We start from the raw sequence: 144,179 nt of genomic DNA, 5'->3' as shown, positions 1-144,179 counted from the left end.
ACAGACCTATGGCCACATAATCTTTGACAAGGGAGCCAAAAAATAGAATGGAAGAAAGACAGCCTCTTCAACAAGTTGTGCTGGCAGAACTGGTTAAGCACCTGCAGAAAACTAAAGCTGGATCCTTCTTTGTCACCTTGCACTAGAATTAACTCCAAATGGATCAAAGACCTGGAGGTAAAAGCTGACACACTGAAAACTCTACAGGAAGGAATAGGAGATACACTAGGCCTCCTTGGCACAGGTCGAAACTTTCTTAATAAGGACCAAGAATCACAACAAACCAGAGAAGGCTGGGTAAGTGGGACTGCATTAAACTGCAGAGCTTTTGTATGGCAAAGTACATAGCTAGTAAACTAATCAGGAAGCCTACAGAGTGGGAGAAGATCTTCACCAACCAAACAACGGACAAAGGCCTCATATCTAAAATATATCAACAACTCAAAAAATTGAATCACTCCAAAACTAACCTCCAAAGTAACAACCATCCCATTAAAAAATGGGCCAAAGACTTAAAGAGAGTCTTCTCTGAAGAAGAAACAAAAATGGCCTATAGACACATGAAGAAATGCTCAACATCTCTGGTCATAAAAGAAATGCAAATCAAAACAACTCTAAGATTCCACCTCACTCCAGCTAGAATGGCCAGGATCAGGAAAACGAATGACAACAGATGCTGGAGGGGATGTGGCCAGGAAGGATCACTACTACACTGTTGGTGGGAGTGCAAACTCGTTCAACCACTATGGAAAGCAGTGTGGCAGTGCCTCAAAAGGCTAAACATAGAACTCCCCTATGACCCAGCAATTCCACTACTTGGCATTTACCCAACCATCCAGAAACAAGGACATACTAAACCCACTAGCACAACAATGTTCATTGCAGCACTATTCATCATAGCAAAGATATGGAACCAACCTAGATGTCCCTCAGTTGATGAGTGGATCAACAAGTTGTGGTATTTGTACACAATGAAATTCTGTGCTGCTCTCAGAAAGAATGACATCGCCCCATTTGTTAGGAAATGGAAAGACTTAGAAAAAATCATATTAAGTGAAGTAAGCCAGACTCAAAGGAACTTAGGCTCAATGGTTTCCCTCATTTGTCATAATCAGTAGAAACCTTGGGCTCCACTAGCAGAGATTTGCAATAGAGCAAACTCTTGATACATAAGGACATATAATGTGAAGCTAATTAAAAGGACCTCCAGGATAGTGAAACAAAAGCCATATAATGAATGATTGTTGTCCTTAATGTACTATGTTGTCTCTCATCTCCTTTGCTGTCCCTTGTTATCTCATATTGGTATAGTATCTCACTTTGTTATCTAATATATTGAATTTATTTGTATTTGGATATTTGAAATTTGATAGGGAAGGGGGGAAAACCAAGACGGGTGGGGGTGTGGGGGGGAGGGAAATGGGTACCAATTCATGTGAAAGGGTATCAATGTATGTGAATTAACGCACCTTCTATCTGGCAAATATCATGTAACCCTTTTACTAATTACAATAAAAAATACAAAAAAAAGAAATCTTAAGGACACTCAGCAGTGATTGGATCAAGAAGATGTGGTACTTATACAGAATGGAATTCTATGGTGCCATCAGAAAGAATGACATCGCCCCATTCGTAAGGAAATGGAAAGACTTGGAAAAAATCATACTAAATGAAGTAATACAGACCCAAAGGAACATGGGCTCAATGGTTTCCCTCATTTGTAATAATTAGTACACATGTAGGACTCTCCTAGCACAAGATTTCCATAGCTCAAAACTTAGGTACTTAAGATCGTATAGGATCAGACTAAATTAAATGAAAGTAACTGTAGGATATGGAAACAAGAGCTTTATCTTGTGTGATTGTTGTTCTTAATGTACTATGTTATTTCTCTTCTCTTTTTTGCCCTTTGATAAGGCCTTTGATGGGATGTTAATCTCATATTGTTACTGTATCTGACTTTGTTACCTGGTACATTGTATATACATTTATTTGTTTATTTGAAATAGGAAAGGTAAGGGGGAAACACAAGATGATTGGGAGGGGCTGGGAGGAGTGAAACGGAGACAAAGGAATAAGAAGTGATATTAATGTGTGAGAAGTAATGTACCTACTACCCGGGGAATGTAACTGTAACCCCTCTATACATTACCCTGCCAATAAAATCTGCGTGTGTATGTGAAAAAAAAATTAAAAAAAATAAAAAAAAATAAAAAAAGAGATCATGAAGAACAGGAGATGAGGAGGGACAGGAGATGGGGAAGGACAGGAAATGGGAAGGGGACAGGTGACCAGGAAGGAAAGGAGATGGAGAGGAGAAAAGGGATGAGGAGTAACTGGTCATGTGGAGAAACAGGAGAAGAGAAGGGAAAGGATATGAGTCCGCACATGAGATGAGGAGGGACAGGAGAGGAGGAGGGAGAGGAGAGGAGGAGGGACAGGAAATGAGGAGGTACAGGAGAGGAGAAGGGACAGGAGAGGAGGAGTTTCAGGAGATGAGGATGGGACAGGAGATGAGGAGGCGATAGAAGATGAGGAGGGACAGGAGATGAGAAGGGACAGGAGATGAGGAGGGACAGGATATGTGGAAGGACAGGATAAGTGGTGGACCAGGAATGAGGAGTGGACAGGATAGGTGGATGTCCTAGTGATGGGGAGGGGTGTAGATATGAATAGTGGTAGTTAATGAGGAGGGACAAGTGATTAGCCCAGACAGTAGATAAGGAGGGCAACGAGATGGGGAGGAGACAGGAGATGAGGACTGACAGGAGATGGGCAGGAACAGGACCTGCGGAGGGGTCAGGAAATGACGAGGGACATTAGAAGAGGAGGGACAGGAGATGAAGAGGGAGAGGAGATGAGGAAGCGACAGGAGATGAGGAGGGAAGAGAAGGGTGGAGGGACAAGACATAAGGAGGGACCGGAGATGAGGAGGGGACAGGAGATGAGGAGGGGAGAAGAGATAACAGACGAAAGATGGGGAGGGGAGAGGAGATGAGGATGGATAGGAGATGGGGAAGGATAGTAGATGAGGAGGGGACAGGTGATGGGGAGGAGACAGGAGATGGGTGGTGAGAGGATATGACGAGGGACCGGAGATGGATAGGGGAAAGGAGATGACGAGGGACAGGAGATGGGCAGGGGAGAGGAGTTGAGGATCGCATGGTAATCAGGAGTACAGGAGATGAGGAGGTACAGCAGATAAGGAGGGACAGGAGATGGGGGGGAGACAGGAGATGCAGAGGGACAGGAGATGTTGAGGCTCAGGAGATGTGGAGGGACAGTGATCAGGATGGACAGAAGATGAGGAGGCAAAGGAGATGGGGGGACAGGAAAAGTGGAGGGACAGGGGATGTGGAGGGACAGGAGATGAGGAGGGGCAGGTTATGAGGAGAAGCAGGAGATGAGGAGGGTCAAGCGATGAGGAGGGACAGGAGTTGAGGAGGGGACAGGAGATTAGGAGGGACAGGAAAGGTGGAGGGAAAGGAGATGAGGAGGTGACAGAAGATGGGGAGGGACAGGGGTGAGGATGAACAGGAGATAATTAGGCATAGGAGATGAGGAGGGATAGGAGATGATGAGGGACAGGAGATGGGAAGGACAGGAGAAGAGGAGGGACAGGAGATGGGGAGAGACAGTATATGGGGAGGTTATAGAGGGTGAGGAATGGCAGGAGAAACGGAGGAGACAGGAGATGAGGAGAATGAAGTGATGATGAAGGACAGGAGAAGAGGAGGGACAACAGATGGGGAAGGACAGGAGATGGGGAGGGGACAGGAGATGGGGAGGGGCGAAGAGAGGAAGAGTAACTGGTCATGTGGAGAAACCAGAGATGAGGAGCGACAGATGAGGCAGCACTGGAGATGAGGAGGGACAGGAGATGCGTAGTTATCGTAGATGAGGAGGGCACAGGTGATGGGGAGGAGACAGGAGATGGGTGGCGAAAGGATAGGAGGAGGGACAGGAGATGGATAGGGGACAGGAGATGAGGAGGGACAGGAGAGGTGGAGGGACAGAGGATGAGGAGGGACAGGAGAGGAGAAGGGACAGGAGAGGAGGATGGACAGGAGATGAGGAGGGACAGGAGATGAGGATGGACAGGAGATGAGCAGGGACAGGAGATGAGGAGGGACAGAAGATGAGCAGGGACAGGAGATGAGGAGGGACAGAAGATGGGGAGGGACAGGGTATGAGGAGAAACAGGAGATGAGGAGGGACAAGAGATGAGGATGGACAGGAGTTAAGGAGGGGACAGGAGATGGGGATGGGTCAGGATATTAAGTTGGAAAGTAGTTGAGGATTGACAGGAGATGGGGGTGAGGACACTAGCAGAGATAGATGAGGAGGAGTCAGGAGACGGGGAGGGGACAGGACATGTGGAGGGACCTGGGATGAAGATGAACAAGAGATGATGAGGGACAGGACATGAGGAAGAAGAGGAAATGAAGAGGGACAGGAGATAGAGAGGGACAGGAGAAGAGGAGGGACAGGAGATGGGGAGATACAGTAGATGGTGAGTTTACAGAGGGTAAGGAGGGACAGGAGAAGCAGAGGAGACAGGAGATGAGGAGGAACAAGAGATGATTAAGGACAGCAGATGAGGAGAAGGAGAGGATATGGGGAGAGGACAGGAGATCGGGAGGGGAGTGCTGATGAGGAGTTACTGGTAATGAGGAGAGACAGGAGGTGCAGAGGGACAGGAAATGAGGAGGCACAGGAGATAAGAAGTGACATGACATGGGGAGGAACAGGAGAAGCGGAGAGACAGGAGGTGAGGAGGGATAGAAGAGGAGGAGGGACAGGAGAGTAGGAGGGCTGGAGAGGAGGAGGGACAGGAGATATGGAGGGACTGGAGATGAGGAGGGACAGGATTTGTGGGAGGACAGCAGAGGAGGAGGGACAGGAGATGAGGAGGGGACAGGAGATGAGTAGGGAAAGTCGATGTGGAGAGACAGCAGATGGGGAGGCAGAGGACATGAGGTGGGATAGGAGATGAGGAGGGGACAGGAGATGGGGATAGACAGGGGATTTGGACGAACAGGAGATGCAGAGGGACAGGAGATCAGGAGGGACAGGACATATGGAGGGCGAGGAGTTGGGAAGGGAGATGACATAGGGAGGGACAGGAGATGAGGAGGTGTCAGGAGATGCGGAGGGGAGAGGAGATGATGATGGACAATAGACGGGAGGGTAGAAGAAATGAGGATAGACAGGAGACGGGGAAGGATAGTAGATGAAGAGGGGACAGGTGATGGGGAGGAGACAGGAGATGGGTGGAGAGAGGATATGAGGAGGGACAGGAGATGGATAGGGGACAGGAGATGAGGAGGGACAGGTGATGGGCAGGGGAGAGGAGATGAGGAGTGCATGGTAATCAGGAGTAGAGGAGAGGAGGAAGGAGAGCAGATGAGGAGGGACAGGAGATGGGCAGCACACAGGAGATGCGGAGGGACCGGAGCAGGCGAGGGACAGGAGACGTGGAGAGACAAAGATGAAGATGGACAGAAGATGAGGAGGGAAAGGAGATGGGGGGACAGGAGATGAGGAGGGACAGGAGATGAGGAGGGACAGGATGTGAGGTGAAACAGATGAGGAGAAACAGGAGATGAGAAGGGACAGGAGATGAGGAAGGGACAAAAGTTGAGGAGGGAAGAGGAAATGAGCATGGACAGGAGCTCAGGAGGCACAGTAGATGAGGAGGGACAGGAGATGGGAAGGCACAAGAGAAAAGGAGGGAACTGGAAAAAGGAGGGGACAGGAGCTGAGGGGGAAATGAGATGAGGAGGGACAGGACTTGGGGAGGGACAGGAGATGAGGTGGGGACAGGAGATGAGGAGGGAGAGGAGATGAGGATGGAGAAAAGATGGGGAGTAGAGAGTAGATGAGGATAGACAGTACATGGTGAGGGACAATAAATCAGACGAGACAAGTGATGCAGAGACAGGAGATGGGTAGGGGAGAGGATATGATGATGGACAGGAGATGGATAGTGGGTAGGAGATGAGGAGGGACAGGAGATAGGGAGGGACAGGAGAAGAGGAGTGACAGATAATGAGGAGTACAGTAGATGAGGAGGGACAGGAGATGTGGAGGGACAAAGATGAGGAGGAGACAAGAGATGAGTAGGGACAGGAGATAGGGAGGGACAGGAGTTGGGGAAGAACAGGAAATGCGGAGTGACAGGAGATGAGGAGGGAAAGGAGATGGGGATGAATAGGAGATGAGGAGGGACAGGAGATGAAGATGGAGAGGCGATGAGGAGGGACAGGAAATGAGGAAGGACAGGAGAGGGAGGAGGATGGACAGAACATGGGAAGGGACAAGAGAAAGGGAGGGGCAGGCATGAAGAGGGGACAGGGGATCAGTGGGAAAGGAGATGAGGAGAGACAGGACATGGGGATGGTCAAGGGATGAGGAGGGGACAGGAAATGAGGAGGGGACAGCAGATGACGAGGGACAGGAAATTTGGAGGGACAGGAGATGAGGAGGGGCCAGGAAATTGGGAGCGACAGGATATGAGGTTGGGACAGAAGATGAGGAGGGGACAGGAAATGAGGATGGACAGAGGATGGGGAAAGGACAGGAGATGAGGATGGACAGAGGATGGGGAAAGGACAGATGAGGATGGACAGGAAATGGGGAGGGACAGTAGATGGGGAGAGAGAGCAGAAGGGGAGGTTGCAGAGGGTGAGGAGAGATAGGTGATTAGAAAGGTCAGGAGATGTAGAGGGACCAGAGATGAGGAGGGTCACAAGATGAGAAAGGGACAGGAGATGAGGAGGGAAGAGGAGAAGAGGCTGGAAAGGAGAGGAGGAGGGACAGGTGATGGGAAGGGAGAAGGGAAAGGGATGGAACAGGAATGAGGAGGGGACAGCAGATGACGGCGAAATGAGATGAGGAGGGACAGGACAAGGGGAGGGACAGGAGATGAGGAGGGGACTGTAGATGAGGGGGGAGAGGACATGAGGACGGAAAAAATGGGGAGGGGAGAGTAGATGAGGATAGGCAGGAGATGGGGAGGGACAGTAAATTGGAGGAAACAGGTGATGCGGAGGAGACAGGAGATGGAGATGGTCAGTATATGAGGATGGACAGGAGATGGATAGGGGATAGGAGATAAGGGGAAACAGGAGATAGGGAGGAAAGAGGAGATGACGAGGGACAGGTAATGAGGAGTACAGGGGATGAGGAGGAACAGGAGATGTGCAGGGACAGGAGATGAGGAGGGAAAGGAGATGGGGAAGGATAGGAGATGAGGAGGGATAGGAGATGTAGAGGGATAGGAGATGAGGATGGAGAGGATATGAGGAGGGAGAGGAGAAGACTAGGGAGAGGAGATGAGGAGGGACAGAAGAGGAGGGTGGACAGGAGTTGGGAAGGGACAACAGAAAGGGAGGGGCAGGAGTGAGCAGGCGACAGGAGATGAGGCAGAAAGGAGATGTGGAGGGAGAGGATATGGGGAGGGAGTGGAGGTGAGGAGGCACAGGACATGTGGATGGTCAAGGGACAAGGACGGGACAGGGTTTGAGGAGGGGAAAGCAGATGAAGAGGTACAGGAAATTGGGAGGGACAGGAGATGAGGAAGGGACAGGAAATTGGGAGGGACAGGAGATGAGGAAGGGACAGGAAATTAGGAGGGACAGGATATGAAGATGGGACAGAATATGAGGAGGGGAGAGGAAATGAGGACAGACAGAGATGAGGAAAGGACAGGAGATGAGGACAGACAGAGGATGGGGAAGGAACAGGAGATGAGGATGGACAGGAAATGGGGAGGGACAGTAGATGGGGAGAGAGATTAGTTGGGGAGGTTACAGAGGGTGAGGAGGGATAGGTGATTAGAAAGGTCAGGCGAGGATGAGGGACCGGAGATGAGGAGAGAAAGAGATGAGGAGGGACAGGAGATGTGTAGGGACAGGAGATGAAGGGGGACAGGGTATGAGGAGAAACAGGAGATGAGTAGGGACAAGAGATGAGCAGGGACAGGAGTTGAGGATGCAACAAGAGATGAGTAGTGAAGAGGAGATGGGGAGGGACAGGGGATTAAGAAGGACTGGAGAAGGGGAGGGACAGGAGATGGGGAGATACAGTAGATGGTGACTTTACATAGCGTGAGGAGGGACAGGAAAAGAGGAGGAGACAGGAGACGAGGAGGTACTAGAGATGATAAAGTACAAGTGATGAGGAGGGACAGGTGATGGAGAAGGACAGGAAATGGGGAGGGGACAGCAGATCGGGAGAGGAGTGGAGATGAGGAGTGACTGGTAACGAGGAGAGACAGGAGAATCAGAGGGACAGGAAATGAGGAAGCAGAGGAGATGAGGAGTGACAGGAAATGGGGAGGAACAGGAGGAGGGGAGGGGACTGGAGAGGAGGAGGAACAAAAGAGGAGTTGGGACCAGATAGGAGGAGGGACAGGAGATATGGAGGGACAGGAGATGAGGAGGGACAGGAAATGTTGGGGGACAGCAGATGAGGAGGACAGGGGATGAGGAGGGACAGGAGATGAGGAGGGGACAGGAGATGAGGAGGGAAAGTAGATGGGGAGAGACAGCAGATGGGCAGGGACAGGACATGAGGTGGGATAGGAAATGAGGAGGGGACAGAAGATGAGGACAGACAGAGGATGGGTAGGGACTGGAGATGAAGATGGACAAGAGATGGTAACGGACAGTAGATGAGGCGGAGACTGGAGATGAGCAGATACAGGATATGAGGAGAAACAAGAGATGAGGAGAGACATTAAATGAGGAGGGAAGACTAGATGATGGGGGACAGGAGATGAGGAGGGACAGGAGAGGATGAGGGACAGGAGATGGGACGGGAGAAGAGAAAGGTAGAGAATAGGAATGAGGAAGTGACAGGAGATGAGGGGGAAATGAGATGAGGAGCGACAGGACAAGGGCAGGGGCAGGAGATGAGGAGGGGGCAGGAGATGAGGGGGGGAGAAGAGATGAGGATTGACAAAAGATGGGGAGTGGAGAGTAGATGAGAATAGACACTAGATGGGGAGGGACAGTAAATTGGAAGAGACAGGTGATGCGGAGGAGACAGGAGATTGGGAGGGGACAGGATATGAGGATGGACAGGAGATGGATAGGGGATAGGAGATGAGGAGGGACAGGAGATAGGGAGGGGAGAGGAGATGAGGAGGGACAGGTAATGAGGAATGCAGAAGATGAGGAGGGATAGGAGATGAGGAGGGACAGGAGGTGCGGAGGGACAGGAGATGAGTAGAAAGAGGGGATGAGGAGGGAGAGGAGATGAGGAGGGATAGGAGAATAGGAAGGGACAGGACATGGGGAGGGAGAGTAGATGAGGAGAGACAGGACATGGGGAGAGTCTAGTGATGAGGAGGGGACAGGAGATGAGGAGGGGACAGCAGATGTGGAGGTACAGAAGATGTGGAGGGACAGGAGGTGAGGAGGGGACAAGAATTTGGGAGGGACAGGATATGAGGATGGGAGAGAAGATGAAGAGGGTACAGGACATGGGAAGGGACAGTACATGAGGAGGGGACAGGTGATGAGGAGGAGACTGGAGATGAGGAGGGGCAGGATATGTGGAGAAACAGGTGATGAGGAGGGACAGGAGATGGGGAAGGTCACGAAATGAGGAAGGGACAAGAGATGAGGAGGGAAGAGGGGATGAGGAGGCACAAGAAAGGAGGACGGACAGGAGAGGAGGAGGGACAGGAGACGTGAAGGGAGAAGAGAATGGGAAGGAACAGGAATGAGGAGGGGAAAGGAGATGAGGGGCAACTGAGATTAGGATGAACAGTACAAGGGGAGGAACAGGAGATGAGGAGGGGACAGTAGATGAGGGGGGAGAGGAGATGAGGAGGGAGAAAAGATGGGAGGGGTGTGTCGATGAGGATAGACAGGAGATTGGGAGGAACAGTAAATTGGAGGAGACACTTGATGGGGAGGAGACAGGAGATGGGGAGGGGACAGGATATGAGGATGGACAGGAGATGGATAGGGGATAGGAGATGAGGAGAGCAGGAGATAGGGAGGGAAGAGTAGATGAGTAGTGAGAGGTAATGAGGAGTGCAGGAGATGAGGAGGGATAGGAGATAAGGAGGGATAGGAAAAATGGTGGGACAGGAGATGAAGAGGGAGAGGACATGAGGAGAAACAAGAGATGAGGAGGGAGAAGAGATGAGGAAGGACAGGGGATTAGGAAGGACAGGAGATGGGAAGGGACAAGAGAAAGGGATGGGACAGTAATGAGGTGGAGACAGGAGATGAGGGGGAAAGGAATGAGGAGGGACAGGACATGGGGAGGGAGAGGACATGAAGAGGGACAGGATATGGGGAGGGTCGAGGGATGAGGAGGGGACAGGAGATGAGGAGGGGACACCCGATGAGCAGGGACAGGAAATTGGGAAGGACAGGAGATGAAGAGGGAACAGGAAATTGGGAGGTACAGGATATGAGGATGGGACAGAAGATGAGGGAGGGACAGGAAATGAGGATGGACGGAGGATGGGGAAAGGACAGGAGATGAGGTTGAACAGAGGATGGGGAAGGGACAGGAGGTGAGGATGCACAGGAAATGGGGAAGGACAGTAGATGGGGAGGGACAGGAGATGGATAGAGAGTAGATGGGGAGGTTACAGAGGGTGAGGTTGGATAGGTGATTAGAAAGTTCAGGAGATGAAGTGGGACAAGAGATGAGAGAAAGGAGATGGGGAGTGACAGGAGATGATGAGGGACAGAAGATGGGGAAGGACAGGAGAAGAGGTGGGACAAGAGAGGGGAGGGACAGTATATGGGGAGTTTACAGAGGGTGAGGAGGTACAGGAGAAGCAGAGTAGACAGGAGATGAGGAGCATGAAGAGATGATGAAGGACAGGAGATGAGGAGGGACAGGAGATTGCTAAGGAGAGGAGATGGGGATGGGACAGGAGATGAGGAGGGAAAGGAGATGGGGAGCGAAGAAGACATGAGGAGTAACTGGTAATGTGGAGAAAAAGGAGATGAGGAGGGGCAGGAGTTGAGGAGGGACAGGAGATGGGGGGACAGGAGATGAGGAGGGAAGAGGAGATGAGGAGGGCCAGGAGAGGTGGAGGGAAAGCAGATGTGGAGGTGACAGGAGATGGGGAGGGACAAGGAAGGGAGGGATAGGAGATGGGGATGGGTCAGGAGATGATATGGGAAAGTAGATAAGGATGGACAGGAGATGGGGGGACAGGAAATTAGCAGGAATAGGAGATGAGGAGGGCTCAGGGGACGGGGAGGGACAGGAGATGGGGAGGGACCAGGGATGAGGACAAACAGAAGATCATGAGGTACAGGAGATGAGGAGGAAGAGGAGATGATGAGGGACAGGAGATGTGGAGGGACAGGAGAAGAGGAGGGACAGGAGAGGGTTAGATACAGGAGATGGTGAGTTTACAGAGGGTGAGGAGGGATAGGAGAAAGGAGAGGAGGAGGAACAAGAGATGATGAAGGACAACAGATGAGGAGGGTCATGAGATGGAAAAGGACAGGAGATGGGCAGCGGACAGTAGATGAGGATGGACAGTAGAGGAGGAGGGGCAGGAGAGTAGGAGGGGCAGGAGAGGAGGAGGGACAGGAGATGAGGAGTGACAGGAGTTGTGGGGTGACAACAGATGAGGAGGACAGGAGATGAGGAGGGACAGGAGATGAGGAGGGGACAGGAGATGAGGACGGAAAGCAGATGTGAAGAGACAGCAGATGGGGAGGGACAGGACATGAGGTTGTATAGGAGATGAGGAGGGACAGGACATGTGGAGGGCGAGGAGATGAGGAGGAAGAAGACATAGGCAGGGACAGGAGATGAGGAGGGGAGAGGAGATGATGGCGGACAAAAGATGGGGAGAGGTGAGGAGATGAGAATGGACAGGAGAAGGGAAAGGATAGTAGATGAAGAGGGGCCAGGTGATGGGCAGGAGACAGGAGATGGGTGGCGACAGGATATGAGGAGGTCGAGGAGATGGATAGGGGAAAGGAGATGAGGAGGGACAGGAGATGGGCAGGGGAGAGGAGATGAAGAGAGCATAGTAATCAGGAGATGAGGTTGTACAATAGTTGAGGAGGTACAGGCGATGGGGAGGAGACAGGAGATGTGGAGGGAGAGGTGCTGTGGAGGAGACAGAAGATGAGGAGGGATGGAGATTGGGAGGGACTGGAGATGAGGAGGGAAAAGAGATGGAGAGGGACAGCAGATGAGGTGGGATAGGTGGGATAGGAGATGAAGAGGGACAGGAGACATGGAGGGACAGGAGATGAGGAGGGATAGGATATGAGGATGGACAGGAGATGATGGGGGATAGGAGATGAGGAGAGACAGGAGATAGGGAGTGGTGAGGAAATGAGGAGTGACAGGTAATGAGGAGGGACAGGAAATAAGGAAGGACAGGAGAGGAAGGTGGACAGGAGATGCGAAATGACAAGAGAATTGGAGTGGACAGGAATGTGGAGGAGACAGGATATGAGAGAGAAAGGAGATGAGGAGGGACAGGACATGAGGAGGGAGAGGAGATCAGGAGGGACAGGACATGGGGATGATCAGGGGATGAGGAGGGGAAAGGAGATGAGGAGGGAACAGCAGATGAGGAGGGACAGGAAAGTGGGAGGGACAGGAGTTGAGGAGGAGAAAGGAAATTGGGAGGGAGAGGATATGAGGATGGGACAGAAGATGAGGAGGGGATAGGAAATGAGGATGGACGTAGGATGGGGATAGGACAGGAGATGAGGATGGACAGAGGATGGAGAAGAGCCAGGATGATGATTGACAAGAAAATGGGCGGGACAGTAGATGGGGAGAGAGAGGAGATGGGGAGAGAGAGGAGATGGGGAGGTTACAGAGGGTGAGGAGGGATAGGTGATTAGAAAGGTCAGGAGATGAGGAGGGACCGGAGATGAGTAGAGAAAGGAGATCAGGAGGGACAGGAGATGAGGAGGGAACAGGAGATGAGAAGGACAGGAGATGTGGAGGGAAAGGAGATGAGGAGGGACAGTGTAAGAGGAGAAACAGGAGATTACGAGGGAGAAGAGATGAGGAAGGGCAGGAGTTGAGGAAGGGACAGGAGATGAGGAGGGACAGGAGAGGAGGAGGGACAGGAGAGGTGGAGGGAAAGGAGATGTGAAGGTGACAGGAGATTGGGAGGAACAGGGGATGAGGATGAACAAGAGATGATTAGGCATAGGAGATGATGAGGGACAGGAAATGATGAGGGACAGGAGATGGGGAAGGATAGGCGAAGAGGAGGGAGAGGAGATGGGGAGAGACAGTATATGGGGAGGTTAGAGGATGAGGAGGGACAGGAGAAGCGTAAGAGACAGGAACAAGAGATGATGAAGGGCAGGAGATGAGGAGGCACATGAGACGGAGAAGGAGAAGAGATGGGGAGGGGACAGCAGATCAGGAGGGGAGTGGTGATGAGAAGTGACTTATAATGAGGGGAGACAGGAGATGAGGAGTTACAGGAAATGGGGAGGAACTGGAGATGGGAAGGGCACTGGAGATGAGGCGGGACGGAAGAAGAGGAGGGACAGAAGATATGGAGGGACAGAAGATGAGAAGGGACAGGAGTTGTGGGTGTACAGCCAATAAGGAGGACAGGAGATGAGGGACAGGAGATGAGGAGGGGACAGGAGATGAAGAGGGAAAGTAGATGTGGAGAGACAGCAGATTGGGAGGGACAGGACATGAGGTTGGTTAGTAGATGAGGAGGAGACAGGAGATGAGGACAGACAGAGGATTGGGAAGGGACAGGAGATGAAGGTGGACAAGAGATGGTAAGGGACAGTAGATGAGGAGGGACAGGAGATGAGGAGGGAAGACTATATGAGGAGGAATAGGAGGGGAGTAGAGGACAGAAGATGAGGAGTGACAGGAGATGGAAGGGACAAAAGAAAGGGAGGGAACAGGAATGAGGAGGGGATAGGAGATGAGGGGGAAATGAGATGAGGAGGGACAGGACAAGGGGGGATAGGAGACCCTGAGGGGACAGGAGATGAGGGTGTAGAGGAGATGTGGTCAGAGAAATGATGGGGAGTGGAGAGTAGATGATTATAGACAGTAGATGAGGAGGGAGAGTAAATTGGAGGGGACAGGCAATGCGGAGGAGAGAGGAGATTGGGAGGGGAGAGGAGATGAGGGTGGACAGGAGATGAGGAGGGACAGGAGATGAGAAGGGAAAGGAGATGTGGAGAAAGAGGAGATGGGAGGAGACTGGAGATGAGAGAGACAGGAGATGGGGAGGGACAGGAGATGTGGAGGGACAGGAGATGAGGAGGGAAAGGAGATGGGGAGGGATAGGGGATGAGAAGGGACAGGAGACGTGGAAGGACAGGATATGAGTAGAAACAGGAGATGAGAAAGGACTGGAGTTGTGGAAGGACAGGATATGAGGAGAAACAGGAGATGAGGAGTGAGACGAGATTAGGAGGGTGAGGATATGAGGAGGGAGGGGGATGAGGAGGAAGAGGAGATGAGGACGGACAGGAAATGAGGAGGGACAGGAGAGAAGGATGGACAGGAGCGGGGAAGGGACAAGAGAAAGGGATGGGACAGGAAAGAGGAGGGGACAGGATATGAGGGGGAAAGGAGATGAGTAGGGACAGGACATGGTGAGGGACAGGAGATGAGGAGGGACAGGAAATGAGGAGGGACAGGAGAAGAGGATGGACAGGAGATGGGAAAGGACAAGAGAAAGGGATGGGACATGAATGAGGAGGGGACAGGAGATAAAGGAGGGGAGAGGAGATGAGGAGGGAAAGGACACGGGGAGGGTCAAGGGATGAGGAGAGGAACAGGAGATGAGGAGGGGACAGCAGTTGAGGAGGGACAAGAAATTGGGAGTGACAGGAGATGAGGAGGGGACAGGAAATTGGGAGAGACAGGATATGAGCATGGGACAGAAGTGAGGAGGGGACAGGAAAGAGGACGGACAGAGGATAGGGAAAGGACAGGAGATGAGGATGGACAGAGGATGGGGAAGGGACAGCAGATGAGGATGGACAAGAAATGGGGAAGGACAGTAGATGAGGAGGGGACAGGTGATGGGGAGGAGACTGGAGATGAGGAGGGACAGGAGAGGAGGAGAAACAGGAGATGAGGAGGGTCATGAGATGAGGAATGGACAGGAGATGAGGAAGGACAGGAGATGGGAAAGGAGAATAGAAAGGGAGGGAACAGGAATGAGGAGGGGAGAGGAGATGAGGGGGAAATGAGATGAGGAGGGAAAGGACAAGGGGAGGGACAGGAGATGAAGAGGGGAGAGTAGATGACGTGGGGGAGAACAGATGAGGACTGTGGGGAGCCGGAGCGGCCGCCACTAAACAACCTCTTAGTTCTCCTTATCTGGTATGTGTATGCAGAGCGTTTGCTCTTTCCTCTGAGTCTGCGCGTATGACGTCAGAGGCCTGACCAATCCCGAGCCTTAAAATGGCCCTGGCAATGGAGCGACCAATGGCAAAAAACCCCGGGTTCCTTGATTGTATGTAAGCAGCTGCATTTCCCTGCCCAAGCCCTTTTCGCTTCCTGCTCCCCCTTCAATCAAAAGCTCTCCGATAAAGTATGATTTGAGAAGAATCCTCGTGTGGTGGTCGTTCTTCCTCGCTGGTCGAGGAGCTCGCCGCAGAGGACGGACCAAAGATGGAGAGTGGAGAGTAAAAGACGATAGACAGTAGATGGGGAGGAACAGTAAATTGGAGGAATCAAGTGATGCGGAGGAGACAGGAGATGCGGAGGAGACAGGAGATGGGGAGGGGACAGGATATGAGGATGGACAGGAGATGGATAGGGGATAGGTGATGAGGAGGGACAGGAGATGAGGAGGGGAGAGGAGATGAGGAGTACAGGAGATGAGGAGGGATTGGAGATGAGGAAGGATAGGAGATGTGGAGGGACAGGAGAGGAGGATGGACAGGAGATGGGAAGGGATAAGAGAAAGGGAGGGGACAGGAATGAATAGGGGACAGGAGATAAGGGGGAAAGGAGATGAGGAGGAATAGGACATGGGGAGTTAGAGGAGATGAGGAGGGACATTACATGGGGAGCGTCGAAGTATGAGGAGGGGCAGGAGATGAGGAGGGACAGCCAATGAGGAGGGACATGAAATTGGGAGGGACAGGAGATGAGGAGGGGACAGGAAATTGGGAGGGACAGGATATGAGAATGGGACAGAAGATGAGGAGGGGACAGTAAATGAGGATGGACAGAGGATGGTGAAAGGAACAGAGATGAGGATGGAGAGATGATGGGGAAGGGAAAGGAGATGAGGATGGACAGGAAATGGGGAGGGAAAGTGGATGGGGAGGGACAGGAGATGGGGAGAGAGAGTAGAATGGGGGGTTACGGGGGTGAGGGGGGCTAGGTGATTAGAAAGGTCAGAAGATGAGGATGGACAGGAGAGGAGGAGAGAAAGGAGATGGGGAGGGAAAGTAGATGAGAAGGGACAGGAAATGAGGAAGGACAGGAGATTTGCAGGTACAGGAGATGAGGAGGACAGTATATGAGGAGTGACAGGAGATGAGGAGGGAGAGATGTGGAGGGACAGGAGATGAGGAGGGACTGGAGTTGAGGAGGGGACAGGAGATGAGGAGGGAAGAGGAGATGTGGAGGGACAGGAGATGGGGAGGGGACAGGTGATGAGGAGGGAAATGAGATGTGGAGGTGACAGGAGATGGGGAAGGACAGGGTATGAGGATGAACAGGAGATGAATAGACATAGGAGATGAGGAGGGACAGGAGATGATGAGGGACAGGAGATGATGAGGGACAGGAGACGGGGAAGGACAGGAGAAGAGGTGGGACAGGAGATGGGGAGAGACAGTCTATGGGGAGGGTAGAGATGGTAAGGAGGGATAGGAGAAGCAGAGGAGACAGCAGATGAGGAGCATGAAGAGATGAAGGACAGGAGATGAGGAGGGACAGGAGAGGGGAAGGACAGGAGATATGGAGGGGACTGGTGATGAGGAAGTAAAGGAGATGGGGAGGGGAGGAGAGATGAGGAGTAACTGGAAATGTGGAGAAAGAGGTGATGATGAGCGACAGGAGATGAGAAGGGACAGGAGTTGAGGAGGGGATGGGAGATGAGGAAGGCAGAGGAGATGAGGAGGGTCAGGAGATGAGAAGGGACAGAAGAGGTGGAGGAAAGTAGATGTGGAGGTGACAGGAGATGGGTAGGGACACGGCACGGGGAGGGACAGGAGAGAGGGATAGGTCAGGAGATGAGGAGGGAAAGTAGATGAGCATGGACAGGAGATGAGGGGACTGGACACTAGCAAGGATAGGAGATGAGGAGGGGTCAGGAGACGGGGAGAGGAAAGGAGATGGGGAGGGACCGGAGATGAGGACGAACAGGAAATGATGAGGGACAGGAGATGAGGAGGAAGAGGAGATGATGAGGGAGAGGAGATGGGGAGGGACAGGAGAAGAGGAGGAACAGGAGAGGGGGAGATACAGTAGATGGTGAGTTTACAGAGGGTGAGGAGGTCCAGGAGAAGCCGAGGAGACAGGAGATGACGTGCATGAACAGATGATGAAGGACAGGAGATGAGGAGGGACAGGAGATGGGGAAGGAGATTGGGAGTGACTGGTAATGAGGAGAGACAGGAGATGCGGAGGGATAGTAAATGTGGAGGCACAGGAGATGAGGAGTGACAGAAAATGGGGAGGAACAGAAGACAGGGAGGGGACTGGAGACGAGGAGAGACAGAAGAGGACGTGGGACAGGAGAGGAGGAGGTACAGGAGATGAGGAGGGAGAGGAGTTGTGGGGGGACAGCAGATGAGGAGGACAGGAGATGAGGAGGGACACGAGATGAGTAGGGGACAGGGGATGAGGAAGGAAAGTAGATGTGGAGAGACAGCAGATGGGGAGGGACAGGACATGAGGAGGGATAGGAGATGAGGATGGGACAAGAGATTAGGACAGACAGAGGATGCGGAAGGTACAGGAGTTGAAGATGGATAAGAGATGGTAAGGGACACTAGATGAGGAAGGGAGAGGTGATGTGGAGGAGACTGTAGATGAGGATGGCCAGGATATGAGGAGAAACAGGAGATGAGGAGGGACAGGAGATGAGGAGGGATAGGATATGGGGAGAAACAGGACATGAGGTCGGACATGAGATGGGAAGGGACAAGAGAAAAGGATGGGATAGGAATGAGGAGGGTACAGGAGATGAGGGGGAAAGGATGTGAGGAGAGGACAGCAGATAAGGACGGACAGGACATTGCAAGGGATAGGAGATGAGGAAGGGACAGGAGATTAGGACAGACAGAGGATGAGGAAGGCCCAGGAGATGAAGATGGACAAGAGATGGTAAGGGACAGTAGATGAGGAGGGGACAGGTGATGCGGAGGAGACTGGAAGAGAAGAGGGAAAAGATATGAGGAGAAACAATAGATGAGCAGGGACAGGAGATGAGGATGGGCAGGAGATTGGGCGGGACAGGAGATGAGGAGGGGACAGGAATTTGTGAGGAACAGGATATGAGGATGAGACAGAAGATGAGGAGAGGACAGGAAATGAGGATGGACAGAGGATCGGCAAACCACAGGAGATGAGGATGGACAGAGGATGGGGAAGGGACAGGAGATGAGGATGGACAGGAAATGGGGAGGGACAGAGATGAGGAGGGGACAGGTGATGCGAAGGAGACTGGAGTTGAGGAGGTAGTTAATATGAGGAGAAAAAAGAGATGAAGAGGGACAGGAGATGAGGAGGGTCATGAGATGAGGAAGGGACAGGAGATGAGGAGGGTCAGGAGAGGAGGAGGGACAGGAGATGGGAAGGGACAAGAGAAATGGAGGGAGGAGGAATGAGGAGGGACCAGGAGATGAGGGAAAAATGAGATGAGAAGGGACAGGACAACGGGAGGGACAGGAGGTAAGGAGGGGACAGGAGATGAGGGGGGCAGAGGAGATGAGGACGGACAAAAGTTGGGGAGTGGAGAGTAGAAGAAGATAGATAGTAGATGGGGATGGACAGTAAATTGGAGGAATCAGGTGATGCGGAGCAGATAGGAGATGCGGAGGAGACAGGAGATGGGGAGGGGACAGGATATGAGGATGGACAGGAGATGGATAGGGGATAGGAGATGAGGAGGGACAGAAGATAGGGAGGGGAGAGGAGATGAGGAGTGACAGGGATTGAGGAGTACAGGAGATGAAGAGGGATAGGAGATGAGGAGAGACTGGAGATGTGGAGGGACAGGAGATGGGGAGCGACCTGATATGAGGAGTAACAGGAGATGAGGAGGGAGGAGATGAGGTGGGACAGGATACTAGGAAGGGAAAGGAAATGAGGAGGGACAGGAAATGAGGAGGGATAGGACAGAAGGTTGGACAGAAGATTGGAAGGGACAAGAGAAAGCGTCGGGAAAGGAATGAGGAAGAGAAAGGAGATGAGGGGGAAAGGAGATGAGGAGGGACAGGACATGGGGAGGGACAGGATACGAGGTTGGGAAAGAAGATGAGGTGGGGACAGGAAATGAGGACGGACAAAGCATGGGGAAAGGACAGGAGATGAGGATGGGAAGATGATGGGGAATGGATAGGAGATGAGGATGGACAGGTAATGAGGAGGGACAGTATATGGGGCGGGACAGGAGATGGGGAGAGAGAGTAGATGGGGAGGTTACAGAGGGTGAGGAGGGATAGGCGATTAGAAAGGTCAGGAAATAAGGAGGGACAGGAAATGAGGAGAGAAACGAGAAGGGGAGGGACAGGAGATGAGTAGGGACAGAAGATGAGGAGGTACAGGAGATGTGGAGGGACAGAAGATGAGGAGAAACAGGAGATGAAGAGGAAGAGGAGATGAGGAGGGAGAGGAGATGAGGAGGGCACAGGAGATGAGGAGGGAAGAGGAGATGAGAGGGGACAGGAGATGAGGAGGGACAGGAGAGGGGGAGGGACAGGAGATGGGAAGGGACAAGAGAAAGGGAGGGAACAGGAATGAGGAGGGGACAGGAGACAAGGGGAATTGAGATGAGGAGGGACAGGACAAGGGGAGGGACAGGAGATGAGGATGGGAAAGTTGATGTGTGGGGGAGAGCAGATGAGGATGGACAAAAGATGGGGAGGGGAGAGGAGATGGGGATTGAGAGGAGATGAGGAGGGACAGTAAATTGGAGGAGACAGGTGATGCGGAGGAGACAGGAGATGGGGAGGAGATAAGGATATGAGGATGGACAGGCGATGGATAGGGGATAGGAGAGGAGGTGCGACAGGAGATGAGGAGGGTCACGAGATGAGGAAGGGACACGAGATGAGGAGAGAAGAGGAGATGTGGGGGACAGGAGATGAGGGTGGACAGGAGAGAAGGAGGGACAGGAGATGGGAAGGGACAACAGAAAGGGATGTAACAGGAATGAGGAAGGGACAGGAGATGAGGGGGAAAGGAGATGAGGATAGACAGGAGATGCGGAGGGACAGTAAATTGGAGGAGACAGGTGATGCGGAGGAGACAGGAGATGGGGAGGGGACAGGATACTAGGAGGGGCAGAAGATGGATAGGGGACAGGAGATGAGGTGGGACAGGAGATGGGCAGGGGAGAGGAGAGGAGGAGTGCATGGTAATCATGAGTACAGGAGATGAGGAGGGACAGCAGATGAGGAGGGACAGGAGATGGGGAGGAGACAGGAGATGTGAAGGGACAGGAAATGGCAAGGGATAGGAGATGTGGAGGGTCAGAGATGAGGATGGACAGAAGATGAAGAGCGAAGGGAGATGGGTGGACAGGAGATGAGGAGGGACAGGAGATATGGAGCGACAGGAGATGAGGAGAGACAGGAGATGAGGAGGGACAGGATGTGAGGGGAAACAGATGTGGAGGGACAGGAGATGAGGAGGGACAGGAGATGAGGAAGGGACAGGAGATGAGGAGGGAAGAGAAAATGAGCATGGATAGGAGCTCAGGAGGGACATGAGGATGGACAGGAGATGGATAGGGGATAGGAGATGAGCAGGGACAGGAGTCATGGAGGGGAGAAGAGATGAGGAGTGACAAGTAAAGAGGAGTACCGTAGATGAGGAGGGACAGGAGATTTGGAGGGAGAGGAGATGGGGAGGAGACAGGAGATGAGGAGGGTGAGGAGATGGGGAGAAACAGGAGATTTGGAATCACAGGAGATAGGAGGGACAGGAGATGAGGAGGGACCGAAGATGAGGTGGGACCAAAGATGAGGAGGGATAGGAGATGGGAAGGGACAATTGAAAGGGAGGGAACATGAATCAGGAAGGGAAAGGAGATGAGGGGGAATGAGATAAGGAGGGTCAGGACAAGGGGAGGGACTGGAGGTGAGGAGGGGACAGGACATGAGTTGGGGAGAGGAGTTGAGGATGGACAAAAGATGGGGAGTGGAGAGTAGATGAGGATTGAGAGGAGATGGGGAGGGACAGTAAATTGGAGGAGACAGGTGATGCGGAGGAGACAGGAGATGGGGAGGGGACAGGATATGAGGATATACAGGAGATGGTTAGAGGATAGGAGATGAAAACGGACAGGAGATAGGGAGGGGAGAGGAGATGAGGAGTGACAGCTAATGAAGATTACAGGAGATGAGGAGTTACAGGAGATGTGGAGGGACAGGAAATGGGGAGTAGACAGGAGATGAGGAGGGAGAAAAGATTGGGAGGCACAGGAGATATGGAGGGAAAGGGGATAAGACGGGACAGGAGATGAGGAAGGGACAAGAGATGAGGAGGGAAGAGGTGATGTGGAGGGACAAGACATAGGGTGGGACAGGAGATGGGGAGGGGACAGCAGATGTGGAGAGACAGGAAATTAGGAGGGACAGGACATGAGGATGGACAGGACATGGGGATGCAGAGGAGATGAGGAAGGACAAGACATAGGGAGGGACAGGAGATGAGGAGGGGACAGGAGATGAGGAGGGACAGGAGATGAGGATGGACAGAGGATGGGGAAAGGACAGGAGATGAGGACAGACAGAGGATGGGGCAGGGATAGGAGATGAGGATGGACAGGAAATGCGGAGGGACAGTAGATGGGGAGGGACAGGAGATGGGGAGAGAGAGTCGATGGGGAGGTTACAGAGGGTGAGGTGGGATAGGTGGTTAGAAAGGTCAGGAGATGAGGAGGGACAGGAGATGAGGAGAGAAAGGAGATGGGGAGGGACAGGAGATGGGGAGGGACAGGAGATGAGGAGAGAAAGGAGATGGGGGGGATAGGAGATGAGGAGGGAAAGGAGATGAGGAGGGACAGGAGCTGAGGAGGGACAGGAGATGAGGAGGGACAGGATCTGAGGAGAAACAGGAGATGAGGAGTGAGAGGAGATGAGGAGGAACAGGAGTGAGGAGGGGACATGAAATGAGGTCAGAGGAGATGATGAGGGATAGGAAATGGGGAGGGACAGTAGAAGAGAAGGGACAGGAGAGTGGGAGATACGGTAGATTGTGAGTTTACAGAGGGTGAGGAGGGACAGGAGAAGTGGAGGAGACAGGAGATGAGGAGGAACAAGAGATGTGAAGGTCAGGAGAGGACGAGGGTCAGGAGATGGAGAAGGACAGGAGATGGGGAGGGGACAGCAAATGGGGAGGGGAGTGGAGATGAGGAGTGACTGGTAATGAGGAGAGACAGGAGAATCCGAGGGACAGGAAATGCGGAGGCACAGGAGAAGAGGAGTGACAGGAAATGGGGAGGAACAGGAGAAGGGGAGGGGACAGCAGATGAGGAGCGACAGCCGAGGAGGAGAGGCAGGAAAGGAGGAGAGACAGGAGATTGGGAGGGACAGAAAAGGAGAAGGTACAGGAGAGGAGGAGTTTCAGGAGGTGAGGATGGGACAGGATATGAGGAGGAAATAAGGGATGAGGAGAGACAGGAGATGAGGAGGTAAAGTTGATGAGGAGGGACAAGAGATTGGGAGGGAAAGGACAAGTGTTGGGGACAGGAATGAGGAGGGGACAGGATACATGGAGGGACAGGTGATGGGGAGGGGAGTTGAGATGAGTAGTGATAGTTAAAGAGGAGGCAGAGATGATGAGGAGGAACAGTAGCTGAGGAGGGAAAGGAGATGGGGAGGAGACCAGATGAGGAGGGACAGGAGCTGTGGAGGATCAGGACCCAGAAACAAGGACATACTAAACCCACTAGCACAACAATGTTCATTGCAGCACTATTCACCATAGCAAAGATATGGAACCAACCTAGATGTCCCTCAGTTGATGAGTGGATCAACAAGTTGTGGTATTTTTACACTATGGAATTCTATGCTGCTGTCAGAAAGAATGACATCGCCCCATTTGTTAGGAAATGGAAAGACTTAGAAAAAATTATATTAAGTGAAGTAAGCCAGACTCAAAGGAACTTAGGCTCAATGGTTTCCCTCATTCGTCATAATCAGTAGAGACCTTCTGCTCTACTAGCAGAGATTTGTAATAGAGCAAACTCTTGATACATAAGGACATATAATGTGAAGCTAATTGAAAGGACCTCCAGGATAGTGAAACAAAAGCCATATAATGAATGATTGTTGTCCTTAATGTACTATGTTGTCTCTCATCTCCTTTGCTGTCCCTTGGTTATCTCATATTGGTATAGTATCTCACTTTGTTATCTGATATATTGAACTTATTTGTATTTGGATATTTGAAATTTGATAGGGAAGGGGGGAAAACCAAGATGAGTGGGGAGTGTGGGGGGGAGGGAAACGGGTACCAAGACATGTGAAAGGGTATCAATGTATGTGAATTAATGCACCTTCTATCTGGCAAATATCATGTAACCCTTTTACTAATTACAGTAAAAAAAGAAAAAAAAGAAGAAAAGAAAAGAAAAAAGAAAAAGAAATCAAAAGAAAAAAGAAAAAAAAAGAAAGGTCAGGAAATAAGGGGAGAAAAGAGATTGGGAGGTACAGGAGATGAGGAGGGACAGGAGATTTGGAAAGACAGGTGATGAGGGGGGAGAGGATATGGGGAGAAACAGGAGATGAGGAGGGAGAAGAGATGAGGATGGAACAGGAGATGAGGAGGGAAGCGGAGATGATGAGGGACAGGAGATGCAGAGGGACAGGAGAAGGGAAGGGGACAGGAGAGGGGGAGATACAGTAGATGGTGAGTTTACAGAGGGTGATGAGGGGACAGGAGAAGTGGAGGAGACAGGAGATGAGGAGGACAAGAGAGATGTAGGTCAGGAGAGGAGGAGGGACAGGAGATGGAGAAGGAGAGGAGATGGGGAGGTCATAGCAGATGGGGAGAGGAGTGGAGATGAGGAGTGACTGGTAATGATGAAAGACAGGACAATGGGAGGGACAGGAAATGCGGAGGCACAGGAGATGAGGAGTGACAGGAAATGGGGAGGAACAGGAGAAGGGGAGGGGAGTGGAGATGACGACAGACAGAAGAGGAGGAGGGAGAGGAGATATGGAGGGACAGGAGAAGAGAGGGACTGGAGATGGGGAGGGAAAGTAGATGGGGAAAGACAGCAAATGGGCAGGGAAAAGACATGCGGTGGGATAGGGGATGAGGAGGGGGACAGGAGATGAGGAGGGGGACAAGGGATGCAGAGGAGATTGGAGATGAGGAGGGACAGGATATGCGGAGAAATAGGAGATGAGGAGGTACAGGAAATGAGGAGGTAACACTGGATGAGGGGGGCAGGAGACAAGGAGGTACAGGAGAGGAGTAGGGACAGGAGATGAGGAGGGACAGGATATGAGGGGAAAGAGCAGATGAGGAGGGAGAGATGATGAGGAAGGACAGGAGAATAGGAAGGGACAGGAGATGAGGAGGGAGAGGAAATGAGGAGGGATAGGAGAGGAGTATGGATAGGAGATGGGGATGAACAGGAGATGGGGACAGGAGATGAGGATGAACAGATGATTAGGCATCGGAGATGAGGAGGGACAGGAGATGATGAGTCACAGGAGATGGGTAAGGACAGGAGAAGAGGTGGTACAGGAGATGAGGAGAGAAAGGAGATGGGGAGGGACAGGGGATGAGGAGGGAGACAAGATGAGGAAGGGCAGGAGATGTGGAGGGACAGGAGATGAGGAAGGGACAGCGTATGAGGGGAAACAGGAGATGATGAGGGAGCACAGATGAGGAGGGATAGGACTTGAGGAGGGGACAGGAGATGAGGAGCACAGGAGATGTGGAGGGAAAGGAGATGTGGAGGTGACATGAGATGGGGAGGAACAGGGGATGAGGATGAAGAGGAGATGATCAGGCATAGGTGATGAGGAGGAATTGGAGAAGATGAGGACAGGAGATGGGGAAGGACAGGAGAAGAGGTGGGACAGGAGATGGAGAAAGACAGTACATGGGGAGGTTAGAGAGGGTGAGGAGGGACAGGAGAAGCTGAGGAGACAGGAGATGGGGAGCATGAAGAAATGATGAAGGACAGGAGATCAGGAGGGACAGGAGATGGGGAAGGACAGGAGATGGGGAGGGGACAGGTGATTAGAAGGGAAAGGAGATGGAGAGGGGAGAAGAGATGAGGAGTAACTGGTCATGTGGAGAAACAGGAGAAGAGCAGGGACAGGAGATGAGGAGGGACAGGAGAAGGGGAGGAACAGGATATGTGGAGGGGACAGGAGATGAGGAGGGACAGGAGAGGATGAGGGAGAGGAGAGGGGGAGGGACAGGAAATGAGGAGGTACAGGAGAGGAGAAGGGACAGGAGAGGAGGAGTTTCAGGAGATGAGGATGGGACAGGAGATGAGGAGGCAATAGAAGATGAGGAGGGACAGGAGATGAGGAGGGACCAGAGATAGGGAAGGACAGGACAATGGTGGGGACAGGAATGAGGAGGGGACAGGATATGTGAAGGTACAAGTGATGGGGAGGGGTGTGGAGATGAAGAGTGGTAGTTAATGAGGAGGGACAAGTGATGATGCGGGACAGTAGATGAGGAGGGCAAGGAGATGGGGAGGAGACAGGAGAAGAGGAGGGACAGGAGATGGGCAGAAACAGGACCCACGGAGGGGTGAGGAAATGATGAGGGACATTAGATGAGGAGGGACAGGAGATGGAGAATGAGAGGAGATGAGGAAGCGACAGGAGATGAGGAGGGAAGAGAAGGGTGGAGATGTGGAGATACAGAGATGAAGATGGACAGAAGGTGAGGAGGGACAAGAGATGGGGGACAGGGGATGAAGGAAGACAGGAGATGAGGAGGGACAGGAGATGCGGAAAGGACAGGAGTTGAGGAGGGAAGAGGAAATGAGCAGGTACAGGAGCTCAGGAGGCACAGTAGAGGGGGAGGGACAGGAGACGGGAAGGGAGAAGAGAAAAGGAGGGAACAGGAAAAAGGACGGGACAGGAGATGAGGGGGAAATGAGATGAGGAGGGACAGGATATGGGGAGGGACAGGAGATGAGGAGGGGACAGGAGATGTGGAGGGAGAGGAGATGAGGATGGAGAAAAGATGGGGAGTGGAGAGTAGATGAGGATAGACAGTAGATGGTGAGGGACAATAAATCAGAGGAGACAGGTGATGCAGAGGAGACAGGGGATGGGGAGGGGACCGGATATGAGGATCGACAGGAGAGGGATAGGGGATAGGAGATGAGGAGGGACAGGAGATAGGGAGGGGACAGGAGAAGAGGAGTGACAGATAATGAGGAGTACAGGAGATGAGGAGGGACAGGAGATGTGGAGGGACAAACATGGGCAGGAGACAAGAGATGAGTAGGGACAGCAGATAGGGAGGGACAGGACTTGTGGAGGGGACAGGAGATGAGGAGGGAAAGGAGATGGGGAGGGATAGGAGATGAGGAGGGACAGGAGATGAAGACGGAGAGGCGATGAGGAGGGACAGGAAATGAGGAGGGATATGAGAGGAGGATGGATAGGAGAGGGGAAGGGACAAGAGAAAGGGAGGGTCACGAATGAAGAGGGGACAGGAGATGAGGGGGAAAGGAGATGAGGAAAGACAGGACATGGGGAAGAGGAGATGAAGAGGGACAGGACATGGGGAGGGTCAAGGGATGAAGAGGGGACAGGAAATGAGGAGGGGACAGCAGATGAGGGGGGACAGGAAATTTGGAGGGACAGGAGATGAGGAGGGGGCCAGGAAATTGGGAGGGACAGGATATGAGGATGGGACAGAAGATGAGGATGGGACAGGAAATGAGGACTTACAGAGGATTTGGAAAGGACGGGAGATGAGGACATACAGAGGATGGGAAAGGGGAGGATACTGGAGATGAGGAGGGACAGGATAGGAGTAGAAGTAGGACGTGAGGTGGGAGAGGAGATGAGGAGGGTCACGAGATGTGGAATGGACAGGAGACGAGGAGGGAAGTGGAGATGAGGGGGGACAGGAGATGAGGATGGACAGGAGATGAGGAGGGACAGGAGATGGAAGGGACAAGAGAAAGGGAGGGAACAGGAATGAGGAGTGGACAGGAAACGAGGGGTAATTGAGACGGGCAGGGACAGGACAAGCTGAGGGACAGGAGATAAGGAGGGGATAGTAGATGAGGGGCAGAGGGAAGATGAAGACGGACAAAAGATGGGGAGGGGAGAGTAGATGTGGATAGACAGGAGATGGGTAGGGACAGTAAATTGGCGGAGACAGGTGATACTGAGAATACAGGAGATGGGGAAGGGACAGGATATAAAGATGGAAAGAAGGATAGGGGATAGGAGATGAGGAAGGACAGTAGATATGAAGGGGAGAGGAGATGAGGAGTGACAAGAAATGAGGATTATAGGAGATGAGGAGGGATAGGAATTGAGGTACAGGAGATGTGGAAGTACAGGCAATGAGGAGGGACAGGATATGAGAGAAACAGGAGATGAGGAGGGAGAGGAGATGAGGAGGGACAAGAGTTTTGGAAGGACAGGAGATGAGGGGGGAGAGGAGATGAGGAGGGACAGGAAATGAGGAGGGACAGGAGAGGAGGATGGATAGGAGATGGGAAGGGACTAGAGAAAGGGAGGGGAAATGAAGGAGGAGGGGACATATGAGTGGGAAAGGAGATGAGGAAGGACTGGACATGGGGAGGGAGAGGAGATGAGGAGGGACAGGATATGGGGAGGGTCAAGAGATGAGGACGGGTCAGGAGATGAGGAGGGGGACAGACGTGAGGAGGGAAAAGTAATTGGGAGGGACAGTAGGTGACCAGGGGACAGGAAATTGGGAAGCACAGGATATGAGTATGGGAGAGAAGATGAGGAAGTGACAGGAAATGAGGACGGCCAGAGGACGGGGAAAGGATAGGAGATGAGGATGGACAGAGGATGGGGAAGGGACAGGAGATGAGGATGGACAGGTGATGGGGAGGGACAGTAGAAGGGGAGGGACAGGAGATGGGGAGAGAGAGTAGATGGGGAGGTTACAGAGGGTGATGATGGATAGGTGATTATAAAGGTCAGGAGATGAGGAGGGACCAGAGATTAGGAGGGAAAGGAGATTGGGACGGACAGGAGATGAGGAGGGACAGGAAATGTGGAGGTCCTGGAGATGGGGAGGCACAGTGTATGAGGAGAAACAGTTGGTCAGGAGGACTAGAGATGAGGAGGGAAAGGAGATGAAGAGGGGACAGTAGATGAGGGGGCAGAGGAGATGAGGAGGGAAAAAAGATGGGAGGGGTGTGTAGATGAGGATAGACAGGAGATGGGGAGGAACAGTAAATTGGAGGAGACACTTGATGGGGAGGAGACAGGAGATGGGGAGGGGACAGGATATGAGGACGGACAGGAGATGGATAGGGGATAGGAGATGAGGAGAGCAGGAGATAGGGAGGGAAGAGTAGATGAGTAGTGAGAGGTAATGAGGAGTGCAGGAGATGAGGAGGGATAGGAAAAATGGTGGGACAGAAGATGAAGAGGGAGAGGACATGAGGAGAAACAAGAGATGAGGAGGGAGAAGAGATGAGGAAGGACAGGGGATTAGGAAGGACAGGAGATGGGAAGGGACAAGAGAAAGAGATGGGACAGTAATGAGGAGGAGACAGGAGATGAGGGGGAAAGGAATGAGGAGGGACAGGACATGGGGAGGGAGAGGACATGAAGAGGGACAGGATATGGGGAGGGTCAAGGGATGAGGAGGGGACAGGAGATGAGGAGGGGACACCCGATGAGCTGGGACAGGAAATTGGGAAGGACAGGAGATGAGGAGGGAACAGGAAATTGGGAGGGACAATATATGAGGATGGGACAGAAGATGAGGGAGGGACAGGAAATGAGGATGGACGGAGGATGGGGAAAGGACAGGAGATGAGGTGGAACAGAGGATGGGGAAGGGACAGGAGGTGAGGATGGACAGGAAATGGGGAAGGACAGTAGATGGGGAGGGACAGGAGATGGATAGAGAGTAGATGGGGAGGTTACAGAGGGTGAGGTTGGATAGGTGATTAGAAAGTTCAGGAGATGAAGTGGGACAAGAGATGAGAGAAAGGAGATGGGGAGGGACAGGAGATGTTGAGGGACAGGAGATGGGGAAGGACAGGAGAAGAGGTGGGACAAGAGAGGGGAGGGACAGTATATGGGGCGTTTACAGAGGGTGAGGAGGTACAGGAGAAGCAGAGTAGACAGGAGATGAGGAGCATGAAGAGATGATGAAGGACAGGAGATGAGGAGGGACAGGAGATTGCTAAGGAGAGGAGATGGGGATGGGACAGGAGATGAGGAGGGAAAGGAGATGGGGAGCGAAGAAGACATGAGGAGTAACTGGAAATGTGGAGAAAAAGGAGATGAGGAGGGGCAGGAGTTGAGGAGGGACAGGAGATGGGGGGACAGGAGATGAGGAGGGAAGAGGAGATGAGGAGGGCCAGGAGAGGTGGAGGGAAAGCAGATGTGGAGGTGACAGGAAATGGGGAGGGACAAGGAAGGGAGGGATAGGAGATGGGGATGGGTCAGGAGATGATATGGGAAAGTAGATAAGGATGGACAGGAGATGGGGGGACAGGAAATTAGCAGGAATAGGAGATGAGGAGGGCTCAGGGGACGGAGAGGGGACAGGAGATGGGGAGGGACCAGGGATGAAGACGAACAGAAGATCATGAGGGACAGGAGATGAGGAGGAAGAGGAGATGATGAGGGACAGGAGATGCGGAGGGACAGAAGAAGAGGAGGGACAGGAGAGGGTTACATACAGGAGATGGTGAGTTTACAGAGGGTGAGGAGGGATAGGAGACAGGAGAGGAGGAGGAACAAGAGATGATGAAGGACAACAGATGAGGAGGGTCATGAGATGGAAAAGGACAGGAGATGGGCAGCGGACAGTAGATGAGGATGGACAGTAGATGAGGAGGGGCAGGAGAGGAGGAGGTACAGGAGATGAGGAGTGACAGGAGTTGGGGGTGACAACAGATGAGGAGGACAGGAGATGAGGAGGAACAGGAGATGAGGAGGGGTCAGGAGATGAGGAAGGAAAGCAGATGTGAAGAGACAGCAGATGGGGAAGGACAGGACATGAGGTTGTATAGGAGATGAGGAGGGACAGGACATGTGGAGGGAGAGGAGATGAGGAGGAAGAAGACATAGGCAGGGACAGGAGATGAGGAGGGGAGAGGAGATGATTACGGACAAAAGATGGGGAGAGGTGAGGAGATTAGAATGGACAGGAGAAGGGAAAGGATGGTAGATGAAGAGGGGCCAGGTGATGGGCAGGAGACAGGAGATGGGTGGCGACAGGATATGAGTAGCGACAGGAGATGGATAGGGGACAGGAGATGAGGAGGGACAGGAGAGGTGGAGGGACAGATGATGAGGAGGGACAGGAGAGGAGAAGGGACAGGAGAGGAGGATGGACAGGAGATGAGGAGGGACAGGAGATGAGGAGGGACAGAAGATGAGCAGAGACAGGAGATGAGGAGGGACAGAAGATGGGGAGGGAGAGGGTATGGGGAGAAACAGGAGATGAGGACGGACAGAGATGAGGATGGACAGGAGTTAAGGAGGGGACAGGAGATATGGAGGGAAGAGGAGATTCGGAGGGACAGGAGAGGTGGAGGGAAAGGAGATGTGGAGGTGACAGTAGATGGGGAGGGACAGGGGATGGAGAGCGAAAGTAGACGTGGAGTTTACAGAGGGTGAGGCGGGACAGGTGATTAGAAAGGACAGGAGATGAGGAGGGACAGGAGATGAGGAGAGAAAGGAGATCAGGAGGGACAGGAGATGAGGAGGTTTAGGAGTTGAGGAGGGACAGGAGATGGGAGAGGACAGAAGATGAGGAGGAACAGGAGATGAAAAGGGATGAAGATGCGAAATGATTAGAGATGGGGAGGGGACAGGTGATGGGGATGGGTCAGGATATTAGGTTGGAAAGTAGTTGAGGATTGACAGGAGATGGGGGTGAGGACACTAGCAGGGAAAGGAGATGAGGAGGAGTCAGGAGATGGGGAGGGGACATGACATGTGGAGGGACCGGGGATGAGGATGAACAAGAGATGATGAGGGACAGGATATGAGGAAGAAGAGGAAATGATGAGGGACAGGAGATGTAGAGGGACAGTAGAAGAGGAGGGACAGGAGATGGGGAGATACAGTAGATGGTGAGTTTACAGAGGGTAAGGAGGGACAGGAGAAGCGGAGGAGACAGGAGATGAGGAGGAACAAGAGATGATGAAGGACAGGAGATGAGGAGAGACATGAGATAGAGAAGGAGAGGAGATGGGGAGAGGACAGGAGATCGGGAGGGGAGTGCAGATGAGGAATGACTGGTACTGAGGAGAGACAGGAGATGCAGAGGGACAGGAAATGAGGAGGCACAGGAGATGAGGAGTGACAGGACATGGGGAGGAACAGGAGAAGAAGAGGGGACAGGAGGTGCAGAGGGACAGAAGAGGAGGAGGGACAGGAGAGTAGGAGGGACAGGAGAAGAGGATGGACAGGAGATATGGAGGGACTGGAGATGAGGAGGGACAGGATTTGTGGGGGGACAGCAGAGGAGGAGGACAGGAGATAAGGAGGGACAGGACATGAGGAGGGGACAGGAGATGAGGAGGGTAAGTGGATGTGGAGAGACAGCAGATGGGGAGGGAGAGGAAATGACCTGGGATAGGAGATGAGGAGGGGACAGGAGATGGGTATGGACAGGGTATGAGGGCGAACAGGAGATGCGGAGGGATAGGAGATGAGGAGGGACAGGACATGTGGAGGGCGAGGAGTTGGGAAGGGAGATGACATAGGGAGGGACAGGAGATGAGGAGGGGAAAGGAGATGATGATGGACAATAGATGGGGAGGGTAGAGGAGATTAGGATAGGCAGGAGATGGGGAGGGATAGTAGATGAAGAGGGGATAGGTGATGGGGAGGAGACAGGAGATGGGTGGAGACAGGATATGAGGAGGGACAGGAGATGGATAGGGGACAGGAGATGAGGAGGGACAGGTGATGGACAGGGGAGAGGAGATGAGGGGTGCATGGTAATCAAGAGTACAGGAGATGAGGACGGACATCAGATGAGGAGGGACAGGAGATGTGGAGAGACAGAGATGAAGATGGACAGAAGATGAGGAGGGACAAGAGATGGGGGGACAGGGGATGAAGGCAGACAGGAGATGAGGAGGGACAGGAGATGCGGAAAGGACAGGAGTTGAGGAGGGAAGAGGAAATGAGCAGGGACAGGAGCTTAGGAGGCACAGTAGAGGAGGAGGGAGAGGAGACGGGAAGGGAGAAGAGAAAAGGAGGGAACAGGAAAAAGGACGGGACAGGAGATGAGGGGGAAATGAGATGAGGAGGAACAGGACATGGGGAGGGACAGGAGATGAGGAGGGGACAGGAGATGAGGAGGGAGAGGAGATGAGGATGGAGAAAAGATGGGGAGTGGAGAGTAGATGAGAATAGACAGTAGATGGTGAGGGACAATAAATCGGAGTAGAAAGGTGATGCAGAGGAGACAAGGGATGGGGAGAGGATAGCATATGAGGATCGACAGGAGATGGATAGGGGATAGGGGATGAGGAGGTACAGGAGATAGGGAGGGGACAGGAGAAGAGGAGTGATAGATAATGAGGAGTACAGGAGATGAGGAGGGACAGGAGATGTGGAGGGACAAACATGGGCAGGAGACAAGAGATGAGTAGGGACAGGAGATAGGGAGGGACAGGACTTGTGGAGGGACAGGAGATGAGGAGGGAAAGGAGATGGGGAGGGATAGGAGATGAGGAGGGACAGGGGATGAAGACGGAGAGGCGATGAGGAGGGACAGGAAATAAGGAGGGACAGGAGAGGAGGATGGATAGGAGAGGGGAAGGGACAAGAGAAAGGGAGGGGCAGGAATGAAGAGGGGACAGGAGATGAGGGGGAAAGGAAATGAGGAAAGACAGGACATGGGGAAGAGGAGATGAAGAGGGACAGGACATGGGGAGGGTCAAGGGATGAAGAGGGGACACGAAATGAGTAGGGGACAGCAGATGAGGGGGGACAGGAAATTTGGAGGGACAGGAGATGAGGAGGGGCCAGGAAATTGGGAGGGACAGGATATGAGGATGGGACAGAAGATGAGGTTGGGACAGGAAATGAGGACTTACAAAGGATTTGGAAAGGACGGGAGATGAGGACATACAGAGGATGGGAAAGGGGAGGATACTGGACATGAGGAGGGACAGGATAGGAGTAGAAGTAGGAGTTGAGACGGGAGAGGAGATGAGGAGGGTCACGAGATGTGGAATGGACAGGAGACGAGGAGGGAAGTGGAGATGAGGGGGGACAGGAGATGAGGATGGACAGGAGATGAGGAGGGACAGGAGATGGAAGGGACAAGAGAAAGGGAGGGGACAGGAATGAGGAGTGGACAGGAAACGAGGGGTAATTGAGACGGGCAGGGACAGGACAAGCTGAGGGACAGGAGATGAGGAGGGGATAGTAGATGAGGGGCAGAGGGGAGATGAGGACGGACAAAAGATGGGGAGGGGAGAGTAGATGTGGATAGACAGGAGATGGGGAGGGACAGTAAATTGGCGGAGACAGGTGATACTGAGAAGACAGGAGATGGGGAGGGGACAGGATATAAGGATGGAGAGAAGGATAGGGGATAGTAGATGAGGAAGGACAGTAGATATGGAGGGGCGAGGAGAGGAGGAGTGACAAGAAATGAGGATTATAGGAGATGAGGAGGGATAGGAATTGAGGTACAGGAGATGTGGAAGTACAGGCAATGAGGTGGGACAGGATATGAGAGAAACAGGACATGAGGAGAGAGAGGAGATGAGGAAGGACAGGAGTTTTGGAAGGACAGGAGATGAGGGGGGAGAGGAGATGAGGAGGGACAGGAAATGAGGAGGGACAGGAAAAGAGGATGGATAGGAGATGGGAAGGGACTAGAGAAAGGGAGGGGAAAGGAAGGTGGAGGGGACAGGAGATGAGGGGGAAAGGAGATGAGGAAGGACTGGACATGGGGAGGGAGAAGTGATGAGGAGGGACAGGACATGGGGAGAGTCAAGAGATGAGGAGGGGTCAGGAGATGAGGAGGGGGACAGACGTGAGGAGGGACAAGTAATTGGGAGGGACAGTAGATGAGGAGGGGACAGGAAATGGGGAAGCACAGGATATGAGTATGGGAGAGAAGATGAGGAGGTGACAGGAAATGAGGACGGCCAGAGGATGGGGAAAGGATAGGAGATGAGGATGGACAGAGGATGGCGAAGGGACAGGAGATGAGGATGGACAGGTGATGGGGAGGGACAGTAGCAGGGGAGGGACAGGAGATGGGGAGAGAGAGTAGATTAGGAGGTTACAGAGGGTGAGGAGGGATAGGTGATTATAAAGGTCAGGAGATGAAGAGGGTCCAGAGATTAGGAGGGAAAGGAGATTGGGACGGACAGGAGATGAGGAGGGACAGGAAATGTGGAGGTACAGGAGATGGGGAGGGACAGTGTATGAGGCGAAACAGTTGGTGAGGAGGACTAGACATGAGGAGGGAAAGGAGATGAAGAGGGGACAGGAGATGAGGAGAGAAGGGGAGATGAGGAGGGACAGGAGAGGTGGAGGGAAAGGAAAAGTGGAGGTGACAGGAGATATGGAGGGACAGGGGATGAGGATGAACAGGAGATGATTAGGGACAGGGGATGAGGAGGGACAGGAGATGATGAGGGACAGGACATGATGAGGGACAGGAGAGGGGAAGGACAGGAGAAGAGGAGGGACAGAAGTTTGGGAGAGACAGTATATGGGGAGGTTACAGAGGGTGAGGAGGGAAAGGAGAAGCGGAGGAGACAGGAGATGAGGAGAATGAAGAGATGATGAAGGACAGGAGATGAGTAGGGACAACAGATGCTGAAGGACAGGAGATGGGGAGGGGACAGGTGATGAGGAGGGAAAGGAGATGGGGAGGGGAGAAGAAATGAGGGGTAACTGGTCATGTGGCGAAACCAGAGATGAGGAGGGACAGGAGATGAGGCCGCACAGGAGGTGAGAAGGGACATGAGATGGGGAGGTACAGGATATGGGGAGGGGACAGGAGATGGGGAGGGACAGGAGAGAAGGGGGGAGAGGTGATGAGGAGGGACTGGAGAGGAGTACGGACAAGAGATGAGGAGTTTCAGGAGATGAGGATGTGAAAGGAGATGAGGAGGGAATAGGAGATGAGGAGGGAGAGGAGAGTAGGAGGGACAGGAGAGGTGGAGGGATAGGAGATGTGGAGGTGACAGGAGATGGGGAGAGGAGAGGAGATGTGGAGGGACAGGTAATGAGGAGTACAGGAGATGAGGAGGGAAAGGAGATTTGGAGGGAGAAGAGATGGGGGGGAGACAGGAGATGAGGAAGGAGAGGAGATGGGGAGGGACAGGAGATGGGGAGAGACAGGAGATAGGAGGGACAGGAGATGAGGAGGGACAGAGATGTGGATGGACAGAAGATTAGGAGGGACAGGAGATGTGGAGAAGTTGAGGAGGGACAGGAGATGGGAAGGGACAATTGAAAGTGATGGAACAGGAATCAGGAGGGGACAGGAGTTGAGGGGGAAATGAGATGAGGAGGGACAGGACAAGAGGAGCGACAGGAGATGAGGAGGGAAAGGAGATGGGGAGGAGACTGGAGTTGAGCAGGGAGAGAAGATGGGGAGGGACAGGAGATGTGGAGGGACAGGGGATGAGGGGGGACAGGAGATCAGGACGGAAAGGAGATGGGGAGTTTCAGGAGATGAGGTTGGGACAGGATATGAGGAGGGAATAAGAGATGGGGAGAGACAGGAGATGAGGAAGGACAGTAGATTAGGAGGGACATGAGATTGGGAGGGACAGGACAAGTGGTGCGGATAGGAATGAGGAGGGGACAGAATATATGGAGGGGCAGGTGATGGAATGGGGAGTGGAGATGAGTAGTTAGTTAATGAGGAGGGACAAATGATGAGGAGGGACAGTAGATGAGGAGGGAAAGGAGATGGGGAGGAGACTGGAGCTGAGGAGGGGACAGGATATGAGGATGTACAGGAGTTGGATAGGGGATAGGAGTTGAGGAGGGACAGGAGATAGGGAGGGGAGAGGAGATGAGGGGTGACAGGGAATGAAGAGTACAGGAGATGAGGAGGTACAGGAAATGTGGAGGGAATAGGACATGAGAGGGGACAGGAGATGAGGAGGGACAGGAGAGGAGGAGGGACAGGAGATGGGAAGGGACAAGAGAAAGGATGGAATAGAAATGAGGGGGGACAGGAGATGAGGGGCAAATGAGATGAGGAGGGGCAGGACAAGGGGAGTGACAGGAGATGAGGAGGAAAAAATAGATGAGGGGGGGAGAGGAGATGAGGAAGGAGAAAAGATGGGGAGTGGAGAGTAGATGAGGATAGACAGTAGATAGGGAAGGACAGTAAATTGGAGAAGACAGGTGATATGGAGGAGACAGGAGATGGGGAGGGGACAGGATATGAGGATGGACAGGAGATGGATACGGGATAGGGAATGAGGAGGGAGAGGAGATAGGGAGGGGAAAAGAGATGAGGAGTGACAGGTAATGAGGAGTATAGGAGATGAGGAGGGACCAGAGATGAGGAGGGACAGGAGATGGGGAGGGACAGGAGATGTGGAGAGACAGGAGATGAGGAGGGACAGCTAATGAGGAGGGAAAGGAGAAGGGCAGGGATAGGATATGTGTAGGGACAGGAGATGTGAAGGGACAGTAGATGAGAAGGGACAGGATATGTGGAGCAACAAGCGATGAGCAGGGGATGAGATTAGGAAAGATAGGATATTAGGAAGGGACAGGAGATGAGGAGGAACAGGAGATGCGGAGAGTCAGGAGAGGAGGATGGAGAGGAGATGGGAAGGGACTAGAGAAAGGTTGGGGACAGGAATGAGGAAGGGACAGGAGATAAGTGTGGGGAGAGGAGATGAGCCGGCCAAAAGATGGGGAGGAGAGAGTAGATGAGGAGCGACAGGACATGGGCAGGTTCAAGGGATGAGGAGGGGAAGGAGATGAGGAGGGGACAGCAGATGAGGATGGACAAGAGATTGGGAGGGACAGGAGATGAGGAGGGGTCAGGAATTTGGGAGGAACAGGATATGAGGATGGGATAGAAGATGAGGAGAAGACAGGAAATGAGGAAAGACAGAGGATAGGGAAACCACAGGAGATGAGGATGGACAGAGGATGGGGAAGGGACAGGAGATGAGGATGGACAGGAAATGGGGAGGGACAGAGTTGAGGAGGGGACAGGTGATGCGAAGGAGACTGGAGATGAGGAGGGACTTGATATGAGGAGAAACAGGAGATGAAGAAGGACAGGAGATGAGGTGGTTCATGAGAATAGGAAGGGTGAGGAGACGAGGAGGGACAGGAGAGGAGGAGGGACCGAAGATGGGAAGGGACAAGAGAAAGGGAGGGAAGAGGAATGAGGAGGGGACAGGAGATGAGGGGGAATTTAGATGAGGAGGGACAGGACAAGGGGAGGGACAGGAGATGAGGAGGGCACAGTAGATGAGCAGGGGGAGAGGAGATGAGGACGGACAAAAGATGGGAAGGTGAGTGTAGATGAGGATAGACAGGAGATGGGGAGGGACAGTGAATTGGAGTGGACAGGTGATGCTAAGGAGACAGGATAAGGGGAAGGGACAGGATATGAGGATGGAAAGAAGATGGATAGGGGATAGGAGAAGAGGATGGGACCGCAGATGAGGAGGGACAGGAAATGAGGACGGACAGATTAAAGGGAAAGGAGAAGAGATGAGGATAGACAGAGGATGGACAGGAGATGGATAGGGGATAGGAGAGTTGGAGGGACAGGAGCTAGGGAGGGGAGAGGACATGAGGAGTGACAGGAGATGGGAAGGGAGAAGAGAAGGGAGGTTACAGGAATGAGGAGGGGACAGGAGATGAGGGGTACAGGAGATGAGGAGGGCAGGAGATGAGAAGGGATAGGACATAGGGAGGGAGAGGAGATGAGGAGGGAAAGGACATGGGGAGGAACAGGAGACGCAGAGGGGACAGGTGATGAAGACGTACAGAAGAGGAGGAGGGACAGGAGAGGAGTTGGGACAGGAGATATGGAGGGAAGGATATGGTGAGGAGACAAGTGATGTGGAGGGACAGGAGATGGGGAGGGACAGGATATGTGTAGGGACAGGCGATGAGGAGAGAGAGTAGTTGGGAAGTGAAAGGAGATGGTGAGGGATAGGAGATGAGGCGGGACAGGAAATGTGGAGGGACAGGATATGAGGTGAAACAGGAGATGAGGAGTGAGAGGAGATGAGGAGGGACAGGAGAGGAGGAGGGACAGGAGATGAGGAGGGACAGGAAATGAGGAGGGACAGGAGAGCAGGATGGATAGGAGATGGGAAGGGACTAGAGCAAGGGTGGGGAAAGGAATGAGGAGTGGACAGGAGATGAGGGGAAAAGGAGATGAGGAGGGACAGGACATGGTGAGGGAGAGGAGATGAGGAGGGACAGGACATGGGGAGGGTCCAGGGATGAGGAGGGGACAGGAGAAGAGGACGGGAAATCAGATGAGGAGGGACAGGGAATGAGGACGGACAAAGTATATGGAAAGGAGAGGAGATGAGGATGGACAGAGGAGGGGAAGGGACAGGAGATGAGGATGGACAGGAAATGGGGAGGGACAGTAGATGAGGAGGGGACAGGTGATGATGAGGAGAATGGAGATGAGGAGGGACAGGATATTAGGAGAAACAGTTGATGAGGATGGTCAAGAGATGAGAAAGGGACAAGAGATGAGGAGGGACAGGTGATGGGAAGGGATAAGAGAAAGGGAGGGAACAGGAATGAGGAGGGGACAGGAGATGAGGGGAACTGAGATGAGGAGGGACAGGAGAGGATTAGGGACAGGAGATCAGGAGGGAGAGGCCATGAGGAGAAAGAGGAGATGAGGAGGGAGAGGTGATGAGGAAGGACAGGAGAATAGGATGGGAGAGGAGATGAGGAGGGAGAGGAAACGAGGAGGGACAGAAGAGCACGATGAACAGGAGATGGGAAGGGACTAGAGAAAGAGTGTGGACAGGAATGAGGAGGGGACAGGAGATGAGGGGGAAATTGGGAGGGACAGGAGATGAGGAGGGGATAGGAAATTGGGAGGGTCAGGACATGAGGATAGGACAGAAGATGAGGAGGTGACAGGGAATGAGGATGGACACACGATGGGGAAAGCACAAGAGATAAGGACGAACAGCGGATGGGCAAGAGACAGGAGATGAGGATGGATAGGAAATGCGGAGGGACAGTTGATGGGGAGGGACAGGAGATGGGGAGAGAGAGTAGATGATGAGGTTACAGAGGGTGAGGAGGGGTATTGGATTAGAAAGGTCAGGAGATGAGGATGGGCCGGAGATCAGGAGAGAAAAGAGATGGGGAGTGGAAAGGAGATGAGGAGGTACAGGAGATGAGGAGGGACAGGGGATTTGGAGGGACAGGAGATGAGGAGGGACAGGATATGAGGAGAAACAGGAGATGAGGAGGGAGAGGAGATGAGAAGGGACAGGAGATGAGGAGGGACAGGATTTGAGGAGGTACAAGAGATGAGGAGGGAAGAGGAGATGCGGAGGGACAGGAGATGAACAGGGACAGGAGAGGTGGAGGGAAAGGAGATGTGGAGGTGAAAAGAGATGGGGAAGGACAGGGGATGAGGATGAACAGGAGATGTTTAGGCATAGGAGATGAGGAGGGACAGGAGATGATGAGTGCCAGGAGATGGGGAAGGACAGGAGAAAAGGTGGGACAGGAGATGGGGACAGACAGTATATGGGGAGGTTACAGACGGTGAGGAGGGACAGGAGCAACGGAGGTGACAGCATATTAGGAGCATGAAGAGATGATGATGGACTGGAGATGAGGGGGGACAGGAGAGGGGAAGAGGGGAAGGACAGGAGATGGGGAGGGTACAGGTGATGAGGAGGTAAAGGAAATGGGGAGGGGAGAAAAGATGAGGAGTAACTGGTAATATGGAGAAACAGGAGATGGGGAGGGACAGGAGTTGAGAAGGGACAGGAGATGAGGAGGGACAGGAGAGGTGGAGGGAAAGCAGATAGGGAGGTGACAGGAGATGGGTAGGGACAGGGGATGGGGAAGGACAGGAGATAGGGATGGGTCAGTACATGAGGAGGGAAAGTATTTGAGGATGGACAGGAGATGGTGGGACTGGACACTAGCAGGGATAGGAGATGAGGAGGGGTCAGGAGACGGGGAGGGGTCAGGAGATGGGGAGGGATGGGAGATAAAAACGAACAGGAGTTCATGAGGGATAGGAGATGAGGAGGGATCAGGACACGGGGAGAGGAGAGGAGATTGGGAGGGACCAGAAATGAACCAACAGGAGATGAGGAGGGACAGGAGATGAGGAGGAAGAGGAGATGATGAGGGACAGGAGATGGGGAGGGACAGGAGAAGAGGAGGGACAGGAGAGGGGGAGATACAGTACATGGTGAGTTTACAGAGGGTGAGGCGGGACAGGAGAAGCGTAAGAGACAGGAGGTGTGGAGGAACAAGAGATGATGAAGGACAGGAGATGAGGAGGGACATGAGATGGAGAAGGAGAGGAGATGGAGAGGGTACACTGATCAGGAGGGTAGTGGAGATGAGGAGTGACTGGTAATGAGGAGAGACAGGAGATGAGGAGTTAGAGGAAATCGGGAGGAACTGGAGATAGGAAGGGGATTGGAAATGAGGAGGGAAAGAAGAGGAGGAGGGACAGGAGAGGAGGAGGAACAGGATATGTAGGGACAGGAGATGAGGAGGGACAGGAGAGGAGGAGGGAAGAGGAGATGAGGGAGGACAGGAGATGAGAATGGACAGGAGAGGAGGAGGGACAGGTGATAGGAAGGGATAAGAGAAAGGAGGGAACAGCAATGTGGAGAGGACAGGAGATGAGGGGAGGGAGAGGGGATGAGGTTGGACAAAAATGTGGAGAGTAGATGAGGATAGACAGTAGATGGAGAGAGGCAGTAAATTGGAGGAGACAGGTGATGGGGAGGAGACAGGAGATGGGGAGGGGACAGGACATGAGGATGGACAGGGATGGATAGGAGATAGGAGAGGTGGAGGGACAGAACATAGGAAGGGGAGAGGACATGAGGAGTAACAGGTAATGAGGAGTACAGGAGATGAGGAGGAACAGGAGATGTGGAGGGAAGGAGATGGGGACGAGACAAGTGATGTGGAGGGACAGAAGATGGGGAGGGACAGGAGATATGGAGGGACAGGAGATGAGGAGGGACTAGAGATGAGGAGGGACAAGGAATGAAGAGTGCAGGAGATGCGGAGGAATAGGGCATGAGGGGGGACAGGATATGAGGAGGGAAAAGAGATGGGGAGTTTCAGGAGATGAGGATGGGAATAAGAGCTGTGGAGAGACAACAGATGAAGAGGGAGAGGAGATAAGAAGGGACAGGCGATTGAGAGGGACTGGAAAAGTGGTGGGGATAGGAATGAGGAGGGGACAGGATATATGCAGGGACAAGTGATGGGGAGGGTAGTGGAGATGTGTAGTGATAGTTAATGAGGAGAGACAAATGATGAGGAGCGACAGTAGATGAGGAGGGAAAAGAGATGGGGAGGAGACTGGAGATCAGGAGGGGACAGGATATGAGGATGTACAGAAGATGGATAGGGGATAGGAGATGAGGAGGGATAGGAGATAGGGAGGGGACAGGAGATGAGGGGTGACAGGAGGTGAGGAGGGACAGGAGAGGAGGAGGTACAGGAGATGGCAAGGGACAAGACAAAGGAAGGGAACAGAAATGAGGAGGGGACAGGAGATGAGGTGGAAATGAGATGAGGAGGGACAGGACAAGGGGAGTGACAGGAGATGAGGAGGGGACAATAGATGAGGCAGGAGAGGAGATGAGGAAGGAGAAAAGATGGGGAGTGGAGAGTAGATGACGATAGACAGTAGATGGGGAGGGACAGTAAATTGTAGTTGACAGGTGATGCGGAGGAGACAGCAGATGGGGAGGGGACAGGATATAAGGATGGACAGGAGATGGATGCAGAATAGGAGATGAGGAGGGACAGGATATAGGGAGAGGAGAGGAGATGAGGAGTGAGAGGCAATGAAGAGTACAGGAGATGAGGAGGGACAGGAGATGTGGAGGGACAAGAGATGGGGAGGGACAGGAGATGTGGAGGGACAGGAGATGAGGAGGGACAGGTAATGAGGAGGGACAGGAGATGTGGAGGAGACAGGAAATTAGGAGGGACAGGAGATGAGGATGGACAGGACATGGGGAGGCAGAGGAGATGAGGAGGGACAAGACATAGGGAGGGACAGGATATGAGGAGGGGACAGGATATGAGGAGGGGACAGCAGATGAGCATTAGCAGAGGATGTGGAAGGGATAGGAGATGAGGATGGACAAGAAATGCGGAGGGACAGTAGATGGGGAGGGACAGGATATGGGGAGAGAGAGTCGATGGGGAGGTTACAGAGGGTGAGGAGGGATAGGTGATTAGAAGGGTCAGGAGATGAAGAGGGACAGGAGATGAGGAGAGACAGGAGATGGGGTGGGACAGGAGATGAGGAGGGACAGGAGATGAGGAGAGAAAGGAGATGGGGTGGGATAGGAGATGAGGAGGGACAGGAGATGTGGAGGGACAGGATATGTGGAGAAACAGGAGATGAGCAGGGAAGAGAAGATAATATGGGACAGGAGATGGGGAGGGACAGGAGAAGAGGAGGGACAGGAGAGGGGGAGATACAGTAGATGGTGAGTTTACAGAGGGTGAGGAGGGACAGGAGAAGGGCAGGAGACATTAGATGAGGAGGAACAATAGGTGATGAAGGTCAGGAGAGGAGGAGGGACAGGAGATGGAGAAGGACAGGAGATGGGGAGGGGACAGCAGATGGGGAGGGGAGTTGAGATGAGGAGTGACTGGTAATGAGGAGAGACAGGAGAATCGGAGGGACAGGAAATGTGGAGGCACAGGAGATGAGGAGTGACAGGAAATGGGGAGGAACAGGGTAATTGGAGGTGACAGGAGATGAGGAGCGACAGCCGAGGAGGAGAGACAGGAGAGGAGGAGAGACAGGAGATGGAGAGGGACAGAAAAGGAGAAGTGATAGGGGAGGAGGAGTTTCAGGAGATGAGGATGGGACCGGAGATGTGTAGGGACAGGAGATGAGGAGGGACAGGGTATGAGGAGACACAGGAGATGAGGATGGACAAGAGATGAGGAGGGACAGCAGTTGAGGAGGGCACAGGAGATGAAGAGGGAAGAGGAGATGAGGAGGGACAGGAGAGAAGGAGGGACAGGAGAGGAGGAGGACAGGAGAGGAGGAGGGACAGGAGAGGTGGAGGGAATGGAGATGTGGAGGTGACAGGAGATGGGGAAGGACAGGAGATGAGAATGAACAGGAGATAATTAGGCATCGGAGATGAGGAGGAGACAAGAGATGAGGAGGGAAAAGTAGATGAGGCAAGATAGGAGATGGGGAGGGGAGAAGAGATCAGGAGTAAGTGGTCATGTGGAGAAACCAGAGATGAGGGGGGACATGAGATGTGTGGCACAGGATATGAGGAGGGACAGGAGCTGGGGAGGAACAGGATACGGGGAGGGGGCAGGAGATGAGGAGGGATGGCAGAGGAGGAGAGACAGGAGAGGAGGAGGGACAGGATATGGGGAGTGAAAGAAAAGGAGAAGGGGCAGGAGAGGAGGAGTTTCAGGAGATGTGTATGGGACAGGAGACGAGGAGGGAATAGGAGATGAGGAGGGAAAGGAGATGAGGAGGGACAGGAGATGGGGAGGGGCAGGACAAGGGGTGGGGACAGGAATGAGGAAGGGTCAGGATATGTGGAGGGACAGATGATGGGGAAGGGGGTTGAGATGAATAGTGGTAGTTAATGAGGAGGGACAAGTGATGAGGAGGGACAGTAGATGAGGAGGGAAAGGAGATGGAGAGGAGACTGGAGATGAGGAGGGACAGGAAATGGGGAGGGACACGACCCGCGGAGGGGTCAGGAAATGAGGTGGGACATTAGATGAGGAGGGACAGGATGAGGAGGGACAGGAGATGAGGAGGGGACAGGAGATGTGGAGGAGACAGGAGATTAGGAGGGACAGGAGATGAAGAGGGAGAGGACATCAGGAGGGAGATGAGATGAGGAGGGACAAGACATAGGGAGGGACAGGAGATGAGGAGGGGAAAGGAGATGAGGATGGACAGAAAATGGGGAGGGGATAGGAGATGAGGATGGACAGGAGATGGGGAGGTACAGGAGATGGGGCGGAGACTGGTGATGGAGAGGAGACCGGAAATGGGGAGGGGACAGGAGACGTGAGGGGCAGGATTAATGGAGCGACAGGAGATGAGGAGGGAGTAGAGATGAGAAAGAACAGGACATGGGGAGAGACAAGAGATGAGGATGGGACAGGATATGAGGAGGGAATAGGAGATGGGGAGGGGACAGAAGATGAGGAGGGACAGGAGATGGAGCAGTACAGGAGATGGGGTGGGACAGGAGCTGGTGAGGGGACATGAGTTGGGGAGGGATAGGAGATTGGGAGGGAAGAGGAGTTGGGGATGGAATAGGAGATGGGGTGGGACAGGAGATGAGCAGGGACAGGAGATGGGAAGGGATAGTTAATGAGAAGGCACAGGTGATTAGAAGGGTCATGAGATGAGGAAGGGACAGGAAATGAGGAGGGAAGATGAGATGAGTGTGGACAGGAGAGGAGGGCAGACAGGAGAGGAGGACGGACAGGAGATGGGACGGGAGAAGAGAAATGGAGGGAACCGAAATGAGGAGGGGCCACGAGATGAGGGGGAAATGAGATGAGTGGGGACAGGTTAAGGGGAGGGAGAGGAGTTGAGGAGGGAAAGGACATGGGGAGGTCAGGAGTTGAGGAGCGAACAGCAGATAAGGACGGACAGAAGATTGCAAGGGATAGGAGGGTACAAGAGATGAGGACCGGCAGAGGATGGGGAAAGGACAGGATGAGGATGGACAAGAAATGGGGAGGGACAGTAGATGGGGCGGGACAGGAGTTGGGGAGAGAGTGTAGATGGGGAGGTTACACACTGTGAGGAGGGATAGGTGATTAGAAAGGACAGGAGATGAGGATGGACAGAGATGGGGAGATAAAGGAGATGGGGAGGGACAGGGGATGAGGAAGGACAGAAGATGAGGAGGGGAAGGAGACGTGGAGGGACAGGAGATGAGGAAGGACAGGGTATGAGGGGAAAGAGGAGATGAGGAGGGAGAAGAGATGAGGAGGGACAGGAGTTGAGGAGGGGACAGGAGAGGAGGAGGGACAGGATATGAGGAGGGACAGGAGAGGTGGAGGGAAAGCAGATGTGGAGGAGATGTGAGATGGGGAGGAACAGGGGATGAGGATGAATAGGAGATTATTAGACATAGGTGATGAGGAGGGACTGGAGATGATGAGGCACAGGAGATCGGGAAGGACAGGAGAAGAGGTGGGACAGGAGATGGGGAAAGACAGTACATGGGGAGGTTAGAGTGGGTGAGGAGGAACAAGAGAAACGGAGGAGACAGGAGATGAGGTGCATGAAGAGATGATGAAGGAGAGGAGATGAGGAGGTACAGGAGATGGGGAAGGACAGGAGATGGGGTGGGGACAGGTGATGAGGAGGGAAAGGACATGAAGAGGGGAGAAGAGATGAGGAGTAACTGTTCATGTGGAGAAACCGGAGAAGAGCAGGGACAGGAGATGAGGCCGCACAGGAGAAGAGGAGGGACTGGAGAAGGGGACGAATAGGATACGGGGAGGGGACAGGAGATGAGGAGGGACAGGAGAGGTTGGAGGAGGGAGAGGAGAGGAGGAGGGACAGGAAATGAGGAGGTACAGGAGAGGAGAAGGGACAGGAGAGGAGGAGTTTCAGGCGATGAGGATGGGACAGGAGATGAAGAGGCAATAGAAGATGAGCAGGGACAGGGGATGAGGAGGGACAGGATATGAGGAGTGAAAGGAGATGGGGAAGGACAAGACATAGGGAGGGACAGGAGATGAAGAGGGGACAGGGGATGAGGATTGGAGAGGAGATGATGACAGACAAAAGATGTGGAGGGGAGAGGAGATGAGGATGGACAGGAGATGTGGAGGGATAGTAGATGAGGAGGGGACAGGTGATGGGGAGGAAACAGGAGAAGGGTGGTGACAGGATATGAGGAGGGACAGGACATGTATAGGGGAAAGGTGATGAGGAGGGACAGGAGATGGGCAGGGGAGAGGAGATGAGGAGTGCATGGTAATCAGGAATACAGGTGATGAGGAGGGACAACAGTTGAGGAGGTACAGAAGATGTGGAGGAGACAGGAAATGAGGAGGGACAGGAGATGGCGAGGGACAGGAGATGTGGAGGGACAGAGATGAGGATGGATAGAAGAGGAGGAAGGAAAGGAGATGGGGGACAGGAGATGAGAAGGGAGAGTTGATGAGGAGGGACAGGAGATGTGGAGGGACGGGAGATGAGGGACAGGATGTGAGGTGAAAGAGATGAGGAGGAACAGGAGAAGAGGAGGGACAGGAGATGAAGAAGGGACAGGAGATGAGGAGGGAAGAGGAAATGAGAATGGACAGGAGCTCAGGAGGGACTGTAGAGGAGGAGGGACAGGAGATGGGGAGCGATAATAGAAAGGGAGGGCACAGGAATGAGGAGGGGACAAGAGATGAGGAGGCAAGGAGATGAGAAGGGACAGGACATGCGGAGGGAGAGGACAGAAGGAGGGAAAGGACATGGGGAAGGTCAGGAGATGAGGAGCGGAGAGCAGATAAGGACGGACAGGAGATTGCAAGGGATAGGAGATGAGGAAGTGACAGGAGATGAGGACTCACAGAGGATGGGGAAGGGACAGGAGATGAAGTTGAACAAGAGATGGTAAGGGACAGTAGATGAGGAGAGTACAGATGATGTGGAGGAGATTAGAGATGAAGAGGGACAGGATATGTGAAGAAACAGGAGATAAGGAGGGACAGGAGATTAGGAGGGTCATGAGATGAGGAAGGGACAGGAGATGAGGAGGGAGCGGAGATGAGGAGGGGGAGGAGATGAGGAGGGACAGTATATGAGGAGGGAAAGGAAAAGACTAGGGAGAGGAGATGAGGAGGGACAGGAGAGGAGGTTGGACAGGAGTTGGGAAGGGACAAGAGAAAGGGAGGGGCAGGAGTGAGGAGGTGACAGGAGATGAGGCGGAAAGTAGATGGGGATGGTCAAAGGACGAGGAGGGACAGGATTTGAGGAGGGGACAGCAGATGAGGAGGGGCAGGAAATTGGGAGGGACAGGAGTTGAGGAAGGGAGAGAAGATGAGGAGGGGACAGGAAATGATGACGGACAGAGGATCGGGAAGGGACAGGAGATGAAGATGGACAGGATATGGGGAGGGACAGTAGATGAGGAGGGGACAGGTGATGCAGAGGAGACTGGAGATGAGGAGGGGCAGGATATGTGGAGAAAAAGGTGATGAGGAGGGACAGGAGATGAGGAGGGTCAAGAGATGAGGAATGGACAGGAGATGAGGAAGGAAGAGGGGATGAGGAGGCACAGGAGAGGAGGAGGGACAGGAGAGCAGGAGGGACAGGAGATGGGAAGGGAGAAGAGAAAGGGAAGGAACAGGAATGAGGAGGGGACAGGAGATGAGGGGCAATTGAGATGAAGAGGTACAGTACAAGGGGAGGGACAGGAGATGAGGAGGGGACAGTAGATGGGGGAGAGGAGATGAGGAGGGAAAAACATGGGGAGGGGAGTGTAGATGAGGATTGACAGGACATGGGGAGGAACAGCAAATTGGAGGAGACAGTTGATGGGGATGAGACAGGGGATGGGGAGGGGACAGGATATGAGGATTGACAGGAGATGGATAGGGGATAGGAGATGAGGAGGGCAGGAGATAGGGAGGGGAGAGGATATGAGTAGTGACAGGTAATGAGGAGTACAGGAGGTGAGGAGGGATAGGAGATGAGGAGGGATAGGAGATGTGGAGGGACAGGAGATGAGGAGGTACAGGACATGAGGAGGGAGAGGAGATGAAGGACAGGAGATTCGGAAGGACGGGAGATGGGAAAGGACAAGCAAAAGGGAGGGTACAGTAATGAGGAGGAGACAGGAGATGAGGGGGAAAAGAGATGAGGAGGGACAGGACATGGGGAGGGAGAGATCATGAAGAGGGATAGGACATGGGGAGGGTCGAGGGATGAGGAGGTTAGAGGAGATGAGGAAGGGACAGGAAATTGGGAGGGAGAGGATATGAGGATGGGACAGAGGATGAGGAGGGGACAGGAAATGAGGACGGACAGACGATGGGGAAAGGACAGGAGATGAGGACAGACAGAGGATGGGGAAGGGACAGGAGATGAGGATGGACTGGAAATGCAGAGGAACAATAGATGGGGAGGGACAGTAGATGGGAAGAGAGTGTAGATGGGGAGGATACAGAGGGTGAGGAGGATTAGGTGATTAGAAATGTCAGGAGATGAGGAGGGATAAGAGATGAGAGAAAGGATATGTGGAGGGTCAGGAGCTGAGGAGGGACAGGAGATGAGGAGGGGCAGGAGATGTGTAGGGACAGGAGATGAGAAGGGACATGGTATACGGAGAAACAGGAGATGAGGAGGGACAAGAGATGAGGAGGGACAGGAGTTGAGAGGGGACAGGAGATGAGGAGGGAAGAGGAGATGAGGAGGGACAGGGGATGAGGAGGGACAGGAGAAGTGGAAGGATACGAAATGTGGAGGTGACAGGAGATGGGAAGAGACAGGGGATGAGGATGAACAGGAGATGATTAGGCATAGGAGATGAGGAGGGACAGGATATGATAAGGGACCGGAGATGGCGAAGGACAGGAGAAGACGAGGGACAGGACAGGGTTGAGACAGTATATGGGGAGATTACAGAGGGTGAGCAGGAGCGGAGGAGACAGCAGAAGAGGAGCATGAAGAAATGATGAAGGACAGGAGATGAGGAGGGACAGGAGAGAAGAAGGACAGGTGATGAGGAGGGAAAGGTGATAGGGAGGGGAGAAGAGATGAAGAGTGGTAATGTGGAGAAACAGGAGATGAGGAGGGACAGGAGATGAGGAGGGACAGGAGTTGAGGAGGGAAGAGGAAATGAGCATGGATAGGAGCTCAGGAGGGACAGTAGAGGAGGAGGGACAGGAGATGTGGAGGGAAGAGGAGATGAGGGGGTACAGGAGATGTGGAGGGACAGGAGAGGTGGAGGGAAAGCAGATGTGGAGTTGAGAGGAGATGGGTTGGCACAGCGGATGGGGAGGGACAGGAGATGGTGATGGGTTAGGTGATGAGGAAGGAAAGTAGGTGAGGGTAGACAGGAGATGGGGGGATAGGAAACTAGTAGGGATAGGAGATGAGGAGGGGTTAGGAGACGGGGAGGGGACAGGTGTTGGGCAGGGACCGGAGAAGAGGACAAACAGGAGATGATGAGGGACAGAAGATAAGGAGGAAGAGGAGATGATGAGGGACAGGAGATCGGGAGAGGAGTGCAGATGAGGAGTGACTGGTAATGAGGAGAGACAGGAGATGCGGAGGGACAAGAAATGAGGAAGCACAGGACATGAGGAGTGACAGGACATTGGGGAGGAACAGGAGAAGGGGAGGGACAGGAGATGAGGAGGGACAGGAGAGGAGATGTGTGGCGACAGGATATGAGGAGGCACAGGGGATGAATAGAGGACAGGAGATGAGGAGGGACAGCAGACGAGGAGGGACAGGAGATGGGGAGCACACAGTAGATTCGGAGGGACCAGAGATGGCAAGGGACAGGAGATGTTGAGAGACAGAGATGAAGATGGACAGAAAATGAGGAGGGAAAGGAGCTGGGTGACAGGAGATGAAGAGGGAGAGTAGATGTGGAGGGACAGGAGATGAGGAGGGACAGGTTGTGAGGTGAAACAGATGAGGAGAAACAGGAGATGAGGAGGGACAGGAGATGAGGAAGGGACAGGAGATGAGGAGGGAAGAGGAAATGAGCATGGATAGGAGCTCAGGAGGGACAGTAGAGGAGGAGGGACAGGAGATGGGAAGCGATAAAAGAAAGGGAGGGCACAGGAATGATATGGGGAGAGGAAATGAGGGGGACAGGAGATAAGGATGGACAGGTAATGAGGAGGGACAGTATATGGGGCGGGACAGGAGATGGGGAGAGAGAGTAGATGGGGAGGTTACAGAGGGTGAGGAGGGATAGGCGATTAGAAAGGTCAGGAAATGAGGAGGGACAGGAGATGAGGAGAGAAACGAGAACGGGAGGGAGAGGAGATGAGTAGGGACAGAAGATGAGGAGGTACAGGAGATGTGGAGGGACAGAAGATGAGGAGAAACAGGAGATGAAGAGGAAGAGGAGATGAGGAGGGAGAGGAGATGAGGAGGGCACAGGAGATGAGGAGGGAAGAGGAGATGAGAGGGGACAGGAGATGAGGAGGGACAGGAGAGGGGGAGGGACAGGAGATGGGAAGGGACAAGAGAAAGGGAGGGAACAGGAATGAGGATGGGACAGGAGACAAGGGGAATTGAGATGAGGAGGGACAGGACAAGGGGAGGGACAGGAGATGAGGATGGGAATGTTGATGAATGGGGGAGAGCAGATGAGGATGGGCAAAGGATGGGGAGGGGAGAGTAGATGAGGATTGAGAGAAGATGAGGAGGGACAGTAAATTGGAGGAGACAGGTGATGCGGAGGAGAGAGGAGATGGGGAGGAGATAAGGATATGAGGATGGACATGCGATGGATAGGGGATAGGAGAGGAGGTGCGACAAAATGAGGAGGGTCACGAGATGAGGAAGGGACACGAGATGAGGAGAGAAGAGGAGATGAGGGTGGACAGGAGAGAAGGAGGGACAGGAGATGGGAAAGTACAACAGAAAGGGAGGGAACAGGAATGAGGATGGGACAGGAGATGAGGGGGAAAGTAGATGAGAATAGACAGGAGATGCGGAGGGACAGTAAACTGGAGGAGACAGATGATGCGGAGGAGACAGGAGATGGGGAGGGGACAGGATATGAGGAGGGACAAGAGATGGATAGGGGACAGGAGATGAGGAGGGACTGGAGATGGGCAGGGGAGAGGAGATGAAGAGTGCATGGTAATCATGAGTACAGGAGATGAGAAGGGACAGCAGATGAGGAGGGACAGGAGATGGGGAGGAGACAGGAGATGTGAAGGGACAGGAAATGGCGAGGGACAGGAGATGTGGAGGGTCAGAGATGAGGATGGACAGAAGATGAGGAGCGAAGGGGGATGGCTGGGATAGGAGATGAGGAGGGACAGGAGATATGGAGGGACAGGAGATTAGGAGTGACAGGTTGTGAGGTGAAACAGATGTGGAGGGACAGGAGATGAGGAAGGGACAGGAGATGAGGAGGGAAGAGGATATGAGCATGGATAGGATCTCAAGAGGACATTAGAGGAGGACGGACTGGAGATGGGGAGGGACAAGAGAAAGGGAGGGCACAGGAATGAGGAGAGGACAGGAGATGAGGGCGACAGGAGTAGAGGAGGGAAGGAGATGAGAACGGACAGGACATGGGGAGGGCAAGGAGATGCGGAGGAAAAAGACATAGGGAGGGTCAGGAGATGAGGATCGGACAGCAGATAAGGACGGAAAGGAGATTGCAAGGGATAAGAGATGAGGAGGAAACAGGAGATGAGGACAGACAGAGGATGGGGAAGGAGAAGAAGATGGACAAGAGATTGTAAGGGACAGTAGATAAGGAGGGGACAGGTGATGCCGAAGAGATTGTAGATGAGGAGGGCCAGGGATATGAGGAGAAGCAGGAGATGAGGAGGGACAGGAGAGTAGAAGGGAAGAGGAGATGAGGGGGGGCCAGGAGATGAGGAGGGATAAGAGAAAGGAAGGAACAGGAATGAGGAGGGGACAGGAGATGAGGGTGAAATGAGATGAGGAGGGACAGGACAAGGGGAGGGACAGGAGATGAGGAGGGGACAGGATATTAAGGGGGGAGAGGAGATGAGGATGGACAAAAATGGGGAGTGGAGAGTAGATGAGGATAGACAGTAGATGGAGAGGGATAGTAAATTGGAGGAGAGAGATGATGGGGAGGAGACAGGAGATGGGGAGGTGACAGGATATGAGGATGGACAGGGCTGAATAGGTGATAGGAGAGGAGGCGGGACAGGAGATAGAGAGGGAAGAGAAGATGAGGAGTGACAGGTAATGAGGAGTACAAGAGATGAGGAGGGACAGGAGATGTGGAGGGACAGGAGATGTGGAGGGAAAGGAGGTGAGGAGGGACAGGAGCTGGGCAGGGGAGAGGAGATGAGGAGTGCATGGTAATCATGAGGACAGGAGATGAGGAGGGACAGCAGATGAGGAGGGACAGGAGATGGGGAGGAGACAGGAGAAGTAAAGGTACAGGAAATTGCCAGGGACCAGGAGATGTGGAGGGACTGGAGATGTGGAGGGTCAGAGATGAGGATGCACAGAAGATGATGAGCGAAGGGAGATGGGTGGGACAGGAGATGAGGAGGGACAGGAGATATGGAGGGAAAGGTGATGAAGAGGGACAGGAGATTAGGAGGGACAGGTTGTGAGGTGAAACAGATGTGGAGGGACAGGAGATGAGGAGGGACAGGAGATGAGGAAGGGATAGGAGATGAGGAGGGAAGAGGATATGAGTATGGATAGGATCTCAAGAGGACATTAGAGGAGGACGGACTGGAGATGGGGAGGGACAAGAGAAACGAGGGCACAGGAATGAGGAGGGGAGAGGAGATGAGGGGGACAGGAGTAGAGGAGGGCAGGAGATGAGAACGGACAGGACATGGGGAGGGTGAGGAGATGCGGAGAAAAAAGACAGGGAGGGTCATGAGATGAGGATCGGACAGCAGATAAGGGCTAAAAGGTGACTGCAAGGGATAGAAGATGAGGAACAGACAGGAGATGAGTACAGACAGAGGATGGGGAAGGAACAGGAGATGAAGATGGACAAGGGTTTGTAAGGGACAGTAGATAAGGAGGGGACAGGTGATGCCGAAGAGATTGGAGATGAGGAGGGCCAGGGATATGAGGAGAAGTAGGAGATGAGTAGGGACAGGAGAGTAGAAGGGAAGAGGAGATGGGGGGGGACAGGAGATGTGGAGGGACAGGAGAGGAGGAGGGACAGGAGATGGGAAGGGATAAGAGAAAGGAGGGAACAGGAATGAGGAGGGGACAGGAGATGAGGGTGAAATGAGATGAGGAGGGACAGGACAAGGGGAGGGACAGGAGATGAGGAGGGGACAGGAGATGAAGGGGGGGAGAGGAGATGAGGACGGACAAAAATAGGGAGTGGAGAGTAGATGAGGATAGGCAGTAGATGGAGGGGGATAGTAAAATGGAGAAGAGAGGTGATGGGGAGGAGGCAGGAGATGGGGAGGGGACAGGATATGAGGATGGACAGGGCTGGATAGGTGATAGGAGAGGAGGCGGGACAGGAGATAGGGAGGGGAGAGGAGATGAGGAATGACAGGTAATGAGGAGTACAGGACATGAGGAAGGACAGGAGATGTGGAGCCACAGGGGATGGGGAAGAGACAGGAGATGAGGGGGGACAGGATATGTGGAGGGACAGGAGATATGGAGGGAAAGGAGGTGAGGAGTGACAGGAGCTGGGCAGGGGAGAGGAGATGAGGAGTGCATGGTAATCATGAGTACAGGAGATGAGGAGGGACAGCAGATGAGGAGGGACAGGAGATGGGGAGGAGACAGGAAATGTGAAGGGACAGGAAATGGCCAGGGACAGGAGATGTGGAGGGACTGGAGATGTGGTGGGTCAGAGATGAGGATGAAAAGAAGATGAGGAGCGAAGGGAGATGGGTGGGACAGGAGATGACGAGGGACAGGAGATATGGAGGGACAGGTGATGAAGAGGGACAGAAGATTAGGAGGGACAGGTTGTGAGGTGAAACAGATGTGGAGGGACAGGAGATGAGGAGGGACAGGGGGGGAGAATGGACAGGAGATGGGAAGGGACAAGAGAAAGGGAGGGTACAGGAATGTGGAAGGGACAGGAGATGAGGGGAAAAGATGAGGAGGGACAGGACATGGTGAGGGAGAGGAGATGAGGAGGGACAGGACATGGGGAGGGTCAAGGGATGAGGAAGGGAGAGGAGATGAGGACGGGACAGCAGATGAGGAAGGACAGGAAATTGGGAGGGACAGCAGATGAGGAGAGGAAAGGAAATTGGGCAGGACAGGACATGAGGATGGGACAGAAGATGAGGAGGAAATGAGGACGGACAGAGGATGGGGAAAGGACAGGAGATGAGGACGGACAGAGGAGGGGAAGGGAGAGGAGATGAGGATGGATAGGAAATGGGGAGGGACAGCAGATGAGGAGGGGACAGGTGATGCCGAAGAGACTGGAGAAGAGGAGGGACAGGATATGAGGAGAAACAGGAGATGAGGAGGGACAGGAGATGGGAACGGATTAGAAAAGGGAGGGAACAGGGATGAGAAGGGGACAGGGGATGAGGGGAATTGAGATGAGGAGGGACAGGACAATGGAAGGAATAGGAGATGAGGAGGGGACAGTAGATGAGGGGCGGAGAGAAGATGAGAACGGACAAAAGATGGGAAGGGGAGTGTCGATGAGGATAGACAGGAGATGGGGAGGGACAGTAAATTGGAGAAGACAGGTGATGCGGAGGAGACAGGAGATGGGGAGGGGACACAATATGAGGATGGACAGGAGATGGACATGGGATAGGAAATGAGGAGGGACAGGAGCAAGGAGGGGAGTGGAGAGGAGGAGGGACAGGAGCAAGGAGGGGAGTGGAGATGAGGAGTGACAGGTAATGAGGACTAGAGGAGATAAGGAGGGACAGGAGATGTGGTGGGACAGAAGAGGAGGAGGGGCAGGATATGAGGAAGGGACTAGAGAAAGGTGGGGACAGGAAAGAGGAGGGGACAGGAGAAGAGGAGGAAAGGAGATGAGCAAGGAGAGTATAAGGGGAGGGACAGGAGATGTGGAGGGACAGTAGATGAGGAGGGATAGGATATGAGGAGTAACAGATGAGGAGGGAGAGGAGATGAGGACGGATAGGATATTAGGAAGGGACAGGACATGAGGAGGGACAGGAGATGAGGTGGGACAGGAGAGGAGGATGGACAGGAGATGGGAAGGGAATAGAGAAAAGCTGGGGACAGTAATGAGGAGGGGAGAGGAGATAAGGCGGGGAGAGGAGATGAGCCAGAAGAAGATGGGGAGGAGAGAGTAGATGAGGATAGACAGGAGATGGGAAAGGAGAGTAAATTGGAGGAGACAGGTGATGCGGAGCAAACAGGAGATGGGGAGGGGACAGGATATGAGGATGGACAGGAGATGGATACGGGATAGTAGATGAGGAGGGAGAGGAGATAGGGACGGGAGAGGAGATGAGGAGTGACAGGTAATGAGGAGTACAGGAGATGAGGAGGGACAGGAGATTTGGAGGGAGAAGAGATGGGGAGGAGACAGGAGATGAGGTGGGAGAAGAGATCGGGAGGAACAGGAGATGTGGAGAGACAGGAGATAGGAGGGACAGGGGATGAGTTGGGACAGAGATGTAGATGGACAGACGATGAGGAGGGACAGGAGATGTGGAGGGACTGGAGATGAGGTGGGACCGAAGATGAGGAGGGACAGGAGATGGGAAGGGACAATTGAAAGGGATGGAACAGAAATCAGAAGGGGCAGGAGATAAGGGGGAAATTAGATGAGGAGGGACAGGACAAGAGGAGGGACAGGAGATGAGGAGGGGACAGGAGACGAGGGGGGAGAGGAGTTGAGGACCGACAAAAGATGGGGAGTGGAGAGTAGATGAGGATAGAGAGGAGATGGGGAGGGACAGTAAATTGAAGGACACAGGTGATGCGGAGGAGATAGGAGATGGGGAGGGGACAGGATATGAGGATGTAGAGGAGATGGATAGGGGAAAGGAGATGAGGAGGGATAGGAGATAGGGAGGGGAGAGGAGATGAGGAGTGACAGGGAATGAAGAATACAGGAGATGAGGAGGTACAGGAGATGTGAGGGACAGGAGAAGGGGAGTAGACAGGAGATACGGAGGGAGAGAAGATGGGGAGGGACAGGAGATGTGGAGGGACAGGGAATGAGGGGGGACAGGAGATAAGGAGGGAAAGGAGATGGGGAGTTTCAGGAGATGAGTATGGGACAGGATATGAGGAGGGATTAAGAGACTTGGAAAGACAGCAGAAGAGGAGGGACAGTAGATGAGGAGGGACAGTAGATGAGGAGGGACAGGACAAGTGGTGGGGACAGGAATGAGGAGGGGACAAGATATATGGAGGGACAGGTGATGGGGAGGGGAGTGGAGATGAGTAGTGAAAGTTAATGAGGAGGGACAAATGATAAGGAGGTACAGTAGATGAGGAGGGAAAGGAGATGGGGAGGAGACTGGAGCTGAGGAGGGGACAGGATATGAGGATGTACCGGAGTTGGATAGAGGATAGGAGATGAGGAGGGACAGGAGAATGGGAGGGGAGAAGAGATGAGGGGTGACAGGGAATTAAGAGTACAGAAGATGAGGAGGTACAGGAGATGTGGAGGGACAGGGGATGAGTAGACAGGAGATGAGGAGGTAGAGAAGATGGGGAGGAACAGGAGATGTGGAGGGACAGGAGATTGGGAGGGACAGGACAAGTGGTGGGGACAGGAATGAGGAGGGGCCAGGATATAGGGAGGGACAGGTTATGGGGAGGGGAGTGGAGATGAGTAGTGATAGTTAATGAGGAGGGACAGGAGATGAGGAGGGACAGTAGATGAGGAGGGAAACTAGATGTGGAGGGACAGCAGATCAGGAGGGACCGGACATGAGGAGGGATAGGAGATGAGGAAGGGACAGGAGATTAGGACAGACAGAGGATGGGGAAGGGACAGGAGTTGAAGATGGACAAGAGATGGTAAGGGACAGTAGATGAGGAGGGACAGGATATGAGGAGCAACAGCAGATGAGGAAGGAGAGGAGATGAGGAAGGATAGGATATTAGAAAGGGTCAGGAGATGAGGAGGGACAGGAGATTCGCGGGGTCAGGAGAGGAGGTTGGACAGGAGATGGGAAGGGAATAGACAAAGGTTGGGGACAGGAATGAGGAGGGGACAGGAGATAAGTGTGGGGAGAGGAGATGAGCCGGACAAAAGATGGGAGGAGAGCGTTGATGAGGAGGGACAGGTCATGGGAGGGTCAAGGAATGAGGAGGGGACAGGAGATGAGGGGGACAGGAGATGAGGAGGGCAGGAGATGAGAAGGGATAGGACATGGGGAGGGAGAGGAGATGAGGAGGGAAAGGATATGGGGAGGAACAGGAGACACGGAGGGGACAGGAGATGAGGAGGCAAAGAAGAGGAGGAGGGACAGGAGAGGAGTTGGGACAGGAGATATGGAGGGCAGGAGATGGGGAGGAGACAGGTGATGTGGAGGGACAGGATATGGGGAGGGACAGGAGATGTGGAGGGACAGGAGATAAGGAGGGACAGGGGATGGGAAGGGAAAGGAGATGGTGAGGGAGAGCAGATGAAGAGGGACAGGACATGGGGAGGGTCAAGGGATGAGGAGGGAACAGGAGATGAGGAGGGGACAGTAGATGAGGAGCGACGGGAAATTGGGAGGAACAGCAGCTGAGGAGGGGACAGGAAATTGTGCGGGACAGGATATGACGATGGGACAGAAGATGAGGAGGGAACAGGAAATGAGGACAGACAGAATATAGGGAAAGGAGAGGAGATGAGGACGGACAGAGGAGGGGAAGGGACAGGAGATGAGGATGGATAGGAAATGGGGAAGGACAGTAGATGAGGAGGGGACAGGTGATGCGGAGGAGACTGGAGATGAGGAGGGACAGGATATGAGGGGAAATAGGAGATGAGGAGGGACAGGAGATAAGGAAGGTCAAGAGATGAGGAAGGGACAGGAGATGAGGAGGGACAGGAGATGGGAAGGGATAAGAGAAAGGGAGGGAACAGGAAGGAGGAGGGGACAGGAGATGAGGGGGAACTGAGATGACGAGGGAAAGGACAAGGGAAGGGACAGCAGATGAGGAGGGGACAGTAGATGAGGGGCGGAGAGAAGATAAGAACGGACAAAAGATGGGGAGGGTTGCCAGTGACTGTTCCATTGGCTCTTTACATTGGGTGGGGGAGGTGGGAGGTGTTGTTTCTTGATTTGACATTTTTCTTGAGTTTCTTGTTCTGCCCATTTGAAAATGGGAGCAAGATTAATACTAAACACGATTATAGCTTTTCAGATATAACCAACCTAGACCTCTGTAGCTGGCAGACTCTAGATGTTCACAAGTTTTGATTGGTGTTATCACTTTTTCTTTTCGTGCAGTTACAGACTAGTCTAATTTTTCACTGATAAGCAATTTATATTCAAAAAAAGGCTCTCAATCCAATCTCTATTGTCTTTAAGTCCCTCTGAGAATAGAGGATAATTAAACACCTAGATATACAATGTTGCTCAACAGCCATCAAGTGTAGATCCATGAAGTATAAGGGTTGAAAGAGGAGCAGAGGTCCAGAGATAGAAAAATAGAATGAGAGAGGTCAGGGGATAAGTAGGTAGAGTATTTGGAAAGTATTAGAATAAAACTTATGTGTTGCTGCGCGACTAGCTCTTAGCCCAACCAGTGGCCTCACTGTGGACGATGGGATGGATCTGCGAGCTTCTGCCTGAGCGCGGTTGGCAGACGTTTTCCTGTGCTGCTTCCAGGGGCGGCCCCAAGCCAAGGGTCTGGGGATTGAGAGTTTCATGAGGGAATACTTCTCAAACCTTTATGCCAACAAATTTGAGAATCTAGATGAAATGGATGAATTCCTAGCCAATATTAACATACCCACACTGAACCAAGAAGAACTAAGCCAACTCAACAGGCCTATTTCAAGCTCTGAAATAGAAATGGCAATTAGAGAACTTCCACCTAAGAAAAGCCCAGGGCCAGATGGATTCACAGCTGAATTCTATAAGGTCTTCAAAGCAGAGCTCACACCAATACTCCTCAAGCTCTTCAACGAAATTGAAAATGAAGGTTCCTTACCAAACTCATTCTATGAAGCCAGTATAACCCTCATTCCCAAACCAGATAGAGATTCATCAAAGAAAGAGAACTATAGACCTATATCTTTGATGAACATCGATGCAAAACTTCTCAACAAAATACTGGCCAACCGTCTACAACAACTCATCAAAAAAATTATACACTATGATCAAACTGGATTCATCACAGGGAGGCAAAGCTGGTTCAACATACGCAAATCAATTAATATAATTCAACACATCAACAGGAGCAAGGACAAAAATCACATGATTGTCTCAATAGACGCGGAAAAGGCATTTGACAAGATCCAACACCCCTTTATGTTAAAAGCTCTGGAGAAACTAGGTATCCATGGAACATTCCTCAATGTAATAATGGCTATGTATGAGAAACCTACTGCTAATATTACACTTAATGGTGAAAATCTAAAGCCATTCCCTCTAAAATCAGGAACGAGACAAGGATGCCCACTCTCTCCACTCCTCTTTAACATAGTACTAGAATTCCTAGCCAGTGCAATAAGGCAAGAAGCAAGCATAAAGGGGATCCAAGTAGGGAAAGAGGAAATAAAACTATCCCTCTTTGCAGATGACATGATTCTGTATTTAAAGAATCCTATAGACTCTACTCCCAAGCTCCTTGAGCTGATCCAAAACTTTGGAAGAGTAGCAGGCTATAAAATCAACCCTCAAAAATCAACTGCCTTCCTTTATGCCAACAGTGAGAGGAACGAGGCAATAATCAGGAAAGAAACTCCTTTCACAATAGCCTCAAAGAAAATAAAGTACCTAGGAATTAGCTTAAATAAGAATGTAAAGGACCTTTTTGACGAAAACTTCAAAACCCTAAAAAAGGAAATTAGAGCAGAACTAAGGAAATGGAAAAACCTCCCATGCTCCTGGATTGGAAGAATCAACATTGTGAAAATGACAATCTTGCCAAGAGCTATCTACAAATTCAATGCAAAACCCATCAACATACCAATGTCATTCTTTAAAGAAATAGAAGAGGCAATCCAAAATTTCATATGGAATAATAAAAGACCCCGTATAGCAAAAACACTTCTTAGCAGAAAGAACAGCGCTGGAGGAATTTCAATTCCAAACTTTAGACTCTATTACAGAGCTATAATCCACAAAACAGGTTGATACTGGCACAGGAACAGGCCTGAAGATCAATGGAATAGAACTGAGGACCCAGATATTAAACCACAGACCTATGGCCACATAATCTTTGACAAGGGAGCCAAAATATAGAATGGAAGAAACACAGCCTCTTCAACAAGTTGTGCTGGCAGAACTGGTTAAGCACCTGCAGAAAACTAAAGCTGGATCCTTCTTTGTCACCTTGCACTAGAATTAACTCCAAATGGATCAAAGACCTGGAGGTAAAAGCTGACACACAGAAAACTCTACAGGAAGGAATAGGAGATACACTAGGCCTCCTTGGCACAGGTCAAAACTTTCTTAATAAGGACCAAGAATCACAACAAATCAGAGAAAGGCTGGGTAAGTGGGACTGCATTAAACTGCAGAGCACAACAATGTTCATTGCAGCACTATTCACCATAGCAAAGATATGGAACCAACCTAGATGTCCCTCAGTTGATGAGTGGATCAACAAGTTGTGGTATTTGTACACAATGGAATTCTATGCTGCTGTCAGAAAGAATGGCATCGCCCCATTTGTTAGGAAATGGAAAGACTTAGAAAAAATCATATTAAGTGAAGTAAGCCAGACTCAAAGGAACTTAGGCTCAATGGTTTCCCTCATTTGTCATAATCAGTAGAAACCTTGGGCTCTACTAGCAGAGATTTGCAATAAAGCAAAATCTTGATACATAAGGACATATAATGTGAAGCTAATTAAAAGGACCTCCAGGATAGTGAAACAAAAGCCATATAATGAATGATTGTTGTCCTTAATGTACTATGTTGTCTTTCATCTTCTTTGCTGTCCCTTGTTATCTCATATTGGTATAGTATCTCACTTTGTTATCTAATATATTGAATTTATTTGTATTTGGATATTTGAAATTTGATAGGGAAGGGGGGAAAACCAAGATGGGTACGGGGTGTGGGGGGGGAGGGAAACGGGTACCAAGACATGTGAAAGGGTATCAATGTATGTGAATTAACGCACCTTCTATCTGGCAAATATCATGTAACCCTTTTACTAATTACAATAAAAAAGAAAAAAAAGATGGGGAGAGGAGTTTAGATGAGGATAGACAGGAGATGGGGATGGACAGTAAATTGGAGAAGACAGGTGATGTGGAGGAGACAGGAGATGGGGAGGGGACAGAATATGAGGATGGACAGGAGATGGACAGGGGATAGGAGATGAGGAGGTACAGGTGCAAGGAGGGGAGTGGAGAGGATTAGTGACATGTAATGAGGAGTAGAGGAGATGCGGAGTGGATAGGAGATGTGGAGGGACAGGAGATGAGGAGGGGTAGGATATGAGGAGCAACAGGTGATGAGGATGGAGAAGATATTGGGAGGGACAGGATATTAGGAAGGGTCAGGAGATGTGGAGGGACAGGTGATGAGGAGGGACAGGAGAGGAGGATGGACAGGAGATGGGAAGGGACTAGAGAAAGGGTGGGGACAGGAATGAGGAGGGGACAGGAGATGAGGGGGACAGGAGATGAGGAAAGAGGAGATAAGGGGAGGGCCAGGAGATGTGGCGGGACAGTAGATGAGGAGGGACAGGATATGAAGTGCAACAGGAGATGAGTAGGGTGAGGACATGAGGAAGAGTAGGATATTAGGAAGGGACCGGAGATGAGGAGGGACAGGAGATGAGGAGGGACCGGAGAGGAGGATGGACAGGAGATGGGAAGGGACTAGAGAAAGGTTGGGGACAGGAATGAGGAGGGGACAGGAGATAAGGGGAGGGGAGAGGAGATGAGCCAGAAAAGATGGGAGGAGAGAGTAGATGAGGATAGACAGGAGAGGGGGAGGGACAGTAAATTGGAGGAGACAGGTGATGCGGAGCAAACAGGAGATGGGTAGGGGACAGGATATGAGGATGGACAGGAGATTGATACGTGATAAGAGATGAGGAGGGACAGGAGATAGGGAGGGGAGAGGAGATGAGGAGTGACAGGAAATGAAGAGTACAGGAGATGAGGAGGTACAGGAGATGTGGAGGGACAGGAGATGGGAAGTAGACAGGAGATGCAGAGGGAGAGAAGATATGGAGGGACAGGAGATGTGGAGGGACAGGAGAGGAGGTGGGAAAGGAGATGGGGAGTTTCAGGAGATGAGTATGGGACAGGATATGAGGAGCGAATAAGAGATGTGGAGAGACAGGAGATGAGGAGGGACAGTAGATGAGGAGGGACAGTAGGTGAGGAGGGACAGAACAAGTGGTGGGGACAGGAATGAGGAGGGAACAGGATGTATGGATGGACAGGTGATGGGGAGGGGAGTGGAGATGAGTAGTGATAGTTAATGAGGAGGAACAATGATGAGGAGAGACTGTAGATGAGGAGGGAAAGGAGATGGGGAGGAGACTGGAGATGAGGAGGGGGCAGGATATGAGGATGTACAGGAGTTGGATAGGGGATAGGAGATGAGGAGAGACAGGAGATAGGGAGGGGAGAGGAGATGAGGGGTGACAGGGAATGAAGAGTACAGGAGAGGAGGAGGTACAGAAGATGTGTAGGGACAGAAGATGAGGAGAAGGCAAGAGATGATGAGGGAGAGAAGATGGGGAGGGTCAGGAGATGTGGAGGGACAGGAGATTGGGAGGGAAAGGAAAAGTAGTGGTGGCAGGAATGAGGAGGGGACAGGATATATGGAGGGACAGGTTAAGGGGGTGGGGAGTGGAGATGAGTAGTGATAGTTAATGAGGAGGGACAAATGAGGAGGGACAGTAGATGAGGAGGGAAAGGAGATGTGGAGAGACAGCAGATCAGGAGGGACAGGACATGAGCAGGGATAGGAGATGAGGAGGGGACAGGAGATTAGGATGGACAGAGGATGGGGAAGGGACAGGAGTTGAAGATGGACAAGAGATGGTAAGGGACAGTAGATGAGGAGGGGACTCGTGATGCGGAGGAGACTGGAGATGAGGAGGGAAAAAATATGAGGAGAAACAGGAAATGAGGAGGGACAGGAGATGAGGAGGCAATAGGAGATGAGAGGGGACAGGAGATGAGGAGGGACAAGAGAGGAGGAGGGACAGGAGATGGGAAGGGACAAGACAAAAGGAGACTGGAGATGAGGAGGGACAGGAGAGGAGGAGAAACAGCAGATGAGGAGGGTCAGGAGATGAGGTGGGTCACGAGATGAGGAATGGGGAGGAGTTGAGGAGGGACAGGAGATGGGAAGGGAGAATAGACAGGGAGGGAACAGGAATGAGGAGGGAACAGGAAATGAGGGGGGAATGAGATGAGGAGGGACAGGACAAGGGGAGGGACAGGAGATGAGGAGGGGACAATAGATTAGAGGGAAGAGGAGATGAGGAAGGAGAAAAGATGGGGAGTGGACAGTAGATGAGGATAGACAGTAGATGGGGAGGGAGAGTAAATTGGGGTAGACAGGTGATGGGTAGGAGACAGGAGATGGGGAGGAGACAGGATATAAGGATGGACAGGAGTTCGATATGGGATAGGAGATGAGGAGAAACAGGAGTTAGGGAGGGGGGAGATGAGAACTGACAGGTAATGAGGAGTACAGGAGATAATGAGGGATAGGAGATGAGGAGGGACAGGACATGGGGAGGGACAGGAGATGTGGAGGGACAGGAGATGAGGAGGGACAGCTAATGAGGAGGGAAAGGAGAAGGGCAGGGATAGGAGAAGAGTAGGGTCAGGAGATGTGAAGGGAGAGTAGATGAGGAGGGATAGGATATGAGGAGCAACAGGAGATGAGGAGGGAGAGGAGATGAGGAAGGATAGGATATTAGGAAGGGACAGGAGAGGAGGGCGGACAGGAGACGCCGAGGGTCAGGAGAGGAAGATGGACAGGAGATGGGAAGGGACTAGAGAAAGGGTGGGGACAGAAATGATGAGGGGACAGTAGATAAGGGGGGAGAGGAGATGAGCAGGACAAAAGATGGGGAGGAGAGAGCAGATGAGCATAGACAGGAGATGGGGATGGACAGTAAATTGGAGGAGACAGGAGATTTGGAGGGAGAAGCGATGGGGAGGAGACAGGAGATGGGGGGGACAGGAGATGGGGAGAGACAGGAGATAGGAGGGACAGGAGATGAGGAGGGACAGAGATGTGGATGGACAGAAGGTGAGGAGGGAGAGGAGATGTGGAGGGACCGGAGATGAGGAGGGACCAAAGATGAGGAGGGACGGAAGTTGGGAAGGGACAATTGAAAGAGAGGGAACAGCAATCAGGAGGGGACAGGAGATGAGGGGGAAATGAGATGAGGAGGGACAGGACAAGGGGAGGGACAGGAAATGAGGAGGGGACAGGAGATGAGGGGGGGAGAAGAGTTGAGGACAGACAAATGATGGGGATTGGAGAGTAGATGAGGATAGAGAGATGGGGAGGGAGAGTAAATTGGAGTAGACAAATGATGCGGAGGACACAGGATATGGGGACGGGATACGATATGAGGATGGACAGGAGACGGATAGGGGATAGGAGATGAGGAGGGACAGTAGATAGGGAGGGGAGAGGAGATGACAAGTGACAGGGAATGAAGAGTATAGGAGATAAGGAGGTACAGGAGATGAGGAGGTACAGGAGATGTGGAGGGACAGGAGATGGGGAGTAGACAGGAGATGAGGAGGGAGAGAAGATGGGGAGGGACAGGAGATGTGGAGGGACAGGGGATGAGGGGGACCGGAGAGGAAGAGGGAAAGGAGATGGGGAGTTTCAGGAGATGAGAATGGGACAGGATATGAGGAGGGAATAAGAGATGTGGAAAGACAGGAGATGAGGATGGACAATAGATGAGGAGGGACAGTAGATTATGAGGGACAGGACAAGTGGTTGGCACAGGAATGAGGAGGGGATAGGATATATGGAGGGACAGGTGATATGGAGGGGAGTGGAGATGAGTAGTGATAGTTAATGAGGATGGACAAATGATGATGAGGGACAGTAGAAGAGGAGGGAAAGGAGATGGGGAGGAGACTGGAGATGAGGAGGGACAGGAGTTGGGGAGGAACAGGCCCCGCGGAGGGGTCAGGAAATAAGGAGGGAAATTAGATGAGGAGGGACATGAGATGAGGAATGACAGGAGATGAGGTAGTGACAGGAGATGAGGAGGGAAGAGGAGATGTGAAGGGACAAGACACTGGGAGGGACAGGAGATGAGGAGGGGACAGGTGATGTGAAGGAGACAGGAAATTAGGAGGGACAGGACATGAGGATGTACAGGACATGGGGAGGCAGAGGAGATGCGGAGGGACAAGACATAGGGAGGGACAGGATATGAGGAGGGGACAGGAGATGAGGAGGGACAGGAGATGAGGATGGACAGAGGATGGGGAAAGGACAGGAGATGAGGACGGACAGACGATGGGGAGGGGATTGGAGATGAGGATGGACAGGAAATGCCGAGGGACAGTAGATGGGGAGGGACAGGAGATGGGGAGAGAGAGTCGATGGGGAGGTTACAGAGGGTGAGGAGGGGTAGGTGATTAGAAAGGTCAGGATATGAGGAGTGAGAGGAGATGAGGAGAGAAAGGAGATGGGGAGGGACAGATGAGGAGGGACAGGTGATGAGGAAGGACAGTATATGAGGAGAAACAGGAGATGACGAGTGAGAGGAGATGAGGAGAGACAGGAGTGGAGGAGGGGACAGGAGATGAAGAGGGAAGAGGAGATGATGAGGGACAGGAGATGGGGATGGACAGGAGAAGAGGAGGGACAGGAGAGGGGGAGATACAGTAGATGGTTAGTTTACAGAGCGTGAGGAGGGACAGGAGAAGCGGAGGAGACAGGAGATGGGGAGGAACAAGAGTTGATGAAGGTCAGGAGAGGAGGAGGGACAGGAGATGGAGAAGGACAGGAGATGGGGAAGGTACAGCAGATGGGGAGAGGAGTGGAGGTGAGGAGTGACTGGTAATGAGGAGAGATAGGAGAATCGGAGGGATAGGAAATGCGGAGGCACAGGAGATGAGGAGTGACAGGAAATGGAGAAGAACAGGAGAAGGGGAGGGGACTGGATTTGAGGAGAGTCGGAAGAGGAGGAGGGAGAGGAGATATGGAGGGACAGGAGATGAAGAGGGACTGGAACTGTGGGAGGACAGCAGATGAGGAGGTCAGGAGATGAGGAGGGACAGGAGAAGAGGAGGGGACAGGAGATGAGGAGGAAAGTAGGTGGGGAGAGACAGCAGATGGGCAGGGACAAGACATGCGGTGGGATAGGAGATGAGGAAGGGACAGGAGATGAGGACAGACAGAGGATGGGGAAGGGACAGGAGATGACGATGGACAATAGATGGTACGGGACAGGTGAAGCGGTGGAGATTGGAGATGAGGAGAGACAGGATATGAGGAGAAACAGGAGATGAGGAGGTACAGGAAATGAGGAGGTAACACTTGATGAGGGGTCCAGATGAGGAAGAACAGGAGAGGAGTACGGACAGGAGCTCAGGAGAAACAGGAGATGAGGAGGTACAGGAAATGAGGAGGGAGAGGTCATGAGGAAGGACAGGAGACTAGGAAGTGACAGGAGATGAGGAGGGAGAGGAAATGAGGAGGGACAGGAGAGGAGAATGGCCAGGAGATGGGAAGGGACAAGAGAAAGGGAGGGGAAAGGAATGAGGAAGGAACAGGAGATGAGGGGAAAAGGAGATGAGGAGGGACAGGACATGGAGAGGGAGAGGAGATGAGGAGGGCCTGGATATGGGGAGGGTCGAGGGATGAGGAGGGGAGATCAGAAGAGGAGGGAAAGGAAATTGGGAGGGACAGGAGATGAGGAGGGGACAGAAAATTGGGACGGTCAGGACATGAGGATATGACAGAAGATTAGGAGGGGACAGGGAATGAGGACGGATAGATGATGGGGAAAGCACAAGAGATGAGGATGAACAACGGATGGGGAAGAGACAGGAGATTAGGATGTACAGGAAATGCGGAGGGACAGTGGATGGGGAGGTACAGGAGATGGGGAGAGAGAGTAGATGATGAGGTTACAGAGGGTGAGGAAGGGTATTTGATTAGAAAGGTCAGGAGATGAGGAGAGACCGGAGATGAGGAGAGAAAGGAGATGGGGAGGGAAAGGAGATGAGGAGGTACAGGAGATGAGGGCGGACAGGAGATTTGGAGGGACAGGAGATGAGGAGGGAAGAGGAGATGAGGAGGGACAGGAGATGAGGAGGGACAGGAGCGGTGGGGGGGGAAGCAGATGTGGAGGTGACAGGAGATGGGTAGGGGCAGGGGATGGGGAAGGACAGGAGATAGGGATGGATCAGGACATGAGGAGGGAAAGTATTTGAGGATGGACAGGAGATGGTGGGACTGGACACTAGCAGGGATAGGAGATGAGGAGGGGTCAGGAGACGACGAGAGGACAGTAGATGGGGAGGGACCGGAGATAGGGACAAACAGGAGGTCATGACGGACAGGAGATGAAGAGGGATCAGGAGACGGGGAGGAGAGAGGAGATAGGGAGGGACCGGAAATGAACAAACAGGACATGATGAGGGACAGGAGATGAGGGGGAAGAGGAGATGGGTATGGACAGGAGATGGGGAGGGACAGGAGAAGAGGAGGGACAGGAGAGGGGGAGATAGAGTAGATGGTGAGTTTACAGAAGGTGAGGAGGGACAGGAGAAGCGTAAGAGACAGGAGACATGGAGGAACAATAGATGATGAAGAACAGGAGATGAGGAGGGACATGAGATGGAGAAGGAGAGGAGATGGGGAGGGGACAGCTGATCAGAAGGGGAGTAGAGATGAGGAGTGACTGGTAATGAGGAGAGACAGGAGATAAGGAGTTAGAGGAAATCGGGAGGAACTGGAGACAGGGAGGGGACTGGAGATGAGTAGGGACAGAAGAGGAGGAGGGACAGGAGAGGAGGAGGAACAGGAGATATGGAGGGACAGGAGATGAGGAGGGACAGGAGAGGAGGAGGGAAGAGGAGATGAGGGGGGACAGGAGATGAGGAGGAACAGGAGAGGAGGAGGGACAGGTGATGGGAAGGCATAAGAGAAAGGAGGGAACAGCAATGAGGAGGGGACAGGAGATGAGGGGGAAATGAGATGAGGAGGGACAGGACAAGGGGAGGGACAGGAGATGAGTAGGGGACAGGAGATAAGGGGAGGGAGAGGAGATAAGGATGGAGAAAAGATGGGGAGTGGAGATTAGATGAGGATAGACAGTAGATGGAGAGGGACAGTAAATTGGAGGAGACAGGTGATTGGGAGGAGACAGGAGATGGGGGAGGGGACAGGACATGAGGATGGACAGGCGTGGATCGAGATAGGAGAGCAGGAGAGACAGGAGATAGGGAGGGGAGAGGAGATGAGGGGTGACAGGTAATGAGGAGTACAGGAGATTAGGAGGAACAGGAGATGTGGAGGGAAGGAGATGGGGAAGAGACAGGTGATGTGGAGGGACAGGAGATGGGGAGGGACAGGAGATATGGAGGGACAGGAGATGAGGAGGGAAAGGAGATGGGGAGGGATAGGAGATGAGGAGAGACAGGAGATGTGGAGGGACAGGATATGAGGAGAAACAGGATATGAGGAGTGAGAGGGGTTGCGGAGGGAGAGGAGATGAGGAGGGACAGGAGATGAGGAGGGAGAGGAGATGAGGAGGGACAGGAGATGAGGAGGGAGAGGAGATGAGGAGGGACAGTACATGGGGAGGGTCAAGGGATGAGGAGGGCTCATGAGATGAGGAGGGACAGCAGATGAGGAGGGGACAGGAAATTGGGCGGGACAGGATATGAGGATGGGACAGAAGATGAGGAGGGAACAGGAAATGAGGATGGACAGAGTATAGGGAAAGGATAGGAGATGAGGATGGATAGAGGAGGGGAAGGGACAGGAGATGAGGATGGAAGGAAATGGGGAGGGACCGTAGATGAGGAGGAGACAGGTGATGCGGAGAAGACTGGAGGTGAGGAGGGACAGGATATGAGAGGGAACAGGAGATGAGGAGGGACAGGAGATGAGGAGGGTCAAGAGATGAGGAAGGGACAGGAGATGAGGAGAGACAGGAGATGGGAATGGATAAGATAAAGGGAGGGAACAGGAATGAGGAGGGGACAGAAGATGAGGGAGAACTGAGATGAGGAGGGACAGGACAAGGGAAGGGACAGGAGATGAGGAGGGGACAGTAGATAAGGGGCAGAGAGAAGATGAGAACGGACAAAAGATGGGGAGGGGAGTGTGGATGAGGATAGACATGAGATGGGGAGGGACAGAAAATTGGAGAAGACAGGTGATGCGGAGGAGACATGAGATGGGGAGGGCACAGAGTACGAGGATAGACAGGAGATGGACAGGGGATGGGAGATGAGGAGGAACAGGGGCAAGGAGGGGAGTGGAGATGATTAGTGACAGGTAGTGAGGAGTAGAGAAGATGAGCAGGGATAGGAGATATACAGGGACAGGAGATGAGGAGGGGCAGGATATGAGGAGCAACAGTAGATGAGGAGCGAGAAGTGATGAGGAGGGACAGGATACTAGGAAGGGACAGGAGATGAGGAGGTGCAGGAGATGAGGAGGGACAGGAGAGGATGATGGAAAGGAGACGGGAAGGGACTAGAGATAGGGTGGGGACAGGAATGAGGAGGGGACAGGAGATGAGGGGGAAGGGAGATGCGGAGGGAGAGGATAATGGGAGGGACAGGAGATGTGGCGGGACAGTAGTTGAGGAGGGACTGGAGATGAGGAGCAACAGGAGATGAAGAGGGAGAAGAGATGAAGTAGGATAGGATATTAGGAAGGGACAGGAGATGAAGAGGGACAGGAGATGAGGAGGGACAGGAGAGGAGGATGGATAGGAGATGGGAAGGGACTAGAGAATGGGTGGGGACAGGAATGAGGAGGACAGGAGATAAGGGGGGGGAGAGGAGATGAGCCGGACAAAAGATGGGGAGGAGAGAGCGGATGAGGATAAGCAGAAGATGGGGAGGGACTGTAAATTGGAGGAGACAGGTGATGCGGAGCATAGAGGAGATGGTGAGGGGACAGGATATTAAGATGGACAGGAGATGGATAGGGGATAGGAGAAGAGGAGGGACAGGAGATAGGGAGGGGGAGGAAATGAGGAGTGACAGGTAATGAGGAGTACAGGAGATGAGGAGGCACAGGAGATTTGGAGGGAGAAGAGATGGGGAGGAGACAGGAGATGAGGAGGTAGAGGAGTTGGGGAGGGACAGGAGATGGGAGGGACAGGAGATGAGGAGGGACAAAAATGTGGAGGGACTGGAGACGAGGAGGGACTTGAGATGAGGAGGGACAGAAGTTGGGAAGGGACAATTGAAATAGAGGGAACAGGAATCAGGAGGGGACAGGAGATGAGGGGGAAATGAGATGAGGAGGGACAGGACAAGGGGAGGGACAGGAGATGAGTAGGGGCCAGGAGATGCGGAGGGGGGAGAGGAGTTGAGGACAGACAAAAGATGAGGAGTGGAGAGTAGATGAGGATAGAGAGGAGATGGCGAGGGACAGTAAATTGCAGGAGACAAGTGATGCGGAAGAGACAGGAGATGGGGAGGGGCAGGATATGAGGATGTACAGGAAATGGATAGGGGATATGAGATGAGGAGGGACAGTAGATAGGGAGGGGAGAGGAGATGAGGAGGTACAGGAGATGAGGAGGTACAGGAGATGTGGAGTAGACAGGAGATGAGGAGGGAGAGAAGATGGGGAGGGACAGGAGATGTGGAGGGACAGGGAAGAGGGGGGACAGGAGATGAGGAGGTAAAGAAGATGGGGAGTTTCAGGAGATGAGAATGGGACAGGATATGAATAGGGAATAAGAGATGTGGAAAGACAGGAGATGAGGAGGGACAGTAGATGTGGAGGGAAAGGAGATGGGGAGGAGACATGAGATGAGGAAGGAGAGCAAATGGGGAAGGACAGGAAATGTGGAGGGACCGGAGATGGGGAGGGACAGCAGAAGAGGAGGGATAGGAGATGCGGAGGTTACAGGAGATGTGAAGAGACAGGAGATGAGGAGGGTCAGGAGAGGTGGAGGGAAAGGAGATGTGGAGGTGACAGGAGATGGGGAGGTACAGTAGATGAGGATGAACAGGAGATGAGTAGGCATAGGTGATGAGGAGGGACAGGAGTTGATGAGGGACAGGAGATGGAGAAAGTCAGGGGAAGAGGAGGGACAGGAGATGGGGAGATACAGTATATGTGGAGGTTACAGACGGTGAGGAGGGACTGGAAAAGCGGTGAAAACAGGAGATGAGGAGCATGAAGAGATGATGAAGGACAGGAGATCAGGAGGGACAGGAGATGGGGAAGGACAGATGGGGAGGAGACAGGTGATGAGGGAAAGGAGATGGCGAGGGGAGAAGAGATGAGGAGTAACTGGTCATGTGGAGAAACAGGAGATGAGGAGGGACAGGAGATGAGAAGGGACAGGACATGGGGAGGGAGAGGAGATGAGGAGGGAAAGGACATGGGGAGGGTCAGGAGATTAGGAGAGGACAGCAGATAAGGACGGACAGGAGATTGCAAGGGATAGGAGATGAGGAGGGTTCAAGAGATGAGGACAGGCAGAGGATGGGGAAAGGACAGGATGAGGTTGGACATGAAATGGGGAGGGACAGTAGATGGGGAGGGACAGGAGATGGGGAGAGAGTGTAGATGGGGAGTTTACAGATTGTGAGGAGGGATAGGTGATTAGAAAGTTCAGGAGACGGGGAGGGCAGGAGATTAGGAGGGAAAGGAGATGAGAAGGAACAGGAGATGTGGAGGGACAGGAGGTGAGGAGGGACAGGAGATGAGGAAGGTAAGGAGATGGGGCGGGATAGGCGGTGAGGAGGGATAGGAGATGGGGAGGGACAGGAGTAGAAGAGGGATAGGATGTTAGCAGAAACAGGAGATGAGGAGGGAGATTAGATGAGGAGGGATAGGAGATTAGGAAGGGAAAGGAGATTAGGAGCTAGAGATGAGGAGGGACAGGAGAGCAAGGTGGACAGGAGATGGGAAGGGACAAGAGAAAGGGAGGGGACAGGAATGAGGAGGGGACAGGAGATGACAGGGAAAGGAGATGAGGAGGGACAGGACTTGGGGAGGGAGAGGAGATGAAGAGGGACAGGACATGGGGAAGATCAAGGGTTGAGGAGGGCACAGGAGATGAGGAGGGGATAGCCGATGAGGAAGAACAGGATATTGGGAGATACAGGAGATGAGGAAGGGACAGGAAATTGGGAGTTACAGGATATGACGATAGGACAGAAGATGAGGTGGGGACAGGAAATGAGGATGGACAGAGGATGGGGAAAGGACAGGAGATGAGGATGGACAGATAATGCTGAGGGACAGTAGATGGGGAGGGACAGGAGATGGGTAGAGAGAGTATATGGGGAGGTTACAGATTGCGAGGAGAGATGCGTGATTAGAAAGGACAGGAGATGAAGATGGACAGGAGATGAGGAGAGAAAGGAGATGGGGAGGGACAAGAGATAAGGAGTGATAGGAGAGGTGGAGGGAAAGGAGATGTGGAGGTGACGTGAAATGGGGAGGAACAAGGAATGAGGATGGACAGGAGATGATTAGGCATAGGTGATGAGGAGGGACAGGAGATGATGGGGGACAGGGGATTGGGAGGGATTGGAGATGAGGAGGGAGAGGAGAGGTGGAGGGAAAGGAGATGTGGAGGTGACATGAGTTGGGAAGGACCAGGGGATGAGGATGAACAGGAGATGATTAGGCATAGGTGATGAGGAGGGCCTGGAGATGATGAGGAACAGGAGATGCGGAAAGACAGTACATCGGGTGGTTAGAGAGGGTGAGGATGGGCAGGAGAAGCGGAGGAGACAGGAGATGAGGAGCATGAAGAGATGATGAGGCTGGGGAAGGAAGATGGCGCCGAGACAATAGGGACGCTGCTTAGCTTTCTCTGACACAAAGAGATAACCAGGGAGTCCCACGAGCCAACTTTCTAAAGAAATCCACGACAACAAACTCAAAAAGCAACGGAGAAGGACTCAAACCGGAAAAGAAATCCAGATAAAGCTCACATCCAACTTTCTCAAAGAATTCGGAATGCGAGGACCCCTCCCCCACCTCTCGCCCAAAGCCAGGGAAAGCTGCACCAGACCAAGCTGCAAAAAGCAGCTTGAGCTGGCACCGGCTCCACACGGGGAAAGCGGGGGCGGGCACTGGCTCTAATCCATGAAAAGTGGCGGCAGTGGAGGGCACCAGGCTGGGAACCCAATGGCTGCAGAAACCAGCACAGAACCGGGCCAACGAATGGCGGAAGCAGCAGAACCCAGACGCGGATCCAGACAGCAAGTAGCGGGACCCAGACACAGAACACAGGCAGCAGCGGAGACCCAAGGGGAGTGAAAGACTCCCCAACACCATGGAACACCTGCAGATGCACGCAGAGGCGTGAGTAATACAGCGCGTCCCCAAACACATCGGGAAAGCGGAGCGGGTGCCAAGCAATAGAACTTAACTCAGACCCCAACACCCCGCCCCGAGAAAGACTGGCAGGAGCAGGGGGCAAGGAATTTAGAATCCTGTCCCTCCCCTCAACAGCCCCCTCCCTCAGGCCAATGACTGGAGATTGACAGGCGGGCTACCCATAAGACCCAGCACCCCATCAAGGGAGGCGGGGCTGTCCCAACTCCCACCCGCCCAACAGGCTCAACCCTCAGCCCTCTGACTGGAGAGTGACAAGCAGGCGGACCCTAAGACTCAGCACCCCACCAGGGGAGGCGGAGCTGTCCCAGCTCCCACCCGCCCACCAGGCTCCTCACCCAGGCCACTGGATCTGGAGAGTGGAGGGCTTTGAGACCCTGCCTTACAAAAGTGGGTAGGGGGTGCGGGTAAATAGGATCCAGCATCTGCCCCCCCTCAATTCTCGAGCGGGGCATCCTCCAGCTGGAAACCCTGAGCAAGACACCACCGAGGGCCGCCCCCACAGTCACAGACTCTGACAAAGCAGTGGAAGCACAGCAGGGATCTGAAGGGCCAACCAGCAGCCAAGCTCCCCTTCTGAGAACCAAAAAGGCCCAGCTCCGCCCTTGGAGCCCACGCCCCCAGCTGGGCCCCGCCCCTGGGAACAGAGGGGCCTCCTGCTGGTCCTGCTGAGAGGTCCTGAAACTCTCAATCCCTAGACCCTTAGCTTGGGGCCGCCCCTGGAAGCAGCACAGGAAAACTTTCGCCAACCGCGCTCAGACAGAAGCTCACAGATCCATCCCATGGTCCACAGTGAGGCCACTGGTTGGGCTAAGAGCTAGTCGCGCAGCAACACATAAGTTTTATTCTAATACTTTCCAAATACTCTACCTACTTACCCCCTGACCTCTCTCATTCTATTTTTCTATCTCTGAACCTCTGCTCCTCCTTCAACCCTTATACTGCATGGATCTACACTTGATGGCTGTTGAGCAACGTTGTATATCTAGGTGTTTAATTATCCTCTAGGCTCAGAGGGACTTAAAGACAATAGAGATTGGATTGAGAGGCTTATTGTTTTGAATATAAATCGCTTATCAGTGAAAAATTAGACTAGTCGGTAACTGCACGAAAAGAAAGAGTGATAACACCAATCAAAACTCGTGAACATCTAGAGTCTGCCAGCTACAGAGGTCTAGGTTGGTTATATCTGAAAAACTATAATCATGTTTAGTATTAATCTTGCTCCCATTTTCAAATGGGCAGAACAAGAAACTCAAGAAAAATGTCAAATCAAGAAACAACACCTCCCACCTCCCCCACCCAATGTAAACAGCCAATGGAACAGTCACTGGCAAGCCTAGAGGAGAGTCTTCCAAGTGCTGTACAAATGCAATTGATAAACATCATTTATGAAAAATGTGAAAATATAAAGAAAGAGATAAGGGAAGAAGCCATAGCTGAACAAGAGGAAACCATAAACAAGGTGATAAGTGAAAAAGAAGGAGCCATAAAGGAAGCCATAATAAAGGCTGTTCAAAGAAAGATGGATGAATTCATAGAATCCACAAATAAAAAGGTGACCGAACTCCAGCAAATGTTCAAAGAAAATAAAGCTACTGAGCTAACCACTCAAATGGAAATCAAGGAGCTAAAGAAATCCATACATGATCTAAAAGAAGAGATGCAAGGCATCAAAAATGAGCAATTAGTAGCAAGGGACATGAAAAATAAAGTAGATAGCTTTGATAGCAGGTTAGACAATGCAGAGGAGAGAATTTCCGGGGCTGAAGATAATTTAGTTATTATAGAGAAAGAACAGAAAATGAGTCAATCCAAATCTAGGAAAATGAGAGAGCGCTTCAGGAGGTCCAAGATACAATTAGGAAGCCTAATTTAAGGCTAATTGGTATTGAGGAGGGTCTGGAGAAAGAGGTCAATGGTATTGGAAATATACTCCAGGGAATCATCTCAGAGAATTTCCCAAATATCCAGAAGGGCAGACCCATCCAGATACAAGAAGCTTTTAGAACCCCAAACAGACCTGACCAGAAAAGAACATCTCACCGCCACATCGTAATCCAAACTGGATCAGTAGAAACCAAAAAAAGGATCCTAAAGGCAGCCAGGGCTAAGGATTCAGTAACCTATAAAGGAAAACCAATCAGAATAACCCCAGATTACTCAGCAGAGACCATGCAAGCAAGAAGTGACTGGAAGCATATATGTCATGCCCTTAAGTCAAACAACTACCAACCAAGAATACTGTACCCAGCTAAGCTCTCATTCATAACTGAGGGAACAATAAAAACATTCCATTCCAGGGAAAAGCTGCAACAATATGTCGCAACAAAACCAACACTACAGAGAATTCTGAAAGATGTTCTATACATAGAAAACCAAAATAAAGGCAATATAGGGAAAGAAATGGCACCTAAACAGCATACCACCTAAGGACCACAAGAACTGTCACGACACAGGCCCAAATAAAAGCTTTTAAAAATGGTAGGACCTAATAAATATCTCTCAATCCTAACTCTCAATATTAATGGACTCAACTCTCCAATTAAACGGCATAGGCTGTCTAGTTGGATCAAAAAGCAAGAGCCATCGTTCTGCTGTCTTCAAGAGACACATCTTACCCAAAAAAACAAGCAACTTTTGAAAGTGAGAGGTTGGAATAAACTCTATCAAGCTAACGGCCCCCATAAACAGGCTGGAGTTGCCATCCTCACATCAGATAAAATAGACTTCAAACCAAAATTAGTAAGAAAAGACAAAGAAGGTTACTACATACTACTAAAGGGATCTTTCCTCCAGGAAGACATAACGATCCTAAATATTTACACACCCAATCCCGGAGCTCCAAACTTCATCAAGCAAACTTTACTTACACTGAAACCATACATAGATCGAAATACAGTGATTATCGGTGACTTTAACACAACACTTTCACCTATGGACAGATCAACAAGGCAAAAACTCAACAGAGAAACCTTAGAACTGAACAACTATAGACCGACTAGATCTAACAGACATCTGCAGAATATTCCACCCAGCAACGACACAATATACGTTTTTCTCAGCAGCACATGGAACATTTTCCAAAATAGATCACATCTTAGGCAATAAAACAAACCTGGACAGATTCAGAAACACAGAAATTATTCCATGCACACTCTCAGAACACAAAGGCATCAAACTGGAACTGAACACACATCTCCACCAACGAAAACCCTGTAACTCATGGAGACTGAACAACACATTGTTGAATCACCAATGGGTCATCGAAGAGATCAGAACAGAAATCCAACAGTTTATGAAATTTAACAGTAAGGAGCACACAAACTACCAACTCCTTTGGGACACAGCAAAGGCAGTACTCAGAGGAAAATTTATAGCGCTGAGTGCCTACAACAACAAGTTGGAAAAATTGCAAACCAACAAGTTAATATCTCACCTTAAGTTCCTGGAAAAAGAGCAACAAACCAACCCTAATCCCAGTAGAAGAAAGCAAATAATTAAAATCAAAGCAGAATTAAATGATTTGGAATCCAAAAACACTATAGAAAGAATCAACAAAACAAGGAGTTGGTTCTTTGAAAGAATTAACAAAATTGACAAGCCCTTAGCAAATCTTACCAAAAAAAGAAGAGAGCATATCGAAATAAACAAAATCGCAGATGAAAATGGTAATATCACGACAGAATTACCAAATTCCAGAATATCATGAGGGAATACTTCTCAAACCTTTATGCCAACAAATTTGAGAATCTAGATGAAATGGATGAATTCCTAGCCAATATTAACATAGCCACACTGAACCAAGAAGAACTAAGCCAACTCAACAGGCCTATTTCAAGCTCTGAAATAGAAATGGCAATTAGAGAACTTCCACCTAAGAAAGCCCAGGGCCAGATGGATTCACCGCTGAATTCTATAAAGTCTTCAAAGCAGAGCTCACACCAATACTCCTCAAGCTCTTCAACGAAATTGAAAATGAAGGTTCCTTACCAAACCCATTCTATGAAGCCACTATAACCCTGATCCCCAAACCAGAGAGAGATTCATCAAGGAAAGAGTACTATAGACCTATATCTTTGATGAACATCGATGCAAAACTTCTCAACAAAATACTGGCCAACCGTCTACAACAACTCATCAAAAAAATTATACACTATGATCAAACTGGATTCATCACAGGGAGGCAAAGCTTGTTCAACATACGCAAATCAATTAATATAATTCAACACATCAACAGGAGCAAGGACAAAAATCACATGATTGTCTCAATAGACGCGGAAAAGGCATTTGACAAGATCCAACACCCCTTTATGTTAAAAGCTATGGAGAAACTAGGTATCCAAGGAACATTTCAATGTAATAAAAGCTGTGTATGAGAAACCTACTGCTAGTATTACACTTAATGGTGAAAATCTAAAGCCATTCCCTCTAAAATCAGGAACGAGGCAAGGATGCCCACTCTCTCCACTACTCTTTAACATAGTACTCGAATTCCTAGCCAGTGCAATAAGGCAAGAAGCAAGCATAAAGCGGATCCAAGGAGGGAAAGGGGAAATAAAACTATCCCTCTTTGCAGATGACATGATTCTGTATTTAAAGAATCCTATAGACTCTACTCCCAAGCTCCTTGAGCTGATTCAAAGATTTGGAAGAGTAGCAGGCTATAAAATCAACCCTCAAAAATCAACTGCCTTCCTTTATGCCAACAGTGAGAGGAACGAGGCAATAATCAGGAAAGAAACTCCTTTCATAATAACCTCAAAGAAAATAAAGTACCTAGGAATTAGCTTAACTAAGAATGTAAAGGACCTTTTTGACGAAAACTTTAAAACCATAAAAAAGGAAATTAAAGCAGAACTAAGGAAATGGAAAAACCTCCCATGCTCCTGGATTGGAAGAATCAAAACTGTGAAAATGACAATCTTGCCAAGAGCAATCTACAAATTCAATGTAATACCCATCAACATCCCAATGTCATTCTTTAAAGAAATAGAAGAGGCAATCCAAAATTTCATATGGAATAATAAAAGACCCTGTATAGCAAAAACACTTCTTAGCAGAAAGAACAGCGCTGGAGGAATTTCAATTCCAAACTTTAGACTCTATTACAGAGCTCTAATTCTCAAAACAGCTTGGTACTGGCACAGGAACAGGCCTGAAGACCAATGGAATAGAACTGAGGACCCAGATATTAAACCACAGACCTATGGCCACCTAATCTTTGACAAGGGAGCCAAAAAAATAGAATGGAAGAAAGACAGCCTCTTCAACAAGTTGTACTGGCAGAACTGGTTAAGCACCTGCAGAAAACTAAAGCTGGATCCTTCTTTGTCACCTTCCACTAGAATTAACTCCAAATGGATAAAAGACCTGGAGATAAAAGCTGACACACTGAAAACTCTACAGGAACGAATAGGAGATACACTAGGCCTCCTTGGCACAGGTCGAAACTTTATTAATAAGGACCAAGAATCACAACAAATCAGAGAAAGGCTGGATAAGTGGGACTGCATTAAACTGCAGAGCTTTTGCATGGCAAAGGACATAGCTACTAAACTAATCAGGAAGCCTACAGAGTGGGAGAAGATCTTCACCAACCAAACAACGGACAAAGGCCTCATATCTAAAATATATCAACAACTCAAAAAATTGAATCACTCCAAAACTAACCTCCAAAGTAACAACCATCCCTTTAAAAAATGGACCAAAGACTTAAAGAGAGTCTTCTCTGAAGAAGAAACAAAAATGGCCTATAGACACATGAAGAAATGCTCAACATCTCTGGTCATAAAAGAAATGCAAATCAAAACAACTCTAAGATTCCACCTCACTCCAGCTAGAATGGCCAAGATCAGGAAAACGAATGACAACAGATGCTGGAGGGGATGTGGCCAGGAGGGATCACTACTACCCTGTTGGTGGGAGTGCAAACTTGTTCAACCACTATGGAAAGCAGTGTGGCAGTGCCTCAAAAGGCTAAACATAGAACTCCCCTATGACCCAGCAACTCCACTACTTGGCATTTACCCAACCACCCAGAAACAAGGACATACTAAACCCACTAGCACAACAATGGTCACTGCAGCACTATTCACCATAGCAAAGATATGGAACCAACCTAGATGTCCCTCAGTTGATGAGTGGATCAACAAGTTGTGGTATTTGTACACAATGGAATTCTATGCTGCTGTCAGAAAGAATGACATCGCCCCATTTGTTAGGAAATGGAAAGACTTAGAAAAAATCATATTAAGTGAAGTAAGCCAGACTCAAAGAACTTAGGCTCAATGGTTTCCCTCATTCGTCATAATCAGTAGAAGCCTTGGGCAGAGATTTGCAATAGAGCAAAATCTTGATACATAAGGGCATATAATGTGAAGCTAATTGAAAGGTCCTCCACGATAGTGAAACAAAAGCTATATAATGAATGATTGTTGTCCTTAATGTACTATGTTGTCTCTCATCTCCTTTGCTGTCCCTTGGTTATCTCATACTGGTATAGTATCTCACTTTGTTATCTGATATATTGAACTTATTTGTATTTAGATATTTGAAATTTGATAGGGAAGGGGGGAAAACCAAGACGGGTGGGGGTTGTGGGGGAGAGGGAAACGGGTACCAAGACATGTGAAAAGGTATCAATGTATGTGAATTAATGCACCTTCTATCTGGCAAATATCATGTAACCCTTTTACTAATTACAATAAAAAAAAGAAAAAAAAGATGGGAAGGGGAGAGTAGATGAGGATTGAAAGGAGATGAGGAGGGACAGTAAATTGGAGGAGAAAGGTGATGCAGAGGAGACAGAAGATGAGGAGGAGTTAAGGATATGTGGATGGACAGGCGATGGATAGGGGATAGGAGAGGAGGTGCGACAGGAGATGAGGAGGGATATGAGATGAGGAAGGGACACGAGATGAGAAGAGAAGAGGAGATGTGGGGGACAGGAAATGAGGGTGGACAGGAGAGAAGTAGGGAAAGGAGATGGAAGGGACAACAGAAAGGGAGGGAACAGGAATGAGGAGTGGACAGGAGATGAGGGGAAAGGAGATGAGGATAGACAAGAGATGCAGAGGGACAGTAAATTGGAGGAGACAGGTGATGCGGAGGAGACAGGAGATGGGGAGGGGACAGGATATGAGGAGGGACAGAAGATGGATAGGGGACAGGAGATGAGGTGGGACAGGAGATGGGCAGGGGAGAGGAGATGTGGAGTGCATGGTAATTATGAGTAGAGTAGATGCAGGGGAGAGGAGATGAGGAGTGACATGTAAAGAGGAGTACAGTAGATGAGGAGGGACAGGAGATGAGGAGGGACAGGTGAGGAGCATGGACAGGAGATTGGAAAGGACAAGAGAAAGCGTGGGGAAAGGAATGAGGAAGAGAAAGGAGATGAGGGGGAAAGGAGATGAGGAGCGACAGGACATGGGGAGGGACAGGATATGAGGATGGGACAGAAGATGAGGTGAGGACAGGAAATGAGGACGGACAAAGCATGGAGAAAGGACAGGAGATGAGGATGGGAAGATGATGGGGAAGGGATAGGAGATGAGGATGGACAGGTAATGAGGAGGGACAGTATATGGGGCGGGACAGGAGATGGGGAGAGAGAGTAGATGGTCATCTTACAGAGGGTGAGAACGGATAGGCGATTATAAAGGTCAGGAAATGAGGAGGGACAGGAGATGAGGAGAGAAACGAGAAGGGGAGGGACAGGAGATGAGTAGGGACAGAAGATGAGGAGGTACAGGAGATGTGGAGGGACAGAAGATGAGGAGAAACAGGAGATGAAGAGGAAGAGGAGATGAGGAGGGAGAGGAGATGAGGAGGGCACAGGAGATGAGGAGGGAAGAGGAGATGAGAGGGGACAGGAGATGAGGAGGGACAGGAGAGGGGAAGAGACAGGAGATGGGAAGGGACAAGAGAAAGGGAGGGAACAGGAATGAAGAGGGGACAGGAGACAAGGGGAATTGAGATGAGGAGGGACAGGACAAGGGGAGGGACAGGAGATGAGGATGGGAAAGTTGATGTGTGGGGGAGAGCAGATGAGGATGGACAAAAGATGGGGAGGGGAGAGTAGATGAGGATTGAGAGGAGATGAGGAGGGACAGTAAATTGGAGGAGACAGGTGATGCGGAGGAGACAGGAGATGGGGAGGAGATAAGGATATGAGGATGGACAGGCGATGGATAGGGGATAGGAGAGGAGGTGCGACAGGAGATGATTAGGGTCACGAGATGAGGAAGGGACACGAGATGAGGAGAGAAGAGGAGATGTGGGGGACAGGAGATGAGGGTGGACAGGAGAGAAGGAGGGACAGGAGATGGGAAGGGACAACAGAAAGGGAGGGAAATGGAATGAGGAGGGGACAGGAGATGAGGGGGAAAGGAGATGAGGATAGACGGGAGATGCGGAGGGACAGTAAATTGGAGGAGACAGGTGATGCGGAGGAGACAGGAGATGTGGAGGGGACAGGATATGAGGAGGGACAGAAGATGGATAGGGGACAGGAGATGAGGTGGGAGAGGAGATGGGCAGGGGAGAGGAGAGGAGGTTTGCATGGTAATCATGAGTAGAGTAGATGAGGAGGGACAGAAGATGAGGAGGGACAGGAGATGGGGAGGAGACAGGAGATGTGAAGGGACAGGAAATGGCGAGGGACAGGAGATGTGGAGGTTCAGAGATGAGGATGGACAAAAGATGAGGAGCGAAGGGAGATGGGTGGACAGGAGATGAGGAGGGACAGGAGATATGGAGCGACAGGAGATGAGGAGAGGCAGGAGATGAGGAGGGACAGGATGTGAGGGGAAACAGATGTGGAGGGACAGGAGATGAGGAGGGACAGTAAATGAGGAAGGGACAGGAGATGAGGAGGGAAGAGGAAATGAGCATGGATAGGAGCTCAGGAGGGACATGAGGATGGACAGGAGATGGATATGGGATAGGAGATGAGGAGGGACAGGAGATATGGAGGGGAGAGGAGATGAGGAGTGACAAGTAAAGAGGAGTACAGTAGATGATGAGGGACAGGAGATTTGGAGGGAGAGGAGATGGGGAAGAGAAAGGAGATGAGGAGGGTGAGGAGATGGGGAGGAACAGGAGATGTGGAGTGACAGGAGATAGGAGGGACAGGAGATGAGGAGGGACAGAGATGTGGATGGACAGAAGATGAGGAGGGACAGTAGATGTGGAGGGACCGGAGATGAGGTGGGACCGAAGATGAGGAGGGATAGTAGATGGGAAGGGACAATTGAAAGGGAGGGAACATGAATCAGGAAGGGACAGGAGATGAGGGGGAATGAGATAAGGAGGGTCAGGACAAGCGGAGGGCCTGGAGATGAGGAGGGGACAGGACATGAGGCGGGGAGAGGAGTTGAGGATGTACAAAAGATGAGGAGTGGAGAGTAGATGAGGATTGATAGGAGATGGGGAGGGACAGTAAATTGGAGGAGACAGGTGATGCGGAGGAGACAGGGGATGGGGAGGGGACAGGATATGAGGATATACAGGAGATGGTTAGGGGATAGGAGATGAAAACGGACAGGAGATAGGGAGAGGAGAGGTGATGTGGAGGGACAAGACATAGGGTGGAACAGGAGATGGGGAGGGAACAGCAGATGTGGAGGAGACAGGAAATAAGGCGGGACAGGACATGAGGATGGATAGGACATGGGGAGGCAGAGGAGATGAGGAGGGACAAGACATAGGGAGGGACAGGAGATGAGGAGGGGACAGGAGATGAGGAGGGACAAGAGATGAGGATGGACAGAGGATGGGGAAAGGACAGGAGATCAGGACGGACAGAGGATGGGGCAGGGATAGGAGATGAGGATGGACAATAAATGCGGAGGGCCAGTAGATGAGGAGGGACAGGAGATGGGGAGAGAGAGTCGATGGGGAGGTTACAGAGGGTGAGGTAGGATAGGTGATTAGAAAGGTCAGGAGATGAGGAGGGACAGGAGATGAGGAGAGAAAGGAGATGGGGAGGGACAGGAGATGAGAAGGGACAGGAGATGAGGAGAGAAAGGAGATGGGGTGGGATAGGAGATGAGGAAGGACAGGAGATGACGAGGGAGAGGAGCTGAGGAGGGACAGGAGATGAGGAGGGACAGGATATGAGGAGAAACAGGAGGTGAGGAGTGAGAGAAGATGAGGAGGAACAGGAGTTGGGAGTGGATAGGAAATGAGGAGGTCAGAGGAGATGATTAGGGACAGGAGATGGGGAGGGACAATAGAAGAGGAGGGACAGGAGAGGGGAGATACAGTAGATGGTGAGTTTACAGAGGGTGAGGAAGGACAGGAGAAGTGGAGGAGACAGGAGATGATGAGGAACAAGAGACGTGAAGGTCAGGAGAGGACGAGGGTCAGGAGATGGAGAAGGACAGGAGATGGGGAGGGGACAGCAAATGGGGAGGGGAGTGGAGATGAGGAGTGACTGGTAATGAGGAGAGACAGGAGAATCCGAGGGACAGGAAATGCAGAGGCACAGGAGATGAGGAGTGACAGGAAATGGGGAGGAAGAGTAGAACGAGAGGGGACAGGAGATGAGGAGCGACAGCCAAGGAGGAGAGACAGGAAAGGAGGAGAGACAGAATATTGAGAGCGACAGAAAAGGAGAAGGTACAGGAGAGGAGGAGTTTCATTAGATGAGAATGGGACAGGATATGAGGAGGGAATAGGAGATGAGGAGAGACAGGAGATGAGGAGGTAAAGTTGATGAGGAGGGACAAGAGATTGGGAGTGTTGGGGACAGGAATGAGGAGGGGACAGGATACATGGAGGGACAGGTGATGGGGAAGGGAGTTGAGATGAGTAGTGATAGTTAAAGAGGAGGGAGAAATGAGGAGGAGGAACAGTAGCTGAGGAGGGAAAGGAGATGGGGAGGAGACCGGATGAGGAGGGACAGGAGCTGTGGAGGATCAGGACCCGCGGAGGGGTCAGGAAATGAGGAGGGACATTAGATGAGGAGGGAAAGGTGATTAGGACTGACAGGAGATGAGGAAGGGACAGGAGATGAGGAGGGAAGAGTAGATGTGAAGGGACAAGACATTGGGAGGGACAGGAGATGCGGAGGGGACAGGAGATATGGAAGAGACAGGAGATTAGGAGGGACAGGAGATGAGGATGGACAGGACATGGGGAGAGAGAGGAGATGAGGAGGAACAAGACATAGGGAGGGACAGGAGATGAGGAGGGGACAGGAGATGAGGATGGACAGGGGATGGGGAAAGGACAGGAGATGAGGACGGACAGATGATGGAGAAGGGATAGGAGATGAGGATGGACAGGAAATGTGGAGGGCAGTAGATGGGGAGGGACAGGACATGGGGAGAGAGTCGATGGGGAGGTTTCAGAGGGTGAGGAGGGGTAGGTGATTAAAAAGGTCAGGAAATAAGGGGAAAAAGAGATTGGGAGGGACAGTAGATGAGGAGGGACAGGAGATTTGGTGGGACAGGAGATGAGGAGGGATAGGATATGGGGAGAAACAGGAGATGAGGAGGGAGGAGAGATGAGGAGGGAGAGGAGATGAGGAGGGAACAGGAGATGGGGAGGGAAGCGGAGATGATGAGGGACAGGAGATGAGGAGGGACAAGGGAACAGAAGGGACAGGAGGGGGGAGATACAGTAGATGGTGAGTTTACAGAGAGTGAGGAGGGATAGGAGAAGAGGAGGAGACAGGAGATGAGGAGAAACAAGGGATGATGTAGGTCAGGAGAGGAGGAGGGACAGGAGATGGAGAAGGATAGGAGATGGGGAGGTCTCAGCAGACGGGGAGAGGAGTGGAGATGAGGAGTGACTGGTAATGAGGAGAGACAGGACAATCGGAGGGACAGGAAATGCAGAGGCACAGGAGATGAGGAGTGACAGGTAATGGGGGGAACAGGAGAAGGGGAGGGGACTGGAGATGAGGAGTCACGGAAGAGGAGAAGGGACAGGAGATATGGAGGGACAGGAGATGAGGAGGGACAGGAGAAGAGGAGGGACTGGAGATGAGGAGGGAAAGTAGATGGGGAAACACAGCAGATGGGCAGGGAGAAGACATGCGGTGGGATAGGAGATGAGGAGGGGACAGGAGATGAGGAGGGGACAAGTGATGCAGAGGAGAGTGGAGATGAGGAGGGACAGGATATGCGGAGAAACAGGAGATGAGGAGGTACAGGAAATGAGGAGATAACACTAGATGAGGGGGGCAGGAGGCAAGGAGGGACAGGAGAGGAGTAGGGACAGGAGATGAGGAGGAACAGGATATGAGGGGAAAGAGCAGATGAGGAGGGAGAGGTGATGAGGAAGGACAGGAGAATAGGAAGGGGCAGGAGATGAGGAGGGAGAGGAAATGAGGAGGGACAGGAGAGGAGTATGGATAGGAGATGGGGATGAACAGGAGATGGGGACAGGAGATGAGGATGAAGACATAATTAGGCATCGGAGATGAGGAGGGACAGGAGATGATGAGTCACAGGACATGGGTAAGGACAGGAGAAAAGGTGGTACAGGAGATGGGGAGAGCCAGTATATGGGGAGATTACAGACGGTGAGGAGGGACAGGAGCAGCGGAAGAGACAGCAGATTAGGAGCATGAAGAGATGATGAAGGACAGGAGATTAGGAAGGACAGAAGAAGGGGAGGGACAGGGTATGAGGAGAAACAGGAGATGAGGAGGGACAGGAGATGAGGAGGGACAGGAGTTGAGGAAGGGACAGGAGATGAGGAGGGAAGAGGAGATGAGGAGGGACAGGAGATGAGGAGTTACAGGAAATGGAGCGGAACTGGAGACGGGGAGGTGGTAGGAGATGAGGAGCGGACAGGAGATGAGGACTGACAGCAGATTGGGAAGGGGCAAGAGATGAAGGTGGAAGAGACATGGTAAGGGACATTACATGAGGACGGGACAGGTGATGCGGAGGAGACTGGAGAGGAGGAGGGACAGGATATGAGGAGAAACAGGAGATGAGGAGGGACAGAAGATGAGGAGGGAAGAGGAGATGAGGGGGGAGGGGAGATGATGAGGGACAGGAGAGGAGGAGGGACAGGAGATGGGAAGAGACAAGAGAAAGGGAGAGAATAGGAATGAGGAGGGGACAGGAGATGAGGGGAAAATGAGATGAGGAGGGACAGGACAAGGAGAGGGACAGGAGATACGGAGGGGACAGGAGATGAGGAGGGAGAGAATATGAGGATGGAGAAAAGATGGGGAGTTGAGAGTAGAAAATGATAGACAGTAGATGGGGAGGGACAGTAAATTGGAGGAGACATGTAATGTGGAAGAGACAGGAGATGCGGAGGAGACAGGAGATGGGGAGGGGACAGGATATGAGGATGGACAGGAGATGGATACGGGATAGGAGTTTAGGAGGGACAGGAGATTGGGAGCAGAGAGGAGATTAGGAGTGACAGGTAATAAGGAGTACAGGAGATGAGGAGGGATAGGAGATGAGGAGGGACAGGAGATGTGGAGGGACAGGAGATGAGGAGGGACAGGATATGAGGAGAAACAGGAGAGAAGGAGGGAGAGGAGATGAGGAGGGACAGGAGATTAGGAAGGGACAGGATATTGGGAGGGAGAGGAGATGAAGAGTGACAGGATATTGGGAGGTTCGAGGGATGAGGAGGCTACAGGAGATGGGGAGGGGATAGCAGATGAGGAGGGACAGGAGATGGGGAGGAACAGGATACGGGGAGGGTGCAGGAGATGAGGAGGGACAGCAGAGAAGGAGAGACAGGAGAGGAGGAGGGACAAGAGACAGGGAGCAAAAGAAAAGGAGAAGGGAAAGGAGAGGAGGAGATTCAGGAGATGAGGAGGGACAGGAGATGAGGAGGGACAGGAGATGAGGAGGGACAGGAGATGGGGAGGGACAGGACAAGTGGTGGGGACAGGAATGAGGAGAGGTTAGGATATATGGAGGGACAGGTGATGGGGGTGGAAATGAATAGTGGTAGTTAATGAGGAGGGACAAGTGATGAGGAGGGACAGTAGATGAGGAGGGAACGGACAGGGAGAGGAGATTGGAGATGAGGAGGGACAGGAAATGGGGAGGGACAAGACCCGCGGAGGGGTCTGGAAATGAGGAGGGACATTAGATGAGGAGGGACAGGATGAGGAGGGACAGGAGATGAGGAAGGGACAGGAGATGAGGTGTAAAAGGAGATGTGGAGGGAGAAGACTTAGGGAGGGACAGGAGATGAGGAGGGAACAGGAGATGTGGAGGCGACAGGGGATTAGGAGGGACAGGAGATGAGGAGGGAGAGTACATTGGGAGGGAGATGAGATGAGGAGGGACAAGACATAGGGAGGGACAGGAGATTAGGAGGGGAAAGCAGATGAGGAGGGGCCGGAGATGAGGATGGACAGAAGATGGGGAGGGGACAGGAGATGAGGATGGACAGGTGATGGGGAAGGACAGGAAATGGGGAGGAGACTGGTGATGGAGAGGAGACTGGTAACGGGGAGGGGACTGGAGATGAGGCGTGACAGTAGATGGGGAGGGGAGAGGAGATGAGGAGTGAAAGGTAATGAGGAGTACAGGAGATGAGGGTGGACAGGAGATGAGGAGGGACAGGAGATGGGGAGGAGACAGGAGATGAGGAGGAACAGGAGATGGGGAAGGACCCAAATGAGGACGGACAAGTGATTAGAAGTGTCAGGACTTGAGGAGGGACAGGAGATGAGGAGGGAAAGTAGATGTGGAGGGACAGCAGATGAGGAGGGACAGTAGAAGTGGAGGGAAAGGACATGGGGAGGAGACATGAGATGAGGAAGGACAGCAAATGGGGAAGGACAGGAAATGAGGAGCGTCAGGAGATGGGGAGGTTGAAGAGAAAGGGAGGGGACAGGAATGAGGAGGAGACAGGTGATAAGGGGGGACAGGAGATGAAGAGGGACAGGACATTGGGAGGGAGTGGAGATGAGGAGGCACTGGACACGGGGAGGGACAGGAGATGAGTAAGGACAGGAGAAGGAGAGGAACAGGAGATGAGGAGGGACAGCAGATGAGGAGGGACAGGAATTGCGGAGGGAACAGTAGATGGGGCGGGACAGGTGATGTGGAGGGTACAGGAGATGGGAGGGACAGGAGAAATGGAGGGACAGGACATGAGGAGGGAGAAGAGATGAGAAAGAACAGAACATGGGGAGGGACAAGAGATGAGAATGGGACAGGATATGAGGAGGGAATAGGAGATGTGGAGGGGACAGAAGATGTGGAGGGATAGGAGATGGAGCAGTACAGGAGATGGGGTGGGACAAGAGTTGGTGAGGGGACGTGAGTTGGGGAGGGATAGGAGATGGGGAGGGAACAGGAGTTGGGGATGGAATAAGAGATGGGGAGGGACAGGTGATGAGGAGGGACAGGAGATGAGGAGGGACAGGAGATGGGGTGGAGACAGGAGATGAGGAAGGACAGGAGATGAAAAGAGACAGGAAATGAGGAGGCACAGGTGATTAGAATGGTCACGAGATGAGGAAGGAACAGGAAATGAGGATGGAAGAGGAGATGCGTGTGGACAGGAGAGGAGGACAGACAGGAGATGGGACGGGAGAAGAGAAATGGAGGGAACCGAAATGAGGAGGGGCCACGAGATGAGGGGGAAATGAGATGAGTAGGAAGAGGACAAGGGGAGGGAGAGGAGATGAGGAGGGGACAAGAGATGAGAGGGGGAGGGGAGATGAGGAGGGACAAAAGATGGGAGGGGAGAGTAGATGTAGACAGACAGGAGATGGGGAGGGACCGTAAATTGGAGGAGAAAGGTGATGCGCAGAAAGGAGATGGGGAGGGGACAGGATATGAGTATTGACAGGAGATGGATAGGGGATAGAAGATGAGGAGGGACAGGAGACAGGGAGGGGAGAGGAGATGAGGAGTGACAGCTAATGAGGAGTACAGGAGATGAGGAGGGACAGGATATGTGGAGGGACAGGAGATGAGGAGGGGACAGGAGTTGAGGAGGTAAGGGGATAGGGAGTTACAGGAGAAGTGGAGGGACAGGAGATGCGGAGGGACAGGGGATGAGTAGGGAAAGGAGATGGAGAGGGACAGGTAATGAGTAGTACAGGAGGTGGGGAGGGATAGATAATGAGTAGTACAGGAGATGAGGAGGGATAGGATATGTGGAGGGACAGGAGATGGCGAGGAGACAGGAGATCAGGAGTGAAGGGGATGGGGAGGGAAAGGAGATGGGGATGGACAGGAGATGAGGAGGGATAGGAGATGAGGGGGGTACAGGAGATGAGAAGGGACAGAAAACGAGGAGGGACAGGAGAGGTGGAGGGAAAGGAGATATGGAGGTGACAGGAGATGGGGAATTACAGAAGATGAGGATGAACAGGAGATGAGTAGGCATAGGAGATGAAGAGAGACAGGAGATGGTGAGGGACAGGAGATGTGGAAGGTCAGGAGAAGAGGAGGGACAGTAGTTGGGGAGACACAGTAAATGGGGAGGTTACAGAAGGTGAGGAGGGACGGCAGAAGCGGAGGAGGCAGGAGATGAGGAGCATGAAGAGATAATGGACAGGAGATGAGGAGGGACAGGAGATGGGAAAGGACAGGAGATGGGGAGGGGACAGGTGATGAGGAGGGAAAGGAGATGGGGAGAGGAGAAGAGATGAGGAGTAACTGGTCATGTGGAGAAACAGGAGATGAGGAGGGACAGGAGATGAGGAGGGACAGGACATGGGGAGGGAGAGGAGATGAGGAGGGAAAGGACATGTGGAGGGTCAGGAAATGAGGAGAAGACAGCAGATAAGGACGGACATGAGATTGCAAGAGATAGGAGATGAGGAGGGTACAAGAGATGAGGACAGGCAGAGGATGGGAAAAGGACAGGATGAGGATGGACAAGAAATGGGGAGGAACAGTAGATGGAGAGGGACAGGAGATGGGGAGAGTGTGTAGATGTGGGGGTTACAGATTGTGAGGAGGGATAGGTGATTAGAAAGTTCAGGAGATGGGGAGGGACAGGAGATTAGGAGGGAAAGGAGATGAGGAGGAACAGGAGATGTGGAGGGACAGGAGAAAAGGAGGGAAAGGAGATGGGAAGGGACAAGAAAAAGGGAGGGGACAGGAAAGAGGAGGGGACAGGAAATGAGGGGAAAGAGCAGATGAGGAGGGACAGGACTTGGGGAGGGAGAGGAGATGAGGAGAGACAGGACATGATGAGGATCAAGGGCTGAGGAGGGGACAGGAGATGAGGAAGGGAGAGGAAATTGGGAGGGCCAGGATATGAGGATGGGACAGAAGATGAGGTGGTGACAGGAAATGAGGATGGACAGAGGATGGGGAAAGGACATGAGATGAGGATGGACAGGTAATGCAGAGGGACAGTAGATGGGGAGGGACTTGAGATGGGTAGAGAGAGTAGAATGGGAGGTTACAGATTGTGAGGAGAGATGCGTGATTAGAAAGGACAGGAGATGAGGATGGACAGGAGATGAGGAGAGAAAGGAGTTGGGGAGGGACAGGGGATGAGGAAGGACAGGGTATGAGGGGAAACAGGAGATGAGGAGGGAGAAGAGATGAGGAGGGACAGGACTTGAGGAGGGGACAGGAGATGAGGAGTACAGGAGATGTGGAGGGAAAGGAGATGTGGAGGTGACATGAGATGGGGAGGAACAGGGGATGAGGATGAAGAGGAGATGATTAGGCAAAGGTGATGAGGAGGAATTGGAGATGATGAGGGACGAGATAGGGAAGGACAGGAGAAGAGGTGGGACAGGAGATGGAGAAAGACAGTACATGGGGAGGTTAGAGAGGATGAGGAGGGAGAAGCTGAGGAGACAGGAGATGGGGAGCATGAAGAAATGATGAAGGACAGGAGATCAGGAGGGACAGGAGATGGCGAAGGACAGGAGATGGGGAGGGGATAGGTGATTAGAAGGGAAAGGAGATGGAGAGGGGAGAAGAGATGAGGAGTAACTGGTCATGTGGAGAAACAGGAGAAGAGCAGGGACAGGAGATGAGGAGGGACAGGAGAAGGGGAGGAACAGGATATGTGGAGGGGACAGGAGATGAGGAGGGACAGGAGAGGATGAGGGAGAGGAGAGGGGGAGGGACAGGAAATGAGGAGGTACAGGAGAGGAGAAGGGACAGGAGAGGAGGAGTTTCAGGAGATGAGGATGGGACAGGAGATGAGGAGGCAATAGAAGATGAGGAGGGACAGGAGATGAGGAGGGGCCGGAGATAGGGAAGGACAGGACAAGTGGTGGGTACAGGAATGAGGAGGGGACAGGATATGTGAAGGTACAAGTGATGGGGAGGTGTGTGGAGATGAAGAGTGGTAGTTAATGAGGAGGGACAAGTGATGATGCGGGACAGTATATGAGGAGGTCAAGGAGATGGGGAGGAGACAGGAGAAGAGGAGGGACAGGAGATGGGCAGGAACAGGACCCACGGAGGGATCAAGAAATGATGAGGGACATTAGATGAGGAGAGACAGGAAATGGAGAATGAGAGGAGATGAGGAAGCGACAGAAGATGAGGAGTGAAGAGAAGGGTGGAGGGACAAGACATAGGGAGGGACAGGAGATGAGGAGGGGACAGGAGGTGGGGAGGGGAGAGGAGATGAGGATGGATAGGAGATGGGGAAGGATAGTAGATGAGGAGGGGACAGGTGACAGGGAGGAAACAGGAGGTGGGTGGTGACAGGATATGACGAGGGACAGGAGATGGATAGGGGACAGGAGATGAGGAGGGACAGGAGATGGGCAGGGGAGAGGAGTTGAGGACTGCATGGTAATCAGGAGTACAGGAGATGAGGAGTTACAGCAGATGAAGAGGGACAGGAGATGGGGAGGAGACAGGAGATGCAGAGGGACGGGTGATGGCGAGGCTCAGGAGATGTGGAGGGACAGCAATGAGGATGGAGAGAAGATGAGGTGGAAAAGGAGATAGGGGGGACAGGAGAAGGGGACGGACAGGAGAAGAGGAAGAACAGGGGATGTGGAGGGACAGGAGATGAGGAGGGACAGGGTATGAGGAGAAGCAGGAGATGAGGAGTGCAGGAGATGAGGAGGGACAGGAGAGGTGGATTGAAAGGAGATGAGGAGGGAACAGGAGATGGGGAGGGACAGGGGTGAGGATGAACAGGAGATAATTAGGCATAGGAGATGAGGAGGGATAGGAGATGATGAGGGACAGGAGATGGGAAGGACAGGAGAAGAGGAGGGACAGGAGATGGGGAGAGACAGTATATGGGGAGGTTACAGAGGGTGAGGAATGGCAGGAGAAGCAGAGGAGACAGGAGATGAGGAGAATGAAGTATTGATGAAGGACAGGAGATGAGGAGGGACAACAGATGGGGAAGGACAGGAGATGGTGAGGGGACAGGAGATGGGGAGGGGGAAAGAGAGGAGGAGTAACTGGTCATGTGGAGAAACCAGAGATGAGGAGCGACAGGAGATGAGGCGGCACTAGAGATGAGGAGGGACAGGAGATGGGTAGTTATAGTAGATGAGGAGGGCACAGGTGATGGGGAGGACACAGGAGATGGGTGGTGAAAGGATATGAGGAGCGACAGGAGATGGATAGGGGACAGGAGATGAGGAGGGACAGGAGAGGTGGAGGGACAGATGATGAGGAGGGACAGGAGAGGAGAAGGGACAGGAGAGGAGGATGGACAGGAGATGAGGAGGGACAGGAGATGAGGATGGACAGATGAGCAGGGACAGGAGATGAGGAGGGATAGAAGATGAGCAGGGACAGGAGATGAGGAGGGACAGAAGATGGGGAGGGACAGGGTATGGGGAGAAACAGGAGATGAGGAGGGACAAGAGATGAGGATGACAGGAGTTAAGGAGGGGACAGGAGATGAGAAGGGAAGAGGAGATTCGGAGGGATAGGAGAGGAGGAGGGACAGGAAAGGTGGAGGGAAAGGAGATGTGGAGGTGACAGGAGATGGGGAGATACAGTAGATGGTGAGTTTACAGAGGGTAAGGAGGGACAGGAGAAGCGGAGGAGACAGGAGATGAGGAGGAACAAGAGATGATGAAGGACAGGAGATGAGGAGAGTCATGAGATAGAGAAGGAGAGGAGATGGGGAGAGGACAGGAGATAGGGAGGGGAGTGCAGATGAGGAATGACTGGTACTGAGGAGAGATGCAGAGGGACAGGAAATGAGGAGGCACAGGAGATGAGGAGTGACAGGACATGGGGAGGAACAGGAGAAGAAGAGGGGACAGGAGGTGAAGAGGGACAGAAGAGGAGGAGGGACAGGAGAGTAGGAGGGACAGGAGAGGAGGATGGACAGGAGATATGGAGGGACTGGAGATGAGGAGGGACAGGATTTGTGGGGGGACAGCAGAGGAGGAGGACAGGAGATGAGGAGGGACAGGAGATGAGGAGGGGACAGGAGATGAGGAGGGTAAATGGATGTGGAGAGACAGCAGATGGGGAGGGAGAGGAAATGACCTGGGATAGGAGATGAGGAGGGGACAAGAGATGGGGATGGACAGGGTATGAGGGCGAACAGGAGATGCGGAGGGATAGGAGATGAGGAGGGACAGGACATGTGGAGGGCGAGGAGTTGGGAAGGGAGATGACATAGGGAGGAACAGGAGATGAGGAGGGGTCAGGAGATGAGGAGGGGAGAGGAGATGATGATGCACAATAGATGGGGAGGGTACAGGAGATGAGGATAGGCAGGAGATGGGGAGGGATAGTAGATGAAGAGGGGATAGGTGATGGGGAGGAGACAGGAGATGGGTGGAGACAGGATACGAGGAGGGACAGGAGATGGATAGGGGACAGGAGATGAGGAGGGACAGGTGATGGACAGGGGAGAGGAGATGAGGAGTGCATGGTAATCAGGAGTACAGGAGATGAGGACGGACATCAGATGAGGAGGGACAGGAGATGTGCAGAGACAGAGATGAAGATGGACAGAAGGTGAGGAGGGACAAGAGATGGGGGACAGGGATGAAGGCAGACAGGAGATGAGGAGGGACAGGAGATGCGGAAGGGACAGGAGTTGAGGAGGGAAGAGGAAATGAGCAGGGACAGGAGCTCAGGAGGCACAGTAGAGGAGGAGGGACAGGAGACGGGAAGGGAGAAGAGAAAAGGAGTGAACAGGAAAAAGGACGGGACAGGAGATGAGGGGGAAATGAGATGAGGAGGGACAGGACATGGGGAGGGACAGGAGATGAGGAGGAGACAGGAGATGAGGAAGGAGAGGAGATGAGGATGGAGAAAGATGGGGAGTGGAGAGTACATGAGGATAGACAGGAGATGGGGAGGGTCAGTAAATTGGAGAAGACAGGTGATGCGGAGGAGACATGAGATGGGGAGGGCACAGAGTATGAGGATAGACAGGAGATGGACACGGGATAGGAGATGAGGAGGAACAGGGGCAAGGAAGGGAGTGGAGATGATTAGTGACAGGTAATGAGGAGTAGAGGAGATGAGGAGGGATAGGAGATGTGCAGGGACAGGAGATGAGGAGGGGCAGGATATGAGGAGCAACAGTAGATGAGGAGCGAGAAGAGATGAGGAGGGACTGGATACTAGGAAGGGACAGGAGATGAGGAGGTGCAGGAGATGAGGAGGGACAGGAGAGGAGGATGGAAAGGACATGGGAAGGGACTAGAGATAGGGTGGGGACAGGAATGAGGAGGGGACAGGAGATGAGGGGGAAAGGAGATGAGGAGGGAGAGGATAATGGGAGGGACAGTAGATATGGCAGGACAGTAGATGAGGAGGGACAGGATATGAGGAGCAAGAGGAGATGAAGTGGGAGAAGAGATGAAGTAGGATAGGATATTAACAAGGGACAGGAGATGAGGAGGGAGAGGAGAGGAGGATGGACAGGAGATGGGAAGGGACTAGAGAAAGGGTGGGGAGAGGAATGAGCAGGACAGGAGATAAGGGGGGGAGAGGAGATGAGCCGGACAAAAGATGAGGATAGACAGGAGATGGGGAGGGACTGTAAATTGGAGGAGACAGGTGATGCGGAGCATAGAGGAGATGGGGAGGGGACAGGATATGAGGATGGACAGGAGATGGATAGGGGATAGGAGAAGAGGAGGGACAGGAGATAGGGAGGGGGAGGAGATGAGGAGTGACAGGTAATGAGGAGTACAGGAGATGAGGAGGGACAGAAGATTTGGAGGGAGAAGTGATGGGGAGGAGACAGGAGATGAGGAGGTAGAGTAGGTGGGGAGGGACAGGAGATGGGGAGGGACAGGAGATGAGGAGGGACAAAAATGTGGAGGGACTGGAGAAGAGGAGGGACTTGAGATGAGGAGGGAGAGAAGTTGGGAAGGGAGAATTGAAATAGAGGGAACAGGAATCAGGAGGGGACAGGAGATGAGGGGGAAATGAGATGAGGAGGGACAAGACAAGGGGAGGGACTGGAGATGAGGACGGGCCAGGAGATGCGGGGGGGGAGAGGAGTTGAGGATAGACAAAAGATGAGGAGTGGAGAGTAGATGAGGATAGAGAGGAGATGGGGAGGGACAGTAAATTGCAGGAGACAAGTGATGCGGAAGAGACAGGAGATGGGGAGGGGACAGGATATGAGGATGTAGAGGAGATGGATAGGGGATAGGAGATGAGGAGGGACAGTAGATAGGGAGGGGAGAGGAGCTGAGGAGTGACAGCTAATGAAGAGTACAGGAGATGAGGAGGTACAGGAGATGAGGAGGTACAGGAGATGTGGAGTAGACAGGAGATGAGGAAGGAGAGAAGATGGGGAGGGACAGGAGATGTGGAGGGACAGGGAAGAGGGGGGACAGGAGATGAGGAGGTAAAGAACATGGGGAGTTTCAGGAGATGAGAATGGGACAGGATATGAATAGGGAATAAGAGATGTGGAAACACAGGAGATGAGGAGGGACAGTAGATGTGGAGGGAAAGGAGATGGGGAGGAGACATGAGAGGAGGAAGGAGAGCAAATGGGGAAGGACAGGAAATGTGGAGGGACAGGAGATGTGGAGGGACAGGAGACAAGGAGGGATAGGAGATGCGGAGGTTACAGGAGATGAGAAGAGACAGGAGATGAGGAGGGACAGGAGAGGTGGAGGGAAAGGAGATGTGGAGGTGACAGGAGATGGGGAGGTACAGTAGATGAGGATGAACAGGAGATGAGTAGGCATAGGTGATGAGGAGGGACAGGAGGTGTTGAGGGACAGGAGATGGAGAAAGTCAAGTCAGGGGAAGATGAGGTACAGGAGATGGGGAGATACAGTATATGTGGAGGTTACAGACGGTGAGGAGGGACTGGAAAAGCGGTGGAGACAGGAGATGAGGAGCATGAAGAGATGATAAAGGACAGGAGATGAGGAGGGACAGGAGATGGGGAAGGACAGATGGGGAGGGGACAGGTGATGAGGGAAAGGAGATGGCGAGGGGAGAAGAGATGAGTAACTGGTCATTTGGAGAAATAGGAGATGAGGAGGGACAGGAGATGAAAAGGGACAGGACATGGTGATGGAGAGGAGTTGAGGAGGGAAAGGACATGGGGAGGGTCAGGAGATTAGGAGAGGACAGCAGATAAGGACGGACAGGAGATTGCAAGGGATAGGAGATGAGGAGGGTACAAGAGATGAGGACAGGCAGAGGATGGGGAAAGGACAGGATGAGGATGGACAAGAAATGGGGAGGGACAGTAGATGGGGAGGGACAGGAGATGGGGAGAGAGTGTAGATGGGGAGTTTACAGATTGTGAGGAGGGATAGGTGATTAGAAAGTTCAGGAGACGGGGAGGGCAGGAGATTAGGAGGGAAAGGAGATGAGAAGGAACAGGAGATGTGGAGGGACAAGAGGTGAGGAGGGACAGGAGATGAGGAAGGTAAGGAGATGGGGAGGGATAGGCGGTGAGGAGGGATAGGAGATGGGAGATGGGGAGGCACAGGAGAAGAAGAGGGATAGGATGTTAGGAGAAACAGGAGATGAGGAGGGAGATTAGATGAGGAGGGACAGGAGATTAGGAAGGGAGAAGAGATTAGGAGCTAGAGGAGATGAGGAGGGCAGGAGAGCAAGATGGACAGGAGATGGGAAGGGACAAGAGAAAGGGAGGGGACAGGAATGAGGAGGGGACAGGAGATGAGGGAGAAAGGAGATGAGGAGAGACAGGACTTGGGGAGGGAGAGGAGATGAAGAGGGACAGGACATGGGGAGGATCAAGGGCTGAGGAGGGCACAGGAGATGAGGAGGGGATAGCCGATGAGGAAGGACAGGAAATGGGGAGATACAGGAGATGAGGAAGGGACAGGATATTGGGAGGGACAGCATATGAGGATGGGCAGAAGATGAGGTGGGGACAGGAAATGAGGATGGACAGATGATGGGGAAAGGACAGGAGATGAGGATGGATAGCTAATGCTGAGGGACAGTAGATGGGGAGGGACAGGAGATGGGTAGAGAGAGTATATGGGGAGGTTACAGATTGCGAGGAGAGATGCGTGATTAGAAAGGACAGGAGATGAAGATGGACAGGAGATGAGGAGAGAAAGGAGATGGGGAGGGACAAGAGATGAGGAGTGATAGGAGAGGTGGAGGGAAAGGAGATGTGGAGGTGACGTGAAATGGGGAGGAACAGGGAATGAGGATGAACAGGAGATGATTAGGCATAGGTGATGAGGAGGGACAGGAGATGATGGAGGACAGTAGATGGGGAGGGACAGGAGATGAGGAGGGACAGGAGAGGTGGAGGGAAAGGAGATGTGGAGGTGGCATGAGTTGGGAAGGAACAGGGGATGAGGATGAACAGGAGATGATTAGGCATAGGTGATGAGGAGGGACTGGAGATGATGAGGAACAGGAGATGTGGAAAGACAGTACATCGGGGGGTTAGAGAGGGTGAGGATTGGCAGGAGAAGCAGAGGAGACAGGAGATGAGGAGCATGAAGAGATGATGAAGAACAGGAGATGAGGAGGGACAGGATATGGGGAAGGACAGGAGATGGGGAGGGGACAGGTGACCAGGAAGGAAAGGAGATGGAGAGGGGAAAAGAGATGAGGAGTAACTGGTCATGTGGAGAAACAGGAGAAGAGAAGGGACAGGTTATGAGTCCGCACATGAGATGAGAAGGGACAGGACAGGAGTAGGGAGAGGAGAGGAGGAGGGACAGGAAATGAGGAGGTACGGGAGAGGAGAAGGGACAGGAGAGGAGGAGTTTCAGGAGATGAGGATGGGACAGGAGATGAGGAGGCGATAGAAGATGAGGAGGGACAGGAGATGAGAAGGGACAGGAGATGAGGAGGGACAGGATATGCGGAATGACAGGATAAGTAGTGGACCAGGAATGAGGAATGGACAGGATAGGTGGATGTCCTAGTGATGGGGAGGGGTGTAGATATGAATAGTGGTAATTAATGGGGAGGGACAAGTGATTGGCCCAGACAGTAGATGATGAGGGCAACGAGATGGGGAGGAGAGAGGAGATGAGGAGGGACAGGAGATGGGCAGGAACAGGACCCACGGAGGGGTCAGGAAATGACGAGGGACATTAGATGAGGAGGGACAGGAGATGAAGAGGGAGAGGAGATGAGGAAGCGACAGGAGATGAGGAGGGAAGAGAAGGGTGGAGGGACAAGACATAAGGAGGGACAGGAGATGAGGAAGGGACAGGAGATGAGGAGGCGAGAAGAGATAACAGAGGAAAGATGGGGAGGGGAGAGGAAATGAGGATGGCTAGGAGATGGGGAGGGATAATAGATGAGGAGGGGACAGGTGATGGGGAGGAGACAGGAGATGGGTGGTGAGAGGATATGACGAGGGACCGGAGATGGATAGGGGAAAGGAGATGAGGAGGGACAGGAGATGGGCAGGGGAGAGGAGTTGAGGATTGCATGGTAATCAGGAGTACAGGAGATGAGGAGGTACAGCAGATAAGGAGGGACAGGAGATGGGAGGGAGACAGGAGATGCAGAGAGACAGGAGATGTTGAGGCTCAGGAGATGTGGAGGGACAGCGATCAGGATGGACAAAAGATGAGGAGGCAAAGGAGATGGGGGGACAGGAAAAGTGGAGGGACCGGGGATGTGGAGGGACAGGAGATGAGGAAGGGCAGGTTATGAGGAGAAGCAGGAGATGAGGAGGGTCAAGGGATGAGGAGGGACAGGAGTTGAGGAGGGGACAGGAGATTAGGAGGGACAGGAAAGGTGGAGGGAAAGGAGATGAGGAGGTGACAGGAGATGGGGAGGGACAGGGGTGAGGATGAACAGGAGATAATTAGGCATAGGAGATGAGGAGGGATAGGAGATGATGAGGGACAGGAGATGGGAAGGACAGGAGAAGAGGAGGGACAAGAGATGGGGAGAGACAGTATATGGGGAGGTTACAGAGGGTGAGGAATGGCAGGAGAAGCGGAGGAGACAGGAGATGAGGAGAATGAAGTGATGATGAAGGACAGGAGATGAGGAGGGACAACAGATGGGGAAGGACAGGAGATGTGGAGGGGACAGGAGATGGGGAGGGGCGAAGAGAGGAAGAGTATCTGGTCATGTGGAGAAACCAGAGATGAGGAGTGACAGGAGATGAGGCGGCACTGCAGATGAGGAGGGACAGGAGATGCGTAGTTATCATAGATGAGGAGGGCACAAGTGATGGGGAGGAGACAGGAGATGGGTGGCGAAAGGATATGAGGAGCGAGCGACAGGAGATGGATAGGGGACAGGAGATGAGGAGGGACAGGGGAGGTGGAGGGACAGAGGATGAGGAGGGACAGGAGAGGAGAAGGGACAGGAGAGGAGAATGGACAGGAGATGAGCAGGGACGGGAGATGAGGAGGGAAAGAAGATGAGCAGGGACAGGAAATATGGAGGGACAGAAGATGGGGAGGGAGAGGGTATGAGGAGAAACAGGAGATGAGGAGGGACAAGAGATGAGGATGGACAGGAGTTAAGGAGGGGACAGGAGATGGGGATGGGTCAGGATATTAGGTTGGAAAGTAGTTGCGGATTGACAGGAGATGGGGGTGAGGACACTAGCAGGGATAGATGAGAGGAGTCAGGAGACGGGGAGGGGACAGGACATGTGGAGGGACCGGGGATGAGGATGAATAAGAGATGATGAGGGACAGGACATGAGGAAGAAGAGGAAATGATGAGGGACAGGAGATGGAGAGGGACAGGAGAAGATGGAAGGGACAGGAGATGGGGAGATACAGTAGATGGTGAGTTTACAGAGGGTAAGGAGGGACAGGAGAAGCGGAGGACACAGGAGATGAGGAGGAACAAGAGATGATGAAGGACAGCAGATGAGGAGAGACATGAGATAGAGAAGGAGAGGATATGGGGAGAGGACAGGAGATCGGGAGGGGAGTGCTGATGAGGAGTTACTGGTAATGAGGAGAGACAGGAGGTGCAGAGGGACAGGAAATGAGGAGGCACAGGAGATAAGAAGTGACATGACATGGGGAGGAACAGGAGAAGGGGAGAGACAGGAGGTGAGGAGGGATAGAAGAGGAAGAGGGACAGGAGAGTAGGAGGGCTGGAGAGGAGGAGGGACAGGAGATATGGAGGGACTGGAGATGAGGAGGGACAGGATTTGTGGGAGGACAGCAGAGGAGGAGGGGACAGGAGATGAGGAGGGAAAGTCGATGTGGAGAGACAGCAGATGGGGAGGCAGAGGACATGAGGTGGGATAGGAGATGAGGAGGGGAAAGGAGATGGGGATAGACAGGGGATTTGGACGAACAGGAGATGCAGAGGGACAGGAGATGAGGAGGGACAGGACATCTGGAGGGCGAGGAGTTGGGAAGGGAGATGACATAGGGAGGGACAGGAGATGAGGAGGGGTCAGGAGATGAGGATGGGAGAGGAGATGATGATGGACAATAGATGGGGAGGGTAGAAGAGATGAGGATAGACAGGAGACGGGGAAGGATAGTAGATGAAGAGGGGACAGGTGATGGGGAGGAGACAGGAGATGGGTGGAGACAGGATATGAGGAGGGACAGGAGATGGATAAGGGACAGGAGATGAGGAGGGACAGGTGATGGGCAGGGGAGAGGAGATGAGGAGTGCATGGTAATCAGGAGTAGAGGAGAGGAGGAAGGAGAGCAGATGAGGAGGGACAGGAGATGGGCAGCACACAGGAGAAGCAGACGGAGTGGAGCAGGCGAGGGACAGGAGACGTGGAGAGACAAAGATGAAGATGGACAGAAGATGAGGAGGGAAAGGAGATGGGGGGAGAGGAGATGAGGAGGGACAAGAGATGAGGAGGGAATGGAGATGGGGATGGATAGGAGATGAGGAGGGACAGGAGATGAAGATGGAGAGGTGATGAGGAGGGACAGGAAATGAGGAGGGACAGGAGAGGGAGGAGGTTGGACAGAAGATGGGAAGGTACAAGATAAAGGGAGGGGCAGGCATGAAGAGGGGACAGGGGATCAGTGGGAAAGGAGATGAGGAGAGACAGGACATGGGGATGGTCAAGGGATGAGGAAGGGACAGGAAATGAGGAGGGGACAGCAGATGAGGTGGGACAGGAAATTTGGAGGGACAGGACATCAGGAGGGGCCAGGAAATTGGGAGCGACAGGATATGAGGTTGGGACAGAAGATGAGGAGGGGACAGGAAATGAAATGGACAGAGGATAGGGAAAGGACAGGAGATGAGGATGGACAGAGGATGGGGAAAGGACAGATGAGGATGGACAGGAAATGGGGAGGGACAGGAAATGGGGAGGGACAGGAAATGGGGAGGGACAGTAGATGGGGAGAGAGAGTAGATGGGGAAGTTACAGAGGGTGAGGAGAGATAGGTGATTAGAAAAGTCAGGAGATGTAGAGGGACCAGAGATGAGGAGGGTCACGAGATGAGGAAGGGACAGGAGATGAGGACGGAAGAGGAGAAGAGGCTGGAAAGGAGTGGAGGAGGGACAGGTGATGGGAAGGGAGAAGGAAAAGGGATGGAACAGGAATGAGGAGGGGACAGGAGATGACGGGGAAATGAGATGGGGGGGACAGGACAAGGGGAGGGACAGGAGATGAGGAGGGGACTGTAGATGAGGGGGGAGAGGACATGAGGACGGAAAAAATGGGGAGGGGAGAGTAGATGAGGATAGCCAGGAGATGGGGAGGGACAGTAAATTGGAGGAGACAGGTGATGCGGAGGAGACAGGAGATGGAGATGGTCAGTATATGAGGATGGACAGGAGATGGGTAGGGGATAGGAGATAAGGGGAAACAGGAGATAGGGAGGAAAGAGGAGATGATGAGGGACAGGTAATGAGGAGTACAGGGGATGAGGAGGAACAGGAGACGTGCAGGGACAGGAGATGAGGAGGGAAAGGAGATGAGGAGAAACAGGAGAGATGTAGGGGAGGAGATGTGGAGGGACAGTAGGTTAGGAGCAACAGGAAGTGAGGAGGGAAAGGAGATGGGGAAGGTTAGGAGATGAGGTGGGATAGGAGATGTAGAGGGACAGGAGATGAGGAGGGAGAGGATATGAGGAGGGAGAGGAGAAGACTAGGGAGACTAGATGAGGAGGGAAAGAAGAGGAGGGTGGACAGGAGTTGGGAAGGGACAACAGAAAGGGAGGGGCAGGAGTGAGGAGGCAACAGGAGATGAGGCGGAAAGGAGATGTGGAGGGAGAGGACATGGGGAGGGAGAGGAGGTGAGGAGAAACAGGACATATGGATAGTCAAGGGACGAGGAGGGGACAGGGTTTGAGGAGGGGAAAGCAGATGAAGAGGTACAGGAAATTGGGAGGGACAGGAGATGAGGAAGGAACAGGAAACTGGGAGGGACAGGAGATGAGGAAGGGACAGGAAATTGGGAGGGACAGGATATGAAGATGGGACAGAAGATGAGGAGGGGACAGGAAATGAGGACAGACAGAGATGGGGAAAGGACAGGAGATGAGGACAGACAGAGGATGGGGAAGGAACAGGAGATGAGGATGGACAGGAAATGGGGAGGGACAGTAGATGGGGAGAGAGAGTAGATGGGGAGGTTACAGAGGGTGAGGAGGGATAGGTGATTAGAAAGGTCAGGCGATGATGAGGGACCGGAGATGAGGAGAGAAAGAGATGAGGAGGGACAGGAGATGTGTAGGGACAGGAGATGAAGAGGGACAGGGTATGAGGAGAAACAGGAGATGAGTAGGGACAAGAGATGAGCAGGGACAGGAGTTGAGGAGGCAACAAGAGATGAGTAGTGAAGAGGAGATGGGGAGGGACAGGGGATTAAGAAGGACTGGAGAAGGGGAGGGACAGGAGATGGGGAGATACAGTAGATGGTGACTTTACATAGCGTGAGGAGGGACAGGAAAAGAGGAGGAGACAGGAGACGAGGAGGTACTAGAGATGATAAAGTACAAATGATGAGGAGGGACAGGTGTTGGAGAAGGACAGGAAATGGGGAGGGGACAGCAGATCGGGAGAGGAGTGGAGATGAGGAGTGACTGGTAATGAGGAGAGACAGGAGAATCGGAGGCACAGGATATGAGGAAGCAGAGGAGATGAGGAGTGACAGGAAATGGGGAGGAGCAGGAGGAGGGGAGGGGACTGGAGATCAGGAGAGACAAAAGAGGAGTTGGGACCAGATAGGAGGAGGGACAGGAGATATGGAGGGACAGGAGATGAGGAGGGACAGGAAATGTTGGGGGACAGCAGATGAGGAGGACAGGAGATGAGGAGGGACAGGAGATGAGGAGGGGACAGGAGATGAGGAGGGAAAGTAGATGGGGAGAGACAGCAGATGGGCAGGGACAGGACATGAGGTGGGATAGGAAATGAGGAGGGGACAGAAGATGAGGACAGACAGAGGATGGTTAGGGACTGGAGATGAAGATGGACAAGAGATGGTAAGGGACAGTAGATGAGGCGGAGATTGGAGATGAGGAGATACAGGATATGAGGAGAAACAGGAGATGAGGAGAAACATTAAATGAGGAGGGAAGACTAGATGATGGGAGACAGGAGATGAGGAGGGACAGGAGAGGATGAGGGACAGGAGATGGGAAGGGAGAAGAGAAAGGTAGGGAATAGGAATGAGGAGGGGACAGGAGATGAGGGGGAAATGAGATGAGGAGCGACAGGACAAGGGCAGGAGCAGGAGATGAGGAGGGGGCAGGAGATGAGGGGGGGAGAAGAGATGAGGATTGACAAAAGATGGGGAGTGGAGAGTAGATGAGAATAGACAGTAGATGGGGAGGGACAGTAAATTGGAAGAGACAGGTGATGCGGAGGAGACAGGAGATTGGGAGGGGAAAGGATATGAGGATGGACAGGAGATGGACAGGGGATAGGAGATGAGGAGGGACAGAAGACAGGGAGGGGAGAGGAAATGAGGAGGGACAGGTAATGAGGAATACAGAAGATGAGGAGGGATAGGAGATGAGGAGGGACAGGAGATGCGGAGGGACAGGAGATGAGTAGAAAGAGGGGATGAGGAGGGAGAGGAGATGAGGAGGGATAGGAGAATAGGAAGGGACAAGACATGGGGAGGGAGAGTAGATGAGGAGAGACAGGACATGGCGAGAGTCCAGTGATAAGGAGGGGACAGGAGATGAGGAGGGGATAGCAGATGTGGAGGTACAGAAGATGTGGAGGGACAGGAGGTGAGGAGGGGACAAGAATTTGGGAGGGTCACGAAATGAGGAAGGGACAGGAGATGAGGGAAAAGGAGATAAGAAGGCACAAGAAAGGAGGACGGACAGGAGAGGAGGAGGGACAGGAGACGTGAAGGGAGAAGAGAATGGGAAGGAACAGGAATGAGGAGGGGAAAGGAGATGAGGGGCAACTGAGATTAGGATGAACAGTACAATGGGAGGAACAGGAGATGAGGAGGGGACAGTAGATGAGGGGGGAGAGGAGATGAGGAGGGAAAAAAGATGGGAGGGGTGTGTAGATGAGGATAGACAGGAGATGGGGAGGAACAGTAAATTGGAGGAGAAACTTGATGGGGAGGAGATAGGAGATGGGGAGGGGACAGGACATGAGGATGGACAGGAGATGGATAGGGGATAGGAGATGAGGAGAGGAGGAGATAGGGAGGGAAGAGTAGATGAGTAGTGAGAGGTAATGAGGAGTACAGGAGATGAGGAGGTATAGGAGATGAGGAGGGATAGGAAAAATGGTGGGACAGAAGATGAAGAGGGAGAGGATATGAGGAGAAACAAGAGATGAGGAGGGAGAAGAGATGAGGAGGGCCAGGGGATTAGGAAGGACAGGAGATGGGAAGGGACAAGAGAAAGAGATGGGACAGTAATGAGGAGGAGACAGGAGATGAGGGGGAAAGGAATGAGGAGGGACAGGACATGGGGAGGGAGAGGACATGAAGAGGGACAGGATATGGGGAGGGTGGAGGGATGAGGAGGGGACAGGCGATGAGGAGGGGACACCCGATGAGCAGGGACAGGAAATTGGGAAGGACAGGAGATGAGGAGGGACCAGGAAATTGGGAGGTACAGGATATGAGGATGGGACAGAAGATGAGGGAGGGACAGGAAATGAGGATGGACGGAGGATGGGGAAAGGACAGGAGATGAGGTCGAACAGAGGATGGGGAAGGGACAGGAGGTGAGGATGGACAGGAAATGGGGAAGGACAGTAGATGGGGAGGGACAGGTGATGGAGAGAGAGTAGATGGGGAGGTTACAGAGGGTGAGGTTGGATAGGTGATTAGAAAGTTCAGGAGATGAACTGGGACAAGAGATGAGAGAAAGGAGATGGGGAGTGACAGGAGATGATGACGGACAGAAGATGGGGAAGGACAGGAGAAGAGGTGGGATAAGACAGGGGAGGGACAGTATATGGGGAGTTTACAGAGGGTGAGGAGGTACAGGAGAAGTAGAGTAGACAGGAGATGAGGAGCATGAAGAGATGATGAAGGACAGGAGATGAGGAGGGACAGGAGATTGCTAAGGACAGGAGATGGGGATGGGACAGGAGATGAGGAGGGAAAGGAGATGGGGAGGGAAGAAGACATGAGGAGTAACTGGTAATGTGGAGAATAAGGAGATGAAGAGGGACAGGAGTTGAGGAGGGACAGGAGATGGGGGGACAGGAGATGAGGAGGGAAGAGGAGATGAGGAGGGCCAGGAGAGGTGGAGGGAAAGCAGATGTGGAGGTGACAGGAGATGGGGAGGGACAAGGAAGGGAGGGATAGGAGATGGGGATGTGTCAGGAGATGATGTGGGAAAGTAGATAAGGATGGACAGGAGATGGGGGGACAGGAAATTAGCAGGGATAGGAGATGAGGAGGGCTCAGGGGACGGGGAGGGGACAGGAGATGGGGAGGGACCAGGGATGAGGACGAACAGGAGATCATGAGGGACAGTAGATGAGGAGGAAGAGGAGATGATGAGGGACAGGAGATGCGGAGGGACAGGAGAAGAGGAGGGACAGGAGAGGGTTACATACAGGAGATGGTGAGTTTACAAATGGTGAGGAGGGATAGGAGACAGGAGAGGAGGAGGAACAAGAGATGATGAAGGACAACAGATGACGAGGGTCATGAGATGGAAAAGGACAGGAGATGGGCAGCGGACAGTAGATGAGGATGGACAGTAGAGGAGGAGGGGCAGGAGAGGAGGAGGGACAGGAGATGAGGAGTGACAGGAGTTATGGGGTGACAACAGATGAGGAGGACAGGAGATGAGGAGGGACAGGAGATGAGGAGGAGACAGGAGATGAGGAGGGAAAGCAGATGTGAAGAGACAGCAGATGGGGTGGGACAGGACATGAGGTTGTATAGGAGATGAGGAGGGACAGGACATGTGGAAGGCGAGGAGATGAGGAGGAAGAAGACATAGGCAGGGACAGGACATGAGGAGGGGAGAGGAGATGATGGCGGACAAAAGATGGGGAGAGGTGAGGAGATGAGAATGGACAGGAGAAGGGAAACGATAGTAGATGAAGAGGGGCCAGGTGATGGGCAGGAGACAGGAGATGGGTGGCGACAGGATATGAAGAGGGAGAGGAGATGGATAGTGGAAAGGACATGAGGAGGGACAGGAGATGGGCAGGGGAGAGGAGATGAAGAGTGCATGGAAATCAGGAGATGAGGTTGTACAATAGTTGAGGAGGTACAGGAGATGGGGAGGAGACAGGAGATGTGGAGGGACAGGTGCTGTGGAGGAGACAGGAGATGAGGAGGGATGGAGATGGGGAGGGACTGGAGATGAGGAGGGAAAGGAGATGGAGAGGGACAGCAGATGAGGTGGGATAGGTGGGATAGGAGATGAAGAGGGACAGGAGACATGGAGGGACAGGAGATGAGAAGGGATAGGATATGAGGATGGACAGGAGATGATGGGGGATAGGAGATGAGGAGAGACAGGAGATAGGGAGTGGAGAGGAAATGAGGAGTGACAGGTAATGAGGAGGGACAGGAAATAAGGAAGGACAGGAGAGGAAGGTGGACAGGAGATGGGAAGGGACAAGAGAAATGGAGGGGACAGGAATGAGGAGGAGACAGGATATGAGAGAGAAAGGAGATGAGGAGGGACAGGACATGGGGAGGGAGAGGAGATGAGGAGGGACAGGACATGGGGACGATCACGGGATGAGGAGGGGAAAGGAGATGAGGAGGGGACAGCAGATGAGGAGGGACAGGAAAGTGTGTGGGACAGGAGTTGAGGAGGAGAAAGGAAATTGGGAGGGAGAGGATATGAGGATGGGACAGAAGATGAGGAGGGGACAGGAAATGAGGATGGACGTAGGATGGGGATAGGACAGGAGATAAGGATGGACAGAGGATGGAGAAGGGCCAGGATGATGATTGATAAGAAAATGGGCGGGACAGTAGATGGGGAGAGAGAGGAGATGGGGAGAGAGAGGAGATGGGGAGGTTACAGAGGGTGAGGAGGGAGAGGTGATTAGAAAGGTCAGGAGATGAGGAGGGACCGGAGATGAGTAGAGAAAGGAGATCAGGAGGGACAGGAGATGAGGAGGGACAGTGTAAGAGGAGAAACAGCAGATTACGAGGGAGAAGAGATGAGGAAGGGTAGGAGTTGAGGAGGGGACAGGAGATGAGGAGGGACAGGAGAGGAGGAGGGAGAGGAGAGGTGGAGGGAAAGGAGATGTGAAGGTGACAGGAGATTGGGAGGAACAGGGGATGAGCATGAACAAGAGATGATTAGGCATAGGAGATGATGAGGGACAGGAAATGATGAGGGACAGGAGATGGGGCAGGACAGGCGAAGAGGAGGGATAGGACATGAGATGGGAAGGGACAAGAGAAAAGGATGGGATAGGAATGAGGAGGGTACAGGAGATGAGGGGGAAAGGATATGAGGAGAGGACAGCAGATAAGGACGGACAGGAGATTGCAAGGGATAGGAGATGAGGAAGGGACAGGGGATTAGGACAGACAGAGGATGAGGAAGTCCCAGGAGATGAAGATGGACAAGAGATGGTAAGGGACAGTAGATGAGGAGGGGACAGGTGATGCGGAGGAGACTGGAGATGAAGAGGGACAGGATATGAGGAGAAACAATAGATGAGGAGGGACAGGAGATGAGGAGGGAAGACTATATGAGGAGGAATAGGAGGGGGGTAGAGGACAGAAGATGAGGAGTGACAGGAGATGGGAAGGGACAAACAAAGGGAGGGAACAGGAATGAGGAGGGGATAGGAGATGAGGGGGAAATGAGATGAGGAGGGACAGGACAAGGGGAGGGATAGGAGACGATGAGGGGACAGGAGATGAGGGTGTAGAGGAGATGAGGTCAGAGAAATGATGGGGAGTGTAGAGTAGATGATTATAGACAGTAGATGAGGAGGGAGAGTAAATTGGAGAGGACAGGCAATGCGGAGGAGAGAGGAGATTGGGAGGGGAGAGGAGATGAGGGTGGACAGGAGATGAGGAGGGACAGGAGATGGGAAGGGAAAGGAGATGTGGAGAAAGAGGAGATGGGAGGAGACTGGAGATGAGAGAGACAGGAGATGGGGAGGGACAGGAGATGTGGAGGGACAGGAGATGAGGAGGGACAGGAGATGAGGAGGGAAAGGAGATGGGGAGGGATAGGGGATGAGAAGGGACAGGAGACGTGGAAGGACAGGATATGAGTAGAAACAGGAGATGAGAAAGGACTGGAGTTGTGGAAGGACAGGATATGAGGAGAAACAGGAGATGAGGAGTGAGACGAGATTAGGAGGGTGAGGATATGAGGAGGGAGGGGGATGAGGAGGAAGAGGAGATGAGGACGGACAGGAAATGAGGAGGGACAGGAGAGAAGGATGGACAGGAGAGGGGAAGGGACAAGAGAAAGGGATGGGACAGGAAAGAGGAGGGGACAGGATATGAGGGGGAAAGGAGATGAGTAGGGACAGGACATGGTGAGGGACAGGACATGAGGAGGGACAGGAAATGAGGAGGGACAGGAGAAGAGGATGGACAGGAGATGGGAAGGGACAAGAGAAAGGGATGGGACATGAATGAGGAGGGGACAGGAAATAAAGGAGGTGAGAGGAGATGAGGAGGGAAAGGACACGGGGAGGGTCAAGGGATGAGGAGGGTAACAGGAGATGAGGATGGGACAGCAGTTGAGAAGGGACAAGAAATTGGGAGGGACAGGAGATGAGGAGGGGACAGGAAATTGGGAGAGACAGAATATGAGCATGGGACAGAAGTGAGGAGGGGAGAGGAAAACTGGACGGACAGAGGATAGGGAAAGGACAGGAGATGAGGATGGACAGAGGATGGGGAAGGGACAGCCGATGAGGATGGACAAGAAATGGGGAGGGACAGTAGATAAGGAGGGGACAGGTGATGTGGAGGAGACTGGAGATGAGGAGGGACAGGAGAGGAGGAGAAACAGGAGATGAGGAGGGTCATGAGATGAGGAATGGACAGGAGATGAGGAAGGACAGGAGATGGGAAAGGAGAATAGAAAGGGAGGGAACAGGAATGAGGAGGGGAGAGGAGATGAGGGGGAAATTAGATGGGGAGGGACAGGAGAAGAGGAGGAACAGGAGAGGGGAGATACAGTAGATGGTGAGTTTACAGAGGGTGAGGAGGACCAGGAGAAGCCGAGGAGACAGGAGATGAGGTGCATGAAGAGATGATGAAGGACAGGAGATGAGGAGGGACAGGAGATCGGGAAGGACAGGAGAAGGGTAGTGGATAGGTGATGAGGAGGGCAAGGAGATTGGGAGTGACTGGTAATGAGGAGAGACAGGAGATGCGGAGGCATAGTAAATGTGGAGGCACAGGAGATGAGGAGTTACAGAAAATGGGGAGGAACAGAAGACAGGGAGGAGACTGGAGACTTGGAGAGACAGAAGAGTACGTGGGACAGGAGAGGAGGAGGGACAGGAGATATGGAGGGATAGGAGATGAGGAGGGAGAGGTGTTGTGGGGGGACAGCAGATGAAGAGGACAGGAGAAGAGGAGGGACACGAGATGACTAGGGGACAGGGGATAAGGGAGGAAAGTAGATGTGAAAAGACAGCAGATGGGGAGGGACAGGACATGAGGAGGGATAGGAGATGAGGACGGGACAGGAGATTAGGACAGACAGAGGATGGGGAAGGTACAGGAGTTGAAGATGGACAAGAGATGGTAAGGGACAGTAGATGAGGAGGGGACACCTGATGCAGAAGGGACTGGATATGAGGAGGGACAACATATGAGGAGAATCAGGAGATGAGAAGGGACAGGAGATGAGGAGGGAATAGGAGATGAGCGGGGACAGGAGATGAGGAGGGACATGAGAGGAGGAGAGACAGGAGATGGGAAGGGACAAGATAAAGGGAGGGAACAGAAACGAGGAGGGGACAGGAGATGAGGGAAAAATGAGATCAGGAGAGAGAGGACAAGGGGAGGGACAGGAGATGAGGAGGGGACAATAGATGAGGGAGGGAGAGGAGATGAGGAAGGAGAAAAGATGGCGAGTGGAGAGTAGATGAGGGGTAGACAGTAGATCTGGAGGGACAGTAAATTGGAGGAGACAGGTGATGCGGAGCAGACAGGGGATGGGGAGGGGACAGGGTATGAGGATGGACAGGAGATGGATAAGGGATAGTGGATGAGGAGGGACAGGAGATAGGGAGGGGAGAGGAGATGAGGTGTGACAGGTAATGAGGAGTACAGGAGATGTGGAGGGACAGGAGATGTGGAGGGACAGGAGATGAGGAGGGACAGGAGATGAGGAGGGACAGCTAATGAGGAGGGAAAGGAGAAGGGCAGGGATAGGATACGAGTAGGGACAGGAGATGTGGAGGGACAAGTGATGAGGAGGGAGAGGTGATGTGGAGAAACAGGAGATGAGGAGGGAGAGGAGATGAGGAGGGAGAGGAGATGAGGAGGGAGCGGAGATGAGCAGGGACAGGAGATGAGAAAGGAGTGGAGATGAGGAGGGACAGGAAATGAGGAGGGACAGTAGAGGAGGTTGGACAGGAGATGGGAACGGACAAGAGAAAGGCATGGGACAGGAATGAGGAGGGGACCGATATGAGGGGGAAAGGAGATGGGGAGGGACAGGACATGGTGAGGGAGAGGAGATGAGGAGAGACAGGAAATGGGGAGGGTCAAGGGAAGAGGAGGGGACAGGAGATGAAGAGGGGACAGCAGATGAGGATGGGCAGGAGATTGGGAGGGACAAGAGATGCGGAGGGGACAGGAATTTGTGAGGAACAGGATATGAGGATGGGACAGAAGATGAGGAGAGGACAGGAAATGAGGACGGACAGAGGATCGGGAAACCGCAGGAGATGAGGATGGACAGAGGATGGGGAAGGGACAGGAGATGAGAATGGACAGGAAATGGGGAGGGACAGAGATGAGGAGGAGACAGGTGATGTGAAGGAGACTGGAGTTGAGGAGGGACTTGATATGAGGAGAAAAAAGAGAGGAAGAGGGACAGGAGATGAGGAGGGTCATGAGATGAGGAAGGGACAGGAGATGGGGAGGGACAGGAGAGGAGGAGGGACAGGAGATGGGAAGGGACAAGAGCGAGGGAGAGAAGAGGAATGAGGAGGGACCAGGAGATGAGGGAAAAATGAGATGAGAAGGGACAGGACAAGGGGAGGGACAGGAGATAAGGAGGGGACAGGAGATGAGGGGGGCAGAGATGAGGACGGACAAAAGTTGGGGAGTGGAGAGTAGAAGAGGATAGATAGTAGATGGGGATGGACAGTAAATTGGAGGAATCAGGTGATGCGGAGGAGATAGGAGATGCGGAGGAGACAGGAGATGGGGAGGGGACAGGATATGAGGATGGACAGGAGATGGATAGGGGATAGGAGTTGAGGAGGGACAGAAGATAGGGAGGGGAGAGGAGATGAGGAGTGACAGGGATTGAGGAGTACAGGAGATGAGGAGGGATAGGAGATGAGGAGAGACAGGAGATGTGGAGGGACAGAAGATGGGGAGGGACCTGATATGAGGAGTAACAGGAGATGAGGAGAGAGGAGATGAGGTGGGACAGGATACTAGGAAGGGACAGGAAATGAGGAGGGACAGGAGATGAGGAGGGATAGGAGAGGAGGATGGACAGGAGATTGGAAGGGACAAGAGAAAGCGTGGGGAAAGGAATGAGGAAGAGAAAGGAGATGAGGGGGGAAGGAGATGAGGAGGGACAGGACATAGGGAGGGACAGGATATGAGGATGGGACAGAAGATGAGGTGGGGACAGGAAATGAGGACGGACAAAGCATGGGGAAAGGACAGGAGATGAGGATGGGAAGATGATGGGGAAGGGATAGGAAATGAGGATGGACAAGTAATGAGGAGGGACAGTATATGGGGCAGGACAGGAGATGGGGAGAGAGAGTAGATGGGGAGGTTACAGAGGGTGAGGAGGGATAGGCGATTAGAAAGGTCAGGATATGAGGAGGGACAGGAGATGAGGAGAGAAACGAGAAGGGGAGGGACAGGAGATGAGTAAGGACAGAAGATGAGGAGATACAGGAGATGTGGGGGGACAGAAGATGAGGAGAAATAGGAGATGAAGAGGGAGAGGAGATGAGGAGGGAGAGGAGATGAGGAGGGCACAGGAGATGAGGAGGGAAGAGGAGATGAGAGGGGACAGGAGATGAGGAGGGACAGGAGAGGGGGAGGGACAGGAGATGGGAAGGGACAAGAGAAAGCGAAGGAACAGGAATGAGGAGGGGACAGGAGACAAGTGGAATTGAGATGAGGAGGGACAGGACAATGGGAGGGACAGGAGATGAGGATGGGAAAGTTGATGAGGGGGGGAGAGCAGATGAGGATGGACAAAAGATGGGGAGGGATGAGTAGATGAGGATTGAGAGGAGATGAGGAGGGGACAGGAGACAAGTGGAATTTAGATGAGGAGGGACAGGACAAGGAGAGGGACAGGAGATGAAGATGGGAAAGTTGATGAGGGGGGGAGAGCGGATAAGGATGGACAAAAGATGGGGAGGGGAGAGTAGATGAGGATTGAGAGGAGATGAGGAGGGACAGTAAATTGGAGGAGACAGGTGATGCGAAGGAGACAGGACATGGGGAGGAGATAAGGATATGAGGATGGACAGGCGATGGAAAGGGGATAGGAGAGGAGATGCGACAGGAGATGAGGAGGGTCACGAGATGAGGAAGGGACACGAGATGAGGAGAGAAGAGGAGATGTGGGGGACAGGAGATGAGGGTGGACAGGAGAGAAGGAGGAACAGGAGATGGGAAGGGACAACAGAAAGGGAGGGAAGAGGAATGAGGAGGGGACAGGAGATGAGGGGGAAAGGAGATGAGGATAGACAGGAGATGCGGAGGGACAGTAAATTGGAGGAGACAGGTGATGCGGAGGAGACAGGAGATTGGGAGGGGACAGGATACGAGGAGGGACAGAAGATGGATAGGGGACAGGAGATGTGGTGGGACAGGAGATGGGCAGGGGAGAGGAGATGAAGAGTGCATGGTAATCATGAGTACAGGAGATGAGGTGGGACAGCAGATGAGGAGGGACAGGAGATGGGGAGGAGACAGGAGATGTGAAGGGACAGGAAATGGCGAGGGACAGGAGATGTGGAGGGTCAGAGATGAGGATGGACAGAAGATGAAGAGCGAAGGGAGATGGGTGGACAGGAGATGAGGAGGGACAGGAGATATGGAGCGACAGGAGATGAGGAGAGGCAGGAGATGAGGAGGGACAGGATGTGAGGGGAAACAGATGTGGAAGGACAGGAGATGAGGAGGGACAGTAGATGAGGAAGGGACAGCAGATGAGGAGGGAAGAGAAAATGAGCATGGATAGGAGCTCAGGAGGGACATGAGGATGGACAGGAGATGGATATGGGATAGGAGATGAGGAGGGACAGGAGATATGGAGGGGAGAGGAGATGAGGAGTGACAAGTAAAGAGGAGTACAGTAGATGAGGAGGGACAGGACATTTGGAGGGAGAGGAGATGGTGAGGAGACAGGAGATGAGGAGGGTGAGGAGATGGGGAGGAACAGGAGATGTGGAGTGACAGGAGATAGGAGGGACAGGAGATGAGGAGGGACAGAGATGTGGATGGACAGATGAGGAGGGACAGTAGATGTGGAGGGACCGGAGATGAGGTGGGACCAAAGATGAGGAGGGATAGGAGATGGGAAGGGACAATTGAAAGGGAGGGAACATGAATCAGGAAGGGACAGGAGATGAGGGGGAATGAGATAAGGAGGGTCAGGACAAGAGGAGGGACTGGAGATGAGGAGGGGACAGGACATGAGTTGGGGAGAGGAGTTTAGGGTGAACAAAACATGGGGAGTGGAGAGTAGATGAGGATTGAGAGGAGTTGGGGAGGGACAGTAAATTGGAGGAGACAGGTGATGCGGAGGAGACAAGAGATGGGGAGGGGACAGGATATGAGGATATACAGGAGATGGTTAGGGGATAGGAGATGAAAACGGACAGGAGATAGGGAGGGGGAGGAGATGAGGAGTGACAGCTAATGAAGATTACAGGAGATGAGGAGGTACAGGAGATGAGGAGTTACAGGAGATGTGGAGGGACAGGAGATGGGGAGTAGACAGGAGATGAGGAGGGAGAGAAGATTGGGAGGGACAGGAGATGTGGAGGGAAAGGGGATGAGACGGACAGGAGATGAGGAAGGGACAGGAGATGAGAAGGAAGAGGTGATGTGGAGGGACAAGACATTGGGTGGGACAGGAGATGGGGAGGGGACAGCAGATGTGGAGAGACAGGAAATTAGGAGGGACAGGACATGAGGATGGACAGGACATGGGGATGCAGAGGAGATGAGGAAGGACAAGACATATGGAGGGACAGGAGATGAGGAGGGGACAGGAGATGAGGAGGGACAGGAGATGAGGATGGACAGAGGATGGGGAAAGGACAGGAGATGAGGATGGACAGAGGATGGGGCAGGGATAGGAGATGAGGATGGACAGGAAATGTGGAGGGACAGTAGATGGGGAGGGACAGGAGATGGGGAGAGAGAGTCGATGGGGAGGTTACAGAGGGTGAGGTGGGATAGGTGATTAGAAAGGTCAGGAGATGAGGAGGGACAGGAGATGAGGAGAGAAAGGAGATGGGGCGGGACAGGAGATGGGGAGGGACAGGAGATGGGGAGGGACAGGACATGAGGAGAGAAAGGAGATGGGGTGGGATAGGAGATGAGGAGGGACAGGAGATGAGGAGGGACAGGAGCTGAGGAGGGACAGGAGATGAGGAGGGACAGGATATGAGGAGAAACAGGAGATGAGGAGTGAGAGGAGATGAGGAGGAACAGGAGTGGGGAGGGGATATGAAATGAGGTCAGAGGAGATGATGAGGGACAGGAGATGGGGAGGGACAGTAGAAGAGAAGGGACAGTAGAGTGGGAGATAATGTAGATTGTGAGTTTACAGAGGGTGAGGAGGGACAGGAGAAGCGGAGGAGACAGGAGATGAGGAGGAACAAGAGATGTGAAGGTCAGGAGAGGAGGAGAGACAGGAGATGGAGAAGGACAGGAGATGGGGAGGGGACAGCAAATGGGGAGGGGAGTGGAGATGAGGAGTGACTGGTAATGAGGAGAGACAAAGAGAATCCGAGGGACAGGAAATGCGGAGGCACAGGAGATGAGGAGTGACAGGAAATGGGGAGGAACAGGAGAAGGGGAGGGGACAGGAGATGAGGAGCGACAGCCGAGGAGGAGACGCAGAGAAGGAGGAGAGACAGGAGATTGGGAGGGACAGAAAAGGAGAAGGTACAAGAGAGGAGGAGTTTCAGGAGATGAGGATGGGACAGGATATGAGGAGGGAATAGGAGATGAGGAGAGCCAGGAGATGAGGAGGTAAAGTTGATGAGGAGGGACAAGAGATTGGGAGGGACAGGACAAGTGTTGGGGACAGGAATGAGGAGGGGACAGGATACATGGAGGGACAGGTGATGGGGAGGGGAGTTGAGATGAGTAGTGATAGTTAAAGAGGAGGGAGAAATGATGAGGAGGGACAGTAGCTGAGGAGGGAAAGGAGATGGGGAGGAGACCGGATGAGGAGGGACAGGAGCTGTGGAGGATCAGGACCCGCGGAGGGGTCAGGAAATGAGGAGGGACATTAGATGAGGAGGGAAAGGTGATTAGGACTGACAGGAGATGAGGAAGGGACAGGAGATGAGGAGGGAAGAGGAGATTTGAAGGGACAAGACACTGGGAGGGACAGGAGATGCGGAGGGGACAGGAGATGTGGAAGAGACAGGAGATTAGGAGGGACAGGAGATGAGGATGGACAGGACATGGGGAGGGAGAGGAGATGAGGAGGGACAAGACATAGGGAGGGACAGGAGATGAGTAGGGGACAGGAGATGAGGATGGACAGGGGATGGGGAATGGACAAGAGATGAGGATGGACAGATGATGGAGAAGGGATAGGAGATGAGGATGGACAGGAAATGCAGAGGGCAGTAGATGGGGAGGGACAGGAGATGGGGAGAGAGTCGATGGGGAGGTTTCAGAGGGTGAGGAGGGGTAGGTGATTAGAAAGGTCAGGAAACTTTCTATAGTTTTTTTGGATTCCAATCATTTAATTCTGCTTTGATTTTAATTATTTGCTTTTTTCTACTGGGATTAGGGTTGGTTTGTTGCTCTTTTTCCAGGAGCTTAAGGTGAGACATTAACTTGTTGGTTTGCAATTTTTCCAACTTGTTGTTGTAGGCACTCAGCGCTATAAATTTTCCTCTGAGTACTGCCTTTGCTGTGTCCCAAAGGAGTTGGTAGTTTGTGTGCTCCTTACTGTTAAATTTCATAAATTGTTGGATTTCTGTTCTGATTTCTTCGATGACTCATTGGTGATTCAACAATGTGTTGTTCAGTCTCTATGAGTTACAGGGTTTTCGTTGGTGGAGATGTGTGTTCAGTTCCAGTTTGATGCCTTTGTGGTCTGAGAGTGTGCATGGAATAATTTCTGTGTTTCTGAATCTGTCCAGGTTTGTTTTATGGCCTAAGATGTGATCTATTTTGGAAAATGTTCCATGTGCTGCTGAGAAAAACGTATATTGTGTTGTTGCTGGGTGGAATATTCTGCAGATGTCTGTTAGATCTAGTTGTTCTATATAGTTGTTAAGTTCTAAGGTTTCTCTGTTGAGTGTTTGCTTGTTGATCTGTCCATAGGTGAAAGTGGTGTGTTAAAGTCACCGACAATCACTGTATTTCTATCTATGTATGGTTTCAGTGTAAGTAAAGTTTGCTTGATGAAGTTTGGAGCTCCGGGATTGGGTGTGTAAATATTTAGGATCGTTAGATCTTCCTGGAGGAAAGATCCCTTTAGTAGTATGTAGTAACCTTCTTTGTCTTTTCTTACTAATTTTGGTTTGAAGTCTATTTTATCTGATATGAGGATGGCAACTCCAGCCTGTTTATGGGGGCCGTTAGCTTGATAGAGTTTATTCCAACCTCCCACTTTCAAAAGATGCTTGTTTTTTTGGTTAAGATGTGTCTCTTGAAGACAGCAGAACAATGGAATTCTATGCTGCTGTCAGAAAGAATGACATCGCCCCATTTGTTAGGAAATGGAAAGACTTAGAAAAAATCATATTAAGTGAAGTAAGCCAGACTCAAAGGAACTTAGACTCAATGGTTTCCCTCATTCATCATAATCAGTAGAAACCTTGGGCTCTACTAGCAGAGATTTGCAATAGAGCAAAATCTTGATACATAAGGACATATAATGTGATGCTAATTGAAAGGACCTCCCGGATAGTGAAACAAAAGCCATACAATGAATGATTGTTGTCCTTAATGTACTATGTTGTCTCTCATCTCCTGTGCTGTCCCTTGGTTATCTCATATTGTTATAGTATCTCACTTAGTTATCTGATATATTGAATTTATTTGTATTTGAATATTTGAAATTTGATAGGGAAGGGGGGAAAAACAAGACGGGTGGGGGGAGTGGGGGGGAGGGAAACGGGTACCAAGACATGTGAAAGGGTATCAATGTATGTGCATTAATGCACCTTCCATCTGGGAAATATCATGTAACCCTTTTACTAATTACAATAAAAAGAAAGGTCAGGAAATAAGGGGAGAAAAGAGATTGGGAGGGACAGCAGATGAGGAGGGACAGGAGATTTGGAGGGACAGGTGATGAGGAGGGGTAGGATATGGGGAGAAACAGGAAATGAGGAGGGAGAAGACATGAGGAGGGAGAGGAGATGAGGAGGGAACAGGAGATGAGGAGGGAAGCGGAGATGATGAGGGACAGGAGATGAAGAGGGACAGGAGAAGAGAAGGGACAGGAGAGGGGGAGATACAGTAGATGGTGAGTTTACAGAGGGTGAGGAGGGACAGGAGAAGTGGAGGAGACAGGAGATGAGGAGGAACAAGAGAGATGTAGGTCAGGAGAGGAGGAGGGACAAGAGATGGAGAAGGAGAGGAGATTTGGAGGTCACAGCAGATGGGGAGAGAAGTGGAGATGAGGAGTGACTGGTAATGAGGAAAGACAGGACAATCAGAGGGACAGGAAATGCGGAGGCACAGGAGATAAGGAGTGACAGGAAATGGGGAGGAACAGGAGAAGGGGAGGGGACTTGAGATGAGGAGACACGGAAGAGGAGGAGGGAGAGGAGATATGGAGGGACAGGAGAAGAGGAGGGAGTGGAGATGAGGAAAGACAGCAGATGGGGAGGGAGAAGACATGCGGTGCGATAGGAGATGAGGAGGGGACAGGAGATGAGGAGGAGACAAGTGATGCAGAGGAGATTAGAGATGAGGAGGGACAGGATATGCGGAGAAAGAGGAGATGAGGAGGTACAGGAAATGAGGAGGTAACACTAGATGAGGGGGGCACGAGACAAGGAGGGACAGGAGAGGAGTAGGGACAGGAGATGAGGAGGAACAGGATATGAGGGGAAAGAGCAGATGAGGAGGGAGAGGTGATGAGGAAGGACAGGAGAATAGGAAGGGCAGGAGATGAGGAGGGAGAGGAAATGAGGAGGGACAGGAGAGGAGTATGGATAGGAGATGGGGATGAAGAGGAGATGGACACTTGAAATGACGATGAACAGATGATTAGGCATCAGAGATGAGGACGGACAGGAGATGATGAGTCACAGGAGATGGGTAAGGACAGGAGAAGAGGTGGTAGAGGAGATGGGGAGAGCCAGTATATGGGGAGATTACAGACGGTGAGGAGGGACAGGAGCAGCGGAGGAGACAGCAGATTAGGAGCATGAAGAGATGATGAAGGACAGGAGATGAGGAGGGACAGAAGATGGGGAGGGACAGGGTATGAGGAGAAACAGGAGATGAGGAGGGACAGGAGATGAGGAGGGACGAGAGACAGAGAGCAAAAGAAAAGGAGAAGGGACAGCAGAGGAGGAGATTCAGGAGATGAGGTTGGGACAGGAGATGAGGAGGGAATAGGAGATGAGGAGGGAGAGGAGATGAGGAGGGACAGGAGATGAGGGAATAGGAGATGAGGAGGGACAGGAGATGAGGAGTTACAGGAAATGGAGGGGAACTGGAGAAGGGGAGGGGGTAGGAGATGAGGAGCGGACAGGAGATGAGGACTGACAGCGGATTGGGAAGGGTCAAGAGATGAAGGTGGAAGAGACATGATAAGGGACATTACATGAGGATGGGACAGGTGATGCAGAGGAGACTGGAGTTGAGGAGGGACAGGATATGAGGAGAAACAGGAGATGAGGAGGGACAGAAGATGAGGAGGGAAGAGGAGATGAGGGGGGAGAGGAGATGATGAGGGACAGGAGAGGAGGAGGGACAGGAGATGGGAAGAGACAAGAGAAAGGGAGAGAATAGGAATGAGGAGGGGACAGGAGATGAGGGGAAAATGAGATGAGGAGAGACAGGTCACGGGGAGGGACAGGAGACACGGAGGGGACAGGAGATGAGGAGGGACAGAATATGAGGATGTTGAAAAGATGGGGAGTGGAGAGTAGAAAATGATAGACAGTAGATGGGGAGGGCCAGTAAATTGGAGGAGACACGTAATGTGGAGGAGACAGGAGATGCGGAGGAGACAGGAGATGGGGAGGGGACAGGATATGAGGATGGACAGGACATGGACAGGGGATAGGAGTTTAGGAGGTACAGGAGATTGGGAGCAGAGAGGAGATTAGGAGTGACAGGTAATAAGGAGTACAGGAGATGAGGAGGGATAGGGATGAGGAGGGACAGGAGAAGTAGAGGGACAGGAGATGAGGAGGGACAGGATATGAGGAGAAACAGGAGAGAAGGAGGGAGAGGAGATGAGGAGGGAGAGGAGATGAGGAGGGACAGGAGATTAGGAAGGGACAGGACTTTGGGAGGGAGAGGAGATGAGGAGTGACAGGATATTGGGAGGGTCGAGGGATGAGGAGGCTAGAGGAGATGAGGAGGGGACAGCAGATGAGGAGGGACAGGAGATGGGGAGGAACAGGATATGGGGAGGGGGCAGGAGATGAGGAGGGACAGCAGAGAAGGAGAGACAGGAGAGGAGGAGGGACAAGAGACAGGGAGCAAATAAAAGGAGAAGGGACAGGAGAGGAGGAGATTCAAGAGATGAGGTTGGGACAGGAGATGAGGAGGGAATAGGAGATGAGGAGGGAGAGGAGATGGGGAGGGACAGGAGATGGGGAGGGACAGGAGATTGGGAGGGACAGGACAAGTGGTGGGGAAAGGAATGAGGAGGGGTCAGGATATGTGGAGGGACAGGTGATGGGGATGGGGGTGGAGATGAATAGTGGTAGTTAATGAGGAGGGACAAGTGATGAGGAGGGACAGTAGATGAGGAGGGAACGGAGAGGGAGAGGAGATTGGAGATGAGGAGGGACAGGAAATGGGGAGGGACAGGACCCGCGGAGGGGTCAGGAAAAGAGGAGGGACATTAGATGAGGAGGGACAGGATGAGGAGGTTCAGGAGAAGAGGAAGGGACAGGAGATGAGGAGTAAAAGGAGATGTGGAGGGACAAGACTTAAGGAGGGACAGGAGATGAGGAGGGGACAGGAGATGTGGAGGAGACAGGGGATTAGGAGGGAAAGGAGATGAGGAGGGAGAGTACATTGGGAGGGAAATGAGATGAGGAGGGACAAGATATAGGGAGGGAGAGGAGATGAGGAGGGAAAAGGAGATGAGGAGGGGACAGGAGATGAGGATGGACAGAAGATGGGGAGGGGACAGGAGATGAGGATGGACAGGTGATGGGGAGGGACAGGAGATGGGGAGGACACTGGTGATGGAGAGGAGACTGGTAATGAGGAGTGGACTGGAGATGAGGCGGGACAGTAGATGGGGAGGCGACAGGAGATGAGGAGTGACAGGTAATGAGGAGTACAGGAGATGAGGGTGGACAGAGGATGAGGAGGGACAGGAGATGGGGAGGAGACAGGAGATGAGGAGAAACAGGAATGGGGAAGGACCCGAAATGAGGACGGACAAGTGATTAGAAATGTCAGGACTTGAGGAGGGACAGGAGATGAGGAGGCAAAGTAGATGTGGGGGGACAGCAGTTGAGGAGGGACAGTAGAAGTGGAGGGAAAGGAGATGGAGAGGAGACATGAGATGAGGTAGGACAGCAAATGGGGAAGGACAGGAAATGAGGAGCGTCAGGAGATGGGGAGGTTTAAGAGAAAGGGAGGGGCAGGAATGAGGAGGAGACAGGTGATAAGGGGGGAAAGGAGATAAGAGGGACAGGACATTGGGAGGGAGTGGAGATGAGGAGGCACTGGACACGGGGAGGGACAGGAGATGAGTAAGGACAGGAGAAGGAGAGGAACAGGAGAAGAGGAGGGACAGCAGATGAGGAGGGACAGGAATTGCGGAGGGAAGAGTAGATGGGGAGGGACAGGTGATGTGGAGGGTACAGGAGATGGGAGGGGCAGGAGAAATGGAGGGACAGGACATGAGGAGGGAGAAGAGATGAGAAAGAACAGGACATGGGGAGGGACAAGAGATGAGGATGGGACAGGAGATGAGGAGGGAATAGGAGAATATGAGGAGGGAATAGGAGATGTGGAGGGGACAGAAGATGTGGAGGGATAGGAGATGGGGTGGAGACAGGAGATGAGGAAGGACAGGAGATGGAAAGAGACAGGAAATGAGGAGGCACAGGTGATTAGAAGGGTCACAAGATGAGGAAGGGACAGGAAATGAGGATGGAAGAGGAGATGAGTGTGGACAGGAGAGGAGGACGGACAGGAGAGGAGGACGGACAGGAGATGGGACGGGAGAAGACAAATGGAGGGAACCGAAATGAGGAGGGGCCACGAGATGAGGGGGAAATGAGATGAGTAGGAAGAGGACAAGGGGAGGGAGAGGAGATGAGGAGGGGACAAGAGATGAGAGGGGGAGAGGAGATGAGGAGGGACAAAAGATGGGAGGGGAGAGTAGATGTAGATAGACAGGAGATTGGGAGGGACTGTAAATTGGAGGAGAAAAGTGATGCACAGAAAGGAGATGGGGAGGGGACAGGATATGAGTATTGACAGGAGATGGATAGGGGATAGAAGATGAGGAGGGACAGGACACAGGGAGGGGAGAGGAGATGAGGAGTGACAGGTAATGAGGAGTAAAGGAGATGAGGAGGGACAGGATATGTGGAGGGAGAGGAGATGGGAAGGAGACAGGAGTTGAGGAGGTAAGGGGATGGGGAGGGACAGGAGATGTGGAGGGACAGGAGATGTGGAGGGACAGGAGATGAGGAGGGACAGGAGATGAGTAGGGAAAGGAGATGGGGAGGGACAGGTAATGAGTAGTACAGGAAGTGGGGAGGGACAGGTAATGAGTAGTACAGGAGATGAGGAATGACAGGATATGTGGAGGGACAGGAGATGGGGAGGAGACAGGAGATGAGGAGTGAAGGGGATGGGGAGGGAAAAGAGATGGGGATGGACAGGAGATGAGGAAGGATAGGAGATGAGGGGGGTATAGGAGATGAGAAGGGACAGGAAACGAGGAGGGACAGGAGAGGTGGAGGGAAAGGAGATGTGGAGGTGACAGGAGATGGGGAATTACAGAAGATGAGGATGAACAGGAGATGAGTAGGCATAGGAGATGAAGAGAGACAGGAGATGGTGAGGGACAGGAGATGGAGAAGGTCAGGAGAATAGGAGGGACAGTAGTTGGGGAGAGACAGTAAATGGGGAGGTTACAGAAGGTAAGGAGGGACGGCAGAAGCGGAGGAGGCAGGAGATGAGGACAATGAAGAGATGATGGACAGGAGTTGAGGGACAGGAGATGGGGAAGGACAGGAGATGGGGAGGGGACAGGTGATGAGGAGGCAAAGGAGATGGGGAGAGGAGAAGAGATGAGGTGCAACTGGTCATGTGGAGAAACAGGAGATGAGGAGGGACAGGAGATGAGGAGGGACAGGACATGGGGAGGGAGAGGGGATGAGGAGGCAAAGGACATGCGGAGGGTCAGGAGATGAGGAGAAGACAGCAGATAAGGACGGACATGAGAGTGCAAGAGATAGGAGATGAGGAGGGTACAAGAGATGAGGACAGGCAGAAGATGGGAAAAGGACAGGATGAGGATGGACAAGAAATGTGGAGGAACAGTAGATGGAGAGGGACAGGAGATGGGGAGAGTATGTAGATGTGGGGGTTACAGATTGTGAGGAGGGATAGGTGATTAGAAAGTTCAGGAGAAGGGGAGGGACAGGAGACTAGGAGGGAAAGGAGATGAGGAGGAACAGGAGATGTGGAGGGACAGGAGAAAATGAGGGACAGGAGATGGGAAGGGACAAGTAAAACGGAGGGGACGGGAAATTGGGAGGGCCAGGATATGAGGATGGGAGAGAAGATGAGGTGGGGACAGGAAATGAGGATGGACAGAGGATGGGGAAAGGACATGAGATGAGGTTGGACAGGTAATGCGGAGGGACAGTAGATGGGGAGGGACAGGAGATGGGTAGAGAGAGTAGAATGGGAGGTTACAGATTGTGAGGAGAGATGCGTGATTAGAAAGGACAGGAGATGAGGATGGACAGGAGATGAGGAGAGGAAGGAGATGGGGAGGGACAGGGGATGAGAGGGAGAGAAGATGAGGAAGGGCAGGAGATGTGGAGGGACAGGAGATGAGGAAGGACAGGGTATGAGGGGAAACAGGAGATGAGGAGGGAGAAGAGATGAGGAGGGACAGGACTTGAGGAGGGGACAGGAGATGAGGAGGACAGGAGATGTGGAGGGAAAGGAGAAGTGGAGGTGACATGAGATGGGGAGGAACAGGGGATGAGGATGAAGAGGAGATGATTAGGCATAGGTGATGAGGAGGAATTGGAGATGATGAGGGACGAGATGGGGAAGGACAGGAGAAGAGGTGGGACCGGAGATGAGGAGGAACAGGAGAAGGGGAGGAACAGGATATGTGGAGGGGACAGGAGATGAGGAGGGACAGGAGAGGATGAGGGAGAGGAAAGGGGGAGGGGCAGGAAATGAGGAGGTACAGGAGAGGAAAAGGGACAGGAGAGGAGGAGTTTCAGGAGAAGAGGATGGGACAGGAGATGAGGAGGCAATAGAAGATGAGGAGGGACAGGAGATGAGGAGGGACCGGAGATAGGGAAGGACAGGACAAGTGGTGGGGACAGGAATGAGTAGGGGACAGGATATGTGAAGGTACAAGTGATGGGGAGGGGTGTGGAGATGAAGAGTGGTAGTTAATGAGGAGGGACAAGTGATGATGCGGGACAGTATATGAGGAGGGCAAGGAGATGGGGAGGAGACAGGAGAAGAGGAGGGACAGGAGATGGGCAGGAACAGGACGCACGGAGGGGTCAGGAAATGATGAGGGACAGGAGATGAGGAGGGGACAGGAGGTGGGGTGGGAGAGGAGATGAGGATGGATAGGAGATGGGGAAGGATAGTAGATGAGGAGGGGACAGGTGATGGGGAGGAGACAGGAGGTGGGTGGTGACAGGATATGACGAGGGACAGGAGATGGATAGGGGAAAGGAGATGAGGAGGGACAGGAGATGGGCAGGGGAGAGGAGTTGAGGACTGCATGGTAATCAGGAGTACAGGAGATGAGGAGGTACTGCAGATGAGGAGGGACAGGAGATGGGGAGGAGACAGGAGATACAGAGGGACGGGTGATGGCGAGGCTCAGGAGATGTGGAGGGATAGCAATGAGGATGGACAGAAGATGAGGTGGAAAAGGACATAGGGGGACAGGAGTAGAGGACGGACAGGAGAAGAGGAAGAACAAGGGATGTGGAGGGACAGGAGATGAGGAGGGACAGGGTATGAGGAGAAGCAGGAGATGAGGATGGCAGGAGATGAGGAGGGACAGGAGAGGTGGAGGGAAAGGAGATGAGGAGGGGACAGGAGATGGGGAGGGACAGGGGTGAGGATGAACAGTAGATAATTAGGCATAGGAGATGAGGAGGGATAGGAGATGATGAGGGACAGGAGATGGGAAGGACAGGAAAAGAGGAGGGACAGGAGATGGGGAGAGACAGTATATGGGGAGGTTACAGAGGGTGAGGAATGACAGGAGAAGCAGAGGAGACAGGAGATGAGGAGAATGAATTGATGATGAAGGATAGGAGATGAGGAGGAACAACCGATGAGGAAGGACAGGAGATGGTGAGGGGACAGGAGATGGGGAGGGGGAAAGAGAGGAGGAGTAACTGGTCATGTGGAGAAACTAGAGATGAGGAGCGACAGGAAATGAGGCGGCACTGGAGATGAGGAGGGACAGGTGATGGGTAGTTATAGTAGATGAGGAGGGCACAGGTGATGGGGAGGAGACAGGAGATGGATGGTGAAAGGATATGAGGAGCGACAGGAGATGGATAGGGGAGAGGAGATGAGGAGGGACAGGAGAGGTGGAGGGACAGATGATGAGGAGGGACAGGAGAGGAGAAGGGACAGGAGAGGAGAATGGGAAGGAGATGAGGAGGGAAAGGAGAAGAGGAAGGACAGGAGTTGATGAGGGACAGGAGATGAGGATGGACAGATGAGCAGGGACAGGAGATGAGGAGGGACAGGAGATGAGCAGGGACAGAAGATGGGGAGAAACAGGAGATGAAGAGGGACAAGTGATGAGAATGGACAGGAGATAAGGGGGGACAGGAGATGAGGGAAGAGGAGATTCGGAGGGATAGGAGAGGAGGAGGGACAGGAGAGGTGGAGGGAAAGGAGATGTGGAGGTGACAGGAGATGGGGAGGGACAGGGGATGTGGAGAGAAAGTAGACGGGGAGTTTACAGAGGGTGAGGAGGGACAGGTGATTAGAAAGGTCAGGAGATGAGGAGGGACAGGAGATGAGGAGAGAAAGGAGATCAGGAGGGACAGGAAATGAGGAGGTTTAGGAGTTGAGGAGGGACAGGAAATGGGGAGAGGACAGAAGATGAGGATGAACAGGAGATGAAGAGGGATGAAGGTGCGGGATGATTAGAGATGGGGAAGAGACAGGAGATGGGGATGGGTCAGGATATTAGGTTGGAAAGTAGTTGAGGATTGACAGGAAATGGGGGTTAGGACACTAGCAGGGATAGGAGATGAGGAGGAGTCAGGAGACGGTTAGGGGACAGGACATGTAGAGGGACCGGGGATAAGGATGAACAAGAGATGATGAGGGACAGGATATGAGGAAGAAGAGGAAATGATGAGGGACAGGAGATGTAGAGGGACAGGAGAAGAGGAGGGACAGGAGATGGGGAGATACAGTAGATGGTGAGTTTACAGAGGGTAAGGAGGGACAGAAGAAGCGGAGGAGACAGGAGATGAGGAGGAACAAGAGATGATGAAGGACAGGAGATGAGGAAAGACATGAGATAGAGAAGGAGAGGAGATGGGGAGAGGACAGGAGAGCCGGAGGGGAGTGCAGATGAGGAATGACTGGTACTGAGGAGAGACAGGACATGCAGTGGGACAGGAAATGAGGAGGCACAGGAGATGAGGAGTGACAGGACATGGGGAGGAACAGGAGAAGAAGAGGGGACAGGAGGTGAAGAGGGACAGAAGAGGAGGAGGGACAGGAGAGTAGGAGGGACAGGAGAGGAGGATGGACAGGAGATATGGAGGGACTGGAGATGTGGAGGGACAGGATTTGTGGGGGGACAGCAGAGGAGGAGGACAGGAGATGAGGAGGGACAGGAGATGAGGAGGGGACAAGAGATGAGGAGGGTTAGTGGATGTGGAGAGACAGCAGATGGGGAGGGAGAGGAAATGACCTGGGATAGGAGATGAGGAGGGGAGAGGAGATGGGGATGGACAGGGTATGAGGGCGAACAGGAGATGCGGAGGGATAGGAGATGAGGAGGGACAGGACATGTGGAGGGCGAGGAGTTGGGAAGGGAGATGACATAGGGAGGCACAAGAGGTGAGGAGGGGTCAGGAGATGAGGAGGGGAGAGGAGATGATGATGGACAATAGATGGGGAGGGTAGAGGAGATGAGGATAGGCAGGACATGGGGAGGGATAGTAGATGAAGAGGGGATAGGTGATGGGGAGGAGACAGGAGATGGGTAGAGATACGATACGAGGAGGGACAGGAGATGGATAGGGGACAGGAGATGAGTTGGGACAGGTGATGGGCAGGGGAGAGGAGATGAGGAGTGCATGGTAATCAGGAGTACAGGAGATGAGGACGGACATCAGATGAGGAGGGACAGGAGATGTGGAGAGACAGAGATGAAGATGGACAGAAGAGGAGGAGGGACAAGAGATGGGGGCAGGGGATGAAGGCAGACAGGAGATGAGGAGGGACAGGAGATGCGGAAGGGACAGGAGTTGAGGAGGGAAGAGGAAATGAGCAGGGACAGGAGCTCAGGAGGCACAGTAGAGGAGGAGGGACAGGAGACGGGAAGGGAGAAGAGAAAAGGAGGGAACAGGAAAAAGGACGGGACAGGAGATGAGGGGGAAATGAGATGAGGAGGGACAGGACATGGGGAGGGACAGGAGATGAGGAGGGAGAGGAGATGAGGATGGAGAAAAGATGGGCAGTGGAGAGTAGATGAGGATAGACAGTAGATGGTTAGGGACAATAAATCGGAGGAGACAGGTGATGCAGAGGAGACAGGGGATGGGGAGGGGACCGGATATGAGGATCGACAGGAGATGGATAGGGGATAGGAGATGAGGAGGGACAGGAGATAGGAAGGGGACAGGAGAAGAGGTGTGACAGATAATGAGGAGTACAGGAGATGAGGAGGGACAGGAGATGTGGAGGGACAAAGATGGGCAGGAGACAAGAGATGAGTAGGGACAGGAGATAGGGAGGGACAGGACTTGTGGAGGGACAGGAGATGAGGAGGGAAAGGAGTTGGGGAGGGATAGGAGATGAGGAGGGACAGGAGATGAGGAGGGACAGGAGAGGAGGATGGATAGGAGAGGGGAAGGGACAAGAGAAAGGGAGGGGACGAATGAAGAGGGGACAGGAGATGAGGGGGAAAGGAGATGAGGAAAGACAGGACATGGGGAAGAGGAGATGAAGAGGGACAGGACATGGGGAGGGTCAAGGGGTGAAGAGGGGACAGGAAATGAGGAGGGGACAGCAGATGAGGGGGGACAGGAAATTTGGAGGGACAGGAGATGAGGAGGGGCCAGGAAATTGGGAGGGACAGGATATGAGGATGGGACAGACGATGAGGATGGGACAGGAAATGAGGACTTACAAAGGATTTGGAAAAGACGGGAGATGAGGACATACAGAGGATGGGAAAGGGGAGGATACTGGAGATGAGGAGGGACAGGATAGGAGTAGAAGTAGGAGCTGAGGTGGGAGAGGAGATGAGGAGGGTCACGAGATGTGGAATGGACAGGAGACGAGGAGGGAAGTGGAGATGAGGGGGGACAGGAGATGAGGATGGACAGGAGATGAGGAGGGACAGGAGATGGAAGGGTCAAGAGAAAGGGAGGGAACAGGAATGAGGAGTGGACAGGAAACGAGGGGTAATTGAGACGGGCAGGGACAGGACAAGCTGAGGGACAGGAGATGAGGAGGGGATAGTAGATGAGGGGCAGAGGGGAGATGAGGACGGACAAAAGATAGGGAGGGGAGAGTAGATGTGGATAGACAGGAGATGGGGAGGGACAGTAAATTTGCGGAGACAGGTGATACTGAGAAGACAGGAGATGGGGAGGGGACAGGATATACTGATGGACAGAAGGACAGGGGATAGGAGATGAGGAAGGACAGCAGATATGGAGGGGAGAGGAGATGAGGAGTGACAAGAAATGAGGATTATAGGAGATGAGGAGGGATAGGAGTTGAGGTACAGGAGATGTGGAAGTACAGGCAATGAGGAGGGACAGGATATGAGAGAAACAGGAGATGAGGGGGGAGAGGAGATGAGGAGGGACAGAAGTTTTGGAAGGACAGGAGATGAGGGGGGAGAGGAGATGAGGAGGGACAGGAAATGAGGAGAGACAGGAGAGGAGGATGGATAGGAGATGGGAAGGGACTAGAGAAAGGGAGGGGAAAGGAAGGAGGAGGGGACAGGAGATGAGTGGGAAAGGAGATGAGGAAGGACTGGACATGGGGAGGGAGAGGAGATGAGGAGGGACAGGACATGGGGAGGGTCAAGAGATGAGGAGGGGTCAGGAGATGAGGAGGGGGACAGCCGTGGGGAGGGGCAAGTAATTGGGAGGGACAGTAGATGAGGAGGGGACAGGAAATTGAGAAGCACAGGATATGAGTATGGGAGAGAAGATGAGGAGGTGACAGGAAATGAGGACGGCCAGAGGATGGGGAAAGGATAGGAGATGAGGATGGACAGAGGATGGGGAAGGGACAGGAGATGAGGATGGACAGGAGATGGGGAGGGACAGTAGAAGGGGAGGGACAGGAGATGGGGAGAGAGAGTAGATTAGGAGGTTACAGAGGGTGAGGAGGGATAGGTGATTATAAAGGTCAGGAGATGAGGAGGGACCAGAGATGAGGAGGGAAAGGAGACTGGGACGGACAGGAGATGAGGAGGGACAGGAAATGTCGAGGTCCAGGAGATGGGGAGGGACAGTGTATGAGGAGAAACAGTTGGTCAGGAGGACTAGAGATGAGGAGGGAAAGGAGATGAAGAGGCGACAGGAGATGAGGAGAGAAGAGGAGATGAGGACGGACAGGAGAGGTGGAGGGAAAGGAGAAGTAGAGGTGACAGGAGATATGGGGGGACAGGGGATGAGGATGAACAGGAGATGATTAGGCACAGGGGATGAGGAGGGACAGGAGATGATGAGGGACAGGACATGATGAGGGACAGGAGAGGGAAGGACAGGAGAAGAGGAGGGACAGAAGTTTGGGAGAGACAGTATATGGGGAGGTTACAGAGGGTGAGGAGGGAAAGGAGAAGCGGCGGAGACAGGAGATGAGGAGAATGAAGAGATGATGAAGGACAGGAGATGAGTAGGGACAACAGATGCTGAAGGACAGGAGATGGGGAGGGGACAGGTGATGAGGAGGGAAAGGAGATGGGGAGGGGAGAAGAAATTAGGGGTAACTGATCATGTGGAGAAACCAGAGATGAGGAGGGACAGGAGATGAGGCCGCACAGGAGATGAGAAGGGACATGAGATGGGGAGGAACAGGATACGGGGAGGGGACAGCAGATGGGGAGGGACAGGAGAGAAGGGGGAGAGGTGATGAGGAGGGACTGGAGAGGAGAACGGACAGGAGATGAGGAGTTTCAGGAGATGAGGATGTGAAAGGAGATGAGGAGGGAATAGGAGATGAGGAGGGAGAGGAGAGTAGGAGGGACAGGAGAGGTGGAGGGATAGGAGATATGGAGGTGACAGGAGATGGGGAGAGGAGAGGGGATATGGAGGGACAGGTAATGAGGAGTACAGGAGATGAGGAGGGAAAGGAGATTTGGAGGGAGAAGAGATGGGGAGGAGACAGGAGATGAGGAGGGAGAGGAGATGGGGAGGGACAGGAGATGGGGAGAGACAGGAGATAGGAAGGACAGGAGATGAGGAGGGACAGAGATGTGGATGGACAGAAGATTAGGAGGGACAGGAGATGTGGAGAAGTTGAGGAGGGACAGGAGATGGGAAGGGACAATTGAAAGTGATGGAACAGGAATCAGGAGGGGACAGGAGTTGAGGGGGAAATGAGACGAGGAGGGACAGGACAAGAGGAGGGACAGGAGATGAGGAGGGAAATGAGATGGGGAGGAGACTGGAGATGAGGAGGGAGAGAAGATGGGGAGGGACAGGAGATGTGGAGGGACAGGGGATGAGGGGGGACAGGAGATGAGGAGGGAAAGGAGATGGGGAGTTTCAGGAGATGAGGTTGGGACAGGATATGAGGAGGGAATAAGAGATGGGGAGAGACAGGAGATGAGGAGGGACAGTAGATTAGGAGGGACAGGAGATTGGGAGAGACAGGACAAGTGGTGCGGATAGGAATGAGGATGGGACAGAATATATGGAGGGAAAGGTGATGGAAAGGGGAGTGGAGATGAGTAGTGATAGTTAATGAGGAGGGACAATTGATGAGGAGGGACAGTAGATGAGGAGAGAAAGGAGATGGGGAGGAGACTGGACCTGAGGAGGGGCCAGGATATGAGGATGTAGAGGAGTTGGATAGGGGATAGAAGATGAGGAGGGACAGGAGATAGGGAGGGGAGAGGAGATGAAGGGTGACAGGGAATTAAGAGTACAGGAGATGAGGAGGTACAGGAGATATGGAGGGGCAGGAGATGAAGAGTAGACAGGCAATGAGGAGGGAGAGAAGATGGGGAGGGACAGGACATGTGGAGGGAAAGGAGATGTGGAGAGACAGCAGATCGGGAGGGACAGGACATGAGGAGGGATAGGAGATGAGGACGGGACAGGAGATTAGGACAGACAGAGGATGGGGAAGGGACAGGAGTTGAAGATGGACAAGAGATGGTAAGGGACAGTAGATGAGGAGGGGACTGGTGATGCGGAGGACACTGGAGATGAGGAGGGACAAGATATGAGGAGAAACAGGAGATGAGGAGGGACAGGAGATGAGGAGGGAATAGGAGATGAGAGGGGACAGGAGATGAGGAGGGACAGGAGAAGAGGAGGGACAGGAGATTTGAAGGGACAAGAGAAAGGATGGAATAGAAATGAGGAGGGGACAGGAGATGAGGGGGAAATGAGATGAGGAGGGACAGGACAAGGGGAGTGACAGGAGATGAGGAGGGAAAATAAATGAGGGGGGAGAGGAGATGAGGAAGGAGAAAAGATGGGAAGTGGAGAGTAGATGAGGATAGACAGGGACAAATGATGAGGAGGGATAGTAGATGGGGAGGGACAGTAAATTAGAGAAGACAGGTGATGCGGAGGAGACAGGAAATGGGGAGGGGACTGGATATGAGGATGGACAGGAGATGGATATGGGATAGCGAATGAGGAGGGACAGGAGATAGGGAGGGGAGAAGAGATGAGGAGTGACAGGTAATGAGGAGTATAGGAGATGAGGAGGGACCAGAGATGAGGAGGGACAGGAGATGGGGAGGGACAGGAGTTGTGGAGGGACAGGAGATGAGGACGGACAGCTAATGAGGAGGGAAAGGAGAAGGGCAGGGATAGGATATGTGTAGGGACAGGAGATGTGAAGGGACAGTAGATGAGGAGGGACAGGATATGTGGAGCAATAGGCGATGAGGAGGGGAGGAGATGAGGAAGGATAGGATATTAGAAAGGGACAGGAGATGAGGAGGGACAGGTGATGCGGAGAGTCAGGAGAGGAGGATGGACAGGAGATGAGAAGGGATTAGAGAAAGGTTGGGGACAGGAATGAGGAGGGGACAGGATATAAGTGTGGGGAGAGGTGATGAGCCTGACAAAAGATGGGGAGGAGAGAGTAGATGAGGAGCGACAGGACATGGGCTGGGACAAGGGATGAGGAGGGGAAGGAGATGAGGAGGGGACAGCAGATGAGGATGGACAAGAGATTGGGAGGGACAGGAGATGAAGAGGGGTCAGGAATTTGGGAGGAACAGGATATGAGGATGGGATAGAAGATGAGGAGAAGACAAGAAATGAGGACAGACAGAGGATAAGGAAACCACAGGAGATGAGGATGGACAGAGGATGGGAAAGGGAAAGGAGATGAGGATGGACAGGAAATGGGGAGGGACAGAGATGAGGAGGGGACAGGTGATGCGAAGGAGCCTGGAGATGAGGAGGGACTTGATATGAGGAGAAAAAGGACATGAAGAAGGACAGGAGATGAGGTGGTTCATGAGATGAGGAAGGGAGAGGAGATGAGAAGGGACAGGAGAGGAGGAGGGTCCGAAGATGGGAAGGGACAAGAGAAAGGGAGGGAAGAGGAATGAGGAGGGGACAGGAGATGAGGGGGAATTTAGATGAGGAGGGACAGGACAAGGGAGGGACAGGTGATGAGGAGGGCACAGTAGATGAGCAGAGGGAGAGGAATGAGGACGGATAAAAGATGGTAAGGTGAGTGTAGATGAGAATAGACAGGAGATGGGGAGGGACAGTGAATTGGAGTGGACAGGTGATGCTAAGGAGACAGGAGAAGGGGAAGGGACAGGATATGAGGATGGAAAGGAGATGGATTGGGGATAGGAGAAGAGGATGGGATCGCAGATGAGGAGGGACAGGAAATGAGGACGGACAGAGTATAGGGAAAGGAGAGGAGATGAGGACGGACAGAGGATGGACAGGAGATGGATAGGGGATAGGAGAGTTGGAGGGACAGGAGCTAGGGAGGGGAGAGGACATGAGGAGTGACAGGAGATGGGGAGGGAGAAGAGAAGGGAGGGTACAGGAATGAGGAGTGGAAGGAGATGAGGGGTACAGGAGATGAGGAGGGCAGGAGATGAGAAGGGATAGGACATGGGGAGGGAGAGGAGATGAGAGGGAAAGGACATGGGGAGGAACAGGAGACGCGGAGGGTACAGGTGATGAGGAGGTACAGAAGAGGAGGAGGGACAGGAGAGGAGTTGGGACAGGAGATATGGAGGGAAGGATATGGGGAGGAGACAAGTGATGTGGAGGGACAGGAGATGTGTAGGGACAGGCGATGAGTAGAGACAGTAGATGGGAAGGGAAAGGAGATGGTGAGGGATAGGAGATGTGGAGGGACAGGAGATGTGGAGGGACAGGATATGAGGTGAAACAGGAGATGAGGAGTGAGAGGAGATGAGGAGGGACAGGAGAGGAGGAGGGACAGGAGATGAGGAGGAACAGGAAATGAGGAGGGACAGGAGAGGAGGATGGATAGGAGATGGGAAGGGACTAGAGCAATGGTGGGGAGAGGAATGAGGAATGGACAGGAGATGAGGGGGAAAAGAGATGAAGAGGGACAGGACATGGTGAGGGAGAGGAGATGAGGAGGGACAGGACATGGGGAGGGTCCAGGGATGAGGAGGGGACAGGAGAAGACGACGGGACAGCAGATGAGGAGGGACAGGGAATGAGGATGGACAGAGTATAGGGAAAGGAGAGGAGATGAGTATGGACAGAGGAGGGGAAGCACAGGAGATGAGGATGGACAGGAAATGGGGAGGGACAGTAGATGAGGAGGGGACAGGTGATGAGGAGACTGGAGATGAGGAGGGACAGGATATTAGGAGAAACAGTTGATGAGGAGGGTCAAGAGATGAGGAAGGGACAGGAGATGAGGAGGGACAGGAGATGGGAAGGGATAAGAGAAAATGAGGGAACAGTAATGAGGAGGGGACAGGAGATGAGGGGGAACTGAAATGAGGAGGGAAAGGAGAGGAGTAGGAACAGGAGATGAGGAGGGAGCGGCTATGAGGAGAAAGAGGAGATGAGGAGGGAGAGGTGATGAGGACGGACAGGAGAATAGGATGGGACAGGAGATGAGGAAGGAGAGGAAATGAGGAGGGACAGAAGAGCAGGATGGACAGGAGATGGGAAGGGACTAGAGAAAGAGTGGGGACAGGAATGAAGAGGGGACAGGAGATGAGGGGGAAATTGGGAGGGACAGGAGATGAGGAGGGGATAGGAAATTGGGAGGGTCAGGACATGAGGATAGGACAGAAGATGAGGAGGTGACAGGGAATGAGGATGGACACACGATGGGGAAAGCACAAGAGATAAGGACGAACAGCGGATGGGCAAGAGACAGGAGATGAGGATGGATAGGAAATGCGGAGGGACAGTGGATGGGGAGGGACAGGAGATGGGGAGAGAGAGTAGATGATGAGGTTACAGAGGGTGAGGAGGGGTATTTGATTAGAAAGGTCAGGAGATGAGGAGGTACAGGAGATGACGAGGGACAGGGGATTTGGAGGGACAGGAGATGAGGAGGGACAGGATATGAGGAGAAACAGGAGATGAGGAGGGAGAGGAGATGAGAAGGGACAGGAGATGAGGAGGGACAGGATTTGAGGAGGGACAAGAGATGAGGAGGGAAGAGGAGATGCGGAGGGACAGGAGATTAACAGGGACAGGAGAGGTGGAGGGAAAGGAGATGTGGAGGTGACAAGAGATGGAGAAGGACAGGGGATGAGGGTGAACAGGAGAAGATTAGGCATAGGAGATGAGGAGGGACAGGAGATGATGAGTGCCAGGAGATGGGGAAGGACAGGAGAAAAGCTGGGAGAGGAGATGGGGAGAGACAGTATATGGGGAGGTTACAGACAGTGAGGAGGGACAGGAGCAACGGAGATGACAGCATATTAGGAGCATGAAGAGATGATGATGGACTGGAGATGAGGGGGGACAGGAGAGGGGAAGGACAGGAGATGGGGAGGGTACAGGTGATGAGGAGGTAAAGGAGATGGGGAGGGGAGAAAAGATGAGGAGTAACTGGTAATGTGGAGAAACAGGAGATGAGGAGACAGGAGATGAGGAGGGACAGGAGTTGAGAAGGGACAGGAGATGAGGAGGGACAGGAGAGTTGGAGGGAAAGCAGATGTGGAGGTGACAGGAGATGGGTAGGGACAGGGGATGGGGAAGGCCAGGACATAGGGATGGGTCAGAACATGAGGAGGGAAAGTATTTGAGGATGGACAGGAGATGGTGGGACTGGACACTAGCAGGGATAGGAGATGAGGAGGGGTCAGGAGACGGGGAGGGGTCAGGAGATGGGGAGGGATGGGAGATAAGGTCGAACAGCAGTTCATGAGGGATAGGAGATGAGGAGGGATCAGGAGACGTGGAGGGCAGAGGAGATAGGGAGGGACCGGAAATGAACAAACAGGAGAAGATGAGGGACAGGAGATGAGGAGGAAGAGGAGATGATGAGGGACAGGAGATGAGGAGGGACAGGAGAAGAGGAGGGATAGGAGTGGGGGAGATACAGTAGATGGTGAGTTTACAGAGGGTGAGGAGGGACAGGAGAAGCATAAGAGACAGGAGGTGTGGAGGAACAAGAGATGATCAAGGACAGGAGATGAGGAGGGACATGAGATGGAGGAGAGGAGATGGAGAGGGTACAGCTGATCAGGAGGGGAGTGGAGATGAGGAGTGACTGGTAATGAGGAGAGACAGGAGATGAGGAGTTAGAGGATATCGGGAGGAACTGGAGATGGGGAGGCGATTGGAAATGAGGAGGACAGAAGAGGAGGAGGGACAGGAGAGGAGGAGGAGGGACAAAAGATATGGAGGGACAGGAGATGAGGAGGGACAGGAGAGGAGGAGGGAAGAGGAGATGAGGGGGGACAGGAGATGAGAATGGACAGGAGAGGAGGAGGGACAGGTGATAGGAAGGGATAAGAGAAAGGAGGGAACAGCAATGTGGAGAGGACAGGAGATGAGGGGAGGGAGAGGGGATGAGGTTGGACAAAAATGTGGAGAGTAGATGAGGATAGACAGTAGATGGAGAGAGGCAGTAAATTGGAGGAGACAGGTGATGGGGAGGAGACAGGAGATGGGGAGGGAACAGGACATGAGGATGGACAGGGATGGATAGGAGATAGGAGAGGAGGAGGGACAGAACATAGGGAGGGGAGAGGTGATGAGGAGTGACAGGTAATGAGGAGTACAGGAGATGAGGAGGAACAGGAGATGTGGAGGGAAGGAGATGGGGACGAGACAAGTGATGTGGAGGGACAGAAGATGGGGAGGGACAGGAGATATGGAGGGACAGGAGATGAGGAGGGAAAGGAGATGAGGAGGGACAAGGAATGAAGAGTGCAGGAGATGTGGAGGAATAGGGGATGAGGGGGGACAGGATATGAGGAGGGAAAGGAGATGGGGAGTTTCAGGAGATGAGGATGGGCCAGGATATGAGGAGGGAATAAGAGATGTGGAGACACAAGGGATGAAGAGGGAGAGGAGGTAAGAAGGGACAGGAGATTGGGAGGGACTGGAAAAGTGGTGGGGATAGGAATGAGGAGGGGACAGGATATACGCAGGGACAGGTGATGGGGAGGGTAGTGGAGATGTGTAGTGATAGTTAATGAGGAGAGACAAATGATGAGGAGCGACAGTAGATGAGGAGGGAAAGGAGATGGGGAGGAGACTGGAGATCAGGAGGGGACAGGATATGAGGATGTACAGAAGATGGATAGAGGATAGGAGATGAGGAGGGATAGGAGATAGGGAGGGAACAGGAGATGAGGGGTGACAGGAGGTGAGGAGGGACAGGAGAGGAGGAGGTACAGGAGATGGCAAGGGACAAAACAAAGGAAGGGAACAGAAATGAGGAAGGGACAGGAGATGAGGTGGAAATGAGATGAGGAGGGACAGGACAAGGGGAGTGACAGGAGATGAGGAGGGGACAATAGATGAGGCAGGAGAGGAGATGAGGAAGGAGAAAAGATGGGGAGTTGAGAGTAGACGATAGACAGTAGATGGGGAGGGACAGTAAATTGCAGGAGACAGGTGATGCGGAGGACACAGCAGATGGGGAGGGGACAGGATATTAGGATGGACAGGAGATGGATACGGAATAGGAGATGAGGAGGGACAGGATATAGGGAGAGGAGAGGAGATGAGGAGTGACAGGCAATGAAGAGTACAGGAGATGAGGAGGGACAGGAGATGTGGAAGGACAAGAGATGGGGAGGGACAGAAGATGTGGAGGGACAGGAGATGAGTAGTGACAGCTAATGAGGAGGGAAAGGAGAAGGGCAGTGTTAGGAGATGATTAGGTACAGGTGATGAGGAGGAAGAGGATCTGAGGAGAATCAGGAAATGAGGAGGGAGAGGAGATGAGGAGGGATCAGAAATGAGGAGGGACAGGAGAGGAGAAGGGAGATGAGATGAGGAGGGAGAGAAGATGGTGAGGGACAGGAGATGTGGAGGGACAGGAGTGAGGGGGGACAGGAGATGAGTTGGCCATGGAGATGGGGATTTTCAGGAGATGAGAATGGAAGAGGACATGAGGAGGGAATAAGAGATGTGGAAAGACAGGAGATGAGGAGGGACAGTAGATGGGGAGGGACAGTAGATGAGGAGGGACAGTAGATGAGGAGGGACAGGATAAGTGGTGGGGACAGGAATGAGGAGGGGACAGGATACATGGAGGGACAGGTGATGGGGAGGGGAGTGGAGATGAGTAGTGATAGTTAATGAGGAGGGACAAATGAATAAGAGGGACAGTAGATGAGGAGGGAAAGGAGATGGGGAGGAGATTGGAGATGAGCAGGGACAGAAGCTGGGGAGGAACAGGACCAGCGGAGGGGTCAGGAAATGAGGAGGAACATTAGATGAGGAGGGAAAGGTGATGAAGACTGACAGGAGATGAGGAAGGGACAGGAGATGAGGAGGGAAGAGGAGATGTGGAGAGACAAGACATAGGGAGGGACAGGAGATGAGGAGGGGACAGGAGATGTGGAGGAGACAGGAAATTAGGAGGGACAGGAGTTGAAGATGGACAGGACATGTGGAGGCAGAGGAGATGAGGAGGGACAAGACATAGGGAGGGAAAGGATATGAGGAGGGGACAGGATATGAGGAGTGGACCGCAAATGAGGATGGACAGAGGATGTGGAAGGGATAGGAGATGAGGATGGACAGGAAATGCGGAGGGACAGTAGATGGGGAGGGACAGGATATGGGGAGAGAGAGTCGATGGGGAGGTTACACAGGGTGAGGAGGGATAGTTGATTAGAAGGGTCTGGAGATGAAGAGGGACAGGAGATGAGGAGAGACAGGAGATGCGGTGGGACAGGAGATGAGGAGGGACAGGAGATGAGGAGAGAAAGGAGATGGGGTGGGATAGGAGATGAGGAGGGACAGGAGATGAGGAGGGACAGGAGATGTGGAGGGAGAGGATATGAGCAGAAACAGGAGATGAGGAGGGAAGAGAAGATAATGAGGGACAGGAGATGGGGAGTTACAGGAGAAGAGGAGGGACAGGAGAGGGGGAGATACAGTAGATGGTGAGATACAGAGGGTGAGGAGGGACAGGAGAAGTGCAGGAGACATTAGATGAGGAGGAACAAGAGGTGATGAAGGTCAGGAGAGGAGGAGGGACGGGAGATGGAGAAGGACAGGAGATGGGGAGGGGACAGCAGATGGGGATGGGAGTGGAGATGAGGAGTGACTGGTAATGAGGAGAGACAGGAGAATCGGAGGGACAGGAAATGTGGAGGCAGAGGAGATGAGGAGTGACTGGAAATGTGGAGGAACAGGAGAATTGGAGGTGACAGGAGATGAGGAGCGACAGCCGAGGAGGAGAGGCAGGAGAGGAGGAGAGACAGGAGATGGGAGGGACAGAAAAGGAGAAGTGGTAGGAGAGGAGGAGTTTCAGGAGATGAGGATGGGACCGGAGATGTGTAGGGACAGGAGATGAGGAGGGACAGTGTATGAGGAGACACAGGAGATGAGGATGGACAAGAGATGAGGAGGGACAGCAGTTGAGGAGGGCACAGGAGATGAAGAGGGAAGAGGAGATGAGGAGGGACAGGAGAGAAGGAGGGACAGGAGAGGAGGAGGGACAGGAGAGGTGGAGGTAATGGAGATGTGGAGGTGACAGGAGATGGGGAAGGACAGGAGATGAGAATGAACAGGAGATAATTAGGCCTAAGAGATGAGGAGGGGACAAGAGATGAGGAGGGAAAAGTAGATGAGGCAAGATAGGAGATGGGGAGGGGGGAGAAGAGATCAGGAGTAAGTGGTCATGTGGAGAAACCAGAGATGAGGAGGGACAGGAGATGTGTGGCACAGGATATGAGGAGGGACAGGAGCTGGGGAGGAACAGGATACGGGGAGGGGCAGGAGATGAGGAGGGATGACAGAGGAGGAGAGACAGGAGAGGAGGAGGGACAGGATATGGGGAGTGAAAGAAAAGGCGAAGGGGCAGGAGAGGAGGAGTTTCAGGAGATGTGTATGGGACAGGAGATGAGGAGGGAATAGGAGATGAGGAGGGACAGGAGATGAGGAGGGACAGGAGATGGGGAGGGACAGGACAAGGGGTGGGGACAGGAATGAGGTAGGGTCAGGATATGTGGAGGGACAGATGATGGGGAGGGGGGTTGAGATGAATAGTGGTAGTTAATGAGGAGGGACAAGTGATGAGGAGGGACAGTAGATGAGGAGAGAAAGGAGATGGAGAGGAGACTGGAGATGAGGAGGGACAGGAAATGGGGAGGGACAGGATCCGCGGAGGGGTCAGGAAATGAGGTGGGACATTAGATGAGGAGGGACAGGATGAGGAGGGACAGGAGATGAGGAAGGGACAGGAGATGAGGAGTTAAAGGAGATGTGTAGGGACAAGACTTAGGGAGGGACAGGAAATGAGGAGGCACAGGTGATTAGAAGGGTCATGGGATGAGGAAGGGACAGGAAATGAGTAGGGAAGATGTGATGGGTTTGGACAGGAGAGGATGACGGACAGGAGATGGGACGGGAGAAGAGAAATGGAGGGAATCGAAATGCGGAGGGGCCACAAGATGAGGGGGAAATGAGATGAGTAGGGACAGGATAAGGGGAGGGAGAGGAGTTGAGGACGGAAAGGACAGGGGAGGTCAGGAGATGAGGAGCGAACAGCAGATAAGGACGGACAGGAGATTGCAAGGGATAGGAGATGAGGAGGGTACAAGAGATGAGGACAGGCAGAGGATGGGGAAACGGCAGGATGAGGATGGACAAGAAATGGGGAGGGACAGTAGATGGGGAGGGACAGGAGATGGGGAGAGAGTGTACATGGGGAAGTTATACACTGTGAGGTGGGATAGGTGATTAGAAAGTTCAGGAGATGGTGATGGACAGGAGATTAGGAGGGAAAGGAGAAGAGGAGGAACAGGAGATGTGGATGGACAGGAGGTGAGGAGGGACAGGAGATGAGGAGCTAGAAGAGATGAGGAGGGACAGGAGAAGAAGAGGGACAGGATGTTAAGAGAAACAGGATATGAGGAGGGAGATTAAATGTGGAGGGACCGGAGATTAGGAAGGGACAGGACGTGAGGAGCTAGAGGAGATGAGAAGGGACAGGAGAGCAAGATGGACAAGAAATGGGAACGGACAAGAGAAAGGGAGGTGACAGGAATGAGGAGGGGACAGGAGATAAGGGGGAAAGGAGATGAGGAGGGACAGACCTTGGGGAGGGAGAGGACATGGGGAGGATCAAGGGCTGAGAAGTGGACAGCCAATTAAGAGGGACAGGAAATTGGGAGAGACAGGAGATGAGGACGGGATAGGAAATTAGGAGGGCCAGGATATGAGGATGGGACAGAAGATGAGGTGGGGACAGGAAATGAGGACGGACAGAGGATGGGGAAAGGACAGGAGATGAGGATGGACAAATAATGCGGAGGGACACTAGATAGGGAGGGACAGGAGATGGGTAGAGAGAGTAGATGGGGATGTTACAGATTGTGAGGAGACCTGCGTGATTAGAAAGGACAGGAGATGAGGATGGGCAGGAGATGAGGAGAGAAAGGAGATGGGGAGGGACAGGGGATGAGGAGGGACAGAAGATGAGGAGGGGAAGGGGACGTGGAGGGACAGGAGATGAGGAAGGACAGGGTATGAGGGGAAAGAGGAGATGAGGATGGAGAAGAGATGAGGAGGGACAGGAGTTGAGGAGGGGACAGGAGATGAGGAGGGACAGGATATGAGGAGGGACAGGAGAGTTGGAGGGAAAGCAGATGTGGAGGGGATGTGAGATTGGGAGGAACAGGGGATGAGAATGAATAGGAGATTATTAGACATATGTGATGAGGAGGGACTGGAGATGATGAGGCACAGGAGATGGGGAAGGACAGGAGAAGAGGTGGGACAGGATATGGGGAAAGACAGTACATGGGGAGGTTAGAGAGGGTGAGGAGGGACAGAAGAAACGGAGGAGACAGGAGATGAGGTGCATGAAGAGATGATGAAGGAGAGGAGATGAGGAGGGACAGAAGATGGGGAAGAACAGGAGATGGGGCGGGGACAGGTGATGAGGAGGGAAAGGAGATGGAGAGGGGAGAAGAGATGAGGAGTAACTGGTCATGTGGAGAAACAGGAGAAGAGCAGGGACAGGAGATGACGCCGCACAGGAGAAGAGGAGGGACTGAAGAAGGGGATGAACAGGATACGGGGAGGGGACAGGAGATGAGGAGGGACAGGAGAGGAGGGGGGAGCGGAGAGGAGGAGGGACAGGAAATGAGAAGGTACAGGAGAGGAGAAGGGACAGGAGAGGAGGAGTTTCAGGCGATGAGGATGGGACAGGAGATGAAAAGGCAATAGAAGATGAGCAGGGACCGGGGATGAGGAGGGACAGGATATGAGGAGAGAAAGGAGATGGGGAAGGACAGAACCCGCGGAGGGGTCAGGAAATAAGGAGGCACATTAGATGAGGAGGGACAGGAGATGAGGAAGGACAGAAGAAGAGGAAGCGACAGGAGATGAGGAGGGAAGAGGAGATGTGGAAGGAAAAGATATAGGGAGCGACAAGAGATGAAGAGGGGACAGGAGATGAGGAGGGGAGAGGAGATGATGACAGACAAAAGATGGGGAGGGGAGAGGAGATGAGGATGGACAGGAGATGTGGAGGGATAGTAGATGAGGAGGGGACAGGTGATGGGGAGGAGACAGGAGATGGGTGGTGACAGGATATGAGGAGGGACAGATGTATAGGGGAAAAGTGATGAGGAGGGACAGGAGATGGGCAGGGGAGAGGAGATGAGGAGTGCATGGTATTCAGGAATACAGGAGATGAGGAGGGACAGCAGTTGAGGAGGTACAGAAGATGTGG

This window comes from Megascapheus bottae, unplaced genomic scaffold (assembly GCF_031878675.1).
Source record: "Megascapheus bottae isolate mThoBot1 unplaced genomic scaffold, mThoBot2.hap1 HAP1_SCAFFOLD_51, whole genome shotgun sequence".
Classification (NCBI taxonomy): Eukaryota; Metazoa; Chordata; class Mammalia; order Rodentia; family Geomyidae; genus Megascapheus; species Megascapheus bottae.
This window is presented reverse-complemented; position numbering follows the sequence as displayed.